Source organism: Oryzias latipes, chromosome 8, assembly GCF_053564925.1.
Source record: "Oryzias latipes strain Hd-rR chromosome 8, Olatipes_Hd-rR_3.1".
NCBI classification, from domain to species: Eukaryota; Metazoa; Chordata; class Actinopteri; order Beloniformes; family Adrianichthyidae; genus Oryzias; species Oryzias latipes.
In genome coordinates this window covers 1,836,129-1,979,661 of record NC_136244.1, presented here as the reverse complement: position 1 = coordinate 1,979,661, position 143,533 = coordinate 1,836,129, and the positions used below count along the sequence as shown (strand labels likewise).

Sequence of the window (143,533 nt, the reverse complement as noted above, 5' to 3'; positions counted from 1 at the left end):
GCGTCCTTGGGCAAGACCCTTAACGCTACCGCCTACCTCACAACATGAGAGATAATGAACCACATGTCATGCTGCTCAGACGTCGCCCGGCCAAACAAGGTCTGCGTCAGGTGCTGAGGGACCAGAGCACCCTGATGGAAAGTGGGCTACTGGAACAAGACGGAAATGGACTAGATGTGAGAACAAGGTTCTGTTAGAATGCTACTACTCAAGTAATCCCACCCAGAGGGGTTACATGCAGAGAATGTGGAATGAATGGATGCTTCGAAACCCACAATCAGGGCTAACTGCCAAACAACTGGTAGCCCAGTGCTCTAACATCCACAAACGGCAACTCCTATCACAACTTGAGATTGAAGCAATACAATACAATGCCACGGGAGAGCCAGAACAACAGGTCAGAGAGGAGGTTATACCACACTCCCACCCTGAGATTGGGTACACAGCCCCAACAACCACAATTACACTGAGCGAGGCAGCAACTGACCTGAAAGGCAAGATCATGTCTACAATGAACACTAGGCAACCCCGACACCAGCTACAACGGTTAAGTGACGTACCTGAAAGTCTACTGGAAACTGTGAATGAAGCATTGAGGGCAATTCCTACCACAACCATCACAGAAACCAATGAACTGGTTTACACTTCAGCAGCAGTGATCCTTGAGATGCTTGGCTATAAGAGCAACCATGGAAGAAAACAGTACCCACCATGGAAGCAACGGTTAGAGGCCAAAATCAAGGCAACTCGGAAGGATGTGAGTAAGCTGACAGAGGCTCAAAGAGGTACAATGAGAAAGCAAGTACCTAAGAGATACAGCCAGATGTCCATACCTGAAGCACTGGAAACTGCCAAACAAAGGCTTCTAGCCTTGAGCAGCTGCCTAAAGAGGTACACAATAGACAATGAAGCCAGACGAATAAACAGGCTCTTCGCAACTCAACCTGCAAAAGTGTACGCTCAGTGGCAGGGTCAAAACAGCCGAGCAGACCCACCAAGGCTGGAAACTGAACAGTACTGGAAAAGTATATGGGAGAAAGAGACAGCACATAACAGCAATGCCCAGTGGCTGGTCTCTCTGAGAAAAGAACATATCAACCTCCCTGAACAGAATCCAGTAACCATCACAGTGGCTGACATCCAAGAAAGAGTCTCAGGTATGAAGAACTGGACAGCACCTGGCCCTGACATGATACATGCCTACTGGCTAAAGAAGCTTACCGCACTCCACGAGCGCTTGGTTGCACAAATGAACCAGCTGCTTAGGGATGGGACTCACCCCGAATGGCTAACGGAAGGGCGAACGATCCTGATCCAGAAGGATCCCTCAAAGGGTGCAATCCCATCCAACTACCGGCCAATAACCTGTCTGTCCACAACATGGAAGCTCATGTCAGGCATCATTGCAACCAAGATAAACAGGCACATGGATCAATTCATGAGTAACACACAGAAGGGCATTGGTAGAGACTCCAGAGGAGCCAAACACCAACTCCTGGTCGACAGAACAGTCGCCCAAGACTGCAAGTCACGACACACCAACCTGTGCACAGCCTGGATTGATTACAAGAAGGCCTATGACTCAATGCCACACACATGGATCACTGAATGCTTGGAGCTGTACAACATCAACAGGACTCTAAGAGCCTTCATAGGAAACTCGATGAAGCTGTGGAAAACCACCCTTGAAGCCAATGGGAAGCCACTTGCACAAGTGTCCATCAAATGTGGGATATACCAAGGTGATGCTCTGTCCCCACTGCTGTTCTGCATAGGTCTGAACCCCCTCAGCCAAATAATCAACAAGACTGGCTATGGATACCGACTCAGAAATGGGGCCAACATCAGTCACCTCCTCTACATGGATGACATCAAGCTATATGCTAAGAGCGAGCGTGACATTGACTCCCTGATCCACACCACCAGGATCTACAGTACTGACATTGGGATGTCATTCGGGCTCGAGAAATGCAGCCGGATGGTGACAAAGAGAGGCAAGGTAGTCCACACAGGAGGGGTCTCACTCCCAGAAGGAACAATAACAGACATCGAGGACAGTTACAAGTACCTTGGAATTCCCCAGGCAAATGGCAACCTGGAGCAGGCAACAAGGAAAGCTGCAACAGCTAAATACCTCCAACGAGTAAGGCAAGTCCTGAGAAGCCAGCTCAATGGCAAAATTAAGACCCGGGCAATAAACAGCTACGCACTGCCAGTTATCAGATACCCTGCAGGAATAATAAGATGGCCAAAGGAAGAGATACAGACCACGGATGTTAAAACACGAAAGCTCCTCACCATGCATGGAGGGTTCCATCCCAAATCCAGCACACTGAGACTGTATGCTAGCCACAAGGAAGGAGGCCGAGGACTAGTGAGTGTAGAAGCCACTATCCAGGATGAAACATCCAAGATGCATGAATACATCAAGCTCAAGGCCCCAAATGACAGTGTGCTCAGTGAATGTCTCAGGCAATGGAGAGCAGAGGACACAGTGCTGGAGGACAGATCCTCATGGGAGGACAAACCCCTGCATGGGATGTACCACCGGACCATAACTGAAGTGGCTGATATCAAGAAGTCCTACCAATGGCTAGAAAGGGCTGGCCTACAGGACAGCACTGAAGCGCTCATCCTGGCAGCTCAGGAACAAGCCCTGAGCACCAGAGCGATAGAGGCTCAGATCCAGACAAGACCCAAGGTGTAGGCTGTGCAAAGAGGCCCCTGAAACAATCCAGCACATAACTGCAGGATGTAAGATGCTGGCAGGTAAAGCATACATGGAGCGCCACAATCAAGTGGCTGGAATAATATACAAGAACATGTGTGCAGAATATGAACTGGAAACCCCAAGGTCAAAATGGGAAACACCTCCGAAGGTTGTAGAGAATGAGAGGGCAAAGATCCTGTGGGACTTCCAGATCCAGACTGATAGGATGGTAATGGCAAACCAACCAGACATTGTAGTGGTGGATAAAGAACAGAGGAAAGCCGTTGTGGTGGATGTGGCAGTGCCAAGCGATTGAAACATCAGGAAGAAGGAACATGAGAAACTGGAGAAATACCAGGGACTCAGAGAAGAACTGGAGAAAGCCTGGAAAGTGAAGGTGACAGTGGTGCCTGTGGTAATTGGAGCACTCGGGGCAGTAACCACAAAGCTGGAGGAGTAGCTACAACAGATACCTGGAAAGACCTCAGACCTCTCAGTCCAGAAAAGTGCAGTGCTAGGAACAGCTAAGATACTGCGCAGGACCCTCAAGCTCCCAGGCCTCTGGTAGAGGACCCGAGCTTGGAGGAGAAACCACCCGCGTAGGGTGAGAGGGGCATTTTTTTTTTTTTGTTTTTTTTTTTTACACACACATATATATATATATATATATATATATATATATATATATACACGTAAAAAAATATAAAAGACTAAAAAGCATATACCACGTAAAACAATCATCTCAAGCCCAAATAAAAACAATTTCAATTAAAATGCTTTGCAATAATAAAAAGGTTTTATTTGACTTTTAAAAGAATTTGTGGAGTTCAGGGAACGCAGGGACAACGGACGCTCATTCCAGAGTTTAGGAAGGATCTGTCTCCCCTGGTCCAGAACCGTGTGCGAGGGACGATCAACAGGTTCTGATGTTCTGATCCACAGACCTCAGTGCACAAGATGGTCTGTAGGGGCAATCAGATCACAAACATATGAACAGGAGCTTGACCACAAAGGGCATTAAAAGTCAACACTGTATCAGAATTGAGCTGTGAAAGAAAAAGCCTGAAGCAAGATTCACCCGGTTTACACCGCTTTGACATTTTCATCCAGCCTCTTCCAACTGAAGGGGGAGAACATGCACTAGTAAACAGTATAATGAAATAGAAGCCCTTTCATGCTCGTCCAGTGTGAATGCCATGGGCTAAATGCATGTTCAGGAACTCACATTTAGCTCATTTATGAATGTGCATCACATGTCTGGTGTGTAACCATAGGTCTTTCCAATGGACTCCTGACAAATGCCCCCGTCTTCATCTCTAAACAGAGAGTCAAAGACTGAAGTGGACCAAACAGTCTGGAAGAATCCTGCAGTTCCAACAGCTGCTCAATTGGGGGCACAATTGTCCAAGAAGCTGTAGCCAGGACAGAGAAAGGCACAAAGAAGAAAATCAGCCAGTACTGTCATTGTCTTGCATAAGGAAGCTCCTGCAGCTCTTCATTTCAACATTTACCCACGGACATTTTCAGATTTCTTCAGATTTTCTGGGTTGTTTCTTTACCTACAAACACAACAAACTTCCAACATTTCCTCTCTTTAGTTCTCTTCAGCTGTAGCCATCAAACAAAACAAACAGTTCTCGATCATCAGCCCTGCAGAATGTTCCACACATTCTTGGCCGGAGGTCTTGCTGGGTCTCGCTCTCACAGAGACAGGGATTTGTAGAACCGAGACTTCCATGCTTCCTTAAACAGACACATCTGTCCCTCACAACTGCACATCTATCAGAAAACACCTAAAGTCTGCGCTCCTGCCATGTTTTTGGATAGACCATAGTGCCTCTCAAATCAGTGTCTGTGAATGGCACGTTAAGCTCTACCTAAAAACCTGAAGGGGAACACTGAAACTACTCACTGAAGATGATGAGGATGATGAAGAACTCAAATAAATTAAAACAAGGCAGAAATAATTGATAAACCGTCCGCAGACGTCACTGATGAAGAACCTGATGAGACATTGTTGAGGCTAAATGGAAAGAAAAACAGTTTAACAGCAAATTCTTCGGCAAAAAAAAATGCTCAGTTCAGTTAAAACAAAAAGAAAAAAACTTGAAATATAAACAATAGTCATAAAAAAGCAGAAAATCTGCTGAAATGTCAAAAATTTGCTGAACTTTTAGAGGAAGGACAGTTTCTGAAGGAGCTCAAGGATTTCTTTTCACCTCATAAAACAGCAGAAAAGTGAATCTCCTGAATGTTTTGATCTCAGAGATTACTCTGATATTTGGATTAAGGATCTGAGGACTCTGAATGTTGCATCATTTTACACTCGAGGCTACGAGTCCGGCTGCTCTGCTTATGCTTCGCACGGGTGGAGCAGGCGACCGGTCCTGTTCGCGCTCCAAAGTCTTCTCTGGAGCGCTACACCATCTGTGCATGAAGCAAAGTCAGAGCAGTAGTGACCCACGATCGGAATAAACTGTTTACATGGACCACGATCGGATCAACAATCGGCACAACCCACCTATCTCCATCGCAAAGACATTTTGATCCGAATGAGTGTGATCGGGGCAGAATATTCCGAACGGCGTGTTTACATGACGCATTTTTATTCTGATCAGGCGTTCATTCTGATTACTATTGTCTACGAAACGCAGCTAAAGCTGAAGACAAAGGAGCCAAAACAGAAGTTTTAAAACACATCCTGACTGTTTCAGGTCTACAGCAGAGATGGATCAACCAAAGCCGAGGAAATGTCAGCTTCAAGGATGTGGTTTTAGATTACAGTGTTAATTTTTCTTCTTCTCATCCTCAAGGAAAGATGTTTTTTCTGTGAGGATTGTTGTCAGGAGGGAGGGAAGTCTCTGCAGAGCTCAGGAGCTCCACCATCTGCTGCTACCACACAGCAATGCAACACAAAGCAGCTCACAACTTTACACTCTGGATTAGCATAAACACACACTGAGATATTTATGAGCGTCTTGTTCTTTTGTTGCGTTTGAGAACGAGACGATAAACTGAAAAAGAACGCACATTTCTCTCTGACTTACTAGCCCCGCCTCTCTGAAGCCGTTTCCAAGGAAATGGAATGATGTAGATGTTCCACGGAGGGTCACGCCGAGTTTCATCTCACGAACACACATAAACACAAACACGTTGACTCCGACAGCTGCCAGGCGAGTGTGCAGCCTCCGGTCCTGGAGCTGAGCGTGTGAATGCCGGGCTGTAAACTCGGCACCGGGAGATTTACAGCTCGCACTTTTACACGCCGCAGTCAGCCTCCGAGGGAAACTCTTAAAGGAGCAGTTTGGCGTTTTCAGACACACCTCCATGTGATGACCAGGGAGCAGGTTTCCTCCGGGTGCTGAACCCCCGAAACAATTTTAGATCCACAAACTGAAAAAGCACAACATTAAAAATGATTTTCTTTTAAATGGAGGGGTTTGATCTTTGACCCTTTCTCCATCATCATCATCGCCATCATCATCATTGTCAAAATGTAAATCACTTTTCTTTGGTACACCAAACCCAATATACACTTCAAAGCCAAAACCAAATGCATGGCTCCACCCACTCTGGACCTGTGACCGTGCTGACAGGAGCATCTCTGGTTCATCTGCACCACCAACAACAAACCAGCCTCCACTAAAATACCGGAATGACCTCGCAGGTACAAATGCTCCAGGTCTCTGCCCAGCAGCATGGCTGATTCACATCGTCTGGATTCAAGAACAGACCATCCTCAAGCCTGGTGTTGTCATGTTGAGGTTGATGCTTCGTTGACGCTGGACTGTCGCTACCTGATACTAGCGCACGGCCCTACAGGAAGAGGCTTGATGGGAAATGCCAAAGCGGTGGAAATCTGGTCATTCTCACTCCTGGTTTTTTCTTTCACAGCTCTATTCCGATAAATGGAAGACTTGGTGTCATACGATTCCAGCCGGATACAAACCGCAATTATTAATTTCTCCTTTATGACCAATTTTCTTCTGTGAAGGGCTACACAAATGTCGTTACCAAATCCGAGTCCCTAAATGGTCAAAGTTCAGCAGGCTTAACTTTCAACATGCATGCAATGGCTGTATATTTTATGCGTAGAGCCTAGAAACAGACTTATATGCTTGCGTAGCGATGCACCACCGTGGGAATTTTGAACCCGGAAGCCAGAAACGCGCGTTTACAGAGGCTTTATTAGAAGGGATAGCTTGAACGCTCACTGCCGAGGCCGGTGTGAACTTAGCTTCAGACAGTTTTTTTAAACAGTCTGCATTTCCATCAGTCATGTGACTCTTTCACCTGAGCTCATGGATCTGATTGGTCTGTTTTTTTTTGGTTGTTGTTGCTGTCTTTATTCATGTTACTGATCTTTAGTGTATTTCTGGTTTTCAGCTTATCTGCTTGGTCACACTTTTCATTTCTGCCTTGTTTCAAAGTTTTTTCATATTTAAAGGGCCTTTTTAAAGGCCTTTCAGAGTAAACTATATCCATATATTACATTTGGCACACTAAAGAATTGTTTATGATTGTGAAATATGGGTTATTTTTACAAGTTCATTTTCATATCTGTATGTAAGACGATTCGATCTCTGAGGCTCCGCCTTTCGCTCCTTGTGGGTGCCGCCCATTTCATGATGTCATCCTAGAGCCGGTCTCAGCAGCGCGCCTGTGTCTCACCCACGAAAACAAAAAACATCCAAACTTTTGCAAAGATGCATGTGCACATTGTCCATTGAAAAGGAAATCGTTTAACCACGCTAGCTACGTTAGCTCCACTGAGAAAGTGGGCGTGTGTGTTAGTCTGGGGAAGGGGCTGGCAGAGCAGACTCTTCCTGGAAGGGGCTGTTCCCCACTTTGTGATGTCATCATGTGATAACCTGCTCGTTTTTATGGATTGGGAGGGGCTGGTGCTCAGAGAGCATGTTTTTAGAGGAATACTCAGAAATGCGTGAATAGATCAAAATACTACTTATGGTTTGCTTTTTGTGAGAAATTGAAGGGCCCATATCATCCAAAATCAATGTTTTGAGCTTTTAGATGTATTAATGTTAATTCCTCACAAAAAAACAACCCCTTTACCATGTTAATACGCTTAAACTTTTTTTTTAAAAAGTTGATTTTGCATGATAAAGGCCCATTAAATTAATTTAGGAAACATTTCAGTTTTTCTAACCTCCCTTTTTAGGGGATGCCGTAGTGACTTAGGGCTGGGTATTGCTCCATCGGTGTGGTGTTCCACGTCTCGCTGTGGGTGTTCTCCGAAGCGCAGAAGTTTACATTTGAATGTAAATAATGACTTTTTGTTTTTGTGTGACTTTTTAAAGTTATAGTACCAATGTTGTTAAGTATTTTCTGAGCACTGGCAGCTACATGCTGTCGTAGCCCACCAGCGACTGTTGACAACGTCATCGAGCAGTAGTAAAGTCCAAATTTGAAGACACTATATTTCCACATCCCTCCGCTTGGAGGACTAAATGTAGGGACAGGGAGAAGTCAGAGGGGTAGTGAATGAATTCAGATTCGGCCTACCAATCTGATGTGTTGCCCATCGTACATCGACCTGCTGCTGGGCGGTGAGCTTTTTCACTGGCGTTGGAACTTGAGTTTGTGTTGTCTGTTCTATACCATCTTTGGATGGCTGTTGGTCCGACGCATCTCCAAACACCACAGGCCTCTTATTGACATGTCATTTGACAGCTACTCATCCCCCCCTTAATTTGAAACAGGTCAGAATTCCCATCATGGGGACATTTTAGCAGGAAGATTCTTTGGGAGTTTTTGCAGTTGTAGAAAATCTTCATCGGATGGTTGAAATCAAAGACAGTGTCCTTCATTTCTGGCCTCTATACAGGACTAAGCACCTTGAACACACAGCTGTGTGCTTCACAGTCTGCAGCAAACCCAGATTACCCAGCATCCACTTTGTTTTCGGTCCGGTAGACTTAGTAGTTCACTTACGCAGATTCATGCTGACAGCTGCTGGTCTCTTTTGCGTCTGCTGTGACTCCATAAGCACTTTCAACATTGAGGCTTGTTTGAAATTTCTCCAGATGGGTTCTAGTCGTGGCCTACAGCAGGAATGGACTTAATGACACTCATAACATCCCACAATTCATTCTGAGACTGCATTGTTTGTGTTCTCTGCACTGCAGGTCCAATGGGTCAAAACTTTCTCAGAGCATCTCTGTTCTCCTCTGCCCTAAGAAAGTCTTAGTAATGTCAGCCATCAATACAGGCAGATACAACCGGAAAATGCTCAAAATAAATAGAAGATGTGGGTTTTAGGTTTGGCCCACTCATGGGACATTTATTGAGGGTTGGGCAGCAATCCTCAAGTGAAGAAGCATTAGAAACAATTTGTCTGTCACTTCTTCTATGATTACAGTGTAGTGAGCAGAACTCAATGCTGCTGTTCTAAACACCATCAGACTCTATAAAATCAGGTTCTCTTTCACCTGTTCCCAGGTGGAGATAATCCTCTATCTACACTATTGACCTTGTCAATCAATGTCCTCCGTGCTGTGTCTCCTGCACAGAATGTGTCCAATTTGCCAGAGTTACATAAATCTTCAATCTTGATCAGGTTTTTGGTAATATAGTAATGCACATGTTTGGGTGGGTTTATGAGAAATTTGGTTTCTGTAAAGACTCATAACTTAACCCAGACTTGTGCTGCTTCATCAAAGCCTATTTCCATGCATCAAGTGCAACACGGTAACAGGACCCTGCAGTGTCCAACCAAATGTTGTCTCTATAGCAACCAGCTGACAGTAGGGCGCCAGTTTAGCTCAGGCGTTAGAGCTGGTCGTCCAACCACCAAAGGGTTGGCAGATCAATCCCCACTCTCCCTAGCCAGCTGTCGCCCCCCCGAGCGTGGCCAATCTGCAGCTCACCGCTCCCATTGTGGGATAAATAAAGTATATTATTATTATTAGTATCCCTGATACTACCTCCCATTAGTGATCAGCACGTAAGAACTCACAACTATGGTCCTTCATTAGTATTTGCTGATATGTTGTCCGGTATTAATTCAACAATTCCTGCAGCTCCGTTTTTTCAGAGGTTGATCTTTATATTCCATATTTTTAACCATCAGTTCCTCATCTTCAGACTTTATGTTTCGATCTTAAAGATTTTTTTCGTTCACCGATAAGAAGACTACGTAGAAGTTCTCATTAATGGTTTTCGACTCCCCCCCTACTTGCACATGTACTCTTTGCTTTGCTGTTGGTTCTTGAAAGTCTCCTGTTTGCCTCAGTTCCTGTAGATGTTCTGCCACTTTCTTAAGTTCTCCTCCTCCAGGAAATATCTTTGACTTTGTCCTAGGTTTTGGTACCAAAAATGTGGCTCGGAGTGTAACTGAGGTCACATTTACCAGTAAATAATTTTGTATCCACTTTTCAACTAACGCAAACCCTTAAACCCCAGAGTTGATATAAAATGAGCCCACAGATTTGAATAAACAATTACCACCCACACAACATGAATTAAAGCCAAACAAAACAATTATCACATGAGCTTCTACAGATACAATAAAAAGTATGTTTTGACACTTGCTGCTCCCATTGGTCAAAAATGATAAGGGTGGGGCAACATAACTTAATTATTTTCCTGTGGATTAAAACTTTCTGAAACTGGTTTTAGATTTCAGGAGTATCTGTTTCAACATATTCTGGCATCAGTGTGTTCTCCATGTTTGACCTTAATGCTCAACTGAGGTGAACTATTGTTTCCAAAAGTCTGCAGTCGTCTGGAGTTGGTTGGGAAAGCTCAGGACTGATTCAAATTCATTCAATGCGCGAACAGTGATGGAGTCCGTTTGGAAGTGGACCAAGACCACTTCTGCATGTTTGCATGAGTGTTTTCAAACAACACACTTGATCCAGACCAACAACTACCCCTTTGACCAATCCAAAAGAACCAAACTGAAAGAAACTAAATCCAGTCACACAAAATATTTTGTACATATAGCTCTTGGAAATGAGGTGAAAGGTTTTCAACTGAATGAAAAACAAAGTCCAAATGGCCTTTTCAAACCTTTTTCTGCACCGGAAACATCCTGGAGGAATAAAAGTAATTGCAGATATAGAACTAGTTATGAATGTGGGAACAAAACCGGAGAACAGAACAATCTGAACACACACTCTGACAAATTCAACTTGATTTTGATTAACCTAATGAAAAAAAATCATAAAAGACACCAATCCTCATATATTATATTTTACAGACATTTGCATGAGTATTATGTCAACAACATTAGTGTTAATGTGTTCAGAGACATTGGGGAGGTGAAATGAAGCAGTGATTTGTGGGATACGAGCAGGTGTACAAGCACACACACACTTACACACACACACACACACACACACCCACACACACAGAAACACTCATCTGTTAGAAAAAGCCTTGTACTCATTTTATTCAAATCCACTTTGTATTGATTTTGCAGTTTGGATGAAAACGCAACAATGTGTGTCTCTACCTCAACTGCTTCACCTTAATCAATCTCACACACACACACATGCACACCCGCACACACCGCCACACACTTCTAAAATGGGCTTGACTGAGTGACGCCAGACATTCACGCTTGTGAAGAGTGCTGGTGACGCCAGGCTGGTTCAGTGTATTGGGTCAGTATTGAACTCCAACACTAATCTCATAAACATGTGTCTGTCCTCTCCATCAGGGGCTGTCTCACTCTTTCAGACAGGTCTGCTGGTGTTCTTTGTGTTTGCATGTATGCTTTTACTTGTGATTTTTATTATCTCCAGTTCCATCCATTCAGCCATCCATCTTCAAATCCCACTGAATCCCTGCTGGGGTCGCAGGGTTGGTTGTACCAACCCAGCTACTGTCCGGTGAAAGGGGGGTACGCCCTAGACAGGTCGCCAATCTGCTGCAGAACCACATAATCACAGTCAGAAACACATTTACACCTATAGGGTGTAATTATCTATTTAGAATTTACAAACTAAAAGCATGATATTGGGCTGTAGGAGGAAGCATGAATGAGGAGAACATGCAAACTCCACACAGAAAAGTCCCGTGTGAAATTCAAACCAGGGCCTTCTCACTGTGAGGTGAGAGTGCTAACCACTGCACCACCATGCAGCCCACCTTTTAGTTTCCTTCAAACTCCCCGGCCACTTTATTAGGTCCACCTTGCTGGTACTGGGTTGGACCCCTTTTTGCCTTCAGAACCGCCTTAATCCTTGGTAACAAAGATTAAACAAGATACTGGAAACATTCATCAGAGGGTTTGGTCCATGTTGACATGACAGCATCTCACAATTGCTGCAGATTTATTGGGCTGAACATCCATGATGCTGGTCTCCCGTTCCACCACATCCCAAAGGTTCTCTATTGGGTTCTGGTGACTGTGGAGGCCGTTTGAGTCCAGTGAACTCATTGTCATGTTCTAGAAACCAGTCTGAGATGATTCCAGCTTTAGGACATGGCGCCTTATCCTGCTGGAAGTAGCATCAGAAGATGGTCCACTGTGGTCAGAAAGGGATGGACATGGTCAGCAACAATACTCAGGTAGGCTGTGGCGTTGGAACCATGCTCAGTTGGTACAAAGAAAACATCCCCACACCATGACACCACCACCAGCAGCCTGAACTGTTGATACAAGACAGGATGGATCCATGCTTTCATGTTGTTCTGTCCCTACCATCTGGATGTGGCAGCAGAAATGGAGACTCATCAGACCAGACAATGTTTTTCCATCTTCTATGGTCCAGTTTTGATGAGTCTGTGTGAGTTGTAGCCTCACTTTCCCTTTTCTTAGCTGACAGCAGTGGTACCCACTAGTGTGGTCTTTTGCTGCTGTAGTCCATCTGCCTCCAGGTTGGACGTGTTGTGTGTTCAGAGATGCTCTTCTGCAGACCTCTGTTGGAACCAGTGGTTCTTTGAGTTTCTGTTGTCTTTCTATCAGCTGGAACCAGTCTGGTCGTTCTCCTCTGACCTCTGGCATCAATGAGACATTTATGCCCACAGAACTGTAAACACTAGTAGAGATGGTTGTGGGAAAAAATCCCAGTAGATCAGCAGTTTCTGAAATCCTCGGACCAGCCCGTCTGGCACCAACAACCATGCCTCGTTCAAAGTCCCTTCAGTCCCCTTTCTTATCCATGATGCTAACCATGACCTGCAGCAGATCGTCTTGACCATGTCTACGTGCCTAAATGCATTGAGTTACTGCCAAGTGATTGGCTGATTAGAAATTTTTGTTAACGCACAGTTGGGCAGCTGGCCTAATAAAATGGACAGTAACATTTTTCTTGCCCTTGTCCAGGCTAGAAAGTTCCCTGGTTTGTAGAAAAGTAACCTTCTAGAGCAGGCTGAGTGAAAAATGTCCCTCAGACCTTTGATTTGAAAATAGATGGAGCGAGGGGCACAGCTAACTTCTACATGATGTGACTGAGTGTGGGCTGCATTGAAGATTGAGTAAACAAAGAAAAAGACCTGACAAATATAAAGCATTACTGAACTCAAAGCCCTTGCTGGTGCAGAGGCAGAGTAGCTGACGCCCTGATCAGAGGATTCCAGGCTCATTGCCCTGCCCAGTGTCAAAGCGTCCTTAGGCAAGAGGCCGAACCCCACATTGCTTCTGCTGGTGGGAGACTGTTTGGCAGCAAAGCCACAATCAGTGTGTGAATGTGTGCTTGCGTGGGTGAATTGGACTGTTAATGTAAAGGGCCTTGGGCCTTAAAGTAAGACTGAAAAGCACAGTAAAATTTACCATTATTTTTGACACTGTTAGTCATGGTTTCATCTGCACCAGATCTTACACCTGATCAGCTTTCCTCTGCCAAAGAGTATCAGCTGAAACATAAGCTTTGTAGCTGAAGTTTGGCTAACCCTCATGCCTGCATACCTGAATCTAAACTACCTTAAATTTCCTTTGAGACCAGCAACACCGTCATCTAGATTCCAGTTTTTGTGACAATGCTGTTTAAAATAACAGAAACACTTCAACATTTTTAAGTAACAGTTATCTATCTAATTACTGTTTTTGTTATTACAATGCTTTTATCATTCTTAAATTTTGTGTGTGTTACTTAACTGATTTGATAAAAATGTTTAAACCAAAAACACCATCAGCTGGTTTTGTGCCATAAATTACTTTACTGTCAGAAGGGAAACCGTTTAACAATGGAATAAGGGATTATAATTGGCTAAGGCAGAGTTGTTTTTACTGGACGTGAATCAGAGCCAACTTTGTTTTATGCACTCACCCCCACACACACACACGCACACACACAAACACACACAAACGGGTGGAAGAAACAGCAAGTCCAGAGCAGCCCAATGAAAAGTTGGCATTTTCTATGAGGAGATGTTGTCTTTATATCATTGCAACATATCTCTGCAAAGCAGCAAGGGGTTAATCAGAAATTCACCTCTGAGTTGTGGGCTGGACTGTTGGCGCAGAGCAACCCCGCCCCCCTTCCTGTCACCCGTAACTTTTTTACATATCAACAGACAGCAAAAAGGTTTTCCTGCTCTTTAATTTTTTGACAAAAGTGAACAGATACCGTTTTGAAAGTGAGTTAAACTCTATTAAATGAATTTTAAACTCCAACAACCCCAGACAATTTTACACTACATCAGAAGATGATTGGAGTGGGACTTTAACCAGCGTCTGTAGAGACCAGCAGAAACTTCCTTTAAAAACATGTCTGTCTTACCAAAGCTTGTGCTTAACTCAGTCCAATGCATTCAATTTAAATTGACTTATATTATAAACACACACATACACTTATATTTTTGGGATGCTCAAAGGCCCCCTAGAGCAAGGCTGCCTGGGACATCCAAAAATATTGCCGTTTAAAAGACAGTAAAACACTGAAGCTGAGCTTTTAATGGAGCATTGAGCAGTGAGGATGATGGAGGGAGAGAGCAGGGATCAATCTGGTGACTTTACGATGGAAGGCTGTGAATGTGTCTGCTGTAAATTGTTTTGGAGAAGCTGCTGCTCTCAGGCAGCTTCCGGACTGATAAATGCGCACAAATGCACAGACTCATCAGCAGGAGGAAACCAAAACAGCATCTTCCCTTTGTTTCGCCCTGCAATAACTTTATGAAAGGGATCATATGGATTAAACTGCAAAGAAACGTTAGTAAAAATAATAAAGCTATCTTTTTTTCAAACACAAGGACATGAAACTTGACCATGGCCCTCTTCATATAAGCCTCTTCTGATGTATTTTGGACAAAGTTATTTATTAATTTTTTTTGCTAAACAAGAGTCAAGACCACCTGCAGAAGCTGTTTACAGCTTATTTATAAATTGTACAGTCCCAAGAGTAATTATTCATTAAACAATAAAATGATCTTGATGGCTTTTTTGTCAACAACAGAATTTCAATTTAGTGTACCGTAATTTCCGGACTATAAGCCGCTACTTTTTTCCTGCGCTTACAGCCGTGCGGCTTATTCAGTGACGCGGCTAATTATTGGATTTTATTGGCGACCGCCGTGTACGTATTTTTGGACACAGTGAATGGTTTGAATTCTCTAACAGCAAACACAAGTCATTTATTTTTCAACACACCTCTAAGCAGCCAAACAGCATGGAGCTCACTTCAGGTCTTAGACACTTCAGTCATGATTCAACAAAACGAAACACGCATGTCCAGCCGCATCCCAGAATCCTTTGGTGCCATTAGACCCAACGTGCACGTGATCGCCGCTACAATATGATGAAGCTTTCAAGTTAAAAGCAATCGTTAAAAGCAGCGTGAAAAAATCACCAACGGGTTTGGAAAAGCCGGTCAGCTGCGTGACGGAGAGAACAGCGCATGCTCAGGAGTGCATTTACCTCTGAGTCATAGTGACTCGGCTGGGCTGCACGTAAATATGTGGCAATAACATCAGCCTTTATTTTGTCGGGACACGACTGGAAACACAAATTGACGTGGTCGTTTTAACGGTTTCTAAGGACTGAGCAGAGATTTGCATTGAAACGCTCACAGCCTCCGTGTGAGCTGGAGACTGCGTGTCGTGTGAGCTGCGGGGCTGATGGCAGTCTGAAGGCTCCCACACGTAACAACGCATCCGCCCCCTCATACACAAAACGTACAGTATTAAGTCCGATTGCTCTGCACAGACACGATTTGCTCCGTTCACCGGCGCAATGGGGACGAAGCGCTCCTCCTTGAAGCCGCCCTGGCCAGAGCTGTCGGAGTAGATAGGAAGGGGAGACAAGGAGAGCGCAGAGGCGTCGAGCCATTGTGCAGGCTGCAGCCAGGGCTTACTCGAGACCCGCGGAACAACAGTGTTTGTTGTGGAAGGACGTTGGTTGTGACAAAGTCATAAGCATGGTGACGGAAGAGTGGTTATGTGGGCTTGTTCTGAATCTGTACAACCTGGAATCAACTATGAATTCTTCATAAATCCTGTCACTGCCTTCCGCCTGACCTGGAGAGTAGCAGGCTCAGTAATTTCAGTGAAGAGATGCACAGACTTCCATTTCTCTGGCCATCAGCTGCCACTTTTCTGGTGGGATGCAACCACATTCCATGACGTCAAAACCAAGCGACATTCTCTCCAGATTTCAAACCCACCTCCACTGGTTCTTCTGAGTGTAATGGACAAGAGGTTCTACATCTGATGGATGAACTTCACTCCCAATCCCCCCGAGAAACCTAAAGGAATCTCATTTCCACTTCACAGTGTGATGGCCTTGAGGATGGACCCTCTGTGAAGGTCCAACTATCGAGCGTTTGCCGACGTGCCTTTATCAGACCTGGACCAAGTTTGAGCCAGCCTGTCCACAAACCAGAGAGACGGGAACCAAAGAGATTTCACGATGTACCCTCTGTGTATGACAAAGATAAAAGACAAAAACCGCCGGGTTGCTTCTGGAGGGGTAGAATCACGAGAGAGGACAATCGGGAGGAATTCAGATATGCAGACAATATGGGAAAAGAACACAAGGTCATGAATTTGGTGCAAATGTTTGGTGTTTTCTCATGCTGCATGCCAGCTGTCATGAAGATCACACCAGCTTTGTTTCATTTTACTGCAGCCCACTGCTTCAAATGCCCTGTGAGAAAGACGATGCACCATGGATGCTTTCAGGAGCGTGTGCAGAAGAGTGTGGAGGTAAGATGGGATGTCTTCAGGACAAAGCAGACAAGCTGCTGAAAGGGTCAGGAGACCTTTTTCAGCACTGATATTTTCCCCACTCCAGTGGGTGCAGAAATGCCAGGAAGTGTTTGGGAATGATAAAGACAGTGAAAGGACTCATCGAAGGAAACGTTGAGAGCTTCCTGAACGGATGTAGAGTCGCTCAGCTAGCATTTGTCTTGTCTATGCTACAGTGGATGCTGTGCTTTAGGGAACCATTCAGCAGAAATGTTTTTTTGTTTTGTTTTTCTGGATACAAGTGATTCCAAACGTAAAACCAAATCAAGAAAATGTCTGCACAACAGCTGAGAACTCATTCTATACAAACTACAACATGTTAGACCCGGTTAATGTTAACTGAACGATTTGACAAAATCAACACAATGTCCCTGCAGAGAACGACATTTTAAATGTGAGATTGTCTAGTTTACCTACAAACATCCAAAGCAAGAACTTCGAATCTTCAGACAGGTGAGACAGATGTTTGACTCTGAGTTGATTAAACTCCTGTAGACTCCTATTACCTCCGGTTTCATTGTGTTCTCTGTTGTAAATCATGTGCAGCCTTACATTTTCAAGCTGCAGATCAGGAAGGACACAGTCAATCATTGGCTCTGACAAGGTAAATATGACAATCTGTGTTCGCAAACAGATCGCTGCTGGTTAGTTTAAATGCACCTTTGGTTATCGAACATTTTCAGGCACATTTCACCGGCGAAGATTCAAAGAGCCTGCAAGGATGCATCATTAGGGAATGCAGTTCTCAGCTGATGGTCCATGCAGCTGCTGTCCCACATGCCTGGAGATCCGTCAATATGTGTGCAGAAGCAAACATGGAGAGAAAACAACTGTGGAAGCATGAGTGTTTGAAAGAGAAATGTGAACTCAGGAAGGGGAAAAATCTGCTTTGCTTCCTCTGAAGAGGGGGCTCATCCCGGTAGAGGGTCCTCTGTGGAGGAGGATGCAGATTCTGAGCTCCAGAGGGATTCTGCCCTCATTGATGGCAGGATCAATGCTGGAATCTCTTGTTATTTCAGGCAAAAACAGATTTTCTCACCCAGATTGTGAACAGCAATAATAATCCAAAAACAGAATTGTCCAACAACCATGACAATCAGCGTCTGTCATCCGTGCACAGGAGTGCACGCGCAAATGAACAGCAGTATCAGTTCTTCTGAGCAGTGAAGGACACAGAACATTGATGATTAGATCACAAAGGGACGCTCAAACATGCCAAAGAACCAGCTCCTCGTCTTCACCGTGGATTCTGTGAAACGTTTGTCTTGGACCCAAACTCTCAGAGTTTCTGTTTTCTGTTTCCGTAAATCAGACGTCACATCGATCAGAGGGACGAATCTGAGGCGTCGACCAGAGCTGCCCCTGCAGGGAAACAAAGAGCTGGACAAAACACAGCCATGCATGCATGTGTGTGTGTGTGTGTGTGTGTGTGCCTGCGTGTGTGTGAGAAAGCTGGCTGTAGTTAATGTGTAATGTCAGAGCGCCTCCAAGTGGCCACACTTGGTTTCCTGTCAGCTTTCTTTTTCTTTCAAAAACCGTGTGAACTCACCCTTTATTTTAATTTTATCATTAACAGTTTAAATACAATCTGAATTGAATTTGAAAAAAATAGTAGATATAAAGCTAAAAATATTAGATTTATTAGACAAACTGTTATACTGTTTGATGAATTAGATTTTAATAAAAAATGTAAACAATAACTGACATAATCATGAATGTCAAAATGTGTTGTAATCCTTCTTTAATCCTTTAAAATTATTAATTATTTACATTTTGAAAAAGCTTTGTTAATTTTGTATCAAGTCTAAGAGTTTTGTCCAAACAAAATGATTCAACTGCAAAGTAAAAAAATGTGACAATCAAGTTCTCATTATTATTATTGTTTTTGTTTTTAGTAATAATAATAATAAATTATATATTATTTATATAAATACAATCTATTGATATTTCTAAAAATAGTTTTAGAAAACAAAAAAGATCAAAACTTAATTAAATTCTTGAAAAAATTCTGCAGCCACTGAAAACTGCTTTTCCGATTTTTTATTTGACAAAATTACCAAAAGTGTCTGGAAGAATTTTAAATAATACAGAGGACAATAAATGTGTTGTCATAGTAAAAAAAACTAAATGAATTAACTGAATGAATTAATTAAATACTGTTTGTTGTTTTTTTTTTTGTTTTTTTTAAAAAAAAGGAAGATTTGACTTCAGGAAAATGTATTTTAATAATTTAAATAATTAATGAATAATAAATAATAAATTCAATAATTGCCTTAAAATAATAATACAAAAGTTAATATCCCTTTATATATACTTTATATATATATAATTTCTTCATTTTTGTTTAGATAAATCTTTGCCAGTTATCACAAAAATGAATGTAAAATCAAAATACATTATTTTTGGATGGATAGGATGTTGAGGATTGCATAAATATGATTGGATTTTTTTTTTCTGATCCCTGCTTCATTTATGAGGCAGTTAACAGCTAATTCATAAAGAAACTGGCTTGAGCGTTATCATCGAGGAAAAGTTCGGGGGGGTAATCGAGGCAAAGCAAACCTGAAAACCAAAAAAGTCCTTCCTGTCCTGAACTGATCAACTGGTTCTTTACTGTGAGGGGCTCACATAACCTTCAGTCCTTTTCATTTAATTAAATTAAATAAAAAATCCCCAAACACATAAATACAACTCTATTATAGTGACAAGTTGAATTGACTGAAAGTCTAACACTGAAAAGGGAAAATGCGGTTTCACAGGAAACTCTGCCTCTGACTGAAAACAGAATCAAGTCATTCCACAGAGAAAGGTTTGTTCCCTGAAGGTTAGTGTTGCAGAAAACCCTTGTGTGACCTCTGGAGTTTCTTTCGACCTTTCACTTTTTACTCTCTTGGTTTTGTTTCTTGAGTCTCTAATTCCACATCCATCCCATCAGCAGTGCAGGAGGAAAGCCATCTATTAGAGGACACATTGTAATTGGCAGGCCGCCTCTGCAGGGAGATGGGCCTTTTTGGAAATAAAAGAAAATCCTGCTTAATTAATGGTGGCATCAATCTTCGTTTAGTCATAATGGCTCAAAAGCAGCTCATCTCTTGTCTGAGTAATAAGCATGACACAACAAACCCAATGACAGAGCAGAGGAAGTAAGAGAGTCTGTGAGGAGAGGGACTCATGATTGTAACCAACAGCATTTCTTTGTTGTGAACAAACAGCTTGATGATTGTCAACTCACACAAAATCAAACTGTTTTGGGGTTCTATTATTACTGAATTGGTCTGTCTTTGTCCGTCTCACCCAGAATTCTGGCTGTTGAGGTTTTCTTCTACACTGTGCTCTCATCGATATTGTACTATTAAATAAAGTATTTTAGTTTAAGGCTTTCGCCTTTTTTTGGGATAAGACTTTTTACCTAAACCTCGACAAATATATAACAATAAGAGAAGAAGCCTCTTCCAAAAAGTGGATAAAGACTCAGCAGTGATGAGCTGAGGCTGAAATTCTGAACTAACGATGATGGGCACCTTAAATTCAAAATTAACTTTAATCGAAAGAAAAAAACTAAGTTAAACAGCGAATACATGCAAACCAGCTACTTTGAAAGTTTCATTCTGGATTTTATTGATTGTTGGTAAACTTTAAAGATTACTTTGTGGAAAAAATATTTGGCACAAATAAACCGATACCTGTTACTAGTCTTCTTATTAGTGATTTTTTTTCTCAAGTATATTATTTGTTATCCTAAAAACACCTAGCCAGGTAACAACTTTAATGCGCAAGGTAATAACACAAAACCGTTCATTCTAAAATCACCCAGTCATGCCGTCCTGTGTCGTTGCTACGGCAACAAGCACAACTCACGGCTGATGGAGCAGTATGCTGTGAGCTGGGGGGTGTTTCGCCACAAAGCGTAACGTGAAGTAACTCATCTAATAATCAAAAATACTCAGAAACGACAAATAAACGTTTATTTTCTCATTTATTAATTAGTAATCAATACTTTATTAGGGAACCAAAATTGTTATCTATATTTTCATACCTTGGTATCGATACTGAAACAGCTCTGCTGAAGGTAACACAATAATATTAAAATAATTGATCATCTTTCTTATTGTTAACACTGGATCATGTCATTGGTTTCACAGGAACAGCAACAATTTAGTTTTAATGTACTCTAAATGATGAGCACTTCTCTCACACAGCAGAACCCGTCTTGGTGTACCACAAGGCTCTGTAGTTGGTCCAATACTTTTGAATTCTTCTTTTTGAATTTCTATATTAATGCAAGAGAATAGCCTCAAAAACACAAAAATCTCCTACTTTTTCTTTCACCAGCTTTAGTCTTCTGTTCTACTACAACAATAATGGCAATCATTTTAGTTTAGGCACAAATCAGGAGCATCCTACTGTCTCTAAGACACACGGAGACATGAGTCCATAAATGTGTTGCCTTGTCATCACTGGTATTCAGTCGGTTCCTGAACATAGCTGTAACCACCAGCTGGTCCAAAACACAGCATCAGAGTTCAGATGTTGTGAAGTTTCCGCTTCTCGAGCTTCTCTTTGTTGCTGTCTGTTAGGAATAGAATAGAATATCAAATTACCAAACATTTATTTGTTACAATTCATGTTGCTGCTCCTGATAGTTCCTGGCATTTCCTTATCTAGAAAGGAGGCAGAGCCTTCAGCTATCAGGCTCCATCCTGATGTAACAAACTCCCTGCTTTGATTCTTCACTTGAAACTTTTCTTTTTGATAAAACCGATGGCTACGGTGAACCTGAGTGAATGTAGAAACGTTGATAGCTGAACAACAAAATGATTTGGACCTAAGTTTTCAATACCTCCTTTTCCCCTGTTAGTCTCTTCTGATCTTTTCATGCTTTACTTAACGTCACAGAGGCTCAGACGAGAACAGATAGCATCACCACTGAAGTCCACACAGCCTTGTCACCCTTTTCTCTTTTATTGTCTCCTCTAATGGGGCTTTTTGTGGCTTCATTGGCTTAGCTGTGTCCTGTTTGACGTCCACATCCTGTCACTATAAAACTGTCATGATGCCCATAAACTGACAGCCCCGGCTTCTCTGATCTTCTTTAGCTCTCTTCAAAAACCCGCTCAGGTGGCCGGAAAAGAAAAAAGGGGCCCGGAGAATGTGTCAGTGTCAACTTGATCCCATGTGAGTATTTTGGGATGAAACAGTTGAAACAAAGATTTAGGATTCAAACAGACAGTTCCTTAAATTGTACTTAAAGAATCAATTTGATGAAAATTAGGTTTAGCAGTGAAGCAAAACAAATACTCAAGGCCATGTCACACACCCACGATGTACATTTTGCGCATTTTCCACGTATGAAAATCTGGTCTTTCATGATACATGTGCGGAATATGTAATTCAAAAGGGTTTATTGCGTCCGTCATTGGCATTGGGCGCAGATGTCTGTCGGGGGTTTCGGCCAACGGGTGGATTCGATTTAGATCTGTTGAAAATTTTTAGAATTAAACAGTTTACGCCTAATTTATACGCAGTTACACGAAGTTCCCTGCTGCCTCGCAGGTCGGCCTTGGCAGGTCGAAGACTATGGGGTAAACCCAGGTAGTACACCCGTTGTGGAGAGCCGTGCGATGCCTGCTGGCACCTCCTGCACTCCGATGGCACCGGCCGTCTCAGCTAGTCTTTCCGCCGGACTCTGCCAGCAATGCCAGGAAGGGGGTCCTGGCACTGGACACTCCAGGGTCTCCCTCACCACGACCTGCACCTGGAAAGTTCAGAAAGACTCAGGTGCAGAATCCATTGTCTCCAGAGACAGAAGGATGCCAGAATACGCAATTATTATGCAAATTTTACACAATTGTAAGTTATTTTTGTGACATGCACACGCAAATTTGGGGCTTTCCATGACGTATGTCTAACAGACTTTTCACGCATGAACCACTGATGTATATTTTTTATATCGCGTATACATATTACATTCAAGCAACCTAATTGACGAACCAATCACTACTGAATAGTGCATTAATCACGTGCTGTTCATGTTCTACATTGGTTTACGTGTTCTTTGCATGGTTTTTTTCATACTTCTTCCGTGTTTTTGGCGTGGTTCGTCGTGACACATCTGTGAAAATTTCACGTAAAAAAACAGAACTTTTCTCACTTTTTCCACATATATTCAAGTATGACCAATTTCCCTCCATGCACACATCTACATAGTGGCTGTGTGACACGGCCTTTAGTCAGCCATCAACTGTGAGTTTTCTGACTTCAAAAGATGAGAGAGGCATTAAATGTTTAGTTTCACTTCCCCGATGAGCAAATGTGGAGGGAAGGAATCCTGAAAACCACATTTAAATGTAACAACACGTAAATTGCTCCGTAAAATAAGTACTTGGTCACCTACAAACATGAAAGCTTTCTCGCTTTCAGAGAGCTTCTCCTTTAGGAGGTTCTTCTGTCGTAATGTCACCTGTTTAAACTGATTATCTGCATAAAAGACACCTGTCCAAGCCCTTAAACAGGAACACTCCAAACTCTATTATGGGCGAGACCACAAAGCTGTCTAAGGACACCAGAAACATAGGTGTGGATTAGTCTGGGAAGACTAGTTCTGCAATAAATAAGCAGAAGTGTGTGAAGATCTCCACTACACAATACAAGACTACTTCCTCAATATTTGCCTTCACACAAGATCATGTTCAAAATAACCACAAGTACGGTGAGTAAAAAAACCCCAAAGCACTCAGTCAATGACCTGCAGAGAGCTGGAACCAAAGTACTGAAGGGTACATCAGTAAGAAACTACACCACCAGGGACACAAACCTTGCAGTTCTGTATAGCCCCCCCCCCCCCCCCCCCCCCCCTGCTAAAGTCAGCACACGTCCAGTTCTGTCAAAAGTAGAGATCATCTGGATGATCCAGAGGAGGACTGGGAGAAGGTCATGTGGTCAGATGAAACCAAAAAATAAAAGTCTTTGGTATAAACGCCACATGCCATGTTTGAAGGGAGAAGACTGCAGAGTTACTCCCCAAGGACATCATATTAACTGTGAAACATGGGGGTGAAAGTATTATGCTTTGAGGCTGTCTTTCTGCCAAGGGGAGCAATGCTTCACAAGGCTTTGAGTGAAAACCTCCTTCCAGGAAAAACATTGAAAATGGAACATGTCTGGATCTTCCAGCATGACAACGATCCCAAACACATCTGCTGGGTGACAAAGGAGGGGCTTCATAGACAGCTTTTCAAGGTTCTGAGGTGGTCCAGCCGGCCCGATTCAATAGAGAATCTGTGGAAGGAGTTAAAAGTCTGACATCAGCTCAGTTCAAAACTATTCTTCCCACATCTAAAGTCCATCGAGGATCTCATCAAAGATCCATCAAAGTTTACACAACTGAAAAATCCTGTCTCAGACTGCAGGACTACCTCTCTGTGTCTACCTTTTAGTCCGATGGACACCTCTTTGTGGAACCATTTTAATCCTTTAAAAAAAAGAGTCAAGCACTTACCTATGGTGATTAATTAATCAACTTATTAAAATGTGGACGCAAAAATGTGTTGGTCTTGTTGTCTCCCTCCAGAAATATGGATGACCTTATCAAGTCTGGTTCTGGGTCAGACAGTCAATGTTCTCCAAGTGCGACTTCTGAGTAAAAAATCGGCAAAACCTCAAATTGTACACATTGCTTCCGAACACTAATAGCTTCACCGAACATGAGCCACAGATAGCAAACCAAACGCTGAGACCTCAAACGAGAAGCTGTAAACGGAGAGCGTCTGGATCAAAAAGAACCTGTAACCCACAATTTTGATAAGCTGTCCATCGCTAGTTTAAATGGATCCAGCACAGCCCATGTGTCTCATATGTACTATTCTGATTATGATCTTAATCAGGCTACTATGATCAAACCGTAGTGTTTAAATGGCCATGTCTTATTCAGGATTTGAGCTCCTTACATATATGTTTAAATTATTGGTGCATGTGTAAACATTAACAATGTTAGAGTATGTTTATGTCGTTTTACCAACGTAAACTATACATCCCAGCTTTGGGAGGAGACAAAATTGCCCAGGAAGAGCCTCCAGATGAAGTCTGTGATGTCTGAGGCTGACTCCAGACATTTCAAACTTCATTATGCTGCTTAGAGACACTCGTATCATGAGGATTTATCTCTGACCGCCTCTCACTGTTTGTCTCCAGTTCTCTAACCTTTTGTGTGGCGTTCAGACACCGCCTTAGGTTCATGCCTAACTGTGTTTGTCTTCCTCACTCCCCTGATGTCCTCTCTGCTCAGCTCCAAGAGGTAATATCAGTCTGTCAGAGGGAGGAAAATGGAACAGGACAGTGGCAGACAGAGGAAAGACAAGAAGAACACCCTGTCAGTGAAGACAATGAGGCATTTGAAAGTGTCTATTCCATTTCCTGCCCACCTACATACTCTAACAGCACAGTTCTCACAATAGAAGCCATCCCTCTGTTGTCACAGCTCTTAGCACACACCTATTCCTTGCTCTTTTGCAAACTTAAAGAAAGCTTTTGTTGACTTTGTCTGGTACATTCAGAGGAGCCTTGTTTAGACAAAAACATGATGAATCTACTGAGGGAAATATGGTCGGAGAGTGGCACTGACAGAGTAACGCTACCTTCATGCTCTTGTCTGGCTTAGTGGTCTGGTTTCCCTCTCACGGCCTCCAAACTCTGTTCCTTCTGCCCTCGTCCCCTGCTGGATCTGTGCTTCATTCAGGTGAACCAGCAGGGGGAGACCCTTTGAAGAAAGGCCACCAAAACAAGGATTGATGTAAGTTAGGACATAATTAGAAAATAAGTTTGTCAGGAATGTGCTTCCATCTCTGAGCTCTAGAGCAGCGGAAACCATCTTTATTCTGGTTGGATCTCACAGGGGCTGCTTCCTGCAGATCTCAGAGCTCTGCTGGGTTGGTGAGCTAACAGCAGATCTGATCCGTGTTTGGGTCTCACACCGTTAAACCCATTATAAGCTATTTGAAAATCTATTCTATCTGTAACTTTTCTTGAGTAAAGGCCTAATAACAGCATTGGTGTGGCCAGTTCTCCTTGTTCTGGTCCAAACTCTAGCAGCAGAGTTGTCACAAAGATTTCCTGCTTCATTTTTAGATTTATTTCTTAACCTTAGTGGATATATTGGTAGAAGGATGTTGGAGATGGAGCTGCCTGGCAGGAGGGCAAGAGGACGGCCAAAGAGGAGATATATGGATGTCTTAACAGAGGACATGAAGTTGGCTAATGTTAGGGTAGAAGATGTTCATGATAGAGTGAGGTGGAAAACGATGATTCGCTGTGGCGACCCCTGATGGGAAAAGCCAAAAGAGAAAGAAGATTTCTTAACCTTAGTCCCACTAAGAGCCTATTTATGTATCAGTTTACTCTGTATTGGTACAATGCAGTAAGAAAATATACAAATGATACCATTTTAATAGATAACTTTCAGAAAACATGACTTAAGGTTTCTATGTGGTTACTCTTGAGGGCTTATTGCAAAGTCTGCTTTCCGCCCATCTATCTTCTAAACCTGCTTGGTTCCTGTTTAGGGCCAAGAGGATACACCCTGTACAGTACAGCAGTCCATTGAAGGGCAACACAAAAAAAACAAGCACTCAGACTCACCTAAAGGACAATTCAGAATCACCAACGAACCTATGAATCATTTTCCTGGACTGTGAAAGGAACCTGGAGGGCCCATAAGCATTTACATGATGAGAACATGCTAACTCCATACCAAAAGGACCCAGCAGGCATTTGAACCAGGAACCTCTCATTGTGATGCAACAGGGCTAACCACTACACCACCATGCAGCCACTACTGCTCTGGATATAATTGATGTAACGCTACAACATGGGCGGCCGTGGTGCAGCGGTAGGGGGTTCGACCATGATCATAAGATAACAGGTTTGATTCCCGCCTTGCACGCCCATGAGTCGAAGTGTCCTTGGGCAAGACACTGTACCCCAGTGGGAGGTTGGGAGGTTGGCACCAGTGTTCAGCAGCAGAGCCATCATCAGAGTGTGAATGTGTGTGTGACTGGGTGAATGGGACTGTGACTGTAAAGCGCTTTGGGCCTTGAAGAATCTAGAAAAGCACTATGTAAGTATACACCATTGACAACCATGTGAGGTTTTTTTTAAAAGACAAGACGACTTTTAAGGAAAACCTTTAGAAGCCTCCAGCTGCTTGGATCATGGTGCATCTCTGTTGCGATAGTGGTGTGAACTACAAAAGACGAAAGACCATAACCAGAAAACCAGAATTTAAACCATCAACTGAGACATGACTCAACAAGAGAGTGAGAAAGGAGTCAAATTGAAAATCAAACACAGACAGAAAACAGATTAAAAACCTGAAGCCTGGATTAACGATGAGCAGAAAAAGCAGATACCAAAAAAAACCAAAGAGGAGCACAAAAGGAGCTGAGACAAACCAGAGGGACATATGCTAAGTAACCAAACCCAAAGGCACCAAGCCTCACTGTTTCAAATCTTTACAGAAAGCCTCCTGTTTGAAGAGAATAACATCCATTATTTTGATATTAACCCATCTCTTTTGGTGACTTAGTGCTCGTCTGCTTCATGGTTCATGACTGCAGTGACTGACTTACTATTTCGTCTCTTACCAGAGGTTCCAGTTCAAGTTATTTCTTTCTTGTCTGTCTCCTTCCTCTCAGACCTCAACCAGTCCCAGCACACGGTCGGTCTCACCGAGTATGCTTCTGTGGCAGTTTTTTCTCTCCACTGTCATCTCTTGCTTCCTCATCAGACAGAAACCCCGAGTAATCCATTATAGACCATTATCACACATTTAGGATAGTCTGGCCACACTGGACTGAGTTGGAATAAAACATCTGGAATGGAGCCCGGGTTAAAGCTTGTTGCATTTGTGTACCACCTGTAAGATCCACATACCTGGACATTAGGTTTTGGGTTAAATTTGGGTTAAATGACCTCAGTTATTCCTGCTTTACTGGGACCCTGCAAAGAGGGCTAGCTCGAATATTAGCTTGGGTCTAAAGAGCTTCAACCTGCGTCATGAAGTGATGCTTTGTAAGTAAACCGAATTGATCTGAATCTAGAGATTCTGGTTGCTTGAGTTTCTTGTGTTTGTTCCAAGACTTTGACCCTCCCTCGTTCTGTCTCCAGGGCTGCTGTGGGTTAATGAGGTCTAAACTTGGACCCTCGTTCCTTCACCCAGCTTGTGCTCACTCGCACAGCTTGTTCTGTGTGTGCATTTGTGTCTGTGCACGTAAGGATGTCTGTGCATTGTGCTGTTGCGTGCATGTGTCAACACAAAGAGTGAAGTTAATCCAAAACTCTCATAAATATGCATGTGGGCAAACAGCCCGCATGGGTGCATGTGCGTGCGTCCATGTTCACCGGAGCAGTACGAGCCCCGCTGCCCTGAGGCACACCTTTTCTGCTGAGGTATTACCCTGTCAAGTTGAAACAAACCGTGTGCGTGTGCACCTTTGTGTTGGCACAAAAATCTTTGAGGCACAAATGACACAGCCAACCTGCTTCCTCTATCCCCGCAAAACCGTGATGTCAATGAGTAACCCAGAGATAACACCCCCCCCCAAAAAAAAAAAAGCATTTACACACACCCATGTACTCACCAGCGTATGCCTTATTGTAGGTAAAATATTTAAAAGCTTTATTTTTTTGGTAAACAGTCTTGACCTACAATCCAATCCAGCTTCGTTTGTGAGGAAAGTCTCCATTTCAAGAAGGTTTGGTACAGACTGACACCCCAAGATAACCAGCTCAGCTACAACCATCTCAATAAAACACAGCAATGAAATAACGGAACATAAATAAATCGTCACCTAAATCGTATCTATTCTGGTGCCTCTGTGTTCCCGTCCTTTCACCCCGTGTGACCGAGCTCGTGTGTTTGTGGCTTAGTCTGCTTCAATCCAAGCTGTCAGATCATAGACGTTTCTTCTTCTTCTTTCCTTTGTCATGCTACACCTAGTCTATGATACCAGATTTGTTTGGGGTTTTTGCTTCTGCCACGATCAAACCAAGTCCCAGGTCTGGACCTCACTTTCTCAAACTATTGGAGCAGCTACATTTACATTTTTTTAAACAAGATTCAGTAATAGTAGTAGTACAAGATGTATTTCAAATCAAATCAACATTTACATGAAATGAAATATAAGTCTACACAAGACTTTGAAAGTATGACTTGAAAGCGGAATGGAAGAAGCTTATGCTTATGAGAATCCAATCCCCCACTCAACTAGCTTGTAACAGAAAACAACAACATTAAACAATTTGACACTATAACGCTAGCATACGACAAACACAAGACAAAGACAGACAGACACGCCCAAACACTCTGACCATAGACCACACCCCCTGTAAAAGAAAAGAAAAGAAAAAGAAAAAAAGCTGTAAAAAGGAACAAGAACAAAACAAAGCAACAACACGTGTAAAAACGTGTAAACACATATAAACCCGTTTCTTCTTGTGTCCTGAAACAGTTGTTTACTTTAATAACTAGCATTAGCTCTTAGCTTTTTTAATGACCTTCCAGATTGCATCATTGTTCACCTCCAGACAGGTGACTAAATAACTTTGCACACAAAACCACTAAGAAATGTTTATTGTGATTCTATTTCAGAAAGCCCAGCGTGAGCCGGCAAATGATTTCAGGTCACATGACCAAAAACTAGTAATAACTAAAGGGTTTCGTGTCACGTTTAAAAAAGAAAAGTGGAAACAAATAGCCTGAAGGGCCTGACGGTTTTATGTGAAATTCACTTGTGGCAGTATTACTTTTTGAACCCTGCAGCAGCCTGCCTGTGCCAACATGGTCACATGTTGCCTGTAAAACGTTTGTGGGTTATGAGTGGGACGTTTGGGGGACGCAGAACTCCATGCAAATGAACAGAAATCACATGACAGCTTAGACGCAAAGACGTGGTTCGGAGGGTCAAATTTAAAAACTGAGACTGGAGTGTTAGCATGTCAAACTGGTACTTCTACATCAAGGAGTAAGTTCAACAGACTGGTGATAGGAGGCTTTGCAAGCTAAACACGCTACATTACATCCACCATCAGAACCTGCTAAATCCCTTCCGGGGTCATGGGGCGGCTGGAGCCAGCCCCGATACGGGTGGGCAAAGGCGGGGTACAACCTGAACAGGTCCACAACATTACATGAGAAACTGAATATTATATATTTTTTTTGAACAAGGCAGTACAATGCTTTAAAGTATTCCCTCGTTTATCATGGGGGTTGTGTTCTAAAAATGCCTCGTTTCTGTCTTGTTTCAACTCTCAAAGTTCAAACCTTCATAAAATAAATCCACTATTATGGAATGAAAACAAAAATCTGACCACAATCCGAGATTTATGTAGATTTAGTAGCCCTAAACTGAGTGCATTCCAGAAAAATGGCACAGAGCAGATTGATTGACAATACCAACAGCCAATCAGGACACAGAATAAGGAGGGAGGAAAAATGTAAGTAAAATTCACAGAAAAAAATTATGAAACATTTGAAAGTGAACCACGATATAGCGACGGAACACTATGAATATCCTCAAAATATCCTCTGGCAGTTCTCCTCCCCCTCTCCTTTCTGCTCTGCTGTACTGATTGGAACCAGCTGTGGACACTCACCTCATCTACCACCAGCCTTTATAAGGAGATCCAGCCCCAGCATTCATCGCCAGTTCGTTACTCCTAATGGTGCTTATGTCTAGTCGCCAAGTTAAGTCTGGTATTCAAAGTTACCTAGTTTCTTACCTCACCTTGTCGCTCCACTCTCAGGTTCTTCACCACGATTGTCCACCTGGTATCCTCGTCTCCACGCTGCTCGATCCGTCTTGCTCCAGCCACGCTACTCAAGCCACGACAGGTTCCTGCCTCACTCGGTCCTGCCACGCCACGACTCCAGTCAAGAATCACGTCAGCCACGAAATCCTCCCGCCATGCTTCGTATCCAGCGCCGACGTCATTGAAGCATCGGCAAGACTGCTGACTTCCTTTATTCATTCTACGAACTTTTGCTACGCCATCATCTTTACGTCTTGGAAGAATAAATCTGTTAATCAACTACTTTGTCTGAGTTTTCTACGGGTTCCAGCTTCTGGGTCTGCCACATCATATACCTCATGACACCGATGTCTTTATTCCTGGTGGTATAAACTTGGACCAAAGATGGATAAACCACAGAACCTACACGCTTTTTGAGGCCAGTCCACGAGAATTGGTCAGAAGAGGGCTGGCAAAACCGTGAATGCAGAGAGATAAACGTCCATGAATTTAAAAGCAGACACATTTAGCTATTAATGTTGATGAGATGCATGTAGAGTCAGTGACGCTAAAACCCAAGTTACCCCAAAGTAAAACGGATCTTCCTCTTTGAAATTGCTCCAAAGCTTTACTTAATAAAAAAATTTATTTAACCTTTATTTTACCAGGAAGCCGTTTGAGATCCAATCTCTTTTTAAGGTGAGAGATCAGGCCAATAGGCCTTAGCACATAAGATCATAAACAATGCTGCAAACTTCTGATCAGCAGACAAATGTTGGGACCAACATTGAGATCAGAGAACTCCGGCTCCTGCCGGTGACTTTCTAACGTTCTGTCCTTGTAAAAGTTGGATCTTTTTTTCTTCCTGCTGTTGTTCGCCTGTGTTTTTCTAACCAGACTGATGGCCATATTAATATAAAGTGATGCTCAATTGGGTGAAGTAATGTTGCATGGACAGCAAAGCTTCCAGAGACTGGACGATCTGTCATCCTCTTCCAGGCCTGAGGGTGACAGTCTGTCTCCACCCTCACACTAAATGAAACAGGTTTACAGTCAACTGTGTGCATCAGTCTGTCTGTCCACCCGTTGACATGTTCCGCTGCTCAAGGTCGTCGCTCAAACATGAGCTCTCCTGATCCAAGACAATAGGTAACAACCAAAAGTCTACAAATTGAACAGCCTCTGCAAAATGACAGCAGTTCTCTGGTGGTTTCACACTGTTAGCATTGAAGAAAAGCTGTTCTGCCGGATCGGACCAGACTTACATGACTTACACAAGTCACCATTTTTTCCTGTTTTTCTAGAATTTCCAACTCCACAACAAACAGTTTATCGATTCCTCCGATGCTTTATCTCCAGATTGCAGCATTGATGTATCAGTGGATTGAACTGAACTATTCACTTCTGCATCAAAAATACATTTTTACAGCAACAGATTCAAAATCAAGGAGAACTTATCCCACCACAAGAATTTTCCGTCCGGGCCAACACGAAAGATTTTCAAATATGATTAAAATGAACCAAGTTTGTCCTCGATTCCAAAAGGGGGGTTTATTCAGACATACCTCTGGTTTGCCTGAAGATTCATAACCCCTCTTGTTAAAGTAAAATCTGTCCAACACAAGAGGCCTTCAACTCTCATCTGTCTGCTCAGCTGTTGACAGGACAATTTTGAAAAAAAAATATTCAAACTCGACGCTCCAGACAATCATGTCTGGTGTGAATGCAGCATCAGGAGGAGAAAATAAAACACAAAAATAAATTAAACAATTTGGAGTTTAGACTTTTTCTTCATCGTCTGGACAAAAACAGGCGGTCAGAGGTGAACTTTCCTTCTGAACTTTATTTAACCTATCATATCTCTTTCCTTCAGTCAAGGTCTGCTGTTGCTATGACAACGTGTCTTAACGTGATTCAAACAGTCAGATTTTTGTGAAAAAGCAATTTAAAACCAAAAAACCCAACTAAATTAAATAGATATTTTTTTCATAAGTGACTGTGGTGTAAGCGGGACAATGACCTTCGAGGTTTCCTTTGTCAGAAATTAACGGGCCCACATCGTCTGTTAATTTCTGATGATGAACACCTCGTCGGGCATCATCCCTTCCTTATACTTCAATGGAAAAAAAAAACCTGGATATGATCAATCAGAGCTTCCATAGTCTGTTTTCTTGTTGGTTTGAGGGGGTAGTCTCTGCTGTGGGGGCAGACGGCAATAAATGTGCAACAAATAAACCTCCTAAGCAATCTTCTTTTTAATAAAAAATGGTTTAGTGGTTGGAAGACTTGTTGTCGGAGTGACCGACATCTTTCTAATGAAAGACGAACCGCCTCTGTTCCCCTATCAAAGCACAACGACCTTGTGGTCAGATTTTTCTGAAATACCTTTCTAACTAAAATGTCCAGACATTCTCCTTTTTTGCATCACACCCATGGAAATAATTGCTCCGAAAAACTCACAGTAAAAGCTGTGGAGCCCTCTGAGTGTCAGTCAGAGGAGAGTAAGCGATCAAAGGTTCGATTTCTTCTCAGACAGGTAGCCTGCACATTTGAAACAGAGCGGAGGAACAATTACATGCACAGAGCAGACTCCCACAAATTAGTATTCCAGCCATCTCATATCAGGCTGACGGAGAGAAGGGGAGAGCGAGTGATTGCTGGAAGGCCGGAGGGGAGAAAACACACCGTTTTCCAGCTGATTAAGTTTTCCAATTTCATTGAGACACCACCGTAACCTGCTTCAATTAAAAGACCACTCCAGAGACAGACACTGCGTGTGAGCGAGGAAGTGTTACTGCGTGTGTGTGGAGAGCTGATGGTTGTATTTTATTGAGTGGAAAATTGAATCAAATTGTTTCTATCAAGCAGTCTGTTCTAGTCTTCTCAGTTTGTTCTCCTCCTCACTTTCTCCTCTGAAGGCTTTTTTTCTTCCTCGTTGGCCCTTCTCCTTCCTGCTCCTCATTACGTTCACTCCTTTATTGTCCTTGCTCCCTCCCCAGGTCTGCTTCTTCAGCCGTCTTCCTTTTTTGACAAAATTATTTGCGCGACGCTACAACAGCGAGACAGCAGCGGCAGCCGCTCTAGGAAGCTGCACTAAAAGCTAATGCCAATTTCCAGGTTTAATGCAGGAGCGGTGCCTCATTTTAATGTGAAAGTATGCTAATTAGCACTAAAAGCAAAACCTCCAGAGACAGAGATGAAACGTGGACAAACGCTGGGAGCAGTTAGGCGTGTCATTAGTTTGGAAAGTATTTCATTATGAACTAAAGTAATGGACAAACCTACAATTTAATGAGAATATGAAATGTGGTTGTCAACATTATTACAATTCAACTGCACTTACATCTGAACGGATTTTTGCCTGAGAGGCTTTTCAGTACAGTTATTGTGCGGCTGTGTGTGGCGCATTCAAAGAAACCGACACCGTTGGTTCAAGTCCCTCCGAGTTTTATTTCCTTCTGTAATCCGGAGACGGAAAACTTTTAACCACAGGTCAGATGCACAGATGTGTGTGTGTGAGTGTGTGTGTGTGTGCACACCTGGCTTTTACCTTTTTCTATCATGTCTGTTGGAAATATGTTTAACCTTTGTGCTATCTTAGATGACCCCCCCCCCCCCCTTCCATTGAGGTGTTCTCCCTACCATGACAAAGGTGGATAAAGGTGGAAAGATTTCATGTAATCCATGGACACCAGTGAAGATCACAAATCATTGAAATAAAAAAAAGTTTAAAGCACTGTCTAGTGGGTCTAGATGACCCAACTCCCAATGTTAAAGTGCCTAGGATAGCACAAGGGTTAAAAAATCCGAGGATCTGAGTCAACGTTTTCCTTTTTGTGTGGTGTTTCTGTGTCTGGTGAGCTGATCCACGTCTCAGATGTTGAACAGATGTTTGTCCTTCTGTCATGTGCACTGACTGTATATGAGAACTGGACTGAGTGGCCCCGCCCCCCTGGCGTTACAAACAGGAAGTGGCACTAAGAAGCCAAAATCTTGTAGACTTCTAAATAGAAATAAACAGCTGTTGTTCAGTCACTCTTTTGCTCAGAAGAACCGTTCTGGATCTTTTTTTATACATTTTCTTGATAATCCCAGTTTATTCTGTTTTTTTTCTTTGACAGTTATTCAACATTTAAAACATTTGATTGACAGATTTTGTGTGGCCCCCTTTCAACTGGTAGGGGTGTGGCCTTCCAATCAGCTCACACCTGATTGGAGAGAGCGGTTGCCATAGAAATGATGACTCAGACCAACCACAACTCACTGACGCTGTCTGGTTCCAGTATGGCGGCGTCCGTCTCGTGAAGAAATGGCGACTGAATTGACTCCAATTGGTTGGAGCCAGAAGTAAACGGTTTTTCTGTCAATGGTCGTGTTTTTAGACAGACTTTCCATTCTCTCTTGTGGCCTTTTTTCCGTTGATGGAGGACATTTTTAAAGAAAATAAAATCTTTAAAAATTGCATTTCTGAGGATTTCTCTATTCAAATCACTGTGAATCAGGAGCAGAAGAAAAAAGCTGTTTGAAAAAGAAGCTTATTTGTGGCGTGGAAAACACACTGCGCAGGCCACAAGGGAGGGAATTCGGGGTGGGGCTGCTCCGCCCACAACTCAGAGTTGTATTACTAATGAACTCCTGCCGCTCTGCAGAAACTATGTCCTGGAAAAAGATGCAGGTTTTTGGATTTTAGCAAAAAAAAAACAAAAAAAAAAAAAAACATCATCATAATTAGAAGACACATTAGAAGAAAACACTTCTATTTTAGTGTAAATATTATTTTATATGAAAGTCCATCAGGAATGGATCACTTTTCAAAACCTGCCTCAATTTGATGAACTGTAACATTTGTTGTCTAGGGTTTGCTGTAGGAAAGCAAAGTTCAGTCAGAACCAACAAATGAATGTGCTGTGATTGGCCTCCAGCTATGGAAGTCCCTTGATAAACTCAACGCCCAAATCATCAACACAAGTATAGAACAGATAGAAAATGCTTCCCTCAGCATCAGTTCAGCAAATAAGATGAATGAAAATCACCTTCATGTGAAAATAAAAACACAGTTTGTGAAACTGTCCTGTTAGTTTAACTGAATTGTAAAAATCTTTTAAATTTTAAAACAAACCTTTTTTCTTGGCTTTAAATTGAATTCTTGAATATACAGGCACCAATTGAGGAAAGCAAACTTTCTACGTTCATGACTGAGTCCTGGTGATAACTTATAAGCCCTAAAGTTGAAAGTTGAAAGCTAAAAAAATTGGAAAAACTTTACAGCTATTTCTCTTAATCCTGATTAGGTGTATCTACAAACTCTAAAATTAGATGCAAAACCAGCTTTTTTAAGGTAAAGTTGGCCCAATTAAATCTAAAATCCTCATACTCGAAGAATGTCCCACTGCTTAAAATAAATCTAAAATATATGCAGAATTTGACAGATAAAAATCACATGTATCTACTTTTTTCATTGTTTTTGTTTTAAAAATTCTGAGAAAGGTCTTAAAAAATAAAATATTATACCAAAATATTTCTCAAAAATCTTTCAAGCAAAAGGTTTGATGTTAGTTATAGAAGAGCACAAAGTTTTTGATGAGTTTGAATCCTTTTACATTCGTTTTTTTATGAGAATAAAACCAAAAGCACAGGATTCCAATATAAACCTTTTGAAACTAGAATTGTTTGTAAAACACGCTGAGGATTTGGTGTGATTAAAAATTCACAGAACAGTCGGGAAATCTCGTGTTCCTCTTCTGTGCAGCTGTACTTCGTTTGACTTTGCAGGACTGGAGGGTTTGACCTCTGAACCTTCCCGCTCTATTTTTAAGCATCGTACTCGTTTTCTGGCTCCAGATTCGATCCGTGTTGTTTGCTCAGCTTTCATTCACTGAAAGTGTCGGGACACTCCTCAAGCCCTGGAGAACAAGCGCTGGAGAGTCCCGTCCGGCTGTCTTTTTGTGCCCCCTCTTTTCATTTTTGCTGCAGCTCTTTTGTTGTTTTTCTGCAACACAACAGTGTGTAGCATTGATGCAGCACCAGAAAGGTGAGTGTTTTTTTTTGTCTATCCTCGTGGGGAAGTCATAAAGCAAAGCCATCTGCAGTGCATCTTTCTGCATCTCACACTGCTTCCTGATTGCTCTCCGGTCTAGCCCGACTCCCCTGCTGTGAGTTTTCCATCTTCCAGCAGAGAATCTCCTACTGGGATCTGCATGTGTGAATCCAGCATTCTGATGGAAAACAGAAGAGAATGTCATCATCTTACAGCCAAACAATGAAATAAAGCAAGCTTTTGAAAGGAAGACTAAAGCAAAGGTTGCCTCTTCAGAAATTGAGATCTCTGTTGTTGTCATTTTAGAATAATGAATTGCATCTCAAATATTTGACACCGCTCAAGTATATTTGGTTCCATGTAGTACAGTAGTTAAAATACAGTTAAATAAGCTTTGCAGATACAGCAGGGGTGTCTGTCCTGTTTTTTTTCCATCTGCTCCTGCTTTTTCTCATTGGTTGAGCACATTATTGGCAGCAGCTGGTGGAGCTAAAAAACCTGACAAACCTGCAGGACACCAACGCTGCATGTCTGCGATTGGACACCCCAATGCTCGTGTATGCTTTTCTATTCGCTTGGTTTTCATCATTGACTGCCCCTTTAATGCTGGTATTAAGTGTAAACAAATTCAATCCAGTGCTTTTGTGTGCTGGCACCAAGTTCAAGTATGTAAAACGCACAACACCGGCACTGAAAATTCGCCACCGACTACCGGTGAAACGTTCAAGCCCTTGTGAAGGGGGCAACGGTTTCAGAAAATGGAGCGCACCGGGCAACCCCCCATATTTTGAATTACACTTAAGCCGCGAATATATGTTTTTTAAATTGTATTATTTTTCTCCACACGTCCAAAATTACATTACGTAAGAAAATTGGTACTTACCACTTACTGCTGCTCTGTTTTGCCGCTTTCTGCCTGTCTTCTTCCCACAATTCTTAGCGGCAAAAGCAGGAAAATAGTGGGATTTTACTGAATAATGTTGGTGTTACATGAAATATTTGAGTTCACTCAACACATTGAAAACATGTTGGTGTTTTTCTCAGTAAATTATGTAGGTTTAACAAAATACTATTACTTTGGATACAAAACATAAAGGAATTGTGTCAAAGTTGCATAATACATCTGCATCAATTCTACAATCAACGTTTCACCTTTTTTCCAGTGTCGATGCTGGGGGTTGTGTCAGGAAGGGCATCTGACGTGAAATTAAGGACAAATAAATCCAACTTTCATTCTGGTCCACAACCACAACAACAACCACCTCAAATGCTGTTGACCAAGTGGAAACTGGACTACTGTTGGTGAAAGAAGGAGAAGAAGTACACAGAGAATAAAATGACTGGATTAAAATAACGCTTTGGATTGTTTATAATAAGGAACGAACATTATAAAACCCCAAAAAGCTCCAAAAGTTGATTTTGTCTTAAAAAGTCTTAAAAAAACAATAAACCCTCAATGTGTAGAAAAAGAGTCTATAAGAAAAACTGAATAAAACAAAGTTGATTTTATAAACCAGGTGTTTACAAATCGTAAATCTCTGTTGCAGTATAGATCTCACCTCACTACATTTTTTCAAACTCAAACAGGAATAACTCGTTCCTTTCCAACTCAGTCCCAAACGCTGACCGGACTTCTTTTCAGATCTGAATGGCAGCATGATTGAAAACCTTTCTTAAAACAGGAAACTGTTCCCGTTTTCTGTTATCTTTATGCTTTTTTTTGTGAGGAGCTTGAAGAAAAATCAAAGTTTATCTTGAAAAATGAGTAGGGAAAGAACCACAGCAGGAGGAGAGAGTAAACATGGGGGCTGAGGAGATCAGAAGATAGTGTCTACTTTTTCATTTTATCTGAACACGAGGAAGAAAAGTCTCCCAGGAACCATGATTATGATTTCATGTTTGGATGTTTTCATTGATGTGATTAAAATACCTCAATATTGTCTCAAATATGTTTTTTAAGGTTTTTTCCTTGTGGAAACAACGTAGAAAAGCTGTGCAGCTGCTACATTTTTTAAGGTTTGTTAGCCTAAATGTATTATTTATTGTCATTTGGTCTTTTTTTTTTAAACTTCCATCAATGTTTTCATTTCTTTTTATCTCACTTCCTGTTCTGAGTCTAAAGGACGATGCTCACAGATGCAGAGCTGTCCATCAGCCTCAGTGCTTGTGTTGGAAAAATCCTCCTTCCGGTTGCTGTGATGCTGAAAGTGTTCTGGGTTCCTGTTGCCTGTTTGAAGCCACATCTCCAATCAGAATAAGCAGCATCCTGAAGAGCTGACTTGGTTTTAGAGCTGGATCACAGCTTTTCATGCTAAGTGGGCAGTTATAACAGCCACTTAGAAAGAAAAAGACAGAAGTTCAGGGACAAGTAAGTAAAAGAAAGTTTTTCCCAGCTAGAACTGGTGAAAACTATCTTCTTTATTCTCTGTAAATCTTTGAGAGGTCTCTGAAAAAATCTATAATTGGGGAAAAAAACCTTGGCGGGAACATTTTGGCGGCATCACAATCAGTATGAGTCAGAATCAGTTGATGTTGGAACCTCAATGTTTGGAAGATAATTCTTCTTCAAGAAAATGTGTTTTTACCGGACTCCTACTGAACGGTCCAGACAGGAATGTAGAATGTAAACCGGGGCGCTGACCACTGCTCCACCGTGCCGCCATGTATTTTAGTTTATGCAAAATCCTATTCTCAATTCTATGTTGTTGTTGTTTTGTAATACATTTTATGTTGTTGTAACTTTGAAATCTTCTCATGATTTCAGCCCCAGTGTTTTCTTGTGGGGATCTTTTCTTCCAGGACTTGCCGCCTCGGTCGGTGGTTGTTGCCGCGGTTGTCGCCCTTGCTGGGGCGGCTGGAGTTTAACTTTGCAGCCTCACGGCTGTGAAGTGGACACCGTTGCTGTTCTGGTGTGGGGGGGGGGGGGGGGGGCACTGTGGCGATGATCCTACGGCTGAGCTGCTCCTGGTATGAAGAGACTCCCAAAACACTGTTTCCTCACAGAAGAACCAAGTTTCTTTTAGAAGTATCGACAATCAATGCTGTCTTTGCTACGGATGCACTTTAAATTTATGTGCAATAGTCATTGTCCTTCTTATTATCTATAGGTGTTTATTTGGATTTTTATTGAAAAGAGCTGCAGGAAAGAATTTCGTTGTTCACTGCATAATGATAATAAAAGATTATGATTTATTTATTTTATTTATTTAGTTATTTAATAGGGACAGTGCACATTAAAGGCATGGCTGCAATGCGCCAGAATTTTTCATCTGTCGTCCCCGGACACGTGTTAAAATCGTCAACCTAAAAACTTCAAAGCATCAATTAAATACATTCATGGAAAATATACATGTACAATAAACAATCATTTAAAACACAGTAAGAAACATAAAAACAAATATAAAAGACACAAAGGTACAGATCAGACAAGGAGGGGCAGGCAGTAAACTGGTTCAATGTAGGCATGTTTGTTGGGATATGAACCAGTTTTTTAGCTGCTTTGTAAACAGAATGAATGTGGTGAGGTCTCTAATGACGTGAGGAACAGATTCTGGTTCTGGTTCTGATTCTGATTCTGATTCTGATTTGATAGATTAAAACCTTCAAGCCGATTCAACTTTGACTTGTGTTTTTTATCTTCAGTGGAATAAACCATTTTGAGTAAATGAAACTGGTGTCAAAACTTATAAGTGAAGTTACTTAGAAGTTTTTTCAAACATTTAAAGTTCTGATTAACTTATCATTTTTTTAAGGAAGATAACTTAAAAAAAAAAAGATGTAATCAGTTCCCGCATAGATTTTGAGTTCACTGAACCTATTCGGGTTTACAGTGTAATGTTGTGTGTGTTTCTGGTGCTTCCAGTTGCACTTTTGTTATAAATAAAGTTTGATTTGATTTGAAAAATAGAGAAGTTCAAAGCTTCAGCTCAAATCCTCCTGCTTCATTTTGGGGGGGGGGCTACAGCTTCACCACACAGACCGACCAGCGCCGCCCGGCACTTTTCCCTGTGCTTCTCCAGACGCTTCCCTGTAATAAAACAAGACGGAGGCCTTTCTTCTGTCTGAACCGCACACAGACTGTTTCTATGAATCGTTGTTTTTGCAGCCAGCAGAGCTGCTTCAGAGCTTTTCCCTGTTTGGTTTTTGCTGACAGTAAGTAGAAAACAGGACAGACGTTGTAACCAGCAGTGGTGGAGTTTATGCAGCTCCAACAGCTTCTCTAAGCAGAAAACGTCTCTTCTTCTTCCATATCAGCCCCGCCCTAAAGCGAACATCAGTGTGCACGTGTGTGTACGTGTGTGCACGTGTGTGCACGTGTGTGCAATTGGTTTGCGCTTTTTGCACGACTGTGTGTTTAATGTGTAACAGAATCCGGTTCCCATAAAAACAGAAGATGCTGTAATCTGTTCACACAGCTTTACACTCAGTTCAAGTCAACGGGGGGGGGGGGGGGGGGGGTCTTTCCTCTCCTTCCTTTTTTCCTCCCTCTCCCCCTTTGCGTGAGATACAGCCATCCATCCATCCTGTCCTCCTCCACAGGGATCCTGGGACTCCTTCGGGAGGACCCTTTCCTCTCAGTCTCAGGCGGGCAGAAAAATGTTTCTGCCTGAAGACCCCCCCCCCACCAATCCTCCGGCGAGGAGGAGGAGGAGCTCAGCTTCTGACTGACAGCGCCATCAGATCTTGACCCTGGGATGTTTGATCAACTCCAAAGATTCATTTCATTCTGCTGCTGGGATCAAACTCCTCCTCCACTTGTGACATCATTTACACAGACAATTATTTGGCCATAACTAAAGTTTTTCCTTCAAAAGATTTCAAGTTGTACAAATATTTTAGCAATTTTTACAAACTCCAGCGTGGGCGTGTTCGGGGTGGGGGGGGGCTGCTCTGGATCTCTGCAGGGGGGGGGGCAAACCTGCAACCTGAACAACCCCATTACTCCTCTGCAGGAACAGCCTGTCAGGAAAACTGAGCTGACGTTCAAAGCTCAAACATTTGTTTATCTTCATACCAGCTCAAAACACATCTGACAGGTAACTAGTTACATTTACTCAGCTGTATTTACTGAAGTAACTTTTGGTTAAAAAAAAACGTTCTCCTGCTGTTCTGCGCCATTCCCGTTGCCTTTCACTCAACTAGATTTCCAGGTCTAACCATGACTTATTATTCTAGGGACACACATTGATTCAGTGCCATAATAGTATCAAGAATCAAGAATCAAGAATTTTTATTTGTCACATACAAAGTTATATTTAGCAAATACAACCAGTAGTGAAATGTACACCAGGTCCTCTCCGTGGACAGTGCACATAATTAAGGAAAACAGCACAGATGAAAATATACATAATATATACAAGGAAAGCTATGTAAAGATAAAAATAAGAAAAATGTGTATTGTAAAATTAGATATAGAACGCAAAATAAAGTGCACAAAAGTAAACTGTAGACTTAGATTATTAAGATACACGTTTAGAGTTTAAGAGCCTGATGGCCTGGGGGTAGAAGCTCCTCCTGAGTCTCTCGGTCTTTGCCATCAGGCCACGGTAGCGCTTACCAGATGGCAGCAAAGTAAAAGTATGATTACTGGGGTGGGTGGAGTCTTTGATGTTTTTCTACTTCTGCAGCGTTTGAGGTAGATGTCCTGCAGAGAGGGGAGAGCAGACCCTGGCTAAGCGCACAACTCTCTGCAGGGCTTTGGAGGCATGACTTGAGCTGTTCCCATACCACACTGTGATACACTGAGTCAATACACTTTCTATGGCACCGGAGTAGAAGGTTTTCAGGATTGCTGGTGAGACCCTGAAGTTCCTCAGCTGTCAGATGGTACAGTCTTTGCCTTGCTTTATCAACCTGTGTTTCAATGTGAGTAGTCCAAGTCAGGTCCTCCGAGATGTTTACGCCAAGGTACTTGAAGCTGCTCCCCCTCTCCACAGGGGTCCCGCTGATCATAAGAGGAGTGTAGGGCTGCTGTTTTCTCTTCCTGAAGTCCACAATCAGTTCTTTAGTTTTGCTCACATTCAGAGAGAGACCGTTGTCCTGGCACCATGATGTCAATTTCTCTACCTCGTCCAAGTATGCGGTCTCGTTGTTGTTGTGAATGAGGCCCAGAACCACAGTATCATCAGCAAATTTGATGATGGATGTGGAGGTAGTAGATGATTGTAGTACAAGGTAAACATCAGGATAGATCAGCTTTGACAGTTGAACACCTCCATGCAACAAACGTCAAACCTGCAGGGATGTGGACGGTGTGGAAATCTGAGAGACGACTCTGAAAAACTCAGGAAAACCAAACTTTATTAATATCAGTCATGAGCCACATGTTTTGTGGGAAAATCTAACTCTGCCTGCCTCTGGCAGAAAGAAGCATCACCGTCACGTGACAAAGAAACGTCTTTCTGCTTGCAGTTTCTCTCCTCAATCACTTCCTGTGTCCCCTGACTAAGACTCGGGTAACTTAATTGATCTCAGGAAAAATTATCTTTAAAGCCCTGAAGACGAGGAAAAACTGTTTTCACGATGACCGTGTGCTCAAACTCTTTCACTGCTTCAAAAAAGCTCAGCACAAAATCGGATAAAATTTCATTTTCATTTCATTTTATCTTGTAGAAAAGAGGGAAAAATTAGTGTTGAAAATCCTCCTGTTTAAAATAAACAGGACGATGAACAGCAGACACGTGGCAGGAGTTGACTTCATCAAAAAAGTCACATCTGAACAGGTGAGTTTGGGTTTGGATTTGGGGACGACTTGAGGCTCTGACCCCCCCCCCGTAGTGCTGATGTGAGGACAGTGCAGAGTGAGGGAACCCAAGAGAGGAATCTGAGTACATGAAGACTGAAAATGAAGGTCTAAGAAGGTGTTGAGTTGGAAAGGGGCTGGACCCAGAAGCAGGACAGAGACTGATGTCAGATACAAAAAAACGCTTTTCTTCAGTCCCAGTAGTGGCGGAGGGTTGGTCGGTGGTTGTTGCCGCGGTTGGGTGGGTGGTGAAAAGGGTTAGCTGTTGGTCTGGTGGAAGCTGCGATGACAGAAGATTTGGAGCCTAGATTGGTGTCCCGTGGAACGACAAGCGGTCGACCGTGGTGGAGGCGAAGTTGGTAGTAATTCCTGGAGAAGTACAGAGTGGGTCAGAGTGCAGATGAAAGCGTGGTACCTTGGCATAAAGCTTGGATTGAGAGCTTAGCATTGGTCCGTTTACTCTACCGCAGGAAGCAGACGGACTGACGCCGGCTGAAGGGTGAGGTAGTCCAGATAAAGGCTGCAGGCTGATGAGCTGAAAGCGAGCAGATCATCACCCGGTAGGTGTCCATAGACTCCAGGTGACCAGGATCCCTCCTTCTGTCAGGATCCTGGTCACCTGGAGTTTATGGATGCCTTTTCAAGAAGACCAGAACCATGTACACGGTTGAATTTAGTCACATTCACCCGTGCAGGTGCTGTGGATTTTTGGGGTTTCCCGTGCCCATTGAGGGTCGTAGAGAAAATCTCCAGCCACTTTAAGAGACATCATGAAAATGGAACGTACCATTGCGAGTAGTAAGTATATTTGTGAGGTTTATGCAAGTTACTCGCACGCATGAAGATGCTCTACCACCTTGATATTTCGTCTCATGCAGATTTGCCCATTTTTAACCTGCAGACAGTCCACCAGTCAGGGCAGTTGTGACCGTGGCTTTACCCAGCAGACAGCGCAGTGATGTGGAGAAAGAAGGATCCTTTGAAACCCATGGATTACATGAAATCTTTCCACCTTCATCCACCTTTGTCATGGGAGGGAGAACACATCAATCTAAGGGTGGGGGATAGCACAAGGGTTAAAAGAATACTCTGAGTCTGCAGATCTGAGGCTGAGAGGAAGGGAGTTCCAGAGGGATGGAGCTACGCTGAAAAGGCTAAGTCACCTTTAGTCTTTAACCGGGTTCTCTGAACAACCAGCAGACCCTGGTCACATGACCTCAGGGACCTGCTGGGAGTGTCCGGCTGCACAAGGTCTTTTCTATAGTCTGGTGCTTCGTTATTAAGAACTCCATCTCCATCTTCCTCCGCTTATCCGGAACCGGGTCGTGGGGGCAGCAGACTGAGCAGAGATGCCCAGACTTCCTTCGCCCCAGCCACTTCCTCCAGCTCCTCTGGGGGGACCCCAACGCGTTCCCAGGCCAGCCGAGAGATGTAGTCTCTCCAGCATGTCCTGGGTCTTCCCCGGGGCCTTCGCCCGGTGGGACATGCCCAGAATACCTCTCCAGGGAGGCGTCCAGGAGGCATCCGGACTAGATGCCCGAGCCACCTCAGCTGGCTCCTCTGGATGTGGAAGAGAAGCAGTTCTACTCCGAGCTCTCCGCGGGTGACCGAGCTTCTCACCGTATCTCTAAGGGAGCGCCCAACCCCCCAAGGAGGAAGCTCATTTCAGCCGCTTGTATTCAGGACCTCGTTCTTTCATTCATGACCCATAGCTCATGACCATAGGTGAGTACTGGAACGAAGATCGACCGGTAAATTGAGAGCTTTGCTTTTTGGCTCAGCTCTCTCTTCACCACAACGGCGACCGCATAACTACGGACGCCACTCCGGTCCGCCTGTCAGTCACACGCTCCGGTCTTCCCTCACTCGTGAACAAGACCCCCAGATATTTAAACTCCTCCACCTGGGGCAGGGACACTCCACCCACCGAGAGATGGCAAACTACCTTTCTCCGGTCGAGAACCATGGCCTTATTAAGAACTGTGTGTATTAAAACCAGGATTTTAAAATCCACTTTGTACCGGATGTGGAGCCAGTGCAGCTGGATTAATAATGGGGAGATGTGCGAAAACTTGGATGAATTTGTTAAAAGCCTTGCAGCAGCGTTCTGGACAACCTAGAGCCGTTCTAGAGATGTTTTTCTTAAACATGTGAAGATGGAGTTACGATAATCAAGATGAGAAGATATAAAAGCGTGAATTAGCATCTCCATCTCAGAACGCGACACAATTGGACTCAGTTCTGCAATGTTTTTAAGATGATAAAAATAAGAACGAACAAGTGACCCAACATGAGATTCAAGGGATAAAACCGGGTCGAGAGTCACCCCAAGGTTCCTGACAGACGGCTTGATAGAGGAAGTAAGTGGACCGAACCTCTGGACTATCTGGGGCAGTGACGTGCGGTGAGGTTAATGGCTGGTGAGGCACTGACGTCATCAGTCAGATTTACAAACATATGAGCCATACTGAGTAACTATTTCACCATTTAATTGACAACAGTTAACGTGTTTTGTTTAAAATATCATTTCAACATGTTTTTTTTCATATACAAACTGCAGCATAGAAAAAAGCACAAACGTTAATATCGTCTTACCTTTACTTGTAAATAAAGTCCATACGCCGCTCCTTCTGAAGAAAATGACTTGCCGCTTCCTATCACTTCTTCTAGTACTTTTTAGCGTCATGATCTCAGGGCTCACCGGCGCCCCCTAACATGAGGCACGAGAACTGCTGGCCTCACCCAGCGGCTTTTTCGCCGGCGTTTAGCGCTCAGCACCAGAAACACGTCCCTCACATGCAGTTATTTATAAAAACAAACACTGTACATCATATACATCTGCTAAATTATGTAAACTCAGCTCATATAGTACAAGTGATTGAACCGACATACAGAGAGACAGCAGTACCGTCTGACTGCATAGGTATTGCGCAATCCAAGGTGAGGCTCAGCAGGCTGGTGCCTCATCGCACGTCACTTAGTATCTGAACGGCAAATGTGGAAATTCAGCAATTTTGAAAAGAAAAAACACCAAAAAATGGTACATTTAAATGGAAAATTACTGCAAAGCACAAATTACTGATTAAATATAATAATTGAATATATTTTTTCTCTTTTCTTCCCATAATGACAGGTGAGGCACAGCCTCACCTGCCTCTCCTGACTGCACGTCACTGATCTGGGGGAGGCAACTGTCAGGAGCACAGACTAGGACCTCAGTTTTGGCTTCATTTACTCTGAGAAAATGATCATTCATCCAACTCTTGACTGAATCCAGGCACTTGCGTAAAATCTGTATTTTAAAAACATCCTGGGATTCAAAAGACACATAGAGCTAAATATCATCAGCACATAAATGATGAGAAATATCAATAAAAGAACTTAAAATATGCTGTAAAGGCAGCAGATATAAAATGAACAATAAAGGTCCCAAAACTGAGCCTTGTGGCACACCAGACTTTTATACCTGAAACAGATGATTTTAGAACATTTCAGAGAGAAATGTGAAGAGTCAGGTGAAAACATGAAGCTTTTGTTTGACTGCGGCTGCAAAGGTCTCTGTGGTTCAGGTCACATGGCCTTGAAGAAAATAACGACTGTGCTGACAAAAGCCGCCAGAGAGCCGTTCTTCATTTCAGCACTACATGAAAGACGCTCGTACACAAACACACCTCTGACAATTTTCCAGTGGAGACACTGAAGGCGGCGTGCACAGGCCCTGCGGCGCTCCCAGCCCAGCGGCGAGCGGCACAGTCGGACATGAAATACTGTCCAGCAGAACCATCCATCTGCTCAGCTTGCTCTTCATGTTCCTCTGTCTCTTCACTCCTGCCGTCTCCTCCGTGGTTTCCCGTCTTCTTATCGCTGCTCCTGCTTTGTTCTCAGGAAGTGTGTTGAACGCCGATGGCGTTCAGACGTGTGTGAACACACGTGTTCACATTTATCTGCTCTGTGGAAGAAGCGACAGAATGCAAAGCCTGCCCATCATCTTGTTTCCATAGCAACCACCCAGACTGCTGTCTTTCTATGCACTGTTTTGATTAAATCCTGATGCCAACAAAACACTGTTTTATCAAAGATTCCTGATGAAAAATTACCAAAATGAACTGAATTTAATCCATGGTTTTGAGAAGTTCTGGTATTTTTGTTAGAATGTTGGTCGTTTCATCATAAGTTTAATAACAACACCCAGCAGAACACAGTACAGACCTGACCGTGTGCCACAGTGGCTGGTTCAAATCCCACTGAGACGGGAGATCTGCTTTATAATTCACCTTCTCCAAGCTTATTTTTTATCATAATTTCTTTTCCTTTTACAACCAGCAATACTTTTATTTTTCGTTCATTTTTTTCCGGCCATACACGAGTTATTATGGGGTTGCCAAATAACGTAGATGATGTAAACTGAACTGTGAGGATGGAGCCATAAGCCCAGCTGCAGTTTGGGAGAAGAACCCAGGTCTTCATCACATCTGGATCACTATAAGTCTTTCTCCTCTCCTGCTTTAAGTCTCATCCTATGCCCAGCTGGTGTCCCTTTACTCCCTTAAGTGCTTCTATTATTTCATCTTTTCAAGCAAACCACTGCAAAGATGAGAACATGGATGAAAGGCCCTTCATTTGAGACTCTGAGGGAATCGACTTTTGTTTTGTTGGTGAATCAAAGCTGCAGGACGCTCTACCTTCATTTTTCTTTAAGTTCCGTCTTTGATTTGAACATTAGAAACATCTCATGAAACATTAGAGTTCCAACTTTTTTTTTCTTTTGTCAAAAATTGAATTTTCAATATTGGTTCTTTTTGGTTTAAAAAGTTCCAATCATGCCGCTGTGATATAATGGTTAAAGTTTTGGAATCGTTTTTTGACAAATGGCTCCTGTTAAATTGTTAATTTTATCAATGCAGTGCATTTCTCATGGAGTTACAAAGAAACTGCACTTTGATCATTCAGGGAAGAAAAACGGCTGCTTTAAAACTTGTATTTTCTGAAAAATGTTGGGACTTTTTAGAAAAACTGTTGAAACTTCAGGCTTTTCGGGTTACAGCAATGAAAGAAATTAGCCTCAAGATCTTAGAAGGGCGGACTAATTTACCCACCACCACAATACTCCCTCGTTAATGTTCCACCTAAGAGCAAACATCCCGCGGCGGCGTTCGGATTCTGTTGTACCAAGAACGTCCTATTCCTCATTCAAACGCTCAGATTTGTGGTTTATTCATAAAATTGTACTAAGGCTCTTAACTAAATATTTAGTTAGTAAATGTAACATTTATATATATTTGAATCAAAAGGTAAAAATATACATTTGAAAAATGAAACCATTTTTTTCTCCTGAGACCAAATCAACCAAAATAACGCTGTTAATATTTGACTGCATCTTTACAAACAGCAGCCCAAACCTTTGTCTGTTTCTTCACCAGAACTTCCACTCATCCCAAATCCATCTTCTACCTTCAGACATCGTTCAGGTTCTCTCCCTCCCCTCCTTTAACACAAGAAACATCTGCATTGTTTTCTCCTGCAGCGGATTTCTGCGTCTGCACAAAGATGAAGGAGTAGCTGGTTTTTGCATGACTACGGCAGCCTGTTAGTTCCAAAAAGCTTGACGATGTTTGGAGTTGGGCTGGATTGAGACCACTTCCATTCACACAACAAATGAATGGTAGTGAAGTGTGTTGGGAAGCAGAACAAGCCCACGTCTTTTGGTGGGTCCGGCCCCGCCTGTTTGGCGTTGACCAGCATGTTCATGCTTGCAAAGGGAAGATGCCCCCCCACCACCACCCCCTGCGTGTGCACACATTCCCATGTTGAAGGCCATTTCAGTTCTGTTTAAGGCTATAAGCCTGTCTTTATATCACAGGTATGAGATAATGCCCCCCCCCCCCCCCCCATGTCAAATAAATGCATCCCTGAACATCAGTCAAGTCTGCAGCTCCCTGATGCCATCTGCTGGACAGAACCGCACTCCCCGTTATCGTCTGCCCTGTCGTTTTCTGTCGCTGACAGCAGGACTGAAGGGGATTTTCAGTTTCATTCATTTCCATTTTCCACAGAGGTTCATTGAGCTGCTCTGTGGTCTCTGAATGTCCACCGGGTCAGAGAGGGAAGTCCAGAGGGCGAAGGTCGCAGACCACCCGGCAAGCTCAGTCACAACACGCACACTTAAACACAACAAGGCTCTTCTCTGACCTGCTGACTCGCTGTCTGGCTTGTAGAGTCTTTCTCTTTGTCTCGTGACGGATGTGTCTTAGGCTGCTGCTGAAGAAAGTCTTTAGGCGATCACACTTTGCCTAATAACACCTGAAGAAAAAGGCTGGTCATTTACTTAAGGAAGTGGGGCTCAGGAACGACGCCAACATCTCAGGTTTACAGGACGCTTTGACTTCGGTCAAACAGCTGGAAAGCTTCCGTCTGTTTCAGGCAGAAACAAAAGTGCTTCAACACAAACACAAAACCCCTCGGCGTTGATCTGACACACACAGAGCCCTGACGGCGAACGGCCTCGCTGACCTGTCCGGGGGTCAGCTTGGGGTCGAAGCATCGCCACAGCAACTGAGACATGAAGTCACTCAGAGGTCAGAAGTGTAGAGACTGTTCAAACATGAAAGTTCATGAGTGGCCAGAGCTGCGTTTAGTTTGTCTAAAAATCAGAGAATCTTCATTTATGCTGTTCACAGGATCCTCAGCAACATTTCCTCTGCTGGGTCTCTTCTATAAACACAACAGCAGAATCAGAACCAGAACCCGGAACATGGTCCAATAGAACAGTAAACTCCTACAGAAAACTCGTCTTTAAATTTACAGACTTGTGAAGCACAAACGTGACTCTAGGTATCACTGTGATATACACAACACAACGTCAGCAGGTTTTTCTGTACCCACAGGGCCTGAAGCCCCCACTGACCCAGACCCAACCTTCATCCCTGACCTCTGACCTCCCGCTGAGTTCAGCCTGGGGTCGGCTCTCACGGACAGACGCGGTTCAGGGAGGGGTCAGCTGCAGCCCCAACATCTGAACACATCAAAAAGACGCTCCCTCCGCTTTCACTTCTGATCTCAAAGGTCAGGAGGTCAGACGAGGTCAGGTGGATCAGGATCTGTCAGCAGGAGCAGAAGTGGACGATCAAAAGTGTGGTGAAGAATTTGGTGAGATTTCGCCTCTTCTGCTCCTCCATCACGATGGGGACGGGGGCAGTAGCAGTCGATCCACGGGGGGCGGGGCGCGGCCAACCTTTATTTTGACGGGGTTTGGTAAAGATTTTCACTGGGGAAAAAATCGCTGATTCTGAAACACTACAGACTCTACCAGATCAGGAAGGCCAGGGCTGGGTCGGCCTGGGGTCAAACACAGGTCACTGCAGCGAGAGGTTAAAGGTCACCGCCCTGTAGTTTTTACAGAAGACCACAATGAGCACTTTTGTCAGCATTTGTGAAGTTTTAAACACACATTCTCAGTTGTGCCGCACCAGACACCTCATTCCACCTGGATGTTTTTCCACACAGGTGAAGGTTTGGGATCCTTTAAGCACATTTTTCTGAGATTACAGCCTGAAATTTAACCAAACGGCTGAATGTGTCCCAGACTGTAAATATTTTATTGTCCTTAACCTAATTTACTGTTTGTTTCTTGACATTTTTCTGTATTTTATCTCTCAGGTAAAACTCGGCAAAAGCCGGAACGTGACTATTAACTTTGCTGTCAAACAGAAAAAAGGACGTCCTGGAGAACAGGTTCAAACAGAGTTTAGTCGTCCCGTTTGTCCCTGCAGGCCCATTTCTCCAGGTACCTTCTCCGCTTTTATTCTGAAAATTGTTAGACTGAATAATGACATTTTCTACATAAAAGCATTTCATGAAACGGAAGTTCTTTCTTTACGTTTTGTCGTTTTTTTGTTTTATAAAAAGCTACAGCACCAGATCTTTCTGTGTTTTTTTAGTCTCAGCTTTTTCCAGATGTTTTCCAGCCTGATGTGATTTTTGTTTCTATGAACTCAGAGGACGTGGCTCCACAGACTTCTGCTGCCTCTCAGGTTTGCATGAGGATGTCTTGTGTGGGGAGAAACTCTTCATCACTTTGACTTTGATGGCCGCTGCTCTGCTTCTGCGTTTGCTGCCATCATTGTTCAGATCCTTTAAAGCTCATCCCCAACATGACCGATGGCTCCATCCAGCGTTCAGACGCTCATTCAGAGGTTGGAGCTTTGAATCGAAGGAGCTCTCAAACATCTTCCAGCTGACTTCCATTGTTTCCTGTTTCAAGGGTCGACCGCGGTTCAGTCAGGGTTCAGATCCAGGTCAGAGCGAGCCGCCGTTCATCCTCACTGAAAAAAACTTTTTTGAGCTTTTACCTGGTTACTCACAGATGTTTTGTCCTCCGTGCTCATGTCTTATTTCTATGATATTTGTTACATTTCAGGAAGTAGCTGACAGAAGATGGGAAGTTTCCAAAATAAAAGTCTTCCTGTTTGCATGTTTTGTGGACTTCTTTAAGCTCGGGCATCAAAACACATGAATCTGTTGGCTTTGTGCCGTGAAAATCATCAAAGACAAGTGTGGTCATCTTCAGGAAAATCAGCTCTTTATAGGTCATAGGTCGTCATTTCTGTGATGCTGCACATTGTGGAGGTGAAAAGAAGGGTTTTCGGGTCAGCATGGCCTTCGTGGGCTCAGCTGCTCTCTGTTTGGCGTTTCAGAAGTGTGTTCCTGGGAACATTTTTCTTTAGAAAACCAAAACTCCAGCCACCGCCGGCCTGGCTTGTTGTTATTTATTCCTGGAGCTGCTAAAGTATGGATGCTATGGGAATGAGATGGGTGGTTCCAGGTCTGCCGCCGCTGCACCGTTTCCATCAGGCGACAGAGAGATGGAGGAGGCGAGCAGAAAGAGAGAGGGTTCACCGGCGGGGCAACGACCCTCTTCCCGCTCTCCATCACACTGGAAGCCCCTGGGGCACGCGGCGCAGCGGGCTGCCACGCTCGGAGCTGGGTGTGTGCGTCAGACGAGCACCTTCTGCAGTTCAAGCAGAGCACAGACTTCTGGGGGATCGAATCTGAACGGTGCTGAAGCAGACGGAAAGCAGGAGGTGGAGGAGGAGGAGGAAGAGGTGGAGGAGGAGCAGAGGAGAAGGAGGAGGTGGAGGAGGAGGAGGAGAGGAGGAAGAGGAGGTGGAGGTGAAAGCAGGGAAAGCATCAATGCTAATGACCTAAGGTGGAGGGAAGCCGGTTGGGTTTCTGCAGATAAACAGACAGGTGCATCTTTGCACAGCGCTGAGCTGTTGCTATGGCAACACAGACAGTTAAAGAGACCTGGAGCTCGTAAAACATCTCTATGCGAGCCGAAGATGTGAGTGAGAATCAGAAAGAAATGTCTCAAAGAATTCCTGGTTGTGTTTTTTTTCTCCTCCAATGACATTTGTGGGCTTCATGAGTCTCACGCTGTTTGTCTGGTTTGTTTTTATTGTGTTCTGTTTGTGTGTTTTTTCTTTGTCACCTTTTATTTTTGTTTTACTGCACGCTGACCTTGAGGTGCCTTATAAATGGAATGTAATATAATTATTTTCCTTTCTGAAAACGTGAATGTTAAAACTTTGTGACTAGACGCCTGAAATGCTTTAATTTTGTTGTTTGTTTGGTTGTTTACTTGTTTGTTTAACAAAGAGGACGGTTGTGCCGATCGAGGATCAGTGGAGATTCTGTCAAGAAAGAAAAGATCTCAGATGCGGTTCTTGGGTGACGGCACCCTAAACTGCTTTCCTTCCCAGAGGAAAACGTTTTATTTTTATTTAATAATCTTTTCGATGATTTTCCTCACAAATGTGAAAACCTGTCACGTGACATTTTCTTTCCTGACCTTCCTGAAGGGATTCACAATCCGTGACGTTGGCCTCCTCTTGAGCACAAATGTAAATAACAGCGAGCAGATGGGGATTCCTGAGACGCTGAATGATGTGGGTGATCACAGAGCTGCAATTACCAACAATAACTTCCAGTTTGAGGCTTTCTGTGTCGCTTTTCTGCCTCACATCTGTTTTCATGGCGTCATCTTCCAAAGAAGAGCCAAACGGCGGCGGCGCTGCTTTCCCGCTCTTCCATCAGCGGCCTTCTCCTCCTCCTGGTGGATCTTTTTCCTGTCAGCCTTCGTCCCTCCGTGGCCTTTTTGTCATATTTTTTCCTCGGTTTCGTGTTTTAGATTTAGTTTTTTTCTTGTTTTTGGAATTGGATTTCTTTTTCTCTTGCCCTCTGCAGCTGCATCCAAGTCCATGGTTACCACGGCGATGCAGACGGCAGGTGGAGACAATGAACAGAGCTGCCATCACCAGAAAACACCACAAAGAAATGATCACAATTTCATTTATTCAACAGCAAAATGTTTGCATTAATTTATTCTAGTAAAAAATATTTGATTTGATTTAAAAGAAAATGTAAAAAAACTGCTTCTTTTTCTGTTAATTCGGTTGAAATAGAATTAAAATCATAATGAAAACGTACAACAAACAAAATGTTTATTTATTGAATTAAACAGAATAACCTTTCATTAAATTTATCAATTTAAAAATGAGTTATATTGAATTAAAATAAAACTATTTATTTCAAACTAAATTAATAAAAAAAATTAAAATAAATTGTTTTAAAGACATCAATCTTTTTTGAAAATGGATCTGAATTAAGGGGAAAGTTAAATTAATCCCTAATGATATTTGAACTAAATTTAAATCAATTTAACTTTAGTCTGAGCACCAATTTAATAGAAACATTGTAACATTCATAGCAGCTACGGTGACGTGTTGATGTGCGTGCGAGTGCGTGTGAATATAACTTTATTCATGCAAAAAAATTACATTTTGTTGAAAGGTTTAAATTTTTCTATTTTCTATCCCATGGAAATTTTTTCTTTATAAGTAAAAAGTAAAAAATAGAAAACTACACATAAAAATGTTTGTCAGAGACCAGAAAATCTAAAACTCTCCTGCACCAATTTAACATTTGTTTACAAGTTAAGAAAAATCGATTGTAAATTTCGATTTTACTTTATAATATCAAATTGGTTTCTTTTTCCTGCTTATGTGGAAGTTGGGAAAATAAAAACTAAACTTAAATTTTATTTAAAAATATATTTTTTGCTTTTAATTTTTTTTTGGGGGGGGGGGGGTTCATTTGCTGCAGAAATTCCCTTTGATGTGTGGCTTTGATGCGCTTGAAAAATATATTTTTTAATCTGCTTCTGGAAAAGCAGCTTCTGGTTGTGTTTGTGTGTTTCGTCTGCTTGTGTGTTTGCGCGGCAGCGCATCCAGCAGCTGTGGAGTCCCGCAGCCTCCCATCCCGCGTGCAGCATGCTCACGCCGTCCTTCATGAGGACTGTCAGCACGCGCACATGCATTTCCCTCCTCACAGTAAAACCAGGCATTAATGGTGCAACTGTGGCTCATGTTTGTCAGCAGCAAAACGATGCTTCCATGCACCATCTGGCGGTGGAAAGTGGAACTACAATTAAAAAAAAGAACCAATGACAAAATACCTATTTAAATATATATTATATAAACATATATATAAAATATATATACTATAATATATAATAATAGATAAACTGTATACCCATATAACTCATTGTTAACAATAATATGTTCGGGGGGTAGACATTAAATCAATAAACGAAAAGAATATACCAAAATAATTTAATAAAATGTATGTTCTTTTAAACATGTATAAAACTTGTTTTATTTTATTTCTGAAAATAGAAATGTTTCTTCTTCTTAAAATGTATTTTTCATTATTTTTTTTTCTTTCTTATAATTAAATAAATAAAGAAAACAAGTATTTCACCTGTTCAATTATTATTTATTATTGATTTATTATAAATATTATTAGAAAACCAATTTCCCATTAAATTAAATTAAATTAAATTAAATTAAATTAAATTAAATTAAATTTAATTTAATTTAATTTAATTTAATTTAATTTAATTTAATTTAATTTAATTTAATTTAAAAAAGAACATTTTTGTTCTTAGAGCTGCAGGGGAGACACTGAAATGAAGCTATAAGGACGATCATGTATTAATATATTATATTTGATTTGCTGCATTACAGATAAAATAACTCAACTCAATTTATTATAAGCTGCAGGCCAAAGAGATTTGTCAAATGCAGTTAAAAGATGAATTCTAACATTCATATCGCTGGTATAAATTTCTAATATCAAGTTTAAATTATTTAAGACTATTTAAAACTATTTAAGCGACGCGCTCACATGTGTCGTTTTATCAGCATGCAGCCTGTATTACAGTATTTCACAGATGAAGTCAAGCAGCACAGACTTCCTGTCATTCAGATGATGATGATGAAAAGATGAAGATGCCGAATCCTATTCCACTGTGACGTCAGCCTGATTCCTGCAGGATGTTTTTGTGCAGACAGCCATGGACGTTGTGCTTCACGGGCATCGGCAGCATGTTGAAATGATCCTTCATGACAGCTCCTCACGTTCAGGCATGCGCACAGAGACCAACAGCAGCAAAGGTCAACAGGAAACGCAGGTAAAAATCCAGTCTCCTTCAGTGTCACGTGGACAGACGCCGTGTTTCTGCATCGGCGGGAAGCGTCCAGCAGGTGGCAGTGTCCCATAAGCACAGTCATGGTGCAATTCCCTTTCATTTTTCTCCTACTGTAAGCTTTTGTAAATACGTGACACATTTAATACGTACTGTGATGCTGCAACAGTGGAACTTCCCCCAAACAAATAAAAGATTGTCTTTTCTTATCTCTTATCTTACAACAACAAGACAAACAAATAAAAGTAGAAGGCCAATTCCACATCAGATTCTAGCAGACTCAGAGAATCTGTCTTTCCAACAGAACAGGTGGGAAACAAGTGGGAGTCAGATTTTAAGAACTTGTTTACCTGTGATAGTTGTTCCCACCTGTTTGACGACCAGTTTCTTCTGAATATGTACAAATCAGCACAGTGGTATAAAACTGAACTGCCTTGATAAAACAAATCAGGACATTACAAAAGCCATGGAGTAAACTAGACTTTATGAAGCTGCTGGTGTGGTTCTGAAGTGTCCTAAATTGTTAAATACATTGTCTCTTTAGATTGTGTTATAAAATGGCTTCATGCCATCTAGTTGGTGTAAATTGAGTATTGAGCCGATTCCAAAATAACCTCAAGCAGACCGAAGAGTCCCTCTGAATTATGGAGTAGCGTGTAGACGGTGTTCATAGCATTCTGAATAATCACTTCTCTGAATATAGAAACAAACCAAGTCCTTGTAGAGGAGCAGAATGGATCCAGGAGAAACAGGCCGTGTATTGACCAGATTTATGTTTTGTCCTCAGCGGAGAGAGCTGGAAAGTGAAAATACATTCATTTCTTATGTGCATTTAAAGAATGGATTTGACTGGATAAATAGAGATCTTGTAGAATATAAATGACTCATGTATAGATTGACATATATATACATATATGTGTGTGTGTGTTTTGTTTTTGCAGAATAAGCCTCTTTTCTATTCTCACTTATCTCTAAGTGTGGAAGTCTCTCCCTACAGATTTCTGGGTCACTGACCTTCTCTTCATATCTAAACTCCTCAGTTTAAACTGACTTATAACTGTTTATTTGTTGTTGTTTCATTATGACTTTAACATCCATGATCCATTGTTCTGTCTATTTTTTTGTGTGGCTGGAAAACACATCAAATGACATGTTTTCTTTTTTATTCCTGTATTCTATGAGAACTTTTACACAACTGTGCCATCCTGGACAACTGGAGCTGAGTCCAGGTCCGGGGTCTTGCTCGTAGAGCATTTTGACATTTGAGATGTCAACCACCAACTTTGGCTGGCAGAGGACACGAGTTCTGTGAAAGAACTAAATGAACACTTTTAAATGAGCAGACATGTTTGAGCTGGTTTAGTCCAGATGCTATTTTCCAGAGTCAATTATCGAATTATTTTATTTTGAAAGGTCGATTCTGTTCGATCTGATTAACAGCTTTCCTCAGACAGATCAATAGGATTGGATGGATTGAATCAAACCCCTCAGGCTGGAGAACAGTGTGGTTCTGGAGTCAAACCTTCAGTCTGGACAAAGTCTGCACCAGCAATCAAAGTCCACTAGATGGAGCCATTGTACATCTTTCTATGGTCATGACACACTTCTCTCCCACAAGATGGCAACACTCTGAACGTAACATCCCCTCCAGTGAAAATAGAGTTTTTGACATGTTCTGGAGGACATTTGTGCTGTCTAGTGGGGTCATCTAGACCCACTAGACATCTTTAAACTAGGCTCAGATAAACAGACAACTTTGGTGTTTTTCTTCGTTAATCTACGACATTTTTTCTCGCAAATTTACGACTGAAAAGCTGTGATTTAAAAAGAAAAAGTTTGTTAACTGGCCCAAAAACTCAGTCGTATCATTGAGATTTACAGGTTTAGATTTTGTTTTCTATGTTAAGTGACTGTCAAAGTTTGACATCTTTAATTATGTGAATTCCAAGACATTTTACAGAAGATTTGATATAATAAGCGTAAAACTTGGAAAACGAAGTTGTGTTCCCACTTATCAAATGTCTTGTAGACGACCAAAAGAAGAATCGAGCCTCCATCTTCATTCCAATCTCTGTACTTTAGTAAATCCTGCACTAGTATAATGTAATTGTGTATTTATGTATTTCTCATAAAACCAGTTTGTGTCTCACAGCTTTTAGTCCTCTTTTAAATCTGTTAGTGTACACACTCTCTGGACACTTTATCAGGTCCACCTAGCTGGTTGGATCCCTTTTGCCTTCAGAACCGCCTTAATCCTTGGTGGCATAGATTCAACACGGTTCTGGAAACATTCATCAGCGAGTTTGGTCCATGTTGACATGACAGCATCAGTTGATGCAGATTTGTGGGCTGAACATCCATGATGCTGGTCTCCCGTTCCACCACATCCCAAAGGTTCTCTATTGGGTTCTGGTGACTGTGGAGGCCGTTTGAGTCCAGAGAAATCATTGTCATGTTCTAGAGACCAGTCTGGGATGATTCCAGCTTGATGACATGGCGCCTTGTCCTGCTGGAAGTAGCATCAGAAGATGGTCCACTGTGGTCAGAAAGGGATGGACATGGTCAGCAACAATACTCAGGTAGGCTGTGGCTTTGGAACCATGCTCAACTGGTACTAAGAAAGTACCAGTAGGAGTGTGCCAAGAAAATATCCCCACACCATGACACCACCACCACCAGCCTGAACAGTTATTACTAAACAGGATGGATCCATGCTTTCATGTTGTTGAGGCCAAATTCTGACTCTACCATCTGAATGTGGCGGCAGAAATGGAGACTCATCAGACCAGACAACATTTTTCCATCTTCTATGGTCCAGTTTTGGTGAGTCTGTGTGAATTGTAGCCTCAGTTTCCTGTTCTTAGCTGACAGCAGTGGTAAGCGGTGTGGTCTTCTGCTGCTGTAGTCCATCTGCTCCAGGTTGGACGTGTTGTTCTTTCAGAGATGCTCTTCTTGGTTGGAACCAGTGGGTCTTTGAGTTCCTGTTGTCTTTCTATCAGCTGGAACCAGTCTGGTCATTCTCGTCTGACCTCTGGCATCAATGAGACATTTCTGCCCACAGAACTGCCGCTCACTGGATATTTCCTCTTATTTGGACCGTTCTCTTTAAACCTTAGAGGTGGTTGTGGGTGAAAATCCCAGTGGATCAGCAGGTTCTGAAATCCTGAGACCAGCCTGTCTGGCACCAACAACCATGTCACGTTCAGAGTCATTTCAATCACTTTTCTTCTGCGTCTGATCGCTTTTAGCTGCAGCAGATCAACTGGACCATGTCTACCTGCATTGAGTTGCTGTCATGTGATTGGCTGATTAGAAACTTGGCTAAGTGAGCAGTTGGAAATGTTTCAAATAAAGTGGCCCGTAAGTTTTTACGTCAATAATTTGTAAACAGCTAAGAGAGAAATGGGATGGTAGTTATCCAGAGCTTTACAATCTTTTCCAGGTTTTAAAATAAGAATAATGATGCTCAGACTCTCTGGAAGTGAATAGTTTCAAGTGATTTCTTTAAAATACAAAAACAGTCATTCTTTTAGATATTGCAATATTGTACAGCTCCTCTTCAACCTGCAAAAACGTGTAATAAGAGTTATTCATATTGCTGGATATTACATGGAAGCGTATTGGATACAAGAATTTGTGTATGATTTGTTTTTCTGTTTTTTTAATCGGGTGATACTTTATTCTTTATGGTGAGTAACTGTGAAACTGCTATTGTTAATGTACTTTACTGACGCTTTCCATTAAGGCCAATTCCAACTGTAATTTGTTTCTGCATCACGGCAGACAATTAAAAGAATGTTTGTACAACTACATCCAACATTTTGCTCCGTAATGTTTGTGTAGACAGTAAGTAGGAAGAACAAAACACACTTTGTGGCTTTTCAACGTTTAATTGCAGCTCATCTTATAGTTTTCACCAGCGAATGGGTTCCAGCCCAGCCTGTTAGGAGTTCTGTGCTTTGGTAGTTGAGAATATTGGAACAAAAACCACAGAAATTGTATGAATGAAAATATAGTTTTTGAATTTTTACATTTATTTTTCATACACGAAAAAAAAGTTTTTTTTTTAATCAGAAGCAATAGGCTTTTATAAATGTTGTGACCATACTAACATATTATTTTTAACTTCAAATTGTTCAAACTTTTAGATTTAGTTTGTTTACATACAACATAATTCCTCCATGAAGCTAGTAAGAAGGTATAACCTCGTAATATTCAGGAACCGTTCACACAAAGGGATGGAGATTACTCTATGAGGGATATGGTGAAACAACCAGCAGTTAGAACAAGTAGGAAAACTGTATGTGCAGAATTAAACTGTGGAATATCCTTGAGAACCGATAAAAACAAACAATTTACGTTCAAACTTAAAGTGTGGAACGATCACGATTTCAATGTACTTTTTTATCATGCATTTACTTGGTTCTAAATGTACAGGAACATTGTATTTGTGTTGTAATAAAGACTATGCTGCAAACTGATCAAGCGTAACCTGCATGAATTACCATATAAGGGCATGGAAGTGCTGACAGCTGTATCTGTTTTTTGTCTGTGCTGAAGGCATTCGGACCGACTCTCCTTCGTACCAGGAGCGGCTGGTCTGTTAATCTACTGCTTGTACGTCTAGACAAAGAGCCATTGTTTGCCATGACTTGATTGACACATGTTGGGTAATAAAACGCTGTCTGGCCCGTGAGGGGGGCACTCAGAGCAGATCAGACCTGTAGACGCCCCTGGCTCTCCCTTTTGCAAAAGGTTTGAAGCTTCCTGCAGACTCTTGTGTGATTTTTCTTTTCCCATTGCACATCAGGTGTTCCTTAACCATCTGAACCTGAGAAGGCCTTAGGTAACCAGCGAAAAACTGTTCATGAAACACAAGACGGATGAACAAAAATCAGGAAATTTCCAAGTATTTACAGTCAAACGTTGATTGTTGAAAAAGGGAAAATTATAATTTTGTGGAATATTATGGACTAATGTGTCGATCCCCTTTTTAAACATGTATTATTGTAAGTTTAGTTCAATGGAGACTTTTTTTATTTTTTAATAAAAAAAACACATAGGCCCCCGGTTCAAGTCCCGGCTGGAGGAACCAGAACATCAATGGGGGGGGGGGGGGCTTTCTGTGTGGAACTTGCATGTTCTCCCTGTGCATGTATGGGTTTTCTCCGGCTTCCTCCCACCGCCCAAAAATGCTTCATAGGTCAATTGGCAACTCTAAATTGTCCACAGGTGTGAGTGTGAATGGATGTGTGATTGTGGCCCTGCGACAGACTGGCCAGTCCAGGGTGTCCCCTGCCTTTTCTCACAAGTGGGTGGATAGGCTCCAGCAGCCCCGCGACCCCGGCTTGTGGCTTGCCGACTGTAGATTTTATGTCACTGCTATCAGATTTTCAAACCGCATTTTTTTCGTCTGTTCCTGATTCACAATGATTTGAATAAAGAAATACTTAGAAATGAAGTTTCCAGCATGAGAAAAATGTAACAAGAACATGTTTGTTTGTTTTTTAAAACAACAGATTTTCGTCAGAGTTGGTCCTGAGGCCGTTTTCGGCTGAATTCCCGAATCTTCTGTAAACTCTTGTCCTTTTAGAGCAAAGTCCATCCGTCCGTTTTCTTAACCTGCTATTTCCCCTTTGAGGTCACTGGGTTGGACCAAATCTTTTTTTTAAACAACGTTTAAAGCATTACAAAAATGAAGAAAAATATGTGCAACTAAAATACAATGTAGCAAACAGCAGCAAAAATACAAAATAAACAATTTAATCAAGGTACAAATACCCCCCCCGTTTTTTATTTTGTAGAAACATCCTTGTCGGGTCGTGTTGTGACGCAACTTCCGGTGGTGCTGTTGGCGGGCAGAGCGAGGCAGGTTGTGCTTGCTAGCGCCGTGATCGAGGCTTTTGTGTGGCCCATCTGCAGGGAAGAGCCGCCGTGACTCCCGCCGCTGAGCCCCCAGAGTCCTGCTTCCCGCTGCCTCCGCTCGGTCGGCCCCCCCAGCCTGCTGCTGTACGTCGACAGACGGTCGGGCCTGCTGCTGTTAGCTCGCTGAGTTTCTCCGTGGAGGTAAGGCTGTCTCTTTTTTTTAATGCGCCATGTTGTCCTCTGGTGGTGGTGGTACACGGCGGCGGCGGCGGCCCACATGGAGTCTCTATTGTTAATCAAAATCCGTAAAATGTTCCATGGTTACTAAACTCGGTTTGTTGGATTTATTGAACCGGGCTTGCATATTTTAGCATGTTTTTGAACAAGTTAAAGCCCAAGACCGGCAACTCGTGTCTCTGAATAGGTAGAATGGCCACGCGCCGATTGTTGCGGCTCTATGTGCGGATGTAACACGCACAGCCAGGCTAATTTCACGAACACGCGCGTTTTTGAGGAAGATTTGCACGTGGTGTGTTTGTCGCGTAAAATTCACGGCTGTGGGGGTTCGGGTAAACGGGAGGGCGGTTCTCCCGCCGTCGAAGGTTCGGCCCAGAGGTTCTGGAGAACCGTCGAGCACGCCTGAAATGCAGTTGTTGAGTTGATGGTGCGGGAGCGGCGGCGCGTGCACTTATTTGTTATTATTTGTGATGTTTAATCAAAGCTGCAGTGCACGGAGGTGAACGCGCTTGTGAAGCAGACCCTCCCACCGCGAGCGCAATCATCTCACGTGCTCTAAAAAAAACAACTTTACTAACTGAAGGCGGTAAATAAGTGTTTTTGCTAACAAATAAAGAAAAATCACACGAAGCATTTAGTTTTTAATGTAAATAGAAGGGTTAAGACTATTGAAAACATCAAAACAACAAAGGAGATCTCTAAAGGGACCCGGTTCCATGCTAACAATGATCAGCCCGCCAGAGAGATGGAGCGTGCGCGCGCGCTCCCTCGGGGGCGGGTCTTCGGGTGTCTGATGCCACGACACCGACGTCGTTTGAAGTTGTTCCCCGTCGTTTGTCCACTCTTCCATTTAATTGGCCTGCCCCTCACCTGAAAGGATCTGTTGGGTTAACCTTAACTTTTTTTTACATTGAATCTGAATGGAGAGGAATTGTCTGCGCATGCGCGTTACAGCTAACGCTTTGGAGCTAGCCCAGGGCTGGGCAAAGTAGCTTCTTGTGGGCCAAATAGGGTTCCAAAATTTGGTATCTTTTGGGGACAAATGTGGTGTTCATGTTTCCATCGTGTCTCTTCTCTGTCTGTACAACATGTACGCCAAGGACTCTAAAAACTTCTGGTATCTTTAAAACAGAATTACCTTCAAAATAGACTTCTCACAACTTAACCACCAATTATCAAGCAAAACACAAGAGGCTAACTAATGACCGTTACAATACCTTTGTATTCAAACTTCATAGCATTACATATTCTGCAGTTCATTAAAAAAACTGAAAACTGCTTCTGTAATTACTATATTTTTCAGAGTAAAAGTCCCAGCAGGCAAAAAAGGCCGAACAAAGAAGAAGAAAACAATTACGAATAAGTCGCACTTTTGGGAGAAATGTATTTAACTAAAGTACAGGAACAAAAATCGACTTTTCATCTTGAGAGTCAAAACATTAGACTCACACGTTGATGCTTATCTAGCATAGCATTAAGATCGTACCTCCTAGTACACTAAGCTCTTTATATCACTTTAAATACTAAATCTGTTGAAGTCTTCAACCTTCATCAATGGAAAACTTACAGTAGATCTGGACAGGCTTGGGTTGCAGGTAATTCGGCCATCTTAAAAAAGTTCAACAGCGAAATCTCTAAAAGTATCCGTCACGCCATTGGCTTTTTTCCCCATGAAATCAATATTATTGACAATACCTAACCTAACATTTATTTAAACAAGAAACAAATAGCGTACAGCGCCTATCATAGCTGTTTACACACTATAAAACAAGGCTGCAGATGAATCCTGTGGAATATTTATTTATACAAAGACTTCTTTTCAATTGATGAGCAGTGTCTTTGGAAAATTTAGATAATTTAATTTGCCGTTTTAAGATAACATGTCTGTTCTAGTTCTCATATCTTTCCTAAAAGTGCTACTTATTTATAGTCCAAAAACCAAGGTACAGTATTGAAGAATGTCCGTCACCGATCGTTCATCATCAACAGCCTTTCTGAAACATTTCCAATGCTTTATGAAACATATATTAAAGAATATTGCCCAACATAAAAATCTTTTTTTTAATCAGAGCTTTAGACTGTGGTGTACTTGTTTGTTTTTTTGTTTTTCTAACTTGTCCCACCCAACATCTGAGCAAACAGATGAGAGCTGCTAGACGGAGTTTACAATAGGGGTTATATATCTTCTGATAACAAAGGCATATATTTGCATAAACCCCTCGTGAAATCCATCTTTACAGCGACTGAAGTGACTTTGATTTTCACCAGACGTCATGTGAAAAAGGTCTATTGGACGGAGCCATTTGTCTGAAGATATGTTGGACATGATTGTTGCTGACCCAACTGCACCTTTGCCTCCTCCTAGTGTCCTCTGAAGACAGCAAACTGGCGGCCGTAGCAGCAAAGAAGGGCAAGAAGGTGGAGGAGGAGGAGGAGCAGCAGGTGCAGCCACCGCCGGCGCCGGCGCCACCTGCAGCGGATGCACCGGTGGCCGAAGCTGCGGCTGCAGCTCCACCAGCAGAGGAGGAGGAAGAGGAGGAATATGTGGTGGAAAAGGTTCTGGACCGCCGGGTGGTGAAAGGAAAAGTGGAGTTTCTGCTGAAGTGGAAAGGTTTTTCTGAGTGAGTGTGAACTAAAAACTCTAGAGTTTCTCGCATTATCACAGTGTTTGGTGTCACGCGTGTGAAGTCTCACCAAACCTGCAGCTGCTGCAGCACATCTCTTCATCACATTTACATGCTTACTCTGCTAAATTGCGATAAATGGTGACCTTGAAGTATTTAACAAATCAAATCCAATCAGATGGAGCCCTTTTCTGGTAGACGCTCGCCTCCTATGTAGACGAGGGTCATCTGGAGTGTAATTTAAGTTGTGTTGACTCTTATTTAAATCAAACTGTTGCAGTGAGATGGATATGTTTTTGGTTGTTTTGCTATTTGTCCCGCAAGTTATATCGTCATCACAATATTGATCACTAATATCGCATTTTTGCGAGTTTTCCCTCACATCGTGCTGCCCTACACTGTAGAATACTTCCTACTGTTCATTGTGGGACTCGTGTCCTGACATGAGGGTTTTTATAAATAAATAAATATCTCGTCCTTCTTCTATGACGGATGCAGTAGAATGTTGTTTCAAATGTACATTTCTGTCTTTCCAGAGAGGACAACACATGGGAGCCAGAGGAGAACCTGGACTGTCCTGACCTCATTGCAGAGTACATGCAGAAACACAAAGAGAAGGAAGAGAAAAAGAAAGAGGGCAAAAGAAAAGCGGCCAGCGAGGGCAGCGGCGAGGCAGAGGAGCGGGGAAGCAAGAGGAAGAAGGAGGAGGTGGGGGAGCAAGTTCGCTGGAGACATCTTCCAAAAACTTGATTATAATTTCCTAAATAAAGATATGGTGGTCTTGAAACCTCTTAGGGTGAGAAAGCGAGAGGGTTTGGCCGAGGACTGCAGCCTGAGAGGATCATCGGAGCCACGGACTCCAGCGGAGAACTCATGTTCCTCATGAAATGGTGGGTTCCGTCGTCAGACTTTCACACCAAACCCGAGCTGTCGTGATCAGTGATCAAAGCGGTGACTCTTTCGGTGACATGTTGCCGTGTTGGGCTTTAACACTAAAGCTTTAGCTCCAGCATTCGTGAAACTACAGTCACTCTTCAACCGTTAACGCAGCCGTAAACGGTTGCGTTAACGGTTGAAGAGTGACTGTAGTTTCAGAGCATCTGTTTATTTGGAAGTTGCTGGAAGGATCTGCAATGTTATAGGTTTAATCAGTGGAAACTAATCCTAAGATAGTTGTTTGTAAATCCGTTTTTCTTTAAGCTGTGAGACTATTCAAAAGAGAATGATCATTTCGCCTCAAAACTTCACCTCAGATTTTTTCAAACTGCAAAAAAAAAAACAGAAAATTTTGTTACTCCTCTCTTAACGCTCTAAGACAGGGGGGTCAAACATATTTTCACTGAGGGCCACATCTGCATAGTGGTTGTCCTTAAAGGGCCAAATCTAACTTATACATGTATCTACTCCTCAATGTTAAATAACTCAGTTTTTATAACTTTTTACAGGGACAATTACAGTTGCATAGAAAACATATGTTTGTTTGTTACTCTAACATAAACTATTTTAATTTTTTTCCGCTTATTAAAACCCACATAACTCCATTAATGAATGATGAACTGTCCAAGTGAATAAAGAGAAATAACATAAAACTCAGCTGAAAGAACATGAATTATAGTGTAACATTTTACAACAAAAGGCTGCACACAACAACAATGTGTCTGCATTCACACAGAAGACCTGCAAACATTGAATAATTACAACAGCAGCTACACATAAATGATATGTAATCAACTAGAAAATTGTATTTTATTTTAAGAAATGAAAAACCTTTATGCTCACGGGCCACATACGACGACATGGCGGGCCGCATTTGAGTTTGACACGTGCTCTAAGCGTTTGTCATCAGCCTTTGAGAAATTCAAAACGTAAATCTGAAACGCTTACCTCCACGGAGTAACGTTGCAAACTAACGCTCTGTAACGCTCGCATCGTTACAAACGCAGATTTTCATACATGCAGTTAGTTAGGAAAACCCTCAGCAGGTGTTTGTTCTATGACTAACAGAATGTTTCTGTCCTGGTAAAATCAGTCCATACGTTGGTTTGTTTTGATATAAAACAAACAATGGGGGCGTCTTGGCCTTGTGGAAACCCTTCAGCATTTCTCTGGCCGGTTTCCTGCACAGCTCGGTGTGTGTATGCTGTGCAACGTCTGCTCAAAGAGAGGGTTGCTTCTGGACCTCTTCTTAAGCCGCAGGAAGTTCCTTTCTCCGAGCTGCAAAGTCAGCTGATCCTCTCCCACGGTCGAGCTACAGTGGAGAGAGGTGGAGTTTGATAACATGCATGAGGAGGCTGTGGTCACACGGAGGCTGGTGTGTGATTACATCATAAAGACGTGGTGGTAACCAGGTCAGACCCCTGGATGCACTAGAAATGTGCTGTTAACAACAATGTGGAATATTGTTAGTGGTTCTGAACCCCACCCCCCTCCAACCCTGTACTAGGGCCGGGGGCGTGTAATAGATTGATTTGAATTTGTTGCTCTGTTCCATTTCTTTTGGAAAAATCTGGATTTTATTTAATTTATTTTATCTCTACTATCTCCCGGAGTCATATCCGTCGCTGGTGCACGCACCGCGAGAAGCCCCCACCCCACTCCGTGACTTCTGCCAGTTTCCTCCCTGTAGCTTCAGTTTAAGCCGACGAAGGAGCAGAACATGTGAGGATTTTAACCGGCATCCAGACAGAACTGGAGGATAAAACCTGCTGGACTCACAGCAGCAACAGAGCGTTGAGTAAAAACGTTGATTTGGAGGCAGCGGTGTGGCTACACACACTGATGCTACCATGCTAACGGGCTGTTCCGTGTGTCGCCTTCATTTGATCACGGACCCCTTTAAAGTCAGAATTTTACGGAGCGGACTTTTAAGACCTGGTGGATAAATGCTACTAAGTTAATTCATAGAGCGTTTATAAAAAACAGTATTTTATAAAGATATAATTTAGAATAAAAAATTGTGACCATTTTGCCCAGTGCTACTTCTATTCCAAGGAACTTACTAAGGACCGGATATCTGGTCCATTTGGACTCTGAAAGACAAGATGGAGTCAGAGGCTCAGGCTCCTAGAAGGAAAGGGAATGGAGCACTGAAAAGTCTGGTCGGGACGCAAACGGGCTGTCTGAGGGAAAGGCAGGGAGCCAAGACGCCAGACCTAACGTCTGAGTAGAGGTCATAAGTTGATAGAAGCAGCTGTAGTGGATGAAGAGATTGGTACAGAGAGTGTGGAGCTAAGACGTTTGTTCATTCATAAACATATTGTTTATTTAGACGTTCAGTAGTTTTGTTTAAGAAATAATTGTTCTGAAATTTAAAGATTCATGCAAGGTCTTAAAAAGTGAAGAAACTTGTAGGAACCCGGATATATCTTAAACTTTTGGTTTAAATTCATTATTAAATCTTTACATCTTAGTCTTTACATTTAAAGATTTCAGGCGGTCATTATCCAGAACAGAGATCTGGACATGTTGAAGCTGGAATGCAGAAAGATGGAATACATTCATCGTCTCTTTCTTTGTTGTTCCCTGTGATATTTAGATTTTTCCATGTATAATGAAATCAATCTGTTATGTTTGAATACTGGTTTCCATATTTATCATTTTTTATTTTTTTTTAATCAGGAAAAACTCAGACGAGGCCGACCTTGTTCCGGCCAAGGAGGCCAACGTGAAGTGTCCCCAAGTGGTGATCTCCTTCTACGAGGAGCGCCTCACATGGCACTCCTATCCCACGGAAGAGGAGGAGAAGAAAGAGGAGGACAAGAAGGACTAGACGCTAAAAAGAATACTCTGGAAGTGTGGAGGTGACGTGCAGGAAATCAACACTCCAGTTACCCTTTGCTCGTTCACACGTGGGGAGAAACGGCCGACTTTTGTTCTTTTCCTGCTCCGCCAGAAGTTCTCAAAAGATGTTTCCACCTGTGTGTCACCTGAAATGGTTCTACCTGAAATTCTGCCTATGACAGCAGGTAGAACTGGCAATGTCTGTAGGAAAATCTGTCAAAAGGATCTGAATCTGAAAGAGTTTTTATAGAAGCAAACTGTCAAAGTACTGAATGTTTGTCCACATCAATTCCCCCCATACAGCCCCTTCAGCGGTTGAATTGGGGGTGGGGACAGCCTTAACCTTTTGATATCCACCAGCCGGTAGATGCCAGGTGACCTGCAGGCATGTGGGCATTAGAGGGTTGACGCGTTTCAGGCTTCCAGTCCATCTCCAGGATGAATGGGTGGAAACATCTTTTGGAAAACACAAAGGGGGCGTGGCGGTACACTTTAGAGTACAGCGGTACCCATACCCGGCATCAGTTGTATGTGAATTGGTGAAATCCCCTCCAGTTGACACACACACCCACACACACACACAACAGCTCAGATTCCCATTTGCAGAGAACCTGTTGGAGACAGCTTGTTCGTCAGTGCACCTGCTGTGTGACGAGCCTCCCGTTCTCAATCCCGTTTGGATAGTTCCTCATTGAAGACGACCCAACGTACTGTGAAAGGATCAGTGTACCACACAGCCAATGTTTGACTGCCCAAAGCCCGAAAGCAGACGAGAGTCCTGCCTGCTCGAGCGTCGGCGGAGTTCTTCTCCTCTTTGGCCCAACCCTTCTGTCCGCTGGGGGGCTCTCCGCTCGTAGCCGATTGACCTTTTCATTTCCACGGCTTCGTTTGTCTCCACGCACGGAGCGTTAGTGCTCAGCTGACCACGCTTTGCACACAGGCGATCGTGCTGAACTGACCCGGTTTCTGCGATGAACATTTCCTCTGTGGTTCTCTCGTTTGCCAACGTTCTGTGTTCGCTGTGACCCCAGCCGTGCATTTCTATGTATACTGTATCAAAGGCAACGTAGTGTTGGCGCCCCTGGAGGAGCTGCGTCCAATCTCATCTCCGGATTGTTTGTTTGGGGAGGGGGGGGTGTAATTGTGCTGAGCACCCCCACCCCCCCTGATTTTAGTGCAAACGTCTTCTTAACCATGTCTGTTTTGGGAGGGTTTTGGTCATTTTAAGGCTCTTGAATGGCAAACATTTCGCCTACATAGGACGTCTGGACGGTTGTCTCCCCCAGATTTTAGAAAAGTGTTTTAATTCAGACGTCAACATCCAGCAGCTGATTGTTTCTTTTATTTCATTCGCCCTTTTTTAACGTCCATCAGTGTTATGAGTCTATTGTCTTACAACCTGACTGACATCAGCGGCGGGAGGAGATTGGATCAGCTGTTCCAGGTCTGCTGCTTAGCAGGTTTTTTCTTTTTTTTCTACTGTATTTAGCCTATTAGCTAGTGTTCACCTGTTGCATGTTGATCTACTTTTGTCTCATTTGGAGAATAAATGTCATGGGATTTTTAATTTTCCTCCTAAAAATGTTTTCTTCTTTGCGTCGTTCATGTCAATCTGCTCTCAGGGCCGTAAGGAATTCCTTCGGCGCCTTTGAGCAGACATTTTGCCCCCGCCACGTACCTCAAAATCTGATTTGATGTAGAACTCGCCCACTCAGAAATAACAAAAGATGACATCACAGCACACAAAACTGTCACAAGAAAGAGAGAAAAAAATCAAGTCAAAGTTTAAAAATGTAACTAAAAAACATGTCTTTTATGTCTGAAAGAAGTTTTGAAATTATTATGGGATGGCCAGTGGACCTACAGCTTGGTGGTCATTTTGTGGTAACGTCAAATTCAGCAATTTTCACATTTTCCCCCGATTTGGGGTGGGGTGGGGGGGGCTCATTGTGCAATTTTCAAGAAATCTGATCCACGTGCCGCCATCTTTAATCTACAACCGGAGCAGAAGTTTCGTTGACCTTTGACCTCAGGAAGAGGCTGCCATCTAGACCCCCCACACAAACGCACACAAAAAAAAATTTGCCTTTTAGTAAATTTAAACTCCTCACAATCAGTTGTCTACTTACTCCTCGAGCATCACTAGGAAGCTGTTTGGGGGGGGGGGTACAAAACTAGATGTTGAGAATTCATCGTGGTGAACTCGGAAAAGTGGCGGTCCCGTTAACCGCATATTTTTACAGGAATATTGTGAAAATCCGTAAATCCCTGGTACAGGTTGAATGATATAACACACAACAGAAACATTTCAGGAATGTGGGCGTGGTTAACACAAATCTGCTCTCAAGAAAATCCAAAAGTTGACTTTTTCCAATTCTTCTGAAAGTTACATACATGTGTTCGTCGCCCCCAAATGACCAGAACATAAAATGGTTGCTATGGAGATAAACCCAACAGAAAAGCTCCCATTATTGAGAAACAAAAGTGTTTTCTCATGAATTTGTCCCGTGCGGCTCTGACCCGGCTGGCAGGGCGAGCGGTACCTGCAGGCCGTCCAATGCCGCTCACAACTTCGCTTCAAATGACAATTTCAGGAAAGGAGAGTGACCGACGCCCAAATCCAGTCAGGAAAACGGCGCAGTCCATCCAACCTGGTGTTGGAGTGACGACCATAAAGGAAGAAGAAAAGGCCTCTGTAGACCGTTGGAAGGTGTCCCGGTTCAGGACCCGACCAGAGTTCTGACGGGTCTCTGGTCCGGCGTCCGCTAAAATGCATCAGAGCTTCGCTATGGCAGCTCTTTTCATGAAGGGGGGGGGGGTTCATCTCTTCTGGACAGAGTTCTCTGTGGATTTAAAAAAAAAAAAAAGAAGCTATTTAGAATAAAAGTTTGTTAAACTGCAGAATCAACCATTGTTTTCGGTTACAGCCTATAAATACTGTAGAAAGTGTCAGCAGTGAGGTTGTGATGACAGAACACAACCAGACGTGGAAAAGTTCAATCTGTGAAACGTTTCTTCTCAGCTTCACAGATTTTCTTTACATGCATAACGCTTTAAAACGATTATGAAGCTGTTTTCAAAACAAATGTTTATTGTAATATTAAAATTTGGAATTTGGTGCTCGAGTACTTGAATTCCCATTCCTTTAAAACGTAATGCATTCATGTAGGATCATTTAATAGCAGTTTATCTGCACATTTTAGACACAGTGATAAATAATAGGAAGCTTTTTTGGTTAATTATTAGTTTGTCAACGTAACATTATTTTCCTATTTAGAACCTGTTCCACCTTTGAAGACGACAGCATAAAGTTTTAGTGGTCCTTAGGAAAAGTCACTACCATGACTGGTTGCTCAGTTTACCAGCTGAGTCATTAATGTTCTGAGGCCTAACCTCTTTGTTTACTCATAGGATCAGAGTAGTGATGCGTAAACTAAGCTCCGCCTCTATTTTTTTTCTTTTCTTCTCTGATCTCCACGCGTGTGAACGCCGGGTCTGAAGAGGTCTATGCAGCAAAAACCTCACTCTCCAAAAATAGTTCAATCTTTTCTGATGGAAATGAGAAACTGCGGCTGAAAGTGGGCTTTGAACTCATTATTGGCTGAATTTAAGCTCCGCCTCCTGATTCCAAAGAGCTGTTTTTAATACCTCATCTGAGGTGGCCCCCCCCAGAGGGCCAGGAGAGGAAAGTATGGGCATCTTTGTCCGGCGACCCGATGGATGGATGGATGGATGGATATTCCGGTAAGATCAGGGAACTATAATCAGTTATTCCTTTCAGATGATTGAATACTGTTCAGACCAACCAAAAATAAAATAAAGATCAAACACAATGTGAAAATTTCTTGTATATTTTTAGTCATGTTTCTGGGAAAATCTGATCCTTTCATGCTTAAAATTCTCCACTTTCCCAAATGAACAGTTGTGTTCTACATCTGTCATGTAAAAATATGTAGGCTGCTGTTGAGGAAATGTATAAACGTTCAAATTTGAGTCAAATCCATATGCATCTACAAAACACAGTCATGAATCACAGGTTTGCCGACTCTTTCTTATGAATAGAATAGAATATTTTTATTTCTATAACACTCTTCACTGAGAGAATCACAAAGCACTTTACAAAAGACAGCATAAAATAAAAACCAAGCAGAGGTAGTAAAAGCCAATAATGTCAAAAGGTGAAATAGTAAAACAAATAAAAACATTGGAGTCGATCTGATGAAGCGACAACAGAAGGGACCAAAAATGAGGAAGGAGAGATCTCCAGTGTTCATGAAAGGCTTAAGAGACGTTTGGGAGACCCCAAGGACCCGGGTTAAAACGAACATGCAACGGTGTTTAGATGTTTCAGAAATGTAAAACGTAGTTTTGTCTCTTCTGAATGAAAGGAATTGCACACCTGTTTGCAAGTAAACCTTTATGGATAAAGTTTAGAGTCTTATTAAACCCGGAGATGAATGCAGGGAAGCAGACGGTTTGGACGCATCAAGAGGATGTTGGTGAAATGATGCTGAGGACTCAACATCATGACGATGTTTTTCAGTGCCCTAAAGGCAGTGGCTGAATGGATTAGCCACTGAAAAAGACAGGTCTTCTTCTCTCCTGAGGATTTCCTCTTTTGGCCTGGATCCTCGTGGTGACCCTCCGTGTTCTCAGCCTCATTGATGTATTTCTAAAGCACCTTCCACCAACATCCAAGGAGACCCAAAGTGCCAAACCAAACATTCAAGAATCTAAAGCATAAAACCAAACTAAACATCGTAGAGACATAAATAGAATACAATTAAAAGCAAATAGAAAAGAACAAAAATCATGAAACCAATAAAAGAGATTGAAAGCAGGGCAGGGCTGATGCCACCAATCGTTTAGTCTGGACAACAACGTTCTGTAGATGTTTTACATTTTTGTTCTGAGGATCCATTCGTTTATCACAGAAAAGGTTTTGACTTTCGTGCGTACGTGGCTTCTTCCTGTTTAAATTGCCCTCAATAGAACTTCTAACAAACGGTCAGGGTTCATAATAAAATCAGAACATTCCACAGAGACTGATGGAACAAAATCGAGAGAAGTTCAAGTTTTCCTGCCACAACGAACCACACGTCGCTTCCAAACGACACATTTCTGCATCAAAACAAATTTATTTATCCGCAGATTCCAAAGCAAGGATGTACCAAAAGGTGCAGTTCCTCAAATGAGCACTAGATGCACTTTTGTTTAGATTTAGCTCATGGAAGCATCCGGAACATTCTGGTAGGTGGACGGTTCCCCAGATGTTTTGCTCTTTTTAGATTCTTTTACAGCCGGGGAAGTAGTACAGAAGTCACTATGACGCCGTTTCTCCACCATGCAGGTTTTGGTGCTACGCCGGAGCCAGAGCCTGGCGGGGCTAGTTTTTCAGGTCTCCCTCGCCAAAGCAGCAGCTCAGAACTGTTCCGGCTCTTTTCTGGGTCGCCGGGAAGAACCGCTTCGCTCTAGATGGTTGGGGACGATACCATGAAGTGTCTCTGCTGGGCTGTAATAATAATGGACTCTGACCGAGCATTTCTATCTCTTCCTCCAAGCAAATTTCAGTTGCATAGACAGACATTTTGGACCTAACACCCACTTTGTCCCTGAAAAACGAGTTCTTCAGCACCAGTTTGTCTGCAGGGCATCAGCAGAACCGGAGGCCGAGGCCTTTTCAAATTTTAAAAGGAAAAAAAAAACTAGAATCAATGATATTTTAGAAAAATGTGTTTTTCTGCTCTAAACAAACACCACCATGAACGGTTCTGATGATAAAACCGGACCAGTACCAAGGCTGCCCTCCTCTATGCACCAACACCTTGGAATTGTGTCCAGCAGCAGTAACGCTACAGCGTGGCGTTCTTTGTCTGACCCAGCAGGCAGTGGCGGCGTCTTTCACACGCGTTCCTCAGCTCCTCATTTCTTCTTGCGCCTCTGTTTCTGGCTGCTTTTCTCCTCTGCCAGCTTCCCGTCAGGTCCGAACAGCAGCGTGAACTCTGCTGCGCTCAAGTCGCCCTCCTCATCCCTCAGCTCCGAGAGGACTTCCTGGTACAGAACTCCCAGTCTGTGCTTCATCTGCTGCAAACGCCGCAGAGCGTCACGGTTTTCTCTGAGCAGCGTTGAATGGCGGCGCCTCAGAGCCGAAACGTCTTCCTCTAGTCCCAGAAGGATGTCGTGTTTCCGTCTCCTGCAGTTCTGAGCAGCAATCTTGTTCTTGCCACGCCGCCGAATGTTCTTGACGAGAGTCAGCTGCTCCTCGCTGAGCTGGCAGTCGCTCAGCATCTCGTTGAACTGGTCGACTGGCAGGTTGACCATGAGCTCGGTGGAGAACGGGATCTTCAGGGAGTGCACTCGCTCGAGTTCGCTCCGGCTCCACAGTCTGGCCTCTGAGAAGCGATGGGAAGAGGAGCGGCCGTGACGCCTGGCGCTCCCGCTCCTCGGAGCAGAACTGGTCTTTCTGGGATGCATCTGGTTGTACGTGTGATCGTGGCCAACGTGCTCCAGCCAGGAGGGGAAGCCATGAAACTCTTTGTGATCCTCAGTGATGACGGGGAGTTGCTTACCATACCCCGGAGACCCTCCAACCGCTCCCTCCTCTTCCTGTTTTATGGTGACTTCCCCTTCTGAGTCCAAGCTTCCCTCGCTGCGACCCTCATCCTCAGAGAATACAGTCCTGTCTGAAGATGTGCAGGACATCGGGGTGCTTGATGAGGAGGAGGAGTAGCTGGAGGAGCCACTAAAAGCACCTGAAGACGCAGGACTGGGGCTGCAGTCCAAGGACAGACCAGAGTCCGACTCAACCTCTTCAGCATCTAGGAAGAAACAAATGAAGGTCATGACAGCTTCAACTCTGAGGGAGAAGCTTCTGGTTTCTCTTTAGTTTAATTACCTTCTTGGATTCCCATGTGGTCTTCCTCTTCTTCCTCTCGCTGGGTCACGTCACGGTAAAAGCCTTTTTCCAGCTTGGCTGCCGGCTTTGAGCCAAATCCTTCTTCCAGATCCAAGTCCAACAGATTCATGTCGTCTAGAAGGGTGGCATCTCCCAGCAGTTCTGTCAGAAGGCTTGGCAGATCCTCCTCCTCCTCCTCCTGGCCCAGCAGAACGTCACTGGAAGAAGATTCCAGACATTCTTGGGACATCATCCCATCTGAAGCCTGGGTGAAGCTGGGAGGTGTCGGGTCAACGCCAAAGGCTTCAGGTTCATCTTCAAGGAGAGGATGTTCCGGTAACAGACCGAAGTTTAAGGTAGTGGAGATGTCGTTTAAACTCTCAAGGAAATCTTTGAAAGGATCTTCGGTGGGCAGGTCTGAGGAGTTTAGACTGAGAGGCAGAGGATCCAAACCGAAGTTTGTGGTCGGCGCTGAAGTGTGATCGTCCAGCTCTGTGCTGGGAGTCAGGGGAAGCAGGACCGCTTCTGGCTGGACCCGAGACCCCAACAAGTCTGAAAAAGAAGAAGGGAAGAACTTCAAAAACACTGTGAGGACCACGTCTGTGACAGCTCTGTCTCCAGATTCATGTTGCAGTTCCAAAAACCGCCATTAGAGGCAGAAAATAGCCATTTTCCATCGACTCTTGGGTCTGTGTGAGACAGAGGAGCTCACCACCATGAGGTGATCCGTTCAGAGAGACTCTTTCCAAATCTGTGCCCTGCAGAGACAAAAAAACTCATCAGTACACCTGCTGAACGTTCTATTGGATACCTGGTTCCGTTCGTTCCTGAGCCACCTCTCACCTCGTCCTCCAGGAGGAACGACACATCCTGCCAGAGAAGCTCCAGGTCCTCGGCTGTGGGGGGAAGGCCCGGGGGGATGACGGGGGGCCGCAGAAGCCGAGGATTTGAGCTCGGAACTCCTGAGGCGACACTTCCACCCTTAAGATCACAAAAAATGCAGAGATGTTGAGAACAGTAAGAAGCCGTAGAACCACGGAGAACCGGCAGTTTCTCCAACAAACTTCTGACTGGTGTGGAGCAAGAGGACTACAATCAGCCGAGCAGAACCGCTTCTGCTTTCAAACTCATGCCGGGGTTGAATTACCACGGAAATGTGCAGCGGACATGAATTCATTTTATACCAACACAGTGGAGGAAAGAAGTATTTGATCCCTTTGCTGGTTTTACGGGTTTGTCCACTTGAAAAGAAACTGACATTCTGTCATCCCGACAGTCGGTTCATTTAAAGAGTGAGATAGAAAATCAAGAAATATACATTTATTTGAATTTCATTGAGGGAAATAATTATTTGAACCCTCTTGTCAGAAAGACTCAGTAGTTTGTGGCTAAACCCTCAGATCAGAGGTGTCTTGATCAGGTTTCTGCACAGATCAGGAGGAATTCTGCTCCACTCTTCTTTACAAATGACGTCTAAATCATTCAGTTTTGGTTACTGTTGCTTAGCAACGCTGAGCTTCAGCTCTCTCCAGAGACTGAATGGACCGTTCCGTGACTCTGATCTGCTTCTTCTTCAGCCGGTCCTTGGTCGTCTTGGCTGAAGGTTTTGGGTCATGATCCTGTTGGGAGACCCGTCCACCCCCCCTTTTGAAGGAGGTTCTCCCTCAGGATTTGATGGTACATGGCTCCGCCCATCCTCCCATCCACACGGTGCAGGAAAACACTCCCCAACCATAATGTTTCCACCTCCATGCCTGACAGTGGGGATGGTGTTCTTGGGGTCATTGGCAGCAAACACAACGGGTTGAGTTGATGCCAAAGAGCTCCATGTGGGTCTGATGTGACCACAGCACCGTTTCTCAGGAAGGTGTTCAGACTTCAGGCGGTCCTGCTGCACGTGTCTTCCGAACCACAGGGACTTTGAGAGCTCTGATAGATGTGGAACCCTTGCGGCGTAAAGCATCACCAGTGGTTTTCTTGGTGACTGTGGTTCCAGCTGCTGTGAGATCATCCACTAACTCCTGCCGTGTTTCTTTAGACCCATTTCTGTTCTCATGATCACAGAAACCCGACCAGGTCAAATCTGGTTTGGAGTCCCAGACTTGCAGGTGGATTGATGGTCACAGTCTTGTATTTAGTCGGAACTGCACCAACAGTTCTCCCCTTTATATCAGGTTTTCAGGATTTTCTATCTCTTCAGGTTTCTGAGCGTTTCTGCTGCTAAAATGATGAGTCATCTGTTTTCTCATCAGCCGCTTTGAACCTAAACCCTCAACATAGGAAACTTTGTTTTTCATCTACACACAAACCTAGAGATGTGGAAGGAATGTCACAGCCTTCGGTACATTTGTAGCTCTGATCTGGGAGTAATTGCAGTTTTGTGTGTGTCAGGCGATTGGTGCGTACTCTTCAAAGATTTGTTTTCAGTCATAAACCCCTGTAGCTTTATTTATTAAATTGGGTTTATTTGTTTTTAAAATACGGTAATTAGATTCTACGACGGAGTATTAGGGCCACCAAAAAAAAAAAAGTAAAATTATGAGTTTTTATCTCGTAAATTTATGAGATAAAACTCGTAAATTTATGAGAAACAAACTCGTAAATTTACGATATTAAGTGGAAGTGAGCATGCAGAGCAGCAGGTGAACGCCGCGCAGCAGCAGAGCAGACCAACTAAACTCAGTTGAACAGGTGATCTGAATGAGCTTCAACGTTCCAAATATCTGGAAGCTCATTTGTTTGATTTACAATTTATTAAAGTTTTATTTTTTGATGGTTGGTTTGCAGGATCCCTGCAGCCCGATGAAGCCATCGGTTTCTCTGCAGCTTTCCACTTCAATCCTTTCTTCCTCCAGATCTCTACGTTTGTGTGAGGCTTTCCGTCTGAGGAGGAGCACTTTTTGCCTTTTTCAACATTCTAATGCTAATATAATAGACTATTTTCATTCATCTTTGTTGTTTGATGATATAACGGTACGTTTACTTCCGCATTGGTGTTTGGATCTGATGACAGGTTCATGACGTAAGGTGACAGATGAACTTCAGGGTTTGTGAATGAAAAGGAGAATAAAGGCTGCAACGATCCTCTGCACCAAAACGTTTCTCTGAGCTCCTTATTTTACAGATGAAACTCCGCTTTACTGACACTGAACCTCGTAAAGCCGCCTCTACTGACAATAATCTGATTTTGAGTCGCCAAAGGTTCAGAATCTCTTTGTTTTAAACCTATAATAATCCGAAAATAAAGCTTCACAAAAGGCTCCACATCTTTCATCTTCAAGCGATGCTCCAATAAACGGACAACTTCTGTGTTTTCTCCTTGTTAATCTATGACTTTTTTCTCGTAAATTTACGAGAAAAAAACTTGTAAATTTACGAGATAAAATGTCGTAATTTTACTTTTTTTTTTTTTTTTTTGGTGGCCCTAATACTCCGTCGTAAGATTCTGATCCTTCAAACATCTTTTATTTATCAAAGCCCTTCTCTGTGGTATTTTTTATTTCTTTTTCGGCTCCTTTCCCTTCTGCGGTGTCCATCGTTGTGTTCCTTCCTGAGTTCGTTCAGCACCAGGGGTTTGAACGGGTCACAAATCCCGTCAGAGATTGAGTTTTCAGCTTCTCCGTGAAAGTGTTTGTTTGTGTTGACCTGCAGTCGCAGTAAACACAGTGGTTGCAAAACTCTGAGGAGTGAATGTGTGTCGGACGGAGCACCACAGCACGGCGGTCCGGTTTCAAAACAGCCCAGCCGGTCATGCGGCGCTCCGGCATGTTTGACATTTAAGACGTGAGGCGGTGCTGACAAACGGATGAAGCAACTGGCATCTCTGGTTGTGTAACAGTGAAGCGGCGTGGCCACTGTGCACACACACACACACATCAGTAATACAACTCTGGTCCTCGGCCTGTACAGGTCCCAAACATGAGAACTTTCCACACACAGATGCAGCTTCGGTTTGAGGAAGATGAGATCGGGAGCCGGTTTGACATCGCTCACATTTTAAATTTGATTCAGAGTCTTCAGTTTATCAGGCGAAAACCCAAACTAGCAGAGCCTGTTGGTAACCAATGGCAACAGCTGCTCCTAATGGAGGAATTGCAACAGCCTCTTCCTGGTCTCCTCCTGCTGTTCCTGCAGAGTTCCCATCATGCAGCTGTTGGTGATCCTTCAGGAAGCTCCCTGACCTGAATGTTTGCAGCCTGAACACCGGATCCCTGAGGGGAGGGGTCAGGAGGACGTCTGCAGCTGTTTCCTGCTGACTCCGCCTCTCACGTGACCTCACGCTCGCTCAGTGTGACCATCATCATTACCGTCCCTAAAGGCCCAGAGCGCTTTACAGCCCCAGTCCCATCCACAGCGATGGCTGACGAAAACCAGCGCCAACCTGTAACCACTAGGAGCAATGAACGGTTCAGTGCCTTGCTCAAGGACACGTCAACAGGACGGGAACCAAATCTGAGGTTGGCTGCTCTAAAACAAAATAATGACTAGGATCTGCATTTCCAAAAGAAAATGTGGGTTGAAAGGTATGAAAATGAAACTTTTAGGGTAATAATTGGCACCAAAAGAAAAAATGTAAATAAAGAAATGGTCAAAGTTGACCATGAATAAAGTGAAAACAGCACAATAACAAAAAAGATGTTTGTGAAAATTGCTGGAACCAGCGAGCTTCTGCACCAAGGATTCCCCATGCATTTCAATGGAGGCAAAAATCCTGGAATATCTGGAAAAGTTGAAGGATTTGAAGGAGCAGAAGTCTCACAGGAGCGTCTATATTTACTCTTTTTCAAATAAATCTGCAGTAGAAAGCAGCGTGCAGCCTCTCTCATGGATCCGGCTGCAGGTTTTCATGTCCAAACTTCTCCTTAAATGGAAACGACAGATTCAGGGTTTGTGTGACGACCCACAAAAGGAGCATTTGGAGACCCGCTCCAATGTGCTCAGGAGTCAAGGTGGAATCCTGCTGAAGTTATTGGTCGTGGACCATAACGTCACGTCCACACGAGATGCCGCTCTCCTCAGGCTGCAGCTCTGTAACCTCCACTGAAACACTGAGGACGCTTTCACCAACATGTCTGCGGATTAAACGGAAGATCTTTGATGGAAGGAAAACATTCACCACTGAGCCGTTCAGTGGATCAGACTCCGATTCTGGAGTCTTCTCTGACAATCACACGGGACGAGAAGTGATGAAAGGTTGATCTAGGAATCCACTTTTTATCCTTAAACGTTACTGAAAATACTTCTGTACAAAAAGAAAAAACGTGCACATGGCAAACTCTCAGCTTTTTTAGGGAAAAAAGGAGCTGCTCGGTTTGTGATTTAAAAAAGAAAAACTCAGAGACTCTACGGCAAAAAGCAGAGAAAGACTGATCTACAAGGAAAAGTGGGAGGAGCCTCAGCTCCTCCTTCTCTCCCATTGGTCGTCACACAGCAGAAATATTTGCACACAAAGCAGCCTGCCGTACCTCCTCATCCTCCTCTTCCTCAGGGTCAGCTGCTCGAGGCTCCACAGGCAGGCCGCTCCACTCGCGCTGCACCTGAGCCGGTCTCTCCAGCGGCTCCTGCTGCACCAGCCACGTCTCCAGCACAGCATCGGGAACCTGCAGATTGACATAGATTGTTTTTACATAAAATGCAAGACAAAAAATACCCCCAAAAACTAAGAAAAGCCTTCAGTGACGGAGGCTTCAGCATCGGCGGCCTCGTACCTGCAGCCGGTGCAGAGAGTGGACCTGCTTGTGCAGACGTGGGGCAGTGAGGAGCTCCTGCAGGTCCACAGATTTGGGGTACAGACCCCCCCGGCGGTCGTAAGCCTTCATAGGAGCAAAGCTGGCGTCGAGCCAGAGGGGAGACAGGTAAGACTCCAGATCCACGTCCACTCCGAGTCCACTGAGGCTCAGCAGGACCGCCATCTGGACCAGGCCCTCCGTGAAGAGCTTCTTCAGGTGCAGCATCTCCTGCAGGAGCTCAGAGGGGCGGCTGTGTCAGCGGACGAGGAGGAGATGCTGCCAAACACAAAACCAGAACAACGTGAGCGCAGCTGCTGCTTCGGAGCACCGCTGCTGCTTCGGAGCAGAGCTGCTGCTTCGGAGCAGAGCTGCTGCTTTAGAGAGAGGGAATGGAGATACAAGAAAACGAATGAATCAGGTTTCTATAAACTGATTCTCCTGAAAATGTCATCAAAACTGGTAAACAGAAGAAAAACAACAGTTTCTGCTTCGCTGTGTGAGAACAGCTTGTGATCCGGTTCTGTCCCGTCTTTGCTGCTTACTTTCTGCTGTAACCCTGCGCTGGGGGGGAGGTTTGAAGAGTCCTAACCTGAAACCGATCAGGCAGAGCTGCCCTGCAGGCTCAGACCTCAGCATTTCCTTGACCCCGTTCTAGAAAAAACCTGGTCCCCCTGCTCCTGTTACTCTGATGTAACTGCCAGTGTGTGCTGTACGCTGCAGCTGGGCACGCCTCGCTCCTTCAGAGTTCATGTTTGACGCCATGGCAACAGCAGAAGCGGCTGAAACCGCCAAACCCGGGCACAGCCTGCGAGTACGAGGAGACTTCCTTTGGTCAACAATCAGGGCAGAAGACCATGATGCTGCTTTAATCACAGCACAACTCCCACATGTCAATCATCCAGATGGGATGGAAAGTTATCCGTTTGGACCAAAGCTGTGGTTGATTCTGCCGTTTCAGAACGAATCCTTCATATGAACCAGGACACCTTTTACACCAATGGGTGGACGTATTTGTTCATGTTTGTTCAAAGGGGAAGCATGTTTCCGTGGAGACCCCCCCCCTCCCCGTGATGAAGGGGGAGTGGGGGAATAATCGCGCAGATATTTAGATCCCACTTCAGTCATCTGTTGATCTGTTCTCAAAGCGTTCCCAGAGGTCTTTTCATTATCCAAAGACCTGTGTTGTTTTCTGGGACATAGTTTCTGCAGAGCGGCAGGAATTCACCCCTGAGTTGCAGGTGGTGGAGTAAGCCCACCCCCACTTCCCATCATCCCTCCTATCATCCTTTATTTTACTCCTCCAAACAAGCATACATGCGATTTTGGCTGTTTACCTGAATCAGAACGTCCGAGTCAGCTGGCGAGCAGAAAGCGGTCAGAGAGAGAACGGGTGGACCAGTCGGGGGGGGGGGGATAGTGAACCAAATCTATCAGCCGGTTCTCCTGTAAGACGTTAGTGAAGAACAAAATGAAAGTGAGTCCACCGACGCAGACCATGAAGACCTTCCCACTTGAAGCTGCAGCGGCACAAACTTTGCCTTTTCATCATGAATCAGAGGTTTAGATCACGTCTCATGAATTCACTCACAGTCCAAAACACAAGTGAAGACAGTGGAAGAAGGTCAAAGTTTTAAAAATAGACTCTTATTGTGAAAGTTTCACAACCATCTCAGCTCAGAGCACCCCCCCCCCCCCCTTTTGAAATTATAAGTGATTACATTAATAAAAACTTGTGGTTCAGTGAAAGTATAACTTAAGGACTTCTGTTAATAGATCAGGTCTTGATTTGGTTTGAATTCTGACGTAACCGATCAAAACAAACTCGTAAAAGCCCCTTCTGCCTCCCTGGACCCGGACTAAATTTAGCCCGGCTCATTCCAGACTCACCACGGGCGCTGGGAAGGTCCGGTCCGGTTCTCGTTCGGCTCTGGGTTCTCATCTGACCCGCTCCGGCGGCTCAAATCTCTTTAAACCACTACGACCCACTGTGACGTCACAGCTCCTCCCCGAGCTGGGGGTGTGTGGGGTGGAGCCTCCGTCCGTCACGTGATCCTGATCCAACCGGAGGCTGGAGCGTGAAACACGAGTGTAAACAAACAGCTGCTAATGGGATGAAAGAGTCTGATCAGAGAAACCGGAACTCTGAGGAACAGCTCACCCGGAACCGGCTCGGACCGACCAGAACCTCACCGGTGCAGGTGGACCTCTGTCCCGCAGGTAGAACATCTGAAGAGCTCGCCTGAAAGCGACAGCTGCTGACGTCACACCGACGGGAACGTGAGGTCCTGTAAGGAGGGGAACTTTTTAGCTGGATGGATTGAAATTCATTTGGAATAAAAGCAAATATTGACGATTATTGAAGAAACAGACTCATATTTAAAGACCCATTCCAATAAAAAAACTGTTTTGAACATCTTTATGTGGTATTTTTCTTATCATGGAGGCTATATGTTAAAAAAAAAGAAAGAAATTACATTTCTGATGGTGTGTAACAACAATTCAATCCATCGTAATGTGTGGTTGTTGATCTGATCCAAATCGCTTTGAACGATCCGGATCTCTGACCCAAAAGTGGATCCAGATTCTCTGACCTAAAGTGGATCCAGATCCTCTAACCTAAAGTGGATCCAGATCCTCTGACCTAAAGTGGATCCAGATCCTCTTCATCCAAACTTCCAGACAGAAATTCCTGCTACTGAACAGTTTTCCAGATTCTTGGATTTCTTCCAGATCATCAAGTTAAATGAAATCTGTGTCCAAACCAACAAGTAAACTAGAATGAATGTCAAATCCATTCACATGGTAGTTTCCTAAAGTTCACCACTGTTGTTTTTCCACATCCAAAGAATCCAAAGGGAACATTCTTAGAACATTCTAGACTCTGGATGGTCACATGACTTTAGTCAAAGTCTGTCCACACATTGGACTGGAATGATGGACTGATCCGTGTTCATGACATCACATGTGTGTTTGCTCGGTTTTGCCTCACAGTCAAATAAACCTACAGTACATCAATCCAGATGGTATTTTCCAGGATGGATCATAATTGATGTATTTTCCAACGGTTCAGGTCAATCCTATGGATGGATGGATCTGGTTGGATGATGGGAATATCAATCAATTTATCCGTGAAGTTGTTGATTGGTTACTTTAGACGTTTTGGGTCAAATGATCCGTCCGCAGACCCTGAACTCAACAGTGAGTTTACATCTGGAGACTGTAATGACGCAAGAATGACCCCCCCCCCCCCCCCCCATTCAATAGGAACGTTTCAAAGAGGTTTAAACTTTGACATGTTTGATTTAAAACAAACATTTATGACACATAACTGCTAAAGCCTAAATTCCTGGAACGTCGCGGAGCATCACCTGGTTTTTGTTTTAACTGCGTGGAATTGTGGATTTATGCATCTTTATTTAATCTTTTGTCATAGAAACTAAACAAATGTTCATTTATTTAAGTTTATGCATTAAAAAAAACACACTTGCCACTTTTAATTGAGTATTTTGGACAGAATCAGGACTAAAATATATGGTGTAGTGCTAAAAAGATGAATGTCAGGCACAGCTGCATCAGTTTTAAAGATAAATGATTGTAGAAAAAAGCCCCCAAAGGCCCCAGACTGCTAGATGTTTAACGTTCAGGATCTTTGACAGGAGAGAATGTCAGAATCGTGTTGTTTGGAGTCGTTTTGGTCAGAATTCCTCTCATTTGTGGGACAGAAGCAACACCGCCCCCACCTGAGAGGCTGAAGCTTCACTGCTGGTGTGTGATCTCCTCTGAAGCCCGGATGGGGGGGTCAAATTAGGATCAGCTTCAAGTCAAAGAAAGACCAGACTGTGAATTTGGAAAAAAAACAAAACACACATTCTATGTCTGAAAAAAGAACATTTGAAGAGTTTTAACTTTAAAGGAATTATGAAAAATGTGAAAAAAGTTGATTCCATTTGAAACGTTAAAAACTTAAAACCTAAAACTGGGCCCAAATGAAAATTCCCGTTTCTCTGTTTTTTCTTCTTTCCTCCTTCGCTTTCAGTCTTCTGTTGACAGTTTCAGACTTTTCAGGTTTTCTCTGCGGAGCCAAACGTTCAAATCTTTGGCTTCTGGGAATCGAGTCAAATTTACTTTTTTTTATTATTATTATTTGGACTAATTTAAGATTGAACTACAATTGATTTTTTCAAACTTCCAATAATATCTTCAAAAAACTGTTTCTAATTTAGTGGATTTAGACTTTAAGCTGGTCCTAACTCGACCCCCCCACCGCGACCCCCCCGTTCCCTCCATGTGGATGTTTGGGTGGAGGAATGAGCGAGTGGACTTCTGAGGCGTGTGACGTTTCCAGAGGAAGCCATGGATTTGGAACAGGAAACATTCATGCCTTTATTTCATGCATGGATAAATGACCCACACGCGCGGCACGGTTCACGCGCGGCACGGTTCACGCGTGTTCACGTGTTTTTCTTTGGTCCCTCTGGTCTTCCTGATCCTCTGGAAAACTGCGCTCCTCAATTTGGAAAAGAATTCCGAACAGAGACACAGAAAATCCACACTGAAGACCAGAACTGGCCAACAAAGTAAATGTACTTGGAAAATTACTTTTACTTTAGTAAATTTAAATAAATCTATCAATGACTGAACCAACAGCATAAGTTATTTATTTGTTCTGCAGAAATAAAAAATTAAAAGTATTTTTCTGTCTTTAACGTTCATATTTTTCTAAAGCTGTACTCATAAACTTTAAAAAAAATGTAGAATTTTCTATTTTTTTTCCATAGTGCTTTAAAAGTTTCCTGTCATCGACCAAGGAAGGAAATATGTATTTTGGCTCCTTTATTATTTGATTTAGAATTGTATAAAATGTCATTTCTGCTTATTGTTTATGCAGCTCGATACATATCTATAAAAACACAGTGAAACCAAAATTACTGCGACTTTTGCCAAATATACTTCATGGTTTTCCAGTGCTGACAAACTCATAAAAACACCAATAATACGTTTTCCTTGCTTTTTAATTATAGTTCAGAATAAATCCAAACTTTCTTTCACACAGAAGTCAGACGTTCAGACGTTTTTTTTGTCACATTGTACGGTTAAAATCATGAAATTATGTGAATTTATTGGTAATAGAAACGATAATTTCGCTTGTTTTGCTTTTGTTTCAGATCAACATATTTCAGGTGATTTAAAAAAATGATTTCCTCCTTTACTAAACCCATCTGACAGAAAATCCACTTTTCTTCTAATTAAGACGTTTCTAAAACCTTTGATGAAATCCACAAATAGATCAATTTAGTTATGATTTGGTACTTTTTCGCTCTCAATAATGTTACTTTAAGATGCAGAATTTGACATGAGTGTTCAGGAAAAAAGCTCCTTCTTTACCCACCGCCTCAAATTGGATTTAACACAGTGCAACTGTATTATAAAGAATTAATTTACAACAAATCAAGTAGTTATTAAAACAAAGAACAATCACTTAAATATTCTCTGGGCCTCCATAAAAGAAGAAAAATAAACAAATAAATGAGACTGATGTAAAAACAAGTCATTCAAACATGAGAATTCAATCATTTACGAGGATAAAGACGTAAATTTATGCTTTTAAATGTCACAATTTTACAGGAAATAAGTTGAGCTGTTTTGAAAATAAAATCTTACATTTGATTTGATTTTGGCATATTTTAATCGTTGATTGTAGATATTAAGAAAAAATCACACAGATTTATCCAACTTATTACAGAAACAATAAAATTCATTGAAGCTTTTTTAAATGTTTCGACATACATTTTAACATTCATTATTATTAATTTATTGCAGATGATGTTCATCCCATTGAACGTAATTTTCATAAAATAAAAACTTTATTTTCCTTTTTAAAATCATAATTTCACAACTTTATTTTATTTTATGGTTGCCGTCAAAACCCATGGAGTTTTGAAAAATTAGCAAAACTTTTCCGGCCGAAAACAGCCAATTTGGGGGGGAAAGCCCTTCTACTGCCCCTAGTGGAATGATGATGAACTACAGGACAGAAAACATGGACCCAGTTCAATACAGTAGGTTTCTAGGGAAAGTTTAGATTATGTAAATGACACCAGAGTCTCAGAAATGTCCGTATCAAATATGATACAATGGGTAATATGGAGTTAACTCCTCTACATCTGTCTTCAGATGGGTTTTTTTTTTTATTTAGCATTTATTTACCCAGGAAATGTCTCATTGAAATCTCTTTTTCAAGGAAGTCCTGGCCAGGGGGAAACAATAAATTACATTTACAATAAAAATGTAATCATTTAAAACGTAAAATGAACAAAAATGAGAGCTTGTGTGAAACAGGTACAGTTAAAAGTGACTTTCTCCTCCAATCTCAGCCTGGATTTAAAGATATTCAGAGGAATTAGTTTTTCTAATTTCCATCTTTTTTGTAGAGCCTTCCATTGCCTTCCTTGCCAATGCTTCAAGTCTTGTTGTGTGTCAGCCTTTAATGTCACTCTAAACAGAACAAACCTTGCATCCCTCCACTGTTGTCCACGCTTTGGACATGCCTGTGCAGTGTTGGGATGTCAAAGAAATAAAATGAAAAGTTCACTGAATGCAAAATTCAATTCATTCACTTATTTCAGGATAAAACTGTGTTTGCAATTCAAGGAGTAGAACCAAAAACGAGTTTGAAACATGAGACAGAATGTATTCAAATCAAAGCTTTAGATGTTATAAACATCGGAAAAAAAGGAGGAAATCATTTCAGAACTTAGCCTCTGTCTCAAACTAAAGAAAATATACAAACGTGTGAAATACAAAGAGTAAAAACTACAGAAAGGACTTGTTCTGGTCTAAATATAAAAGCTTTCTGGCAAAAGTTCAGCCCTGAAAACGGGCTTTGAGTTCAGTCCGTTTGTCTCTGCATCTCCTTCCAACATCTTTCTGGGGATGTTTACAGTTTTTCTCCTCAGAAATGGATCTCAAGCCGTGATGTCAGCAGCTCCTCGCTGAGCGCCAGCTCATCATCTGGGTCAGAACCTCAAACGGGGCTGAAGGACGATGGGTCCTTCAGCGGCTCCTCTGAGCGGACCAAAACCGGGAAACGGATCAACTCAAATCTGATCCAACGCCGGCAGACATCTGCCTCGTCTGCCTGAATGTGGCGTCCGAGACCCGCTTTCACGGGAAAACCTGCAGAGCGTCTGCCAGCACTGAAGGGCTTTAGAACAGAATCCGCGTCATGACGGAGAGAAATGAATGGAGTGTTCAGGAACCACAGAATCCCTGAACCTTTTGACTGGGATCCACAATTTGATTCAACATCCATTTATCTAGGAAACTTCAAAAAACACACAACTAGTAATAAAAAGGCAGACAAAGGTGAAGCTTTCGCAAAATGAGGCTTTCTGACATAAAAAACTAAGTCAAAGCAGCTTTTTGCCTGAAAAGACCCACATCAATTCAGATGCAGCAGAGATCAGCTTCCTATGGAATGAAGCAGAGAGGAGAGTCCATAACTGTGCATCACGGAACCCGTCAGAACCGATCAAAGAAGGTGGGCATAAGGCGTGCTTATCACGCTTAGGTTTCCCGAGTGAGAAGCTTACACAGACATAGCCAATCATTGTACCAATGAAAGGCAAGAGCTAGGCCTGCAGGATACATCGCTAATTTAGCTGTGCAATACGCATGTCGCAAAAGTCTGCAAAAACTGCGATCAACGGTTCCCTTAAATACGCTAAAACAATCATATGGCAGCTTGAAGTATTTGACGAATTAAATCAATTCCTTTATGGATTTGACCAATCGGATGAATTCCTTTACATCACTGACCAATCAGACGAATCTTCTCCTCTGTAGACGAGGGTCATTTGGATTATAATTTAAGTTATTTTGACTCTTATTTACATTAAACTGTTGCAGTGACATGGAAATGATGGATTTAGTTATATCATCGTTGCAATATTGATCACTAATATCGCGATTTGTCCTCGTATCGTGCAGCCACCTTTCCACCCCAAAACCACACAGCAACACTTCCACACATCCTCTAAACTCAACATTTGTTCTGAAATCTACTTTTTTTCTCTCTAGCATTCCTGAAAAAGCAGAAAGAATGAAACCGGGACTGCAAACATCAACTGGAGCAGTGAATCCCCAACAGTAGTTTGATTCCGGGACAGGAGAAAGTCCCGTTTCCGATGTCCGTCCTGTTTTACTGTAGCTGACGGTCCCTCCCTTTCACTTGCCCCCTCCCCTCTAGGACCCCGCCTCCTGCTCCTGTCCCAGCGCCTCCAGCAGAAGTCCCATGGGTGTCCTCTTCAGGCCGATGCTCTCCAGCTTGTTCTCCAGCTTGTTCTTCAGGCTGCGCAGCCTCACCGACGCATGGATGCAGACGGCTGTGAACGATGCAGACGCTCGCTCAGCAAAACCAGACATTCATGCAGAAAACACGCAGAACAATTAAAAATCCTTTTTCTAATTGTCATCAGTTCACAGACAGGTGAAAACAGAACTCCTCTGCTTTAACCGGCCTCCATCACTCTCAGAGAAACGCGTTCTTTTTCCATTTCAATTACCTTTTAGGGCAGCAGGGATGCTGCTTTTTGAGAGTTTTTCAACCACTAAGAATCCTTTCAGATCTGGAGATACGGCAGAGAAACAAAAAAAAGCCACTAGAACCCAGCAGGTCCACTTCTGCTGCTGTCAGAACTTTACTGAGGCTGAGAGCTGAGAGCGCTGCCAACCAGAGCAGCTAAACCCCTTTCAGTCTGGATCAACAGAACGACACAGGGGCTGCAAACCCTTAAGTCCCACTCCCATCATCTTCTCATCTAGTTTTTTTTTTCTCACCCTGATGACCCCGTTTTTAGCCAAAATCCAAAAAACTGTGTCGTTTTTTAGGATATAGTTTCTGCAGAGCGGCAGAAGTTCATCAGAAATTTGCCTCTGAGTTGTGCACTATAAGGCAGACCGTCAATGAATGGTCTGTTTTCAAACTTATGTCATTTCTAAGCTGCACTACGTTGCATTTAGTGTCAGTCAGACTTTATTAACTGAGTTCATTCTAGAACTTATTTGTATCATGCTACACGTGAGCTGCGTTAGCGTGTTCACAATAACACGCAGTCTTCTTTGGAACTCGTTAAAAAAAAACATAAAATAAAATAAAAACAGGCATTTTGACAGAGCGCTGTGTCCAAATACAATCATGTCTATAAACACAACCAGAATTAATCCACACATAAGAAACTCTGGACTGTAAAACTCACCATTGTTTTTTAAAAATAGTGCAGAAAATATGGCAGAAATGCCGTTTTTAATCTTAAGTTAGTCTGAAGCTTCGGACGATTCATGGTGCCACGTCATGCGTTAATTCCTGATAAAGCACACTTCAAAGGCCTTTAACCCGCTTATACCATGGTCACTCACAAAAGAAATAAATATTAACCAGTTATAGTCCTTAAGTCTTGTTATTTTTCCGGCTTGGATCGCTTTGTTTTTACAAAAAGAGGACTATTTGTTACGTGGTGCGGTCAAAATTCTGCGATATAAAGCGATATATCTATACTGATGGTCACGATGAGTTAAAGAGAGAAAGTTCACCTCTTACCGCTTGTTTCTGTCCAGATGATGAAGCTAAAGGTTGTTTTAACAAAGCCAGCGCAGGGATACAGAACATTTAAGCTATGTGACCGGAACTACTTTTTTGGGTGTGCTTCATCTCTGTGCATTGTCACTTTTTTTTCCATGTCTATTGAACCTTTTTCAAATTAACAGACGTACAGAGAGTATAATGAGATGCATTATCACTGTTTAATGCACACCCAGCAGCCAATCAGAATGGAGTATTCACCTACCATGGGATGCATTTTCTTTATACATGTCCTCCATCAACAGAAAAAACCCACAAGAACATGTTAAAAGCACCATTTTCATGAGAGTTTGCTTCTGTCAGCAGTTTAGGGGAACTTTATGCCCATATTTGAGTCGGTTGAATCAGTGGCCGGCGACTAGTTAGACCAGAACTCACAGGTCCAAGCGGCTTCACCGTCACGTCTCTTCAGGTCTCTGTGGAGATGCAGTGTCTCTTGTTGTCCCTCACTCTCTCTCTCTCTCTCTGTCTGGAGGATCTGAGTCCGTACGCAGCAGCAAAGACAGAACCGGCGGATCAGAACCAGAAATTTGGTACAATAGTATCCAGGGTTTTGTAGCGACGATTTTTTCTTGTATCTCCAGCAGGATAATGCAAAAAAAACCACAGAGGGCACCTTTTATTACACGCCAAAAAGGGCAGGTGCTCAGGCACCCCTGGGGGGCTGTGTGTGCACGTACGTGCCCGACCGCGGGTTTGTTATGAGTGTAGACTCCAACGTTCCTGACTTACTCAGTACGGGGAACGCAATCCCAAACAGGAAGACCGCCACTCCTCCAAGCGCCAACATGAACAGGTAGGTGGCCAGAAGGACGGCCGTCACAGACACGTAGGGGTGGTTTCTACGGAAACGGCGGACAGTCGCTTGGTTTTCTGCAGCAAACACAAAGCCCAAAAACGCTATGGAGACCACCGTCACCCCAACAAACATCTGGAACGGCTGGAAGTACCTGAAAGCACAAACAGAGTCCTGCATGTCAACGTGAACCCATGTGACTGGCGGGAAAATTCTGCGTCCTGCAGACGGAATGAGGGTTTGGCGAGAATGCAGCTCCAGCTCCTTCAGGTCTGCACGTCCACCTCTGCTCGAGCAGAGGCTGCATCTCACGCCACGCAGTTTGAAAGATGTTTTCACGAGAAGCTTTAAAGTCCCACTCCCATCATCTTTTGATCCTTTTCCAAAGCCTTCCCGGAGGTCTTTTATTTATGCTCAAATCTAAGTGTTGTGGGTGGGACTGTTGGTGCAGTGTAGCCCCCCCCTCACTTCCCATCATCCATCTGTATACATTACACTCTCTCCCTCTAGCTTACAGCCCCTCCCATCCCCAACATAACATTACTGGTGCAACAAAAATGGCAGCATCATCAGATCCATCCATCCGTCCAGTTTAGATCCAGATTCCAGCTCAGACCAGGAAAACAAAGACATTCATGGATCTGTTGGTCTGCAGGTGGAGGATCAGAAAGGGGCGGAGCTTGGAGACTTTTCGTTTGCTCCTGATTTATATCAATTTGAATCCAGAAATACTCAGAAAATGAATTTTATGCTGAATTTTCTTACTAAATGACCTCCATTATCAGGGAAAACGCCACAAGAACAAAAGACCAAAAACACTATTTTCTTCAGAGTGGGACTTTAAAATGGAACCAAGTCGACTGTTTTATTTCACCTTCTGCTTTGCCTGCATGAATGAGAATCTATACAGTCATTAAATATCCTTAGATTATGTTTAATTGTGGTTCTAGTTTATTAAAATCCTGAAATCTTCTATCTGTGGGGGGTGGGGCTTCAGCCCCCGTACAGCTGTGAACCGCCCCCGCTCTGAAGCAGATAGGCACGCGCTTCCTAAGATCTGGCCGGGGGTGTGAGCACAGCAGCTGTATGCGCGTGACCGCAGACTCACCCCACGATGAGCAGCAGCACGAGCGCGCTCAGCAGGTAGTTGGTCTGGTAGTACAGCAGGTTGTTGATCATGCGGTGGTTCCAGCGGTCCAGGTCCCGCACGTCCGGCACCGCGAAGCGGGCCGAGCACAGCAGGAAATCGTCCAGGCTGCGCAGGGGAGGGGGCTGCACGCCGGCCATCTTCACAGATTCTGAAAAACTCACTTTCCCGGGATGCCGCGCGGCGACGAAGAACGTGGCATCTCCCCCTCCCCTTTCGTCTTCCAACAGGAAATGGCTCCCAGAGGCCGAAATCTCAAAGACTTCCACAGAGAAAGGGCAGCTGTTACTCAGTCACTCTATTGGTCGGAAAAAACATTCTTGACCTAAAACCATTTTCTTTAGCAAGTTCTGAAAAATCCCCAAAATTTTAAAAATATGCAAGTAATCCAACTTATTCATTCATCATCATCATCTTCATCCATTGTTCCTTTTTGGGGTCTTGGGGCTGCTGGAGCCTATCCCGTCCACTTATGGGCGAAGGCAGTGGACACCCTGAACAGGTCGCCAGTCTGTCGTAGGGCCACAATCACACACCCATTCACATCTATGGACAATTTAGAGTTGCCAATTAACCTATGACGCATGTTCGTAATGAGCTCGTATTTATCAGGCGAGAACTGCAGAGCTGATAGCAGGAGGAGACACGCGGGGCGGCTTCAATAAACACTCCGATCTTCTGCCGGGAACTTGACGTACCGCGGGGCAGAGACCAACTCGCTGATGACAGACAGAGAGTTCGCGCCAGCGTTGCCAGATAGAGTCACAGGTTTCCAGTCGAAAAGTCATCTGAAAACCGCCAGACCCAGCCAAAAACCGCCCAACACAGCTTTTGTTGATGTTTTTTTTTCATACTGGACTGATAAAATAAAAGATTTTTCTAAATAAAAGATAGTTCAGACTAATAATAAAATGTGTACAATATTTAATGTTTCTTCAGCGGAGCGCCTTCTTCCATTCATTTTCTTAACCCGCTCTATCCCCGCTATAACCTGCGTCCAGCTCTTTCATCCTTGTGCTGCGCTGGAGCGCCCCGACTATTGTATTTAGCGCTCTCTGTGTAGAACACACTGAGGAGCGCGGGGGAAACCAACTCTCAGCTACAGAGGATGTGAACAGGTGAACAGGTAGAGAGGAAAAGCAGGTAGAGAGGCAGGGGAGGGGCTTTGGCTTCAAACTCTGTCAGAGAGATGCAAACACGGGCGTCAGATTCAGACGCAGCTTTCCCTGCGGGAGTTGAAGCAGAGACTTTCTCTGGGATGATTTTATAAACTCACACATGGAAACATGATTACCAAGTAGAACTCTTCAAAATAATAAACCTGATCTCTCCACATTCTCAGTGTCTACCATGCATCGATAAACACATCGCTCCATGCAGAGATCAGACCAGAACCAGTAGCTCCTCCCACACGCGGCCGCGGTATCATCCTTTAAAGAACATAATGTGCATTTGCAGAGACGTATGCTTCAGACGATATCCGATTGGCCAATCTACATGTCAATCAAGTCCCGTACATCTCAGTGAGGATTTTGATTGGCTGGTGGATTTTAAAGAAGTTCTTTTTTTTTTTATCTTTTCTGGCCCGCGATCTACACTCATGTCATTGAAGATCGACCGTTCTATCGCGATCGACATAATGAGCACCTTTGAAAAATATATACATGCATAATATATATAATGATGTCAAAACGGGTTGTGGCTCCGGGTGCTTTCTTTTTATTAGGGGCGGTCCCACATGGCTCTTTGAGTAAAAAAGGTTGCCGACCCCTTTGCTAGGCGGACGCCCGGTGCGGAGCGCGGACGCCTCTGCGCTCTGCCCCTCGCCCCGCGGGCTCCTTACCTCCCCCTTCTTATCTTCTCTGACACCCCTCACGAGGGGGGGGCGCCAGGGAGGAGCGCTTCATGGCCCCTGACATCCGGACCCTGCGCGGCTGCCAGCGGACGGAGCGAACCGTGTCTCTGAGCAGAGCAGCCAGACTTAAAGTTTTGTGCTGAGGGGAGGGGACGATGCTTTGTTACGTGTGGGGGGCTTCAGACTGCCATCCGTCCCGCAGGTCTATGTGAACGAGCAACCGAATTCAGGAGTATCATGTCTCCCGTCTCCGAGCAGAGCTCGGGCCGCCAGCTCACACAGCGGCTTTGGGGCGGTGTGTGTCCTTAGAAACTGTTCAAACAATCACGTGGATTTGTGTTTCTAGTCGTGTCCCGACTAAATAAAGGCTGATGTTATTCCCACATATTTACGTGCAGCCAAGATGCAGATTGCCGCATTTCCCGCATCGATTTTATGTTCATCCAAAGCTAAATGTTGTTGTTAGCGCGTGTTAGCCTTCACCTAACCGTTCTGCCACAAAAAAGCCCTGACCACACAGATTAAAAATAAAATGATGAGCGAACAGGCGCTTCATAATAACCATAACAATAATATAGGCACATTTGGAAGATCATCACGTATTTTACGGAGCTGCTAAATATTTGTATGTAGCCACTCGGCTTGTTTACATCAGGACTCATTTCCGCTTCCCGTATTATTAACACTACTGCGCATGTTCAAATGATTTATTCCGAACGAAGGTGAGACATGTGAACGTTTGTTCTAATCGGAAAAAGTTTTTCTGTGCCCATGAACACGGTTGAATTCTAATCCGACCATTGATCCGATCAAGACATTTTGCACATGTAACCGCGGCTAGTGAGTCACGCCTCTTCTTGCATGTCTGGTCCCTGCAGGATGCCGAAGTTCACAATAGGAAGTCTGCAGCCCTGAGATCCAGTGTGGAGGAATGAGCCTCTGCAGCACTGCTGCCTCCCAGGCAACATCCAAATGGTCAAAGCTGACCTCTTCTGCACTTGTGCTATCTTAGATGACCCCCCCCTTCCATTGACGTGTTCTCCCTACCATGACAAAGGTGGATAAAGGTGGGAAGATTTCATGTAATCCATGGACACCAGTGAAGATCACAAATCATTGAAGAAAAAAGGTTCAGAGCACTGTCTAGTGGGTCTAGATGACCCAACTCCCAATGTTAAAGTGCCTAGGATAGCACAAGGGTTACAATGCAGAGAAGTCTCTGTCCACTCGCTGACACCTCTAGCTTAGACCTTTTATGCAGTTTAGCTTGGATTGCGACGCATTTCTGCTGATGTTCCTAATTTGTTAGTCACTTTGGGTAAATGTGTCTGTTTTTTAATGGGAACATTACAAAAACACATCCTATACCTGAACGACTGCAAGATATTGGAACTCTTTAGTTGCGTGTGCTGACAACACAACCACACAAAAAATATGAATGGAATTACATTTATTAGCCTACAGAGGTCTGGATGTGGAATCATACTCAAAATGAAAGTGGAAAAACTCACTACAGGCTGATCCAACTTGGATGCAATGTCTTTGAAACTAGTCAAAAGGAGGCTCGGTAGTGGGTGTGGCCTCTACATGTCCGTATGACTTCCCTGCAATGCCTGGGTTTGCACTGGATGAGGTGGCGGTCTCCTGGGGGACTTCCTCCCACACCTGGACCAAAACATCCGCCAACTCCTGGACAACCTGTGGTGCAACCCGGTATTGGTGGATGGACCGAGACAGGATGTCCCAGATGTGCTCAATTGGATTCAGGTCTGGGGAAAAGGGCGGGTCAGTTTATTAAAAAAAGTACGTTTTTAGAGAGGACTTAAAAACAGGCAAAGATAGACTCTATAGCATGAATTGAGAGGTCGTTCCAAAGTTTTGGAGCTGCTGCAGCAAAAGCAAGGTCCCCTCTTAGTTTGAATTTTGATTGAAGTACTTTTAGAAGCAGTGGATCTAAGAGGACGGGAGGGGACATGAGAAAACAGGAGCTGACAGAGGTAAGGAGGTGCCAAGCCACGTAACGACTTAAAAACAATAAAAGAATCGTAAAATGAATTCTAAAATCAACAGGCAACCAGTGTAGCAGGGGTGAAAAAGAGACAATGTGATCATATTTCCACGAGACGTGCAGCCGCATTGTGCATTAGCTGCTAACCCTCACGTATGTGGAACAACAGTAATCCAGCCTATGGTAATAAAGGCATAGATCACTGATGACCCATTTGCAAGATTTTCACTGCTTTTACATTTCCCACCAAACCTCTAGGTGGTGGACATGCAAAAGAAAACAGTAGAAAAAGTGAAAGAAGAAGAACATCATCAAGTTTGCATGTTCAGCGAGTTCTTGAAAATGCACCAAAGTGTGTATGCAGCTTGAGACTTGACCTGGGACCAGCGGCGTGCGACGAGGTTGATGGCTGGTGAGGCACCGACTCCTCTGGAGTCTGATTTAAAATTGCAACAGCTGAATATTTCACCATTTATCCAACAGCAGGTAACAGCATATAAGATCCACACAAGAAGATATTTGTCCAGCAGAGAATATTTCTTCTATAGACATGCACAGAACACTCTTATTGTGTATAAATTATTCATATATACTGTAAACTAATTCAAGTATACAGATGTGTTCAGCACACATTTCATTTTGACCCCAAGTAACTATTTATAGTATTTTTCCAACTTCAAATTCTGTTGTTTTTATCAGTGTTATCAAATGATGTCTGTGAAAATGATCATAAAAATAATTCTTTTAGGCCTGAAATGTAGTTTTACTACATTTTTCCACTTGCTCCCATGTTATTTTCAAAAGACAAAAATTAAAAACCATGTTTGGCCTCACCTTTTGAGTCCATGCGTTGATCCTTCTCCACACAAGGCTCTATCCTAAGCTCTAACATTTAAATTCTGCTATTCTAACCTCAGAAACTGTGGAAAAGGTGTCGAGTCAACTGAAAATGTATCCAAAATACGGATCAGTGGAAAATAATATTTACTTAATGTGATTTTCTATTTTATCACAATGACAGGTGAGGCCTCACCTGACTTGCCTCACCTGAGCGCACGTCACTGCCTGCATGTGCTTCCCAGTAAAACTTGATGTTTTAACGGAGAGGAGTTCACCTTTTAACTCTGCTGGTGCTGAAACATCTGCTACAAGCTTTCAGAGGAAGATGTGGGAGTGTGTGAGGTTTGCTGAAACGGTGGAGCTGCAGGGAAGGTCTGGCACCTCAGAACATCTGAGGCTGAAAGACCACAGGAAGAGTCGTTGAAAGCAGTGTCTCCTGGTCCTCCAATCATCCCCCGCTCCAACTCACCTGCCCTGATGGTAGCCATCATCAGGCTTTTGCAAATCTTGATGATGAGCCGAGTCATGTGCGTTCAAGGAGGAGGACTTGGAAAAACAATATTCCCGGAGGAATGACGACTTCGAGGATTTAAAAATGGCTCCACCCAACAGTTTGACAGAAGCATCAGCAGTCTCTATGCTTTCCTGAAAACTTCTAAAGCATCTGAGAGACTGACTGGAGAAGGTCCACTGTTGGCGCTTCTGCACTGAAGCTGCAGCGGATTCCAGAATGCGCTGCAATCTCCACCTTCACACCATCATTGAAGGAGAGAACAGATTTATTAAATATCTGATCGAGCACTGTGAGTTACCGCACCATTGATTGGAAACCCCAGATATGAATAAGATTATAGAAAGGTATAAAATCAATGAAGAAGCCAAATACTTCCACAGAGTAAGCCAGCTCCGAGGCAAGAACAAGACCCAATAACCAGCTATGCACTGCCAGTTCTCAGTTACCCTAAAGAAATATCAAGATGACAAAAGGAAGAGATACAGACTTTGGGTGTTAAACCACGAAAGCTCCTCACCGTACATGGAGGGCTCCATCCCAGATCCAGCACCCTGAGACTGTACAGCCGCAAGGAAGGAGGCCGAGGACTAGTGAGGGGAGCCACGGAGCAGGATGAGACATCCAAGGGGCATGAATACATCAAAGCCCGACCTGACAGTGTGCTCAGTGAATGTCTCAGGTGATGGAGAGCAGAGGATACAGTGCTGGAGGACAGATCCTCATGGGAGGACAAACCCCTGCATGGGATGTACCACCGGACCATAACTGAAGTGGCTGATATCAAGAAGTCCTACCAATGGCTAGAAAGGGCTGGCCTACAGCACAGCACCGAAGCGCTCATCCTGGCAGCTCAGGAACAAACCCTGAGCACCAGACAAAGTCCTCCTTCTCTTATGACAGCTGCACTGTTCGACTCCAAACTCCTTCAATTTTACTTTGATGCACAAAGAAAATCTGTTTTATTAAATAAACTGTTATCAATAAATTGTCTTTTTTATGGTCAGAACAGAAAGGAAAAACTTTACTAGCCACAAGTATAAATAACATTCTGAAGTCAAGTTTCGGGAGACTTTTACTGTGAAAATCAGAGCTCGGCGGAAGGGGCGTGTCTTAGCCGGTTCTCCGTGCGGGAGCGCGCAGCGGTGATCCCGGTGTGACAGCCTGGATCAGTCCACGTCAACACGGCGACAGAGACAGAGGCGACAGCAGCGATGGACGCAGCGTCCCCGGTGAGCTCCTCCGCCCGGTCACCGGGCCCGGCGCGTGTCCGAACGTTCGCGAGTTTAGCGCGACTGGACCCGGACGCGCGCTGGACTTTTACGTTACGTGGAAGCGGACTGGCGTGAAAGCGGGTCTATTTCTGCTCCAGAGCGGCCCGGTTCTGGTCACGGTTGGCTCGGTGTCGGTCGGGACCCGCAGGCCGGACCGCTCCGTCCGTACGGGACTCGGGACTTGTTGAGCGGCTCTCAGAAGCTCGCTGCTGGTTCGAGTCCTAACTTGCGCGGCCGCAGCTGGTGTCCCAGCCGCGCAGGACCAACTGGACCGGACCGGGTCGGACTGGACTGTGCAGTTCCACTGAGAGGAAAACTTAAAGGGACCTGGCGCGCGTGTGTTTACAGGCTGATGCGCGCGCGCAGAGCCTGAGTGTAGTGACGTGTACAGCAGTGCCACGTCCACCCTTCTGCCCGCGCGTCTCCCGTGCCTTGCGCTCCATTTATTCACCGTTTCTCCTTCTTCTGGTTTTGTCGTCCTAGAATCCACTTTGCGAACGCGCGCGTCTGCCGTGCGTGAGATAGTTGGTGCGCGGCAGGTCAAGAAGAAGAAGAAAGACTTTATCCATCTTTAATGTTCAAACTAAAATCTCACAGAAATGTCTTTCAGGAGAAGCGTTAGGATGAAAACTCCAGACAAATGTTTTCTACTTTTCTCGTGTCACTTTCAGGTCAGACATCAACAGGAGAACTCATCTGCAGATGATGTGTTCAGGATTTGTCAGGATTCCTCAGTGTTTCCTGCAGGTGTGTGGCGTCAGTTTGGTGGCAGTCTGTAGTTTTCTGCCAGGGGGCGCTGTTCCGCAGAGTGAAACGATTTTCCATCTTTCTCCGTCCCTCTGCTGTTAAAGTGTTGAAAAATTGAAATTCTGGTATTTTCTTTATTCAAATCTTTGTGAATCAGGAGGAAAGGAAAAAAAAAGCTTGTAGTTGGGACGTGGAAGCTCCAATCAGTGGGCCACAAGCTCCAAGCTCCGCCCCTTTCTGATCATCCACCTGCAGACCAACAGATCCATGAAGGTCTTTGTTTTCCTGGTCTGAGCTGGAATCTGGATCAGAACTGTACGGATGGATGGATCTGATGTTGATGCTGTTCTTGTTGGACCGCTAATGTTATGTTGGGAGTGTGAGCGGCTGTAAGCTAGCAGGACAGAATGTAAACAACAAGGATCATGGGAAATGAGGACAGGCTCACTGCTTTTCTCTTTTTTCTCGATTGTTAACAGAGTTATGCTGCAGACTCGAGTGTTTACCGAGTTATGTTGCGGACTCGAGTGTTTACCGAGTTATGTTGCAGCCAGTTTCCAGCTAAAGCTTAGCTAGCTTTGCTTTGAGGTTGTGCACTAAAATGCGTAAACTTCTGGTCTTTGCTTACGTTTTAAGAACTTGGCATCAATCAGGCGACATAATTTAATTTTTTCCACCCCAGAGTTCTGCTTATGTGGACCACTCGTTTCTCCCGTTGACGGTGATTGCTGAAGGATTCTTGCCGTAGACATGCTGGTTTAGAGTCTAAATATGTTGATTCTGAAGGGTGGAGGCGTGTCCTGGGAGGAGCAGACGTGTCAATCACTAACACAACACGCACAGGGCCGGGGGGGGGGGTTTAGAGACAAAAATGTTAAAACTACACATAAAGTGCAGTTTTCGGAGCGGATTTCGGTACCCTAGGAGAAGCTCCGCCTGCCACAGATGGTTCAGTTCCTGCAGTGGTGCATTCTGGGCCAGATGTGTCCCAGCACTGGGGGGCAGAGTCTGTCCGTGGTGATGAGCTATTTGGGCCGGATGTGGTCCACTGTCGGCCCCCTGCCTTCGGAGGCTCCCTGTGACTGAGTGTCTGGTGTTTAGGGGTTTAGAAACCGGAGGGTCAAACAAAACTCCAGATGTGTGGATTCTCAGTCATCCAGGTCATGATCATATGAAGCTGCATCACTTATTACCCTTTGACAGGACAAATGACAAACCTGGGGTTGTTTACAGGGCTTTTTGCTTTAAGGGAACGCTAAAAATGTGGCCGAATTGGATCAGGCCCGTCTCTCTGCTTTCAGAGTTGGTGTGTACCTCTTGAGCTGTGGAGTCAGAGGACCTTTTCCCAGTATCGTCAGCTGGGTTCTTCTAAAACCAGAGTAATGGTGGTTAGGAGGTGGAGGCGTGGCTTGTTCGTCACATCTGCATTGCATGTTTGAGTTTAAAAAACTAAAAACTAGAAACAAGAGATTCTCCCAAATCTGTGACTTCCTTCTTCCTAATCTTCGGTGTCAGACTCAGTCAACTGGTCCCCATAGCAACCCGTCGCTAGGTAACATACTTACTCCTCTCTGCCTGCGTGGAAACATGAATAGTTATTAGGTGTTTGATGTTTATCATGTTGTGCATCTGTCCTTCCATGCAGCAGACGCACTTCACTCTACAGCGCCTCCAGTGGTCCAATGATGCAACTGACTAGTATTTGTCCATCACTGGAGCTGATCAAAAGTCACATGCTCATATTTCTTCAGGCTGCCTTCAGGGTGAACGCGTTCTTGTGGATTCTTCCAGTCTGGACCTCCAGCTCTGTTTGGAGTGTTTTTCAACCAGTGTCCCGTGTGAAAAACCCATTAACTGATCTATAAACATTTTCCATCTCCAGGATATCAGCTCTGTGTTCATCCAAACGTAAAACACTGAGTAGTTAGGAATGTGAAAGATCATAAAATACTTTTGTCTTTGTGTTTATTTGATTCTATTAAAGACTCTTTAATAAGAATGACAGTACCCTGATTTAGCTGAAGCTTCAGCTGTTTTAGGAAAAGCCCGGCCCCTTTAACTGTCTCTACCAATCATTCTTGGAGGCTTAATCACAAGCCATCAGTCTGACCAATCAGAAGTGGTTAAAGTCTTCACTTCCTTGTTCTGATTCTGCTCATAAAGTCGTTCAGTTCCAACAGAAATACCAGCTAAAGCTCGTCTTTAGCGGCGTAGCTTTCCACAGAATCTGGTGTCAGACCGTGGAACAAGTGAACAAAACCATGAAGCTCAGAGAAGAGAGTCTGTCTGCTGTCTGTCATGATAACATTTTAAAGTATTTAGTTAAAAATGTGCATGTTCTCGCCGTGCATGCATGGGTTTTCTCCGGGGACTCAGGCTTCCTCCCACCGTCCAAAAACATGCTTCATAGGTAAATTGGTTAATCCAAACTGTGAAATTGTGACCCTGCGACAGACTGGCGACCTGTCCAGGGCGTCCCCTGCCTTTGCCCATAAGTGGCCGGGATAGGCTCCAGCAGCCCCGTGACACAGAAAGGGATAAATACGACAGAAGATGAATTAGTTAAAAATGATGACGGAAAACTAACTTAACTTTTATTAAAACTTGAGTTTCTCCTTTTTACATTTTTGGATGCCGGTGTGCCGCGGGAGTTTTGTCAAGGAGAAAGTGCTCCGCGGCTTAAAAAAGGTTGAAAAACACTGATCCATGTAGACGAGGCTCATTTGGAGAATAATTTATAAACAGTGAAATAGAAATGATGTTTTTGGTTGTTTTGCTATTTGTTCATGTATCGCAAGTTACAGCGGGGAAAATAAGTATTGAACACGTCAACATTTCTCTCAAAAAACACATTTCTAATCGAGCTATTGACACGAAATTTTCACCAGATGTCGGCATCAACCCAAGTAATGCACACATAGAAAGAAATCCAAACATTTATGTCCATAAATGAAGTTATGTGTAATAAAGTGAAATGGCACAGGGAATAAGTATTGAACACATGAAGAAAAGGAGGGGTTTAAAGGTCTGGCAAGCCAAGAAAGCAGCTGGAGTTTGTCAGTATTCAGAAGGTTAACCTGCCCCCTATTAGTGCAAAGTAATCTCAGCTGGTATAGTCCTGATTGATGCATTTTAAAAAGGTTTCTCACCAGCAAGGTGTTAGACAAGAAGCATTGCATGATGGGTAAAAGCAAAGGGCTGTCCAAAGACCTACGCAACCTTATTGTTGCAAAACACACTGAAGGCATTGGTTACAGGCGCATTTCTAAACTTCTGAAAGTTCCAGTGAGTACCATTGGGGCCATCATCCGGAAGTGGAAAGAACACGGCATTACCATAAAGCTGCCACGGCCAGGTGCTCCTCGCAAGATTTCAGACAGAGGAGTCAGAACAATCATCAGAAGGGTTCTCCAACAGCCCAGGACCACTCGTGGAGAGCTTCAGAAAGACCTGGAATCAGCAGGTACCGTTGTTTCAAAGGAAACAATAAGTAATGCACTCAACCGCCATGGCCTCCATGCACGCACACCACGCAAGACTCCATTTTTGAAGAAGAAGCATGTTGAAGCTCGTTTGGAGTTTGCAACACAACATTTGGATAAACCCATGACATTCTGGGAGAAGATACTCTGGTCAGATGAGACCAAAACTGAACTCTTCGGATGTCATAAGACACAACATGTTTGGAGGAAAAATGGCACCGCACATCACCCCCAAAACACCATACCAACAGTCAAGTTTGGAGGTGGGAGCATCATGGCGTGGGGCTGTTTTTCAGCATGTGGTACTGGCAGACTTCATATCATTGAAGGAATAATGACTGGAGAAAAGTATGGAGACATTCTTGATCAGAATCTGCTGTCATCTGCCAGGCTGCTGAAGATGAAAAGAGGCTGGATCTTTCAGCAAGACAACCATCCCAAGCACACAGCCAAGGTAACACTCAACTGGTTGAAGAAAAAGAAAATCAAGCTGCTAGAATGGCCCAGTCAATCACCAGACTTGAATCCAATTGAAAATCTTTGGAAAGAACTGAAGATCCGGGTTCACAGAAGAGACCCCTGGAACCTTGAAGATTTGAAGGCAGTTTGTGTGGATGAATGGGCCAAAATCACACCTGAGCAATGGATTCCACTGGTTTCTCCATACAGGAGGCGTCTTGAGGCTGGAATCACCAACAAAGGTTTTTGCACTAAGTATTAAATACATTTCAGTAAGCGTGTTCAATACTTATTCCCTGTGCCATTTCACTTTATTACACATAACTTCATTTATGGACATAAATGTTTGGATTTCTTTCTATGTGTGCATTACTTGGGTTGATGCCGACATCTGGTGAACATTTCGTGTCAATAGTTCGATTAGAAATGTGTTTTTTGAGAGAAATGTTGACGTGTTCAATACTTATTTTCCCCGCTGTATATCCTCATCGCAATATTGATCACTAATATCGTGAGTGTTCCTCATGTGGTGCAGCCCCACGCTAACGTCTCGTTTCTTTCTCTACTGACGTCTGTCAGGCTCCTGATTGGCTGATCCAAGCTGCTCATGAGCGTTTGCGTGTTCATGTCTCGGTAATGTGGACCTCCTCTGGACAAAGGGGGGCAGGTGGAGACCATCGTAGCTACAGTGAACATTGTCTGGTCTCTGCAGCGTTTGGGATGTTTGTTCCACACTGAAACCCGCGTTGTGTCCTAAAACCAGGCCTCTGCTCTCCGTCTGAGCGCGCCCAAAGCGGGTTCAGGGGAGGACACCTGGGCCTCTCTGAGATATGGCTGTGTTTGGGTGGGATGAGGGGAACTTTTTTCACGGCGAGACAGAATGGCGAGTGCGTGACGTTGCTCTGTCCTTGGTTCTCAGGAGGATAGATTTCACTCCTCTGGCGCCTCTGAGCTCAGGATTCCCGTCTGACTGCAGGGAATCTCCTTCCGAGTCGGCGGCTGGACGGCACCGAGGAGCGGATGGAGCCGCCCGAATCTGGATCCTTGGTTCTGATTGGTGCTGAGGTTCTGGTCAAAGTTCTGTGATACACTCAGACTGTGAATGTTTGCTGGTCAGTGCATAACAGAACTTTGTCCCGGCTCGGAAACTTCGTCTCTGCCGCAGACGGACGTTATGACAGTGGGATGGGAGCATATGATGGGAGTGGGGAGTGGGGGGGGGGGTTTCCTCCTCCCGGGTGGGGGGTCAGTGTTTGTGAAACGTTGCGTTCGTGTGAGCTGGGTCAGTAAAGGTGCGCTCTCTGTTGCAGGAACCGTCTCTGTACACGGTGAAAGCGGTTTTCATCCTGGATAACGACGGGAACAGGCTCCTGTCTAAGGTACCGCGGCGATCAGAACCGCAGCTTTGGACTCCTACGAAGCTGACGGCACTCTTTTCACTGTCCTCAGTACTACGACCCGGAGCTGTACCCCTCCATAAAGGAGCAGAGGAACTTCGAGAGCAACATCTTCAACAAAACCCACAAAGCAGACAGTAAGTTTGGGTTTTTACCGGCTGGTTTGGGGTGAGAACCGGTCAGTGAAACGAGCCGGACCTGCAGAACCTGCAGGGAGCCGGGTTGTACCGCGGCGCTTGAATGCAGCAGCGACCGTTGGGCTCAGAAGAAACCAGGTCAGCCCCCCCACCCTGCTTTTTGTTAGAACGTGAAAGTTCCCCTGCAGAAGAAACCCGATCTGAGCCCAGTTCTCGTCTTCCACCCAGAACCATCCCTGCCTTTTGTTCCGGGTTTTGTCCTCACCTATGCTGTTACACACACACACACACACACACCCACACACACACACACACACCCACACACACACACACACACACACACACACACACACACACACACACACACTTTGCTCTGTTTCCAATAGTTTTTTTTTCCAATCGAACTTAAAAACTTAAAACATTTTCCAGAAGGTTCTGGCGTGAGAACGGCCAGCACCGATGAAGCAAACTGACGTCGGCTTTGCGGCGGCGTGATTCTCTGCCGAGTGTGACATGACTGTGTGGATCTCTGCAGATGAGATCGCCTTCCTGGAGGGGCTGACCATCGTGTACAAGAGCAGCATAGACCTCTTCTTCTACGTGGCGGGCAGCGCTCAGGAGAACGAGGTGCGCCGCGCTCTAACTCCCCCCCCCCCCCCCCCCCCCCCGCTCTCCCCTCACAGAACGTCCCGCAGCAGCAAAAGCAAATGTGTGCTTTTATTTTGAAATCTTGAATAAAGTTGATGGGTTTGTTACACATATTCATATCTGTTTATTAGTTTTAGTTTTTTAAAACGGACTTCAGCTGCATTTTTTTAACAGAACGTCTGTTTCTGCATCTCTCCAGTGTCTCATCAGTCCATACAAGTTCATTACATTAATTTTGTCTTCTTCATAAATAGAACGATGATTTTAGATCTGGTTTCTGTAAACATTGTGACCTGCATGTGAGCTGCAGAGCCCCCCCCCCCCCCCCCCCCCCACACACACACACAGGGGAGCAGAGTATAACCTCCTAATGTTTGGCTCGTCACTGACCTGTCACTGACTTTCCTCCTCTGTCATCCTTGCCAGTTGATGCTGATGTCGGTACTCAGCTGTCTGTTCGACTCCCTCACTCACATCCTCAGGTACGCCCCCCCCCCCCGGACGGGTTCAACCGCCGCACACATGTCCTTCTCACAACTGCTTCAGTAAACACAGAAATAATCCATTTATAAAAAGCTACATGTTAGTTTTTAGAGAAGAAATTAAAGCTTTCAAGTGCGCCTTATAGTGGGGAAAATATGATGATATGACCTGAAAAAGCACCCACAGCAAGGAAATTCTCCTTTTCTGGACTCTTGTCTGCTTGAATGGCTAAAAGCATTCAGCTCCATGTGTTGTCAGTCCATCAGAGGGGAGCGGAAAAGACAACAATTGACTTTAAAGCTGACTTTTATTTGGAGGTTTGTGAATAAACGGTGATAAGAGGACGTCAGGCCTGAAACAGACCGCAGTGATACAAGGGAGTTTTATCTTAATGCATATAATGGACATGAACACTAAAGTGCTTTGGAGGTTTGGTGGTCTGCAGCACACCCTACAGGCCAGTTCATGCAACTGCAAGAAACCCCTTTTAACTGCAATAAATGTAACATCCATTCAAAAACATCCATAGATCTATAAATATTGTTTTAGTGATGAATTATCATTACCACAGTTTAGATAATATGCCTGAAAGTCTAGAAGTCAATGTCTTTGTCTAGAGTATCAGTACATATAATGTAATATTCTACCCATGTGTTCAATAATACAAACATAAAGATATTAAATTAAGATTGAAAACATCAAAACCTGCAGAGAGGAAATGCTGGAAGGGTTTGTTGTAAACAAGAAGGTTTGAAACCACCAGCTGACCTGATAATGAATTATTAAATGGCAGAAATGCACTAAAATCAGGTGTTTGTTGGATTGTTTGCTCATCTGTTTTCATTCCATAATATAACCTGTCAGTCAAAACATTACTTTTTTTTCTTTTTTTGCAGGAAAAATGTGGAGCGAAAGTGTTTACTGGAAAACATGGAGGGGGCCTTCCTGGTGGTGGATGAAATCATTGATGGGGGGTAGGAGGAAGGTTCCTATTCGTTGATTTCAGCAGCAGTGAACCTGTGAGAATGCTGGATGTTCCTGTTTCCAGGGTGATTCTGGAGAGCGACCACCAGCAGGTCCTGCAGAAGGTCAACTACCGGGTAGGACATCCGAGCATCCTGCACTCCACGATGCGTTTGATGACCAGAGAATTCACTCTGAAGAAACACATTGGGGGGGGGGTCTGTTCAGAGCAGCATGACCACATACACAACCCCCCCCCCCCCCCCCCCCCCCCCCACTTCACACGCCTGTATCTGGTTTGGTCTGTTTGCAAACTTCATTGCTCCTGACGAACTTTGCATTCAGGGTAAGTCTTCCTAAATGAAAGCACTGCGCCCTCTGCTGGCGTAAAGCAGGAACTGCACAGACCCTGGTTTAAAACTGATCAGATGAACAATTAGCATAGAACTAAATAGAATAGAAGAAATACTAGATCAGTCAATGTGTTTAAAGAACAAGTAAAATAGCAGAAGATATAGAAGATAATAGCAGATTGTGTCACATAAACTCGTATTGAGATCATGGCCCAGTGTTGGGATCGTATCCTCGTGTTGGGATCGTATCCTCGAGTTGGGATCGTATCCTCTTGTTGGGATCGTATCTTCATGCGTAGAATATCTACAGAAACTTTTAAATTTTCTTTTTAAACTAAATTCCATATAGTGGCATTTTAATAGATTCAAATAGATTTTCTGGAACCCGGAAGCTTAAGAAAATGAAACCCCACCTTTGGCCTCCTTTGGAAAAGATCGTCTGACATGAAGCTGGTCTTTGGTCTGCAAAAGTTTGGGGGTCGCTGTCACACCCCTTCTAATGGGAGGGGGGCTCTGATGGGACGGTCTTTTGATGCTGCATGGACCGATCGGCGCTGCTGTCAAACACATCTCTCTTATTCTTCAGTGTCCTCCTGCTTTTCTCTTACCTGCTTTTACCTTTTTGTTGCCCCCCCCCCCCCCCCCCTATTATTTCTGCCCCCCTTGACTGCTGTCAGCTCCTGTCAGAGCCAGCCTTTGGCTTCGTCCTGTTCGATTACATCACGGGTAACCTAGAGGGACAGGCAGACAAAACCCAGCAGCTTTAGCCTGACGAGCTGAGGGTGAGAGGGGGGAGGTGAGGGGAGGTGAGTGCATGGTGAGAGCGCACGCAGGCGTGCATGGTGAGAGCGCACGCAGGCGTGCATGGTGAGAGTGCACGCAGGCGCTTCACTGGCTCTGACTGATGTGTCCCTGAACCAAAGGAAGCTGCAGCTCTGATTGGCTGAGCTGCTAACCAGCATGAGCACGGCCCCGCCCACGCCGTCACCCGCTCGTCTTTGGGTTTTCCTCTCCATGACATCGAGTCTTTGTCTTTCACAGGCGGACGACAACCCTTTAACCGAGCAGAGTGTCACCCAGGTAACAAACGTGCACACACACACACACAGACACACACATGCATGGTAATAATGTTGCGTCTCACATCAGAGAGCTGTGTTCACATGAACCAAACTTCCTGGTTGAAGCTGCGTTGACCTTCACCCCAGCATCAGGATGTTTGTGAAAATCCCAGATTCAGTCCAAATGACACACCCGTGCACAGCCTGTGCACACGCAGGACCCTTTGTGCACGTGTTCCTGCATGCAAACCGCAGACGTGTGCGCTCAGTGTGCTCACAGGTGTTGCTCCATACTCAAAAAAATGACGAGTGTCTTCAAAATAAAAGCAGTGTCGTTTGTGGAAACGGATTCTGTTGATCGTTCAACGTTTACGTCACAGAAACTGAGCGACGTTGGCGTCTGCATTCATGTGATTTTGGAAGATTTAGCTGTTTTTCTGACGTTCATGTGTGTTTTCCTGAGCTGAACGATCATTTTTCTGATCCTTCCAGCACCGCATGAACGCAGCGTTTCTCTAAGTTTCACTGTTTCCCTAAAGGACATCGATTGTTTCAGCTGGAACTAAAACGAGAGAAAATTAAAAATAAAAAAACGAGGTGGATTACCAAATCGCTCCACGTCGCTCCTGGTCTGACCCGTCAATCAAATGTTCGAACCTTTAGTGGCTCAAAACGTTAATTATCCAGAAGCTTTCCAGGCTTTGGCGTGCTCTGTGACTCCACAGTTTTAGCAACGAGACTCTGCTGCAGTAAAGAGGAAACTCCACCCTCTGGTAAAAAACAAAAAACAAATAAATAAATCAATGTTTTTTTTTTGGAGAAGAACTTCTGGGGGGTATTCCAGAAAGCAGGTTATGCTAGCTCCCACGGTAAGTTTGAGGCTAAGGAAGTTGATAACCTCAGCTTTCAGTTCCAGAAATGGAGGTATGTTTCAGGGTAGGTCAAGTTGCCGTAGCAACTCATGCTCTGAACATAACCTGGTCTGGAGCAGGTTTAGTTGAAGGTTAGTTTGTTTTCAGAGAGGTGAAGCAGCATGGCGTGTCCATTTGAAGATGATTTAGTGGATGAAGAAGCTCAGATAATACTTTTTCCACCGTGAGAGGATGATAAGACCACATATGGATGTTGGAAAGAGAAACCTTTTTACTTTGATCTAACTTAATTATTTGCTCCAGTTAAGATAAATCTTTTTTTTTGTTCAGACGTCTTAAAAATAACACGTAGTTTTCAGACAGTTATTTTACTTTCATTCAAATTAATTCAATTAAGTAGGTGTAACTTTGGTGCTGCTGTTAGATCGGCACTGCAAGGGATTGTGGGATACCATTTCCTTTGCCTGTCAGGATGGATTTGGGTTTAAGTGTGGGTTTTTGACCAAATGTGTTTAGTTGTTTTACAGTGTTTTGTCCATTTATTTGTCCTGTTATGTTTAATTCTTTCTGCACCATGAGTGAGAGGGAGGGTGAGGATGGTGAGGATATTTGGCACCACTAGTCCAAAACTATGGTATAAGATCTATAGTTACAGTCTGTCATGATAATTAAATGCTAGGAATATATTGTAAATCTGTACTGTATCATTTATTTTAATTTTATAAAAATGAGAAAACCTGCAGCCTCTAACTTAGACGTATGACAGTTCAAGAATTACAATAAATTAATATGGAGAAACATTTAATTGAATTGGAGTAATATGACATTTAGTTGGATAAACATGTAAATTTGAGTTGTATAAACAATCGAGTTGGACGTAAGAAATTAGGTTGAACAAATGTAACTCAATTACTTGTTACCATCTGAATTAATTGAAGTTGGATAAGTTATATATATATATATATATATATATATATATATATATATATATATATATATATATATATATATATATATATATATATATATATATATATATATATATATATATATATATATATATATATATACGCGTCACAATGAAAATAGAAATAAGATCAGAAACTGATTCGTTTACTTTGTCCGTTCTTTTTCTCCAAGCAGAAACTTTTTTTTGCTGATGATGCAGCCGTGTTACTTTCTTGATGGACGTATAATCTTCATACGCAGTCATTAAAATCTCAGACTCCGTCTCACTAAAGTATAGCCTCTCTTTTTGTTCACCACGCGTTTCCATGGTGACTCTGGAAATCGTTGATCCATTGAGAGTGTCTTTATGTACCTGCCTTGTGCGTGCATTAACCCAGGGTTACCAAGTCGAGCGTAATTACACCAACTCATATCCGGTCTTTTGGAACCGACATACCCAGAGTAAGCAAGTTCAGGCGGATTTCAGCCAGAGTTCAGGCTTAAAGTCAGGCTAGTTTAAACATGCTTCCTGGAATACCCCCCTGCTTCCTGGAATACCCCCCTGGATTCTGTGAAAAGTCTGGAAAGGTGAGCCTCCGTCATCACAGCAGGTTTCACTGATCCTTGTTGATGAGCGCTCAGGTGTTTCCGCTGCAGGACGGGCCGCGTAAACGTGCGAGCGGGAAACTGTGGAGTGGTATTTATGGGTGGGGGGGGTAATTGCCTGCAGCTCTGATTTGTGTTGATTTGATGCTTTATTGATGAACAGAGGCTGCAGGAGGAGCAGGGGCTGTTCTGGGATCAGGTCAAAGCTTCAATAAATAAAAGAGGCTCTGCTGCAGATGAGCCCAGGACACGTGCACGTTTCACGCTTCTGTTTACAGCTGCTGAATGAAGCTTTACTCCTAACCTGCTGCTGTGCGTGTGCACGTGTCTGTGAGTGTGCATGTGCACGTGTCTGTGAGTGTGTGTGTGCACGTGTCTGTGTGTGTTTGGACTGACACTCTAAACTTTGTGTTTGTTGCTTTTAACCCTGACAGCACCTAACAGAGAAGCTGGCTCTCACCTCTAACGTAAGCATCACCACATCACACACACACACAGGGGAGGGGGGTGTAAGCCACGCCCACATCGCCTCACAGTCATGTCGGAAATGTTTTAAAGCAGAACAGGGTTAAGGACTAACTCCTGATCGGACGGTTTGAAATTTGGATGAAGTTCCTCACCTCAGTCCATTCATCTACAAAGTCAGCTGCTGGGGTGTTGGCACACCTGTAGACACCTGTAGACACCAGTAGATACCAGTAGATACCTGTTGACAGGTGTTGGGGCAGAAAACGGTGGAGATTTAAAGCTAACAAACTACAGTTTAGAGGTATCTCCTGATGATGTTCAATCCATCTTTAAAAATGTTCACATCCACATCCGGTTTGGGGGAAAAACCTCCCGTCTTTCCCGGTGGAGTTTGGATGAATCCGTTCCAGGAGTCAAGGTTTCCATCTGCGCTGGATGCTTTTAAAGACCCGCTCCAATGAAAAAGGGGTTTTTCCTGACGATGGAGGACAGATATTTAAAAAAAAAAAAAAAAAAAACTTCATTTCCCATTCTAACGTTAGCAGTGCATCAGAAAATGGCAACATCAGATCCATCCGTCCGTCCAGTTCTGATCCAGATTCCAGCTCAGACCAGGAAAACAGAGACCTTCATGGATCTGTTGGTCTGACAGAGGATGATCAGAAAGGGGCGGAGCTTGGAGACTTTGACCCGCCAGTTGTACGTTATTTAAAAAGCACTTCTACACATCCTGCTACAAGGTGCCGTACAATAAAACACTAATAGACATAAAAAACAATGAAAGGATTAAAAATAGCTACCAAAGCAGTAAACAAAAACATACAGCATCTTTTCTTCTGCCCCTGATTCAGAATAATAATTTTTCTTTATCCATGTCCTCCATCAACACATGTTAAAAACACGGTTTCCATCATAGCGGGTATTTCCATTTCTGTGTTTGTGTTGCTTCGATGACATCATCACGAAGCCTCGTTCTGACCACCGCTCCTGTCCTCCAGGTTCTCCAGTCGGCCAAAGACCAGATCAAGTGGTCCATCCTGAAGTGACCCCACAGGAAGGAGCAGGGAGAGGCGTCGGGAGGACTTTTGTCTTTTTTGTTTTTGTTTTGCATCATTGATTTAACTTATTTGGATTGTGAGGGAAGCGTGGAAATGTTTTTTTACTTCTGTTGTCACGGCGATGAGCAGAGTGGAGCTGCAGCAGCGTAAACCCTGAAGGTCCAGTGGGGCTGCTGCCAAAGGCGGGAAGGAAGACGACACGGCTCCGCGTCCTGCACACGGACTCGAACCTCAGCAAGTTACTTTGTGGGTCAGAACGCTTTTTGTGGATTTCTGAGTGGAAAAATGCCAAAGACTCATTTTTAGGAGGCTTAGATTTTGCTCCAACAGATGTTACTTTTTGGGAGGCTGCTAATAAAACGAAGTTTGTTGACATTTTTCTTGGTTTGCTTTTGATTTTTCTGTGGAAAAGTTTCCTCCCACGTCTTGAGTAAGAACGTCATCAGGTCCTGCTGGCCCCGCCCCCTACAGCTGATCCAATCACAAACTAGAGGGACAAATATTGAGCAGGAATCTCCACATTTCTGATGAACCACTGAAGCCACGCCTCCTTGTTTTCTGATCTCAGAAATCATGTTTTGCATCAGTAGTTTGAGCGTGACGGTTGTGTGTTCGAGTCCCAAACGAGAACCTGGACACTGCCGCTCCTGCGCTCCTAGCCGAGTGCAGTTTTATAACCGCATCCGTTAAGGTTTCACCTGCTTCCCTCAGATTTGAGCAGCTCCAACACTGAAACCTCCAGCTTTGTCTCTGGAGTTCAAAGAAAAAGACGTTTCAAATCTGCAATGCATGTTCAAGCTGCATGTTCCACATCATGAACCCTCCACCGCCTTACTGGAGAGTCGGTGGCTACCTTTTGATTTCAAGACAGACTTTAGTTCTGCTGCTTTTGATTTTTCCAAACAAACCTTCATGTTCTTCCCTGGAACAGTCAGAAACCAGAGATCTGTGTGTTCACGACTGTTTTCTGACTTTAATGGAAACTCGTTTAGGAAAACTGACGAATTGTTTTGTTTTTAATTGAACATTTGCAGAATACAATACAAAAATACAACATTTATAACTATACAATATAAGAATAAAACAGAGTTCTGAATACAAAACATTGTTTATAATATGATATACATTTTTTAAACAAACTGCTGTTCAATAATAACCAAATAAAGCAATAAAAAGAAGGAATTTTATAAACTAAAAATAAAAAATAGAAATGTGAGAGTCATTTTATGTCTCTAGTCCAAAAGATTTACAGATGTTAATCGTTTTTTGAGTCTTTTATTTATTTATGTTGTAGATCCAATTTCCGGTTTATTAACAAATTTACTTTTGTGAATATGGAATTTAGCCATGAAAAATAAAATATTTATTATTATCTTTGTGTTCAAAATCATGAAAACCAAATGTTACGTTTTTATGGTACAGTTGAAAAAGCAGAATGAGGAAAGTTTGGGATCCGTTCAGATTTTTTTTTCCTCTGGACTCGTTTAGTGCGCACGCGCGGAGCCAGCTTCCACCTCATTGGCTGAACAGAATCTACATACCAAAGCTGACTGGGCCGTTCGGTGACAGTGACAGATTAGGCTCATGGCGATTGGTTGACCCAGCTCTGACGTCATTAACTGCGCGATGGGCAAGAGAGAGGGAGAGAGAAAGGGAGTGGGTGGGACAAATCGACGCAGTGCTGCCCCCTTGAGGACACATTTTAATTCATTCAAAAGCAGCCATAGTGTTACAAACGTGATTTGTTCATCATTTATTCTCTTTATTTATACATTCATGCGAAAAATCACTAAAAGAAAACCCTGAAATTACAAAAGTACCACAATTAATATAAATTTATAGAAGCATAAGTCTTTAAAAAAATGAAAACACAGGTTCTTTGTTTTTTAAAAAACATGGTTTTTGATCAAGATTTTGTGACTTTTTCAAAGTTGCTCACAAATTCAACCCTTTTCATTTCACAGTTACTGTCACTGGAGAAGTATTTGCATGAAATGTTATTTTCATTTTAAACTTGTTAATTTACAGTGTCTGCAAAACGTGATTGATAGTTTTATATGATTAAGCTCCTCTGTTCTCATTCATTTTGCATGAAAAGAAACCGACGAAACAAACGCGTAACTTCACATTTGAATCCCTCAGGATCGGTGTTGGAACAAACCTGTGAGTATTTTACAGAGGGCGTGTAATGACCAAACAGATCTGGAGGACTGGATCTCCTTCATGGGGGGTAGCATGTGCGTTTTGGCCACTAGGGGGCAGCATGCGGCGCTAGAAGTGTGTGTGGTTTGGATGTTTTTCTTCAAAATCACACACTTTGTCTGCAATCTTTTTCTTCTTCTTGTTTTTCAAATGGAATCAAATGGTTTGACTGATGGGACCATTTTTTTTTAAATCAAAGTTCTGCCGAACAGTACCAACAAAAGAGTTTGATAAATGAAATCACCACTTTAAAAAAAAAAAGAAAGGGCTTGCTCATGCGCATAAGGCACGGAGGAAAAAGAGAGAGATAAAATGATAAAGAGACCTAGGTTTTCCACTAAGAAAGAAAGAGGGGAGTTAGGAGGATGGGCTTGGAGAAAAGGAGGTGCACTGAAGGGTGAGATAGTCCCCTCCCACTTTTTTTATTTGCAGCCAATAGGGTGACCTGTATCCTCCCATCTGCTGGATGTTGCGAGCATCTCCTGCCCTGGCCAGATGGGGGCGACCTGGACACAGTGGGCGACACTGGACACACAGTGATCACTGCGCCTGACTGTCAGCTTTTCATGATGGAAAAAAAACGACATGAAGATCAAATCCCTAAAACATATCAGAACTGAGTCACAGAAACATTCACGCGATCTTCTAAATGTTGAAAACACGACAGTCTGTCCTCCAGCTGTCAGTCAGAGCAAGGGGCGGAGATTTGACCATAAAAGGTGTTCAGTTAAAGTCCCATCTCCGATCCTCTTCTGATCTGTTTTCAAAGTGGTCTTTTAATGATTGTTCTGTTTTTTAGCCAAAATCAGGAAGCGCCCTTGGTGAGACTGTTGGCACAGTGTGAGCCTGCCCTCACTCTCCATCATCCCTGTGTTTACACTCACTCCTGCTAGCTCACAGCCCCTAACATTAGCGGTGCAACAAAAATGGCAGCAGTATCGTATCCGTCCATCTGTCCAGTTCTGATCCAGATTCCAGCTCAGACCAGGAAAACAAAGACGTTTACGGATCTGTTGGTCTGCAGGTGGATGATCAGAAAGGGGCGGAGCTTGGAGACTTTGACCCGCTAATTGGAGCTTCTACGTCACAAATACAAGCTTCTTCACAAGCAAATTCACCACAATTAGAATGAAGAAAAACCCAGAAATGCAATTTAAATCCTTATTTTCTTCACATCATTAAGTTAACCAAAAATAGATCGTGTATAAAAAAGTAAACTTCTAGTACTCTTTTAGACTATACTTTTAGACTAAGTACACTTAAGTAGACTACTTTCTGCTAAATGGTTGTTTTACTGCACACATAGGGGCTTTTGGGAAGTGAGTGATTGTCGTGTCTGTGCTGCAGTGAGGTCACCTCGCCGAGACATTTCAGCTTTCCATTAAGCCCGTCTCTGCCATCCGGCCAAACGCTCTGCCTGCAGACCTTCACCTTTCACTCCGTGTGCAGATGTAATCATATCCTTTTCTGCAGCGGGCTCCAGCTGGAATCCAGGCTGCAAGAAGTTAATTAGCACCTTCACAAAGGCCAAAGCTTCAGCAGGAGAGTTGGAGCCAACGGCAGCAGCAGCTGTGGCCTTCAGCAGCCTCCAGAGACCCGGAGGACCTCCGGAGGAACCACAGCGCTCCCACAGATTTCTGCACACACGGGAACGGCTTTCTACTGACGCAGGGTCAGCTTGTAAGCAACAAGATTAGTAAACCACTGCTTTTTTTTAAATAAAGCCACAGTAAAATGTGAGAAATGATAAATGACTCCTTACGGATGTTTGAATGTCAGATTAAAACAGTTCAAGCGGATTGTGGTTGTCAGTCATCCCAGGTACGGGGCGAGCGTTCCTCCTGATCCGCACAGGCCTCAGTGGAACCTGCAGAAACGGTTTGGTTCTGAAGGCTTTCAGGAGGAAACTTCTTCTGTCGGAAGAGAAACGTGATTTTGTCCGAACTGTTAAACAACTGACAAGTACAGGGGGGGGAAGGTTCATGATGTGGGCTTGTTTTACTGAGGCGAGCTCCAAATATTTTCTTAATTTAATCCAATCTTTTTATGTAATCTGATCTTCTTTTATGTGGGTCACGGTGGTGCAGTGGCTAGTGTCTTTGCCCCCTGGTTCAAATCCTAGCTTGGACCTTTCTGTATGGAGTATTCACGGGTCTTCCTCCCACAGTCCAGAAACGTGCTTGATGGGTGAATTTTCCAGATCTCCAAGCCCTGCTTGCTGCTGATTAGCTAATTCAGATGTCTCCCCATTCTGATTGGATGAACACACCTGGTTCAGGTAATCAGCAGCAGGCAGAGCAGGGAGAGATGGAGAACAGGTGGAAGATCTCGAGGACCAGGAGTGAGCCGCATAAGTGCCCCCAGGCGTGATTCTGTGCCCTGCGACAAACTGGTACCTGTCCAGGGTCAACAGTAGCCGGGACGGGTTCCGGCAACCCCACGACCCCCAACGGGACACAGCTGGTTAAGAAAAGGCATGGATGGATTTTTTGCTCACACCAAATGGTCTTCAGGATAACTTCATGTTTGTGAACAGAAGACAAAAGGAGATTGTGCTTCCTGTCCTGCCTTTGACTAAATCCAAAACGACAACGTAACTCTCAGAACAGATGAGAATCTCAGCCGTGGCCGGGGTTGAAGGTCCAAACGGGAACATTTCTGACACCAAACATCTGTTTTCTGCTGCAGCTGTTCTGCTTCTGGAGTCCTGATGCTGACAGAAAACCTCTTTCATGACCATCATTTCTGCTCTGAGAGACAGGAACCAGGAACGGGGAGAATTCATCCGGAGCTCAGGTTCTGGGGGGGTCGGACCAGTTCCACAGCAGAACTCACAGAGGCTTTCCTCCACATTTCAGGAACCAAACAGAACCATCTAAGAAACGCGTCACTCCAGGGGGATCTGCACTTCACCGAGTCAAAACAGAACTCCAGCAATCCAGTCGGGTCAGGGAGCCCACATGGGCCAGAACTGTCCAACCTGTCGTCGTTCCTCCATCCGTCAGCAGGGTGAGGAGAAACACATCGCATGGCCTTCATCATGCACGGAGCGCGCCTCCTTCCCAAACAAACACAACCCAAATAAACAGAGCGGGCTGGAGCCCACATGCCAACATCTGGCTCAAGTTCATCTCACTTTATTTTACAATCCTCATCACGAACAAACAGCTGCACGCATCCAGTCAGAAACACCCGGATCCTGCAGGACCGTCAGCAACAGGAAGGCCGCCGAGACGTCGGCAGGCATCCACCAAAACGCACATCAGACATCCAGCAAACAGTCGGGACTGAACTCTGCAGGGTCTCACTCACAATATAAATGATGCTCCCGTACCTGAAAAAACAAACGGCTCCACGGAGGATCCCAGAGCTCTGATTGGAGAAACACAACACCAGCCGCCAGGAAAACAGCCAGCAGCAATTAGCAGCAGAAAAACCATTCATCCCGGTGTGAAGGTAAACATGTGCAGACAGGCCGGTGATGAATGGATGAGAGAGCCAAAGCATGGGGAGCGAGGAGGGCCGGGGGGTGGGGGGCTCCAGATCCACAGTTTTTACTGAAATGACCTCAATCATGAGGTCATTCCACCCTGATGAGGAGCAGGGCTGCCTGACTTTTCGGGTTGTGGTTAGTTTGTGTCATGAGAAGAAGTTCTGTTCTCCAGCGGTTCAGGTTCTGTCGTGTTTTGTTGTTTGTCTCTCTCGTTAGAGTCGTGTTTGCGTCTTTTTTCCTTTCAAAGTACAATGTCTCCTTTAATGACAGAAAAGGACTTGATGCTGTTTAGATGCAAACTTCTCTGCATTTCTGCATTTGTTCCTGTCAGGAGGAAGGTCTGTACCTCTGATGTCATAAATGCTCAGAACTTGAGTTGTGAGCAGGACTGCTGGCACAGAGTGAGCCTGCCCTCACTTCCCATCACCCAACTGTTAATGCACTCTCCCCCTCCCACCCCCAAGCTAACATTAGCGGTGCAACAAGAACGGCAGCAATATCGTAGCTATCCATCTGTCCAGTTCTGATCCAGATTCCAGCTCAGACCAGGAAAACAAAGACGTTCATGGATCCACTTGTCCATCACAAAGGGGCGGAGCAGGAAGCTTGTGGCCCCGCCCAGTGTATTTTCTATGTCACATGTAAACTATTTTTCCAACGGCATTTTTTTCTCTGCTGCCGATTCATTGTTTGGACTCAGAAATGCAGTTTTAAGCGTAATGGTCTTTATCTATGTCCTCTACTGTCGGAAAGATGCTCCAAGCAGACTTTAAAAACTCAATTTTCATTGGAGAGGGTCTCTGAACTGAAGAGTATTCCAGCAGTAGTCACTCAGGACTCAGCAGACAGCAGTGAGGATCAGCCGAAGGACACAGAAGTGTTGGGATCCAAAATGCAATCCTCATGACAGACAGTGGGGAATTTTCATCTCACGTCTAATTGTTTTGATCCACATCTTGATTCAACAAATCATCTCCTCTGGTTTATTTGAGGCCACGCATGGCTGAGAGCATCAGGGAACCAGCACATCACGGAGGAGCCGGTTAAGACACCCCTGGTCCAAAGGAGCATCATCAACCCTGAGTTGCATATTTTCCGTCTCGTTTCCATTTGGTTGTTTAGTTGACGGTGTGTGCTGAGGGTCTTGGATGAATCAGCGTGCAGGACGGCGCACGGATGTTTTCTGATGAGCCGTTTAATTTACAGAAACTCACGGCAGCTGCAGCATCACGCGTGTTCTGTGTTAGAGAGGAGCAGGAATGAGAAGCAGCTCAGACCCTGCCGGCCGAGGGAACGTTCTGAACCAGGTCAGGTGGACCGGACCCACACTGACACACGGCTGAAGTCAGAACCAGGCCCTGGATGGATGCAGCCTTCCAACCATGGACTCCATCCATGCCAAAAGCATCCTGAAGGACAGAAACCACCCAGCTCTTGCTCGCTTCCAGCGGGTGGCGTCATGCTCACAACCTGAGGCGCCGCAGGCCGATGAGCATCAGCGCCTGTAGAACCCGACTCTACTACAGCTTCTTCCCCACCGCTGTCAGAACACCGGCCCAGAACATTAGGGAGGGAAGAGGCTGCTACTCATCACAATCCAACAACGTGAAAATAAAACCGTCACTGTGTGCAATATGTAAAGAATATATAGACTCATATCCTGTTTTATTTTTATTTTGTTTTATTTTAATGCTCTACAACACGTGCAACTTGAGAGTTTTGAAAACCCTGTCAATGTCTGAAAAACCCGTCCTTCATTGTTATCGTTATTTGATCTTTATTTCCTTGTGTTCAGGGTTTTTTCTTTTTCTTTTTTATGTAGGAAGCTTGACTGGAGGAGAAGCGCACAACAATTCCAATGTACATACGCTGCGATGCATCTGTGCAAATGGCATATAAAACTCTCTACTCTAAATCAACCGGCTGGGGGACCTGAAGCAGAAGACCAATGGGAGACCTTTCTGCGTGGAGCTTGCTGTGTTTCTCAGCAGCTTCCTCCCATCATCCAAAAACAGGCTTCGTTGTCCCTCGGTGTCAGTGTGCAATGTGTGTGGGATTTGTGGCCCTGCAACACGAACACATAATTCACATGATAAGTCATTCAGAAACATGGATGTAAGCAATACTTGGATTTACAGTAGATACCTGTAGACACAGAGGATGTTTAGAGTTTCTTTTATTTCTTTTAAAAGCTCTACAAAAGCATCTGTAATCTCCATGTCTGGGTTCATTCACATCCCGCTGCGCTCTCCGTCCTGCCGCTAAAGCCGCTTAACTACAATAATTCAAGAGGGGAAAATTAATAAAAAGAATCAAACTAGAGGAAAATTAGAGAAAAATCATAATGTTTAACCCTTGTTCTATCCTAGGCACGTTAACATTGGGAGTGGGGTCATCTAGACCCACTAGACAGTGCTCTGAACCTTTTTTCTTCAATGATTTGTGATCTTCACTGGTGTCCATGGATTACATGAAATCTTTCCACCTTTATCCACCTTTGTCATGGTAGGAGAACACGTCAATGTAAGGGGGGGTCATCTAAGATAGCACAAGGGTTAAGATGCCCCAGCTTCCCGCTTCCCGCTTCCCGATCCCGCAGCGGTTCTCCGTCTGTCGTCCAGCCAGCCGTAGCGATCACCTCACTATAGTCAATGGAAACATCAATGATGCGATGGAAAAATATATGTTATTATTGCTTTAAACCAGTTATAGTTACAATAAAGATGTAAACGGAAGCATTTCCGGTTGAAAATAAGGGGGTATGTAAAAGGTCACAATTATTTAGTGGGAACGAATTTGTTTGTTTTATACCAGGTTACCAGGTTTTATGTATTCTACATCAGACTAGAGCCGTAAAAGTAAAAGTCTGGAGCGAGAGTTACCCGGTTTACACCGCCTCTTCCAACTGGAGGAGGCAGACATGCGCTAGTAAACAGTAGAAAAAGGAAAAGCAGGAGAAGCCCCTCCCTGCTTGTACAGTGTGAACGTCATGCACGTCCCAGCACCCGTGTTTAGCGTGTGGTTGAACGTGGGTCACGTGTGTCTGTAGCTTTAGGTTTCCAGAGAGGCTGCAGAAACCCGTTCAGTCCGTGTCCTTCACACCCGTGTGCTGCTGCTTTATGGAAGTAGCAGCAACAGAAAGCAGTGATGGTGATGATGATGATGATGATGATCTTGGTGAAACTTTACTAACTGTGACTGTCAGCCAGATCCACGTCTGCCATGTTTCTGCTGGGATCTGTGAGTCTGTCAGGAAAATCTACGAGGGCAGAGCTGCTAATTGCAAACACTTGTTAGCGGCTGAGGTCACCCTAGATTCGCACACACACACACACACACAAACACACAGGTCATTTACCTACAACTCTGCGAATCACACATGCATGCTCACATGCACGCTCTGCATCAAGTCCAGCGTAATCATAAGCTGCTGTTCATTTATAATCAATCTGAGGAGCCTGACACCAGCTGTAAATAGGCAGAACTTTGTGTGGGATTTCCATATGAACGGGAAACAGGAACGCCGCTCCGGCATCTATCCATCACTCTGACGGCTCGGCCGTTCCAGCGCCGGGATTGGCCAGAGCGTGTGTGTGTGTGTGTGGGTGTGTTAGAGTGTGTGCGGCTCTCTGCTCTCTGATTGGCTATAATGTTTAACACATGGTTGGAGTGATGAAGCCCCCCCCTCGTCCTCACACACAGAGTGGGACATCCACTGCCTGGTCAAGCAGCTGAAAAAGCTTGCTCAAGGGCATCAAGGCAGTTGGATGAGCTGCAGACAAAGCATCCAAAAGTACACAAGTCAGAGCAGCGTCGCCATAAAGTGATGGAAGTCGATGTGAAGCTGAAAGTAGTCGTCCAAATATTGATCTAAACAGAGCCAAAGCATAACCGCTGAATAAACCTCTAAAATACTGAATGACGGCTCCAACTAAACCCACTGTTTTTGTTTCACAACTTAATGAACCTGACAGACGAGAAAAGCATTTGAAAGCCTCACGTCTCTAAATGTAAATGAGAAAGTGTGGTGGAAATGCGTCACTCCAAATGCATCACATTTCCATCCGTGACCTGCAAGAAATGATGACAATTTCAAAAAGGAGGCAGCCAAATAAGGAGGGATGATAGGTGAGTACAAGCAGAGACATGAACTACAGGACATGCAGAGGTGAGCCGGAGACCGAGATGAGTTAGGGAGGGGAGAGAAATGTAGAAATGTACGCTGTTGAAAATTGGTTGTTTCAAAATGTTCATAACCCTTGGTCTATCCCAGGCACTTTACCATTGGGAGTTGGGTCATCTAGACCCACTAGACAGTGCTCTGAACCTTTTTTCTTCAATGATTTGTGATCTTCACTGGTGTCCATGGATTACATGAAATCTTTCCACCTTTATCCACCTTTGTCATGGTAGGGAGAACATGTCAATGGAAGGGTGGGGTCATCTTGACCCCATAGGATAGCACAAGGGTTAAACCGTTGAAACGACACATCCCAGAAGCTTTAAAATACACATTTTGCTGTTTTCATTTACTTTTTGGCCATTATTTTTGTTTTCTCTGATGCAACAGCAAACATCTTAAGGTTTAGTCCAGCGGACACTTGCAGCAGAAAATGTAAAGACAATTTGTGACGTCTTTATACACTGGTTTGCCATTTTTGAGCTTCCACTTCAGGATTTGCTTTAACAATTTCCCTTTAAAACTGTTCCTTTGTCTTTTGTGGTGATGCTTGATATCCATCTTTTTAGTAAAACCCCAGAATCTGTTTTTTTTACATAGAAAAAGTTTGATTGTACACAAAAATTCTACGAATTAACTGGAAATTATACAAAAAAGTCTCTTTTGAGAGGTAAATTGTGATATTTAGTTCTGCAAAACCCACAAACTGTATTTATGCTTTAAAACAAAAGATCAAACATGTAGAGACAAAATAAAAATGTACAAGTCCAGAATGTGAAAAAATGTCCAAAAAACGTTTCAAGGTTTTTAGGGATCAGAATTATGATGTCATAACTCTCGTTATGTTTGTTTTGAATTAAAAAAATTCCCAGCTCAACACTTTTAGAAACCTTGACGTTAAATTCTGAATGAAAACTATACGTTTGGGGCTGTGGGTTCAATTCCCACAGCATAGTAAAGAGCTATTGTGATGGGTAAACTCCTGTGATGTCAGACCCCACTCAGGATGCACAGAGAAAGGACGTTTTTGCCATCAAGTGTGAAAAATGATGACCATTTATGACACAGAGGTGTTCTGAAGTTTGACTCCTGTTTGATGTGACATATTAAGCTAAATCCATTCAGATCAGCAAAGATTTATGCTTAAACTATATAGAAACAGGATTTTTTTCAGCCTTTTTTGTGGAAATTCATAACTCATTAAATGTTTGCAGCAGCAAATACAGAAAATCTTCTACAGTCGACTGAAGCCTCAGCCAAAGTGTGAAGGTTTTTACGCCGTGCAGATGTTGAAGTAAACACAAATGAGGCATTAAAGAGGAATGCATGTGGCCCCGCCCCCTTCTCCTCTGCTCCAGCGCTGACTAAGAAAAGGATCAGGAGGAGCCCCCTGCCTCTGTGCGTCCCCATTGTTCCCTCCACCCATTCATCCCCAGATGGACAGATTGTCTGGGTGTTCGCCCTCCAGTCACATTTGACCTGGAAGTGCTGTGATTGGTCCAAAGGTCATGCAGCTCGCTTCTCATTGGCTTGGAGGTCATTCTGTAGGTTTCACAGCCATCCATCACTGCCAGCGCGGCCTCTGTGACACCCGCGTATTCGTGTTTCTGTGCCTCACGGCGAGGCGCGATGATGTGGGAAAGACGGGCTCCTCCCGCCGCTCACAGGCGGGAATCTGGCACCTGCTGACCTACCTGTCGTCCAGGACACGCCGAGGAGCTCCGCCAGGTCTTTGGTGATTTGTGTCACCGACTGCAAAACGCTCGAGTCCCCCTGCAGACGCAGCGTGGACGTAACTTTGCAAAAGAAGTGCATTCAAACCCAAAGCTGGCGGTTCTTTGTTCTGACGTGTTTCTGGTGATGGCGAGCAGCAGCAGCAGCTCCCAACAAAGGCCTGATTTGCATAAGCTCTGCAGTTTAAGGCTCATGTTACCTTCTCATGGATCTTTTAATTGCAGTCTTGTGGGAAATCGAACCAAAGCCAGGGAGCATCTATCACCTGCCAGAAAGTCAACAAATTATCCAGGAACCGCCTGCTTCTGCCAGTTAACTCTGGGGTCATGACCCCCAACTGCATATTAATCAACTGATCGAATGGCAATTTCTTCCTGGGGGATTTTTTATTTGGAACGCACGCCCAGCGAGAACACGATGTTTGGAAGTCCAGCGTTTCCTCCAGACCGAGGGAACTGTCTGCTGAAAAACTCATGTGCTAAATTCAATTTCTGCCTTCCCCGCCCGCCCGTCTCATCGTATCCTATTGAATCCATCTTGTGCAATTAGCCGGATGAGGGTTTCATTAACGGGAGCAAACAGAGAGCCGACGGCGCAGGGAGGCGAGCTGCTTCCTGGGAGGCTGCGCTCTCACAATTAACGGCTAATTCCAGAGGCGACCTTCTGTCTGTGCTTACTGCGCATCTCCATGAGCGAGCGCCAGCGTCTGAGATGGTTTCCTGTCAGACTCGGGGTTGTTTTAACATAGTTCACAGTTCTCCTCCAGTGTGTGCGCACGCGTGACCTCAAAAAGGATTCGGTTTTTGGGGCCTTTTCCTCCCTTTGTTTAGGGAGAAACAGAGAGAAAAAGGAAGATTTCTTTCACGAATAACAGCCATTTCATCAACCCAGACAGACAGAACACGCAGAAGTGAACAACAAAACGTCATCAGCATGAATTTGGAATTTTTAAAGTAATTCTGTTTGGTTTCTGACGAAAGGAAAAGCAAATATAGAACTAATCTTTAAGGCTTTTAAAGTCCCACTACGTTCATCCTTTGATCCGTTTTCAAAGCGTGTTGTGCTCTTTTAATGATGATGATGCTGTTTTTAGCCAAAATCGTAAAACCTGTGTCGTTTTCTACCACATAGTTCCTGTAGAGCGGCAGGAGTTCATCAGAAATTCACCTCTGAGTTGTGGGCGGGGCTGTTAAACACAGAGTAAGCCTACCCCTACTTCCCATCATCCCTTTGTTTACACTGTCCTGCTAGCTTAAGGCAATGTCACACAATTTCCACATATGACATTTCGTACGTCGATGTGGGCAGATGTCCATCGAGGGTTTCGGCCAACAAATCTTTACGTGGATTCGGTTTTGAGCCGTTCACAATCTTTGCTCGGTTGAGAATCACACAGTTTATGCATATTTTATGTAGTTTACACACAACTATTATGTAAATTGTAAGGCAATTGTGCGTTATTTTTGGGAGATTTGTGGCTTTCTACGACCGTTCTACGTTTGTCTACGTTTGTCACCGATGTATAACTTCTATGTACGGCGCACATGTTGAAATTACGTAATTATAAGCAATTCGCTAGTGATTTGTGTATCAAACTTCACAATCATCAAGCACGGTTCATGTTCTGCGTTGATTTACGTGTTCTTTACGTGGTTTATTTGTACTTCTTCTGTGGTTTTCGTACTTTTTATGTTCACGTATGAGTAATTTACATCCGTGCAATAAGTGCTAAATGTACGTAGTGACTGTGTGACACGTCCCTCTCACACCCCCAAACTTAACATTATTGGCATTTGTAGGCAGGACTGTTGGCGCAAAGTAAACCCCGCCCCCTCTTTTCCTCTCCCATTGCTTATAGCTTGTGGTCTGCCGTCTGAAGTTTTTTTGCAACAAACATGATCTTTTTCAAGCGGCATTTCTTCATCTGATTCACAAAGATTTAGATGAAGAAAAACTCAGAAATGCAATTTTAAGAGTCATTTTTTAAATAAATGTCTTCCATCTTTAGAAAAATGCTATAAGAATATGTAAAAGCAGCATTTTTGTTGGCGTGGGTCTTTAAGACGACACAAGCTCCCTCAAAAAACAAAAACACAACTTCTTCACCTTGATGGGAATCATCTGGGAAGTCATGAAGGCAAAAACAGATCCAGATCTTCCAACATTGCAGAAAAAAACCCTCATTCATTAGTCAACATTATAGAAAGAAAACATCTTAAGGAACTTTTGAAGAGAAGTTTTGGAATTTAAGAGTTTCTCATTTTAAATTATTTTTGTGAACTAAAATCCTTTTTACTTTTTTTTTTAAATCTTTTGAATTCACCACATTTTTGTTTTGAAATAACTTTATTGTTTGTTCCTGTCACAGTGGGAGTCAGCAGGGCCTCTTTCTACTGAAACCTGATGCTAATTAGGAACAAGCACGCGCTCCGATCAAAGACACAGATTCATCAATCCAGAACAAGTCCGCCTCCCGAGAGCGCTGCAAACCGCTTCTCCGTTAAAACCAGTCAGACGACCGCAGAATGAGGCCTGTTGTTGCAGAACTCTTGTTGTCGTTTCAGATTCTGTTTGGACTGAAGAGACTTTTCCAGCCGCCTCTCTCCTGTCAAACTAAACTTTCTCAAACTTCATGCTGCCTGAGGCACGTCAGAATCCATCTGGGGTTCTCAGCCTCCCATGGTCTGACATGAGACTTCACAGACTGGGATTCCAGTTCGGTGACAGCTGAGGTATTGTTCAGGTGAGTTTTCACCTGCAACACACAAATGGTTTGAAAACTGTTTTGATCACATGTGTCAAACTCAGGCCCGGTGTAATTATAATTGGCCCGCGAGATCATGTCAAATGTGATTTAGAGCTGGTATATCCACTACAGATAATACTATAAATCCCACAATGCTTTGCTAGTATGTTGGCACGCAGTCGAAACCGGCAAGCGCTCCATTTTTCTGTAGACAGTCAGTGACAGTCATGCTCCAGTCACATTAGACAAATTATTTGCCCCCTCCACAAAAATGGCCAAAGGAAAGATGGACAACAGGAGCTTTGAAGACAGGTGGGAGGCAGATGATCTGTTCAGGAACACAAAGACAGACGTGTTCATCTTGTGTGCGGAGCCAACGTGGCTGTGAGGAAAGAGAGGACAGTATATGAAAAGGTGAAACATCACATATAAGTTACAGTTAATTTTTTTTTTTTTCATTCATTCATTCATTTTCTTAATCGTTTTTCCCTTTTGGGGTCACGGGGCTGCCGGAGCCTATCCCGGCCACTTGTGGGCAAAGGCAGGGGACAACCTGGACAGGTCGCCAGTCTGTCGCAGGGTAGAATGTCCACAAACACACATCCATTCACTCTCACACTCACACCTAGGGACAATTTAGAGTTGCCAATTAACCTATGAAGCATGTTTTTGGACGGTGGGAAGAAGCCGGAGACCCCGGAGAGAACCCACGCATACACGGGGAGAACATGCAAACTCCACACAGAAAGGTCCCCCGTTGATGTCGTTTTTCAGGTCCCCCAGCCGGGACTTGAACCAGAGGCCTTCTTGCTGTGAGGCAAGAGCGCTAACCACTGCGCCACCGTGCAGCCTACAGTTAATTTTACTGTAAGTATTGAGTTTGGCTTATTGTCTACGGTGGCCCTGAATTTCAAATCACACAAACAAATATATTTAAAAAAAAACATCTTGGAAATCTAAACAAACGGAAAAAAAGAAACATTTGGGAAAACAAGAGTGTTTTCATGAATCCATTTGTAAAAAAATGAAACAATAAAAAACTGGAAACTGTAGATACTATGGGACATCGTTGATTGGATGATGACATTTGTCCGTCATTTCAACTAAAAATTACTTGGCATGAAGTGGTGCTGGACCTGCTTCCTACTCATCTCAATTGAAGACACGTGTGAAAAAACTCAAACATCATCAGCATATCAGTGATGCCCATTCTTTCCAGGTTTCTTCTTCTTTGCTGTTTTTTATGAAGTGATATTTATGCCAACACATTGCAAACTTTCCAAGAAGCACTTTTGTCTTCTGAAACATTTATTTTTACTACACGTCCGAAACACTTTTGAATGACGTAGATCACACATGGATCACGAAAGACCATCATACGTGGGAAATACGAAAAAGTACGTAGTGGCTGTGTGACGCAGCCTTTACAGCCGTGAACCTCGTGTATGACCTACGTCAGCGGTCCCCAATTTGAAAAATTGCCAGTTTCTCTGTTCCATCCGTCTATGTCACTCTACAGGGTGACATACAAGGCGCTCTTCTCAGTCATGTGATAGGTTACCGCTACAATAATTCCCAGGAGCTAGCCAAATGAGTGAAAAAAAAGTGGAAAGTTTCTTTATCAAGGGGAAAACGCCCAGCCAGGAGACGTTTATTAGACAGTTCTTCTTTTTTGCACCATGATTGTGGGAAGGGGAGAGGGTGATGACACCTGTGCGATGTTCAACGACAGGCGCGTCAGAGCTCGTCTTGTCGTGTCTTTGCTCCTCCATCGTGGCGTTGTTACACAAATCCTCCACCGCATCTTAAAAACTTTGCATGGCGTCATACTGGTCCGCAGCGTTCAAAAGGTCTGGGACCACTGATCTACATAAACCCTGCAGACTTTTTTTTCTAAGCCCATCAGACGAGTCTCTTATCACAAAACAGGCGCGCAGCTCATCAACGGCTCGCCGCCATCACAGGATGCTCATCCATTACAGTGTCTTCATCAGGACCGATGGGTCAGAGTGACCTTCACATCCAGAGAACCCAGCTCTCCCCCTCTGTGGGTCACGGTCTTCTCTCTGCTGCCAACCCACTTCTGAATTCAGCCTCAGAGGAACGACGACAAAGACGATTCTCCGTAGAGTTACGGGGAAAAGTCGTGTTTATGCTCACAGACGGAATTTGAAAACTTGAGGGTACTGATCCAAACTGCTACTCAATTATTGATATCTATGAAATGCAACAAAATAAAAAGTTTCCTATACACAACCATTATATATTTCTTAAGTTTATTTCATGAGGATTCATCTATTGTTAAATGTTTGTATTAGTATTTTAAATAGAAGAATATATTTTGCATTGCCTTTTTTCATATTGAACAAATGGATAAATATAGTTTGTGACTTATTGGTATTTATACTGAATTATATCATACAGTACATGGGATTGACGAATAGATCCATGAATGTCTTTGTTTTCCTGGTCTGAGCTGGAATCTGGATCAGAACTGGACGGATGGATGGATCTAAAACTGATGCTGATGAACTCCTCTGCAGAAACTATGTTCTAGAAAACGACACAGGTTTTTGGATTTTGTGTAAAAACATCGTCATCATAATTAAAAAAAACACTGGGAACACTTTGAAATAGAAGAAATAGATGATTGGAGTGGGACTTTAAGAATTTTATTTTCATATACTGTACATATCTATGTCATGGTTTGGGTTTCTTTGCCTTAATTTTTGCTTCCTTTTTGTTTCTGTCATGTTTGATGTCTGCTTCCTGTTTTATTTTGAAAGGTTTCCTGTTATGTCATGGTTTTGAGTTTTACTTCCCTGGTCCCAATCTCTCCATGATCATGTTCACCTGTCATTTCCATGACGTCTTCTGCCATGTTTGTCTGTTTACCTGGTTAACCCACACAGTGAGTTTTGTTTCCCTGCTTAGCAGCGCCTTTTGTTTGAGAATAAACCCCTTAACCCTTGTGCTATCTTAGATGACCCCACCCTTACATTGACGTGTTCTCCCTACCATCACAAAGGTGGATAAAGGAGGGAAGATTTCATGTAATCCATGGACACCAGTGAGGATCACAAATCATTGAAGAAAAAAGGTTCAGAGCACTGTCTAGTGGGTCTAGATGACCCAACTCCCAATGTTAAAGTGCCTAGGATAGCAACAGGGTTACCCTGGCACCAAGTGTCTCCCGTCTCTGCATTTTTGGTCCTTCATGTCCACCATGTACAAACGAAATTCAGCATGAAGTTGCATAAAAAAAAATGACCTTTCTGATCTGTTCCTGCAACAATGTTCATTCATTTATGTATGTATGGTTTACAAGTGACAGCTTTCATTATTTGTTTCATTTGAAATTTCATGTAAAAACAGCTGGTTGGGTTCCATTTCTTGTCAGAAATAAGAAGTTGGGAATGACCCCAAAAAAAACAGAAGCCACAGACGACAACCTTTCTTTACAAATTACAGTGGGGCAAAAAAAAGTATCTAATCAGGCACCAATTGTGCAAGTCCTCCCACTTAAAAAGAAGAGAGAGGCCTGTAATTTTCATCAAAGGTATACCACAACTATCGGATTTTTGCTCACCGTTCTTGTGATCATTCTGACCCCATGGGGTGAGATCTTGCCCCAGATGGAGGGAGATTCTCAGTGATCTTGATTTCTTCACACCAAGCTGCTTACCTGTTGCAGATTCAGATTCCAGCCTGATGCAGGTCAACAATTTGGTTTCTGGTGACCTCAGACAGCTCTTTGGTCTTGGTCGTAATGGAGTGACTGTTTGAGGTTGTGGACAGGTGTCTTTACATAGATAACCAGTTCAAACAGGAGCCATTATTACAGGTAACCAGTGGAGGACCGAGGATCCTCTACAGAAGAAGTTACAGGTCTGTGAGAGACAGAAATCCTGCTTGTTTGTAGGTGACTAAATACTTATTTTCCACCGTAATTTACCAATCAATTCTTCAAAAATCAGAAAATGTGATTTTCTGGATTGCTTTTCTCGTTTTGTCTCTCATAGTTGAGGTTTACCTATGATGAAGATTACAGGCCTCTCATCTTTCTAAGAGGGTAAACGCACACAATTGGTGGCTGACTAAATACTTTTTTGCCCCTCTATTATTTATTAAATGAAGCCTTTAACTGTTTTTTTTTTCACTCAGTAAAAATCCGTCCTCTGCTGGCAGGAGGAGAGGCGGCACTGGTGTTTGAACAAACCGGTGCTCTTCATCACCTCATGTTTCTCTTTTAGCAGTTTGAATAAAATCATCAGTTTGCAGCCGTTCTTTCCTCCAATCGCCCTAAGATTCTTGATTTCATCTCAGTGTCACACTGTGTGTGTGTGTGTGTGTGTGTGCACGTGTGTGTCAGTCAGGTGGTGTCAGAGCCCACCGCCCGCAGACACACACTCACAAGCTCTGCCAGCTGTCCTCCTCTCCACGGGGAATTGAACCCATCACTGCCGGCAGCTGAGCTCGGCGGCGGCGGCCTCTGTGAGGGGTGTGCAGCCGTGCATGAGCATCGTGCACACCCCTTTGATTAATGCCCAGCCCATCCAGTTTCCAGCCTTCCTGTGAACAAAAAAACGGGAGAGTTTCACAACTTTGGAGTCCCCCCCCTCCTTCTTCACATGCTCCTCCCACTCTGTCAGAGCTGATTGATAACCAGGAGGTGTGGGGGTGGGAAAGGGGAGGGTAGAGAGAAAAGAGGAGAGAAAGTGAGGGGGGGGCAGCAAAAAAGAGGGAGGAGCGGCCGACCAATCGGGTTCTGGAAACAGAGCATCCCGACCAATGATGAAGACGACGGCAGAGATGTTAACAAAGATGAAGGGTGGAGTTTGATTGACCAGTGACGGGGAAGAGAAAGAGAGGGATAGGGGCTGGGGGGGCTTTTGTCTTTCTGTCTCCTCCTCTCAGCCTGATGTCCGGCAGCAGTAAATCTTCCTTGGCGCTTTGACGGCGCGGCTGTTCGCACGCATGAGGCCTCACGGGCCTGGACCGGGAGCACACACATGCACGGACGTGCACGCCCTCCCAGCTCAGCTGTGATAAGGGAGGCGGGCTGTAGGTGACACCTCACAGGTGACTTCCACCCTCAGACTGTGGTTAACCCTTGTGCTATCCTATGGGGTCCAGATGACCCGATCCTTCCATTGAGGTGTTCTCCCTACCATGACAAAGGTGGATAAAGGTGGAAAGATTTCATGGAATCCATGGACACCAGTGAAGATCACAAATCATTGAAGAAAAAAGGTTCAGAGCACTATCTAGTGGGTCTAGATGACCCAACTCCCAACGTTAAAGTGCCTAGGATAGAACAAGGGTCACGCTGCTGACAGTTCCTCCCTGATTTCTGCTGGAGGAGCCGCAGGAGCTGCAGGGCACAGACTTGTTCCACTGAACTGGAGGCTAAAAACGTCACAAACAAGCAAAAACAATGAAGACCATTAAAATAATGTAAAGGAAAATTTCAATTATTTGCCTTTAAAGGTTTTGGAGCACACTCTGAAAATCTCTACATCTATGTTTATTCACATTTTAGTCTGAACAGTGAGGTAAAAAAAAAATGATTTATGTTCAAACGATTAACAGGATTTTACCGTTTTAGTGGAATCAGTTTCTTCTTTATTTATTTATTCAAAAATCAAAGTATTCTAAAAAAGAATTGTTTTTGTTGCAATTATTTAAAAACATGTCGAATTAATTTATCAATACATTCCTGGAAAATGCGATATTTTGAATTCATTCTTTCTATACTGTGAACCATTTTTTGATTTAAATGTTTCATGTTAAAGTTGTTTTTTTTTAAATAAAATTCCCAAAACGTTTTGTTATCTGCAAGAAAATTCTACAAATTTCTTTTAAGACATGTATTTTTTTGTTCAATTTTACTTTCCATTTGGTAATTTTTATTTGTTTTCAAGTGAAAGCCACAAATGTCTACAAAAATGTTCAGAAAGCCGTGATTTGGATTTTTGAAAGTTTGTAAGTAAAATATACAAATTAAATTCTGATAAATTGAAGAAAAAAAAATTGTCTTTTTTTTTGTGAGAGGTTATTTGCTTTCAATCTCACTAAACCACAATAGAATCTTTAAATAACTATTTAAATGAAAAATGCTTAAAAAGTGTAAAACTATGAACTATTATGCATAAAAACCTGTATAAAAAATAAAGAAAACAAATGTTTTAACTTTAAGAAAATGAAGCTTTATTTTGATGATTGTTATTCCGTCTCCAATTGTGACTCAGGTGCTCAGATTGTCTTTTGTTGCCCGTATGAAGACAAATGTTCGCACGGCGCCCGGCACTGATTGAGTTAGAGAGCGAGCGGAGAAGCAGAGGGGCCTCTGTGGGGGGGCCGTCCAGAGACCCCCTCTTACTGTCCGCCTGGGGGACGCACACAGGAACACGGATGCAGACCGTGAACAAAGTTTGTATCTGCAAACAAAGAATCATTGAATGCTTTTGTAAGATCAATACGTCCTGGTTTAGAAAAAGGTTTGGGCCCAAAAAAAAAATTCAAAAATAATAATAAAAGAATGAAGAAAGAAAAAATACAAAACAAATAAATTAAATTAAAAAAAATAATAAAAATTTTCAAGCACCCATAACAACTGAAAACAAGCACAGGTGTTTGTCTAAACCACAGTTACAAACTTAGACTTTTAACAGGACAATTTCACCTAAACTGATCAACCAATCAGCTGCTTTATCCTGTTGGCAGCCAATCAGATTACAAAATGTCAAACAGTGGTTTCAAACTGATCTTTTCTTTGTTTTATTCCCTAAATATTGGTTGCTAAAACATCCAATTATTATTTTCCACCTTCAGTCTCATGTCGTCATGAGAAACACATCTATGACCCATAAAAAGCAGAATATAAAACTCTTATAGACCAACAGAACCTTTGACGGACGTGAATTATGATCGTAGAAGGAAGTCAGACGCATTTGATGACCCAAGACGATTTGATTCTGAATAATTCTCATCTAATTATAGGTTAAATGAAACGTTTTGCACCTCCTCACAAACAAGACACTTTGAAATGGAAGTCTATGGTCTGGAGGTGCAGGTGTTTGTGGAGAGCCGGGTATGTCTCCAAACCTCACAGTTACGTCGTCGCCAGCGTTCATCAGAGCAGCAGAACTTTTATTTGAGCGGTGAGGTGAGCGGACATGGCATTTTATGGCTATACTCAAGTACACTTTACAAAATAAACTTTTTGGCAAAGGGTGGTGCACTGAAACTCAACATATTCACGAAAACAGCTGTGAAGCATGGTGGTGGGAGATTGATGATGTGGGATCGTTAGTAAAAACCGTTTATTTTTTCACTGACATTGAAGTTCTGACAAAAAAAATGATTGATGTGGGTCAGAAATGTCAGAAATGTCTCGAAATTCTGTGGAGCTGCAACAAAACGTCAAACCAACACTGCGTTCCCAGTATTTCAATCTTTTCAAAATAAAAGCAGATCTGTCAGCTCTAACCCAAAGCAAGCCACTCAGAAATTCATCTGGAGGTGGTTGGAGGGCGGAGGAAAAATTAGCTGTTGTTTACGAGATGGGGGGGCGTACTTGTACCCATACAGAATCACCCCAGGATTTAGTATAAGGGTTTCTTGCTCTCATGAATGCCAGATCTGTACTCATCTCCTTCGTCCAACATCACCTCCCTACCACCTCATGATTTGGTAGCAAACAAAACCTGATTTATTTCCCCTCCTCCGGGGGGACAAACACAGAAAAACTGCCTGACACCGGGAAAAAAATACATTTTTGGAGCGGCATCACGGAGACCTGGTGTCACAGACTCTGAAGGACTTTAAGCACAACGTCTTTGACTCTTTCAAAGTAAAAATGCAAACGTATTCAGTAGAGATGCAACAATTCACAGCAGTTCTAAACGGAGACTTGTGGCATCCCTAGAGGAAGAAGCATTTGTTCTTGGTTGTCATAGAGACAGCATTAGAGATAAGAGGTAACCGACTTTCAGCTGCAGAACTCTGGTTCTAGATGGGCCTCTCCTCCACATGGACCTGTGCTCCACAGAACCATCTTCTGCCTCGGATCAGGATCTCCAGGCGGGTTGGTTCGGCCTGATTCAGCAGCTGCTGGAATCGTCAATCGAACAAATGGAAAGTTTGGCACAAAGGCTGAAGGGGATGTGTCCTGTTTGACACACGTGCACATCATGGAGTTCGTGCACGCACCCGCGCCTGGGAGCTTGTGCTGCTGAAGGCCCCCTCTGGTTCAGTTAAGTGAGTCCTGAGTGAGACTGATGGGGGTCAAGACCCTGAGACACAGCGACACACAGACAGTACAGTGATGAGCATATGAAAGAACACACACACAGACAGCCATTGCCCCGAGGCGCCACACGGTCCACCCCCAACCGGCAGCCACCCCCCACGCAGAGGCAGCTCCGCCCGCCGTCCCGCAGCGTCTAACCGTGTCTGCGTTCTTGTTCACATATGTGTTTATATGGTGCGTTTATGTACCATGTATTCGTTATGTTTATGCAAATGAGTGTGAAGCTTGGAGCGGACGCGAAATGAAAGCCTGCAGCGTTAGGCCCCTCCCACTTTCCTGCTTTACTCGTCCATCAGGGAGTTCAGCAGCACGCAGAAAACGAACGAATGAATGCAAGACACGAGCAAAGCTTTCATCGTTTTATCTCACTTTGCCAAAAATATCGTATTTTATTTTGTCTCAGTGAAGGAAAAACTATGGTGGCTGAGAGGTGCCAGACACGCTGACATTTAAGATAAAACAACAAATCCCAGTACAAATGAACAAAAACTGAAACACAGCCAATCACGAAACACATTACAGAGTCCTGAAACACAACAGCAAGTCCGGGTGGAAACGGCCAAATACCGAATCACAAAAAAACAATCCCGTTACAAATGACCAAATTCAGAAACACAGCAACGATAGTGGAGACAGAAAGGGACGTAATATAAACCAATCGTGTATGATTCTTTCAAGTTTTTTTAAACTATTTTTGTGACACATCTAGGTTCTAGTGGATCAGATTCTGTGTAAGGAGCAGAACAACCAGATACAAGTTTTCAAAAGGTTTATTGTCCAAGTGTCTAAAAGTGTCCAGCCTCCTGCAGTCCAAACCCCATCTAATAAAAAAAAACACTCACACAGAACCAAATAAAACCCAGTATAAAACAGTTAAAACCCATGCAATAAAATCCACTAGAAGGGGTTCAGAAAACATCTCGCCTTAGGCTGACTTTGATTTGCACTGAGAGGGTAAATCACTTATCTGAAAGAGGGGTGGGTCGCAACCACACCCCTCTGCTGTTGTCCGTCGCGTCCCCTCTCCACTTTCCAGTTCCATTGTCCACTGGTTCCACTTTGCTGTCCCGGTCATGTGGCCGAGCCCGGACTCTAAAATGTCCAATTCTTGGGGCTGGCATGCTTCAAGCACCACTACCATCGCTGCAGCTGCTGCTGCTGCCCCAAAGCACCACACATGCAGCCTTAGTCTCTGGTGCTCCACAACACCACGCTTGTGGCTCCCATCGCTGATGCTCCAACACCGCTTATGCAGCTCTGGTAGTGCGCCTCTTTTTGCCAGTCCAAGTACAGCTGTTCATCCTTGTTAACCCTTGTGCCATCCTAGGCACTTTAACATTGGGAGTTGGGTCATCTAGACCCACTAGACAGGGTCTTAGATGACCCCCCCCCTTCCATTGGCGTGTTCTCCCTACCATGATAAAGGTGGATAAAGGTGGAAAGATTTCATGTAATCCATGGACACCAGTGAAGATCACAAATCAGAAAAAAGAAAATAGAATAATATAAATATAAATACAATAATATAATATTAATATAAAAACAATAATGTAAAAAAAAATGTAGCAGAAATGTAAACAAATAAAGCGGGATAGTTTAAAGACTATTTACAAACAGGTAACAATGTGCAAAATGTGTACCGAGATTGTTTTTGTCGTTCAGTATTTGGTCATTTGCACCCAGATTTGCTTTTGTGTGTCAGAACTCGGTCATTTGTTCTGTGATTTGCTGTTATGCTTCGTAACTTACTGTTGTGTTTCAGTATTTGCTCATTTGTTCCCAGATTGTTTTTAGTGCTTCATGATTTGTAGTTGGTTGAATCTTACATGTCAATGTGTCTTGCAGCTCTCAGCCACCGTAAAAAACTGAACAGGTTCACCAAGAAAAACTAAAGCAAAATATAAAAGGATTTACTGTTGTTATAATCAAACATCATTGATTATCCTAAAGCTGGTCGGCTGTGGTGACAAACGACTTTTATAAAACAGAAGAACAGGAAGAAACTACCAAGGAGATTTTAAAATTCTAGTTTTTTTGAGTGGAGTTTTTTACATCTAAATTCTTCTTTTACAAAAAACTTTATTGACACAACAGTGAGGTTTGAGCTCCTGATTCCTTCTGTCGCTGCTCAAACATTTCTGGTCCCTGAAGGGAGTCCTGAGGAGATCGGGATTGATCAGATACAGGCATCGATGCTTCAGTTCCACTTTGTTGAGGCAGATTCTACACTGGAGCAGATGTTTGCTTCTGAGAGACCCAGAGGAGCACATGAATGAGGAGGTTAAAGGTCAAACTAATTTCCGTGGTCATCGGACAGACTTTGAGGAAAAAAGAAAGCAAGAAGCAGTGGGTTTAACCGAAAACTGTGGTCATCGGCTTCGTGTTTGACAGCAGATGGATGCCAGTGAGAGTGAAAACAAGAGACAGGGAGCAGACGAGATGAGGGCCTAAAGATGGACGGTTCCCGATAATACAGTTGGTGCTGATTTGGTTACCTTACCAGTCAGAACGCACCGCTCCAAGTTTCAAAATTCCTGGTTTTCTGTTCGCTGCTGCCAGAAATTCATTCATCTCCATCATTTCCTTTGTGTAAATGTTGAAAAAAAAATCTGATCAAGTTCTTGTCCACCAACCTTCAACAAACCTCCATTCTTCAGCCACAAGGCCACAAAACCTCATGTCACTCCCCCTGAACCTTCAGCAGGACAGTTAAGCAGAATGTCTCCACGCAGACTTCCTGTTTCCTCTTTGGGTGCTACCCCTGACTGGCTGATATCTGTCTTCTTCGCGACTCTCATTTGGCTGTTGACAAGTGTGACGTCATCCACGGAAGACGGTTACTTCCTGCTCCAACCAAATGAAGTCAATTCAGTCGCCATTCTTTCACGATACCGATGCCGCCATGTCAGAGCCAGACATCGTTAGTAAGCAGTGATTGGTCCGAGTCGGTCTGTGTCAAAATTTCTGTGGCTACACTCACCAATCAGGAGTGAGCTCGACGGAAGGCCACACCCCCACCACTTGAAAGCGGGCTACACAAAATCTATCAAAGGTTCTGAACATTGAACGTTTGGAGCCAGCAGGCTCCACCGACCTTTATAAAGGCATCTGATTGGTCAGTTTATATCTTGAATAACTTGAAATTAAAAAATATATATTGTGAATTAAATTAACCTACGCCCAAGTGGCCGGGATAGGCTCCGGCACCCCCGTGACCCCGAAAGGGAAAAACGGTCAAGAAGATGAATGAATGAATGAATGAATTAAATTAAGCTTATCAAGAACATTAAAATAGTTATTGGATCAAGAAAGGTTCTTCTGACCAAAAGATTGATTGAGGAACAGCTGAGGTACCTCAGTTGTCCATTGATGTCATGACTCGGTTCTGGTGGTCTGATGGTGTGGCATTTGCTTTGTGTGTGGTGGTGGGGAGGGCGGTTCTGGGCAAAGACCACTTACAAGGACTTTACACTTGAGGCTGTGAGACATAAATGAAAAGGCTGCGTGCCGAACAGGCGTCATCCTTTATCGCATGACGGAACATTTGTCCAGAAACAGAGGTAGAGCGGAGGACCGTGATGTTGTTAGATGTTCGATCTCCTCCAGAATACGGACAAAGTCCTGCATCGCTCGGGGTTTCTAAGCCCCCATCTCTTTGGTTTCTGCAGGGTGTGATGGCAGATAGTGGCTGTAAGCTTCTTTTACCACCCGCGTGTTTTACACACACACACAAGCATCTCCACACCAAAGTCCTGCTGTGACATCATGATGGAGTGTCAGGTGCTGCTGGCTAATTTCTGCCTCCATGCGAGTATGCAAGAGAGGCAAAGAGGATGAATACTAAACAGTCAGCTAATGATATCTGTGTGCGTGTGTTTGGGTGTGTGTGTGTGTGTTAATGATATGTGTTTCCTCTGTGAACTGGATTGAGTGTTTCTCTGCGTTTTTTTTTTTAGAGTCACACTCTGAAGGTTTCCCTCACGTGTCGCTGCAAACATTCATCCTGAACGCTTCGGTGAGGAGTGATATTTCAACAAACGCTCCTCTTCTTTGGTAAATCTTCCTCCTCCATGCCGGCGTTTCACACCACAGCCAGAAAGGCTCCTTTTGTGCACACTGACCAAAACACAGCCAGAAGCGGTTCAGGGGGTCTGCATTTCTGCAGCAGGCATGTCAAACAGAAGGAAATGCTCCGTGGTTTGTTTCGCAGACTGAATGTGAAGCATGAGGCATCATGGGAGAAACGACGACTTCAGCGTCTGGTTCCACCAGACGCTGAAGCACAGCAGCGCAAAGCAATTCAAAAGAATTGAGGTTACTTCAACAAACTCTTATCATCAATTGGTCCCGCTAGCTGTGCTGCAGCGTCCCACAAAAGAAGCTTGGAAGTTTAACAGATAATTAACAGAAAAGCTGATGTTTTTATTTATTTTAAATTTACTTTGAAGCTCAGGGAGATAATGGCAAAGATATTGAGGGTAAAGTGGAGTAGAAATCTGTGAATGGCAGTCAGGGTGGGTATTATGTTCAAAAATCAATGTGATCAATAGAAAAAAGTCAATTTTTGACCACCGAAATGTGTAAAAGATGTAGTTTCTGAATTAATTAAAATGGTATATGGCACAGACGTATCCAGAATATTCTACCTTGCTAGAAGGCCCAAAGTGCTTTACAGTCACATTTAAATGAATCCTAACAATAAAGTTTAAAGTTTGTGAACATGTTTTCCCAACGACATTAACGCGTGTCGACACAAAGTAAACAACAAAATTCACATTAAAATATAAAAGATCTTATATGTGACGTTAGCCTGTGAAGGCCTCTAGGACAAGAGAGGAAATGTCTACAACTCAAAATTCTACATCTTTTTCTACTATATACCTTTTATACAGGTGGAGGAACATCTGCAGAGGTGGAGGTCTGATCTGGAGAGGAGAGAATGGAGGTCAGATGGACCGAGACGGAGAATCTGTGTGTAAAAGAGAGGAACTCTGGAGGAACTGTGAGGTTACAGAGAGAAGAGGTGGAGAGGCGTCTGCAAGCAGGTTGAAGAAGGTGGAGAAAGGTTTCAGGCGTGATGTGTGACTAAAGAGCGTCATCCAGAACGAAAGGAAAGGTGGATGAGACTGTGGTGAGAGCAGCGATGATGTCAGAGACTCTGATGCAGAGACAGGAGGCAGAGCTGGAGGCAGCAGAGATGAAGATGCTGAGGTTCTCTTTGAGACCAGGATGGATCAGGAATGAATCCATCAGAGGAACAGATCATGGTGGATGTTCTGGAGATAAATGCAGGGAAGCAGATGGAGACGTTTGAGAGGAGGAGCAGTGATGATGTTGAGGTTGGAGCTACCAGGACAGAGAGGAAGACCAAAGAGGAGGGTCATGGATGAAGAGGGGGAGGATATGAGGATGGATGGTGTAAGAGAGGAAGCTGCAGAGAAGAGGCAGATGATCTCCTGTGGCGCCCCCTAAAGGAAGCAGTTGGAAGACAAAGAAGAAGAAGACCAGATCAGATTCACACACACACACACCCTGTTTGACCTCTGTGACCCCTGGAGCTGCATTAGTCTTTTAGCTGGAAGCAACGAACCCCTGAGGACAGATGTGCACGAGCAGTCAGTTTTGAAGTGTGTGTGTGTTTGCTGTGCACACAAAGAGTTGTGCACGTTTGTGTGTGTTCAGAGCCAAGGCTCCATGTGTGGCCTTTCAGCAGAAGACCTGCTGCTGCACAGTAATCTGATAAATACTTTGCTAATGAAATCATCAGGAGTCTAGATTGTAGAAAATGCAGAATGCTATTCTCACGTGCACTTGCATGTGCACACACACCCACACACACAAACAACAACATAGAATGTGGTTAGGATGTCATTTATCAGCAGCAGGCTCTTTGACCCTTGCAGGGGTCAATGCTCAGGGGTCATCTGGACTGCAGACACACAGGCATTGAAAGGCTTGAAACAAGGAAGCTCTTTCTGCATTGATATTATGTCAGTGCACGTGCGTGTGCACGAGTCTGAGCCTGTCTGCCAGTGATGCTCTGTTATAATGAAGTTTGCAGCCCTCGTGTTTTACAGAGGAGTGTGTGGTTCTGATCCAACCTGTACCGTAGTTTGACTGGTTCTCCCTCCTCTACTGCATCTCAGCCTCGACTCAGCCTTCGAGGCTTAAGACTACAACCACAAACGTTGACCTTTGACCTCAGGAAGAAATTTCTTTCTTCCTCAAAGTTCAAAAATCAGCCAATACACGACCAGCTTTTATTGTAAAATATGCAACGTGGTGCAGAGGTAGAGTGGTCGACCTCTGATCAGATAGAAGCTTTGGATTTCCACTCAAATGAAGTTCAGATTGTTGCTGCATTATTTTTCCTAGTTTTAATGTTCTTTTTACTGAGGATAATCGTCAAACATCATACGTGTTATTGGATTTTTTTCATCCAAAATATTATTCATGACAGTCATGCCAAACCTAACTCACATATAGTCCCAGACACTTTCACTGGAAAGACTGCTGCAACTGAAGAAAATAGCATTTCCCTTTCATTTTACAGATGTCTTTATGTTGGTTTTTGAAGCTTGCTTTGACTTTTTTACCTGGAGAACATACAATAACAGGACCAAGAGGAGGAGAAAAACATGGTTCCCAAAAACAGGTTTTGATGTTTTCTTGAAGCTAAATCTTGCTTTTCTGATCTGCTGACAGGACAAGAACTCACCTGTTCAGACTGAAGCTTCGCCTCCAGAAGGAGGTCAAATAGAGCTGCCACACACCATCTGTAACGATTAAGTCTTTACCCTCTGGACGCCTATTTCCAATAAAACCGTTCATGAGAGCAAAAGTCAAATAAAACTTAAAAGATCAACATGCATATTTGAAAAAGGGCGAGGACATGTAAACATGTATTAATGTATTTTCTGTCCGGCTCTCTTTACATGTTTTCTCCAAAAAACTGTATTTTTTGCATGTTTCTCTACAGAAAAGTTGTATTTCAGGCTGTTTGGAATTCAGGGATTTTGTCAACATTTCTGTATAAATAATTCATAAATCCTAACCTGGATTTATGTGTGTTGCCTAATAGTGCTTCGTTCACATCGTCCTCAGCAACGCACGTTCAAGATTCTACTCTCAATAAAAAGTCTACGTAAATGTGCGCATGTGCGCATTTCGGGCTTAAATGTCCGAAGTTCTTGCATTCAAGCACTGCTCTACATACAAAACACACACTGCAATTCAAACGCTGACCAATCAGGGGATTTGGCAGTGACACATGGACGGCGTCCCTTTTGAGTCAATGCAGTGCCAATTGTTTGAAAATTGTAATTTGTGTCCGGCCGGATTTATGACACCAAATCTTTCATTTATCGGAATAGATGTCATGGTGCCTCTCCTCTCCATGGTGCTCTGCTTCCCAGATTGGACCCATTCACACTCACCTCCTCAACCTGCTTGCTCTATTTAAGAGGAACCTTCTCCAGCATTCATCACCAGTTCGTTGCCCCTATAGGGTGCATTACCTGGTCTCTAGTTATGTAATTTAGTTTATTCAATCCCTGCTTATGTTCTTAACCCTTGTGCTGTCTTAGATGACCCCTCCCTTCCATTGAGGTGTTCTCCCTACCATGACAAAGGTGGATAAAGGTGGAAAGATTTCATGTAATCCATGGACACCAGTGAAGATCACAAATCATTGAAGAAAAAAGGTTCAGAGCACTGTCTAGTGGGTCTAGATGACCCAACTCCCAACGTTAAAGTGCCTAGGATAGCACAAGGGTCACTAGGGAAGGGAATAGAAGCCCCATGAAGCTTTCACAGGGTTCATAATTGTGCCGGAAAAATGAACAAACCATTCAGGGCTTTGAAACCACACAGAACAGCGACATCTGGTGGCAGACTGGCAGACACTTCAATGTGGAAATGATGATGAAAAACGTAAAACAACACAATGTTGTTAATGGTTACAAAAAAAAAGGTGAAACAACACATCGTGTTGCGTTTTCTGTGAGAAGTGCTTG

The 143,533-nt window shown here is 43.5% G+C and overlaps 4 protein-coding genes, 1 long non-coding RNA gene and 1 other non-coding gene across 13 annotated transcripts; 4 read left to right on the top strand and 2 right to left on the bottom strand.

Moving 5' to 3' along the window:
• Positions 1–61,755: 61,755 nt before the first annotated feature.
• Positions 61,756–70,054, top strand: cbx1a (chromobox homolog 1a (HP1 beta homolog Drosophila)). The gene is made up of 5 exons (XM_078951093.1): positions 61,756–62,032; positions 64,434–64,689; positions 65,229–65,400; positions 65,488–65,582; positions 68,311–70,054. The coding sequence occupies exons 3-5, from the start codon at positions 65,290–65,292 to the stop codon at positions 68,459–68,461; spliced, it is 357 nt and encodes a 118-aa protein (XP_078807219.1). The 5' UTR covers positions 61,756–62,032; positions 64,434–64,689; positions 65,229–65,289; the 3' UTR covers positions 68,462–70,054.
• A 2,455-nt stretch (positions 70,055–72,509) lies between these two features.
• Positions 72,510–83,018, bottom strand: LOC101171008 (endoplasmic reticulum membrane sensor NFE2L1). 3 transcript variants are annotated; one of them, XM_020705543.3, is made up of 8 exons: positions 82,984–83,018; positions 82,431–82,539; positions 81,076–81,372; positions 80,833–80,967; positions 76,211–76,348; positions 76,080–76,125; positions 75,368–75,919; positions 72,510–75,290 (listed from the first exon to the last, which is right to left on the bottom strand). In XM_020705543.3, exons 3-8 carry the CDS (start codon positions 81,319–81,321, stop codon positions 74,395–74,397), a joined length of 2,013 nt encoding a protein of 670 aa, XP_020561202.1. In that variant the 5' UTR covers positions 81,322–81,372; positions 82,431–82,539; positions 82,984–83,018; the 3' UTR covers positions 72,510–74,394. The 3 variants fall into 3 exon arrangements, with proteins under 3 accessions (XP_020561202.1, XP_020561204.1, XP_020561203.1); XM_020705545.3 differs by having other exon boundaries at positions 81,100–81,372; positions 82,984–83,017; XM_020705544.3 differs by lacking the exons at positions 82,431–82,539; positions 82,984–83,018 and adding an exon at positions 81,639–81,835.
• Positions 83,019–83,024: 6 nt separating this feature from the next.
• praf2 (PRA1 domain family, member 2) lies at positions 83,025–92,915 on the bottom strand. 2 transcript variants are annotated; one of them, XM_078951092.1, is made up of 4 exons: positions 92,641–92,915; positions 91,469–91,686; positions 83,255–83,381; positions 83,025–83,164 (listed from the first exon to the last, which is right to left on the bottom strand). In XM_078951092.1, the coding sequence occupies exons 1-4, from the start codon at positions 92,817–92,819 to the stop codon at positions 83,032–83,034; spliced, it is 657 nt and encodes a 218-aa protein (XP_078807218.1). In that variant the 5' UTR covers positions 92,820–92,915; the 3' UTR covers positions 83,025–83,031. The 2 variants fall into 2 exon arrangements, with proteins under 2 accessions (XP_078807218.1, XP_004071931.1); XM_004071883.5 differs by lacking the exons at positions 83,025–83,164; positions 83,255–83,381 and adding an exon at positions 86,670–89,480 and having other exon boundaries at positions 92,641–92,901.
• Positions 92,916–98,951: 6,036 nt separating this feature from the next.
• Positions 98,952–113,224, top strand: copz2 (COPI coat complex subunit zeta 2). Of its 5 annotated transcripts, none has more exons than XM_023957841.2 (10): positions 98,952–99,125; positions 105,166–105,234; positions 105,305–105,389; positions 105,925–106,016; positions 106,464–106,519; positions 107,417–107,494; positions 107,569–107,620; positions 108,878–108,916; positions 111,758–111,790; positions 112,790–113,224. In XM_023957841.2, the coding sequence occupies exons 1-10, from the start codon at positions 99,108–99,110 to the stop codon at positions 112,835–112,837; spliced, it is 570 nt and encodes a 189-aa protein (XP_023813609.1). In that variant the 5' UTR covers positions 98,952–99,107; the 3' UTR covers positions 112,838–113,224. The 5 variants fall into 5 exon arrangements, 2 of the variants coding, with proteins under 2 accessions (XP_023813609.1, XP_023813610.1); XR_002873732.2 differs by lacking the exon at positions 111,758–111,790 and adding an exon at positions 108,514–108,618 and having other exon boundaries at positions 98,961–99,125; XR_002873733.2 differs by lacking the exon at positions 111,758–111,790 and adding an exon at positions 108,514–108,642 and having other exon boundaries at positions 98,961–99,125; positions 112,790–112,888.
• On the top strand, positions 104,909–105,009 carry mir152 (microRNA mir-152). Its single transcript, NR_107122.2, has one exon. It is a non-coding gene; the product is annotated as a microRNA mir-152 (primary transcript).
• Positions 113,225–135,326: 22,102 nt separating the features above from the next.
• LOC144994123 (uncharacterized) lies at positions 135,327–141,666 on the top strand. Its single transcript, XR_013657541.1, has 3 exons — positions 135,327–135,466; positions 139,475–139,571; positions 140,411–141,666. It is a non-coding gene; the product is annotated as an uncharacterized LOC144994123 (long non-coding RNA).
• The last annotated feature ends 1,867 nt before the right edge of the window (positions 141,667–143,533 follow it).

Coding starts and splice junctions, on each gene's coding strand:
- cbx1a (XM_078951093.1), top strand. CDS start 65,290: ATGCAGAAACACAAAGAGAAGGAAGAGAAAAAGAAAGAGGGCAAAAGA. Junction 65,401..65,487: donor GCAAGAGGAAGAAGGAGGAG/GTGGGGGAGCAA, acceptor GAAACCTCTTAG/GGTGAGAAAGCGAGAGGGTT. Junction 65,583..68,310: donor CTCATGTTCCTCATGAAATG/GTGGGTTCCGTC, acceptor TTTTTTAATCAG/GAAAAACTCAGACGAGGCCG.
- LOC101171008 (XM_020705543.3), bottom strand. CDS start 81,321: ATGCTGCACCTGAAGAAGCTCTTCACGGAGGGCCTGGTCCAGATGGCG. Junction 80,968..81,075: donor ACTCTCTGCACCGGCTGCAG/GTACGAGGCCGC, acceptor GTCAATCTGCAG/GTTCCCGATGCTGTGCTGGA. Junction 76,126..76,210: donor CGTTCCTCCTGGAGGACGAG/GTGAGAGGTGGC, acceptor TTGTCTCTGCAG/GGCACAGATTTGGAAAGAGT.
- praf2 (XM_078951092.1), bottom strand. CDS start 92,819: ATGGCCGGCGTGCAGCCCCCTCCCCTGCGCAGCCTGGACGATTTCCTG. Junction 83,382..91,468: donor GATTGCGTTCCCCGTACTGA/GTAAGTCAGGAA, acceptor CCCTCCTTACAG/GACCTCACGTTCCCGTCGGT. Junction 83,165..83,254: donor TCGGTCCGAGCCGGTTCCGG/GTGAGCTGTTCC, acceptor TTCACGCTCCAG/CCTCCGGTTGGATCAGGATC.
- copz2 (XM_023957841.2), top strand. Junction 105,390..105,924: donor CAAAACCCACAAAGCAGACA/GTAAGTTTGGGT, acceptor GGATCTCTGCAG/ATGAGATCGCCTTCCTGGAG. Junction 111,791..112,789: donor AGCTGGCTCTCACCTCTAAC/GTAAGCATCACC, acceptor CCTGTCCTCCAG/GTTCTCCAGTCGGCCAAAGA.